The 121,896-nt window shown below is 43.2% G+C and overlaps 4 protein-coding genes across 8 annotated transcripts in view; 1 reads left to right on the top strand and 3 right to left on the bottom strand.

The window, feature by feature from the left end:
* Positions 1-1,790: 1,790 nt before the first annotated feature.
* si:ch211-117k10.3 (Krueppel-like factor 15) lies at positions 1,791-11,483 on the bottom strand. The gene is made up of 3 exons (XM_029683399.2): positions 11,338-11,483; positions 6,826-7,879; positions 1,791-4,616 (listed from the first exon to the last, which is right to left on the bottom strand). Exons 1-3 carry the CDS (start codon positions 11,348-11,350, stop codon positions 4,448-4,450), a joined length of 1,236 nt encoding a protein of 411 aa, XP_029539259.1. The 5' UTR covers positions 11,351-11,483; the 3' UTR covers positions 1,791-4,447.
* Positions 11,484-12,091: 608 nt separating this feature from the next.
* Positions 12,092-27,110, bottom strand: LOC115143232 (solute carrier family 45 member 3-like). Of its 4 annotated transcripts, none has more exons than XM_029683397.2 (8): positions 26,990-27,110; positions 15,635-16,326; positions 15,199-15,440; positions 14,962-15,074; positions 14,338-14,822; positions 13,908-14,173; positions 13,477-13,704; positions 12,092-13,341 (listed from the first exon to the last, which is right to left on the bottom strand). In XM_029683397.2, the coding sequence occupies exons 2-8, from the start codon at positions 15,774-15,776 to the stop codon at positions 13,150-13,152; spliced, it is 1,668 nt and encodes a 555-aa protein (XP_029539257.1). In that variant the 5' UTR covers positions 15,777-16,326; positions 26,990-27,110; the 3' UTR covers positions 12,092-13,149. The 4 variants fall into 4 exon arrangements, with proteins under 4 accessions (XP_029539257.1, XP_029539258.1, XP_029539256.1 ...); XM_029683398.2 differs by lacking the exon at positions 26,990-27,110 and adding an exon at positions 21,111-21,314; XM_029683396.2 differs by lacking the exon at positions 26,990-27,110 and adding an exon at positions 18,438-20,076.
* Positions 27,111-29,330: 2,220 nt separating this feature from the next.
* LOC115143230 (nuclear ubiquitous casein and cyclin-dependent kinase substrate 1-like) lies at positions 29,331-60,319 on the bottom strand. Of its 2 annotated transcripts, XM_029683394.2 has the most exons (8): positions 60,052-60,319; positions 53,230-53,279; positions 53,039-53,135; positions 52,800-52,846; positions 43,925-44,074; positions 43,696-43,842; positions 34,225-34,383; positions 29,331-34,062 (listed from the first exon to the last, which is right to left on the bottom strand). In XM_029683394.2, the coding sequence occupies exons 1-8, from the start codon at positions 60,066-60,068 to the stop codon at positions 33,785-33,787; spliced, it is 945 nt and encodes a 314-aa protein (XP_029539254.1). In that variant the 5' UTR covers positions 60,069-60,319; the 3' UTR covers positions 29,331-33,784. The 2 variants fall into 2 exon arrangements, with proteins under 2 accessions (XP_029539254.1, XP_029539255.1); XM_029683395.2 differs by lacking the exon at positions 34,225-34,383 and having other exon boundaries at positions 60,052-60,318.
* Positions 60,320-114,286: 53,967 nt separating this feature from the next.
* The window catches only part of epha8 (eph receptor A8), a 157,404-nt gene continuing 149,794 nt past the window's right edge, over positions 114,287-121,896 (top strand). The window contains exon 1 of the mRNA XM_065001851.1: positions 114,287-114,538. The gene's annotated coding sequence lies outside the window, so the exon portion shown is untranslated. The remainder of the gene's footprint in view (positions 114,539-121,896) is intronic.

Raw genomic sequence — 121,896 nt, 5'->3', positions numbered from 1 at the left:
GCTAGCCAGCTAACTAACGAACGTTTGCCCTGGTCCAATGTTAAACCAATTTGGATATTCAAAGTTCCTCCATAGAAGCCGCTCCTCCGTAGTATATTTCTGTGCGCCTAATTCAGATAATTCATGTCATAACAAGATGCCCAGCGCTTCAAGGCAAGCTTCCTCCTTCCTTCCTCTCTTGCTCTCTCCTCACCCACAAAATGTCAGTTGCATTGCACAACCTACACTGACTGGCAGCCTTTCCTTATGAGTATACCATGCTGTTACCGCAAAATGCAATTTACTCTTTAACGACTTCACTATACAGATTAAATCGCTTGCCCGCTGCATAGCAAGCTGCGCTATCTACACTGATTGGTGAAGTAATTTAACGTTGTGCTAAATGTATATTTCAGAGGTTTAAATAGGAACAGAAACGATCTATATAAACGTGTAATTTATTTAGGTTTCCACCAGTTCAGAATTTTATTTTGCTGGTGGAACAGTGGAACGGAACAAAAAAATATATATATTCTGTTCATAATGAAACGATAGGAAAATAATTACAACCCCTGATGAATAATATAGTAATCTACAGTCATGTCCGCAAAAACACTACAGTGAATACTATAGTATACAGTATAAATATAGTAATACTACAGTATTTAGACCATAGTAGACTAGTGTATTTTTTAATGTGGGTCTGCAAAGTACACTGAGGTTTTCAATTAAAGAGAAAATGTATGCTACTAACATCACACTGGTTCAAGCGCTGGACAGAAAACACAGGAAACAAATGTTAAAGATTTGTCAAACCATTTAATCACTGTTGGGGTATATAGAAATTGTGGACAAATTATTCACCTTTTCAAATTCTGTGAGGGTTTAAGGAGATGGACTGTAATGTATTTTTTACTGAGATGAGCCTAGTACCTGCACATAGTAGAAGTAGCCCGTCGGCACAGATTTAGGATCAGTTGGGATACCCTCCCTCCCCAATCTAAACCTCAACCACTAACCTGTGAAGCGTGATGTCACCTGTGGCTCTCATTGGAATGCATCCACAGCTATAGGGCCAAGAATGATGTATGTTTATTCTAGAATGACAGTAACCCCTGGGCAATATGGATGCTTATTTGCAGCCTCACAATTCTTCTAGCGATCTGAGGACTGCACTTCATTCCAAAAAGATGTCTCCTTCCCTCTGCTCTCGTTGACTTCATTTCACAGATCTGGATAGATGAGAACAACACACCGGGAACTAGGGTGAGTGACGGAGGCTTACACCTACCCAGTCGTCTCAGGTTTGTGAACGGGAGAGTCAAGTGAACAAGGGCAGAGGGGAGGGGATGCAATTTTTTTTTGATGAAATGCAGTCGAACCTTCTTCCAGACACACCTTCACTCCCAGAGCGACTCAGCTCCACACAGTGCCAGACATTCCAGTCTTACAGGCAGGCTGGTTTCTGAAGCACACTGAGAGAATGTCTCTCTCTCTCTAGCATTGTAAACCCAAATTTCTTCACTCTGTAACAGCGGAATCAATGTTAGAAATATGCCAGGGTTCAGAGTACTGAAGCCTACGGCATTCTCTTCCGAGGCAGAGACTTGTAGGAACAGCCTCCCACTGTGCCACAATCAACACCTTTATTTGGGGCAGAGACAAAGCGATAGTTTTACAATCTTTGAATGTCACTCCAATGAAAGAATAGATGGACTTAATGACTTCCCAATGAAAGCATGGATAATTTTGTTTCTTGAAATACACAACAACAACAAAAAGCCATGACTCAAATAATGACAAGGATCATGTTTACATTTTCTTATCCTTTATTCTCATTCATAGGAAAATAGCATTTCTGGTATTCAATTCTTTTTTTAACGTGTATTTCAGCAGAACTGAATTATTACAGTAGTTAGATAGAGTTACTGGGAGAGAGCGACCTATGGTTGAAAGTAAGGCAGAAAGGGGAATATTTACAATAGGACTGAATCAGAGGGACCCGATCAGCCATGGACACAGAGCTGGGTCAGACGTAGGTCTAGGTGGGTTGATGTGGTCGTGATCTAATCAAACGAGTCATGTCCAAAGAAAGAAATACACAAACAATGTTAAAAAACAACAAACTGTTTCTGTAATGGCAAGATGCCATTTAATGATGATGATTGCCAGTGATATTGATGATGTGGTGGTCCATTCTGAGTTTACCCATCCAAATGGGTAAATGTGTTTTGTTTTTTTTAAAGGTTGGCTCATCATAAATTCTGAATCACTGGGATGGATGGCAAATGTGAGTGATGGACTGGAAATTTGAGTACAATATAAGTGGGTTTAAAGCGCATGTACCCACTCTGGTTTCTCTGAAGGAATATGGGCCAAAACTGCTACACTGAAAAGTCAATTGTTTTCTCTATATGGTTTCCTAAGTGCAGTAGCCTGTTGAAAAAGCACATTTTACACTCAAATCCAGAGACACAGCTTACATACTGGTAGCAGAGCCCTCCAGTCCTTGGCATAGCATTTAGAAAACAACTTTATTGTCCATGTCTTACAGCACACATCACACACAGTTGAGACAAGCACAGGGTCAAGCTGCAGTGCAGGGCCCCTGGATGGAAAGCATGCTGTGGGGTTAAGGGCCCAACAGTAGAAGAACATCTTTAGGATGTGAATCCAGCAGCCCTTCAGTTACCAGATCAATTCACACCTATTTTTCCAGTGCCCGCCACAGGATTTGAACCAGACACCTTTCAGCAACAGGTCCAATTCCTTAGCCGTTGGGCTACCTATAACTTTTCTCCATGCTTAACCCTCTCCTGCTGGACCTGATAACATAAGTGCACTTGAAAACAGAGGGCTAATATTGATGAGGTGTGATTGGTTAACTCATTAATGGAAGAGTGAGTCTCATAATTAACTCCCGTCTGGCTGATCAGATGACCCCTCAATAACATTCCACAGTTTCACCAAGCACAGACACCACTGGATAGCTTAATGTACTGACTAAGGGTTTTTCTGGAAAGGAGCTTCTATATGTTCTGTACATGTAAATGTTATATTTTACAGACACAGATTGGACAACGATCAGCTGCCCTTTTCAGGTACAGTACTGTACACTATAAATGACTAGCTTTGCTTGCTGGCCTAACCTACTAACCTTTACTACTGTAAATGACTAAGCACTTCTTCATATCGGATTGCTTTGCATTGAAAAGCCCATGTATAAAACATACAGTATACACATAAGTAGCTTTCGCCGAGTCTCTTTTGTCAGTTTAACATTGATTTCAAAGACATATAAAGAAAGTAAAAGAGCTTATAGGTTTAAGAGTGTGGACCAGGTGGGCTGCGGTGTCTGCTGGTTTTCACTCCGTTACTTGCCTTCAATCAGCATCTGACGCAAACCAGGTGGCTGTGAGTGGACTCTTAACTAACCAGTTATTACATAATGGACCAGTAAAGCACCATGGTGAAAACTAGCAGACACTAGTCTGCAGCCCTGAGGTCTTTTAGGGAGTGGGAAGAGGCACGAGGTCAGGGAAGCGGTGATAACAGTACTGAATTGGCCGTTAGAGTCAGGGGGGGATGTGATTGGGCCAGAGGGTTGGCACTATGGGGAGCAGGAGGGGATATGTAAGAGATTTAGACTCAAACCTGTTCTCTGAGAGAATCTGGCAGCTCAAATATCAACACAGTACTTTCAAATTTCAACTGGGCTAATAGCACATTATGAGCTAGAATGAGCTGGGCCAGTGCATTTACCTCAAACTGTCTTGAGGGGCTAACTCCTGAAGCAGATTCACAGAGCAATATAATATGTAGAATAGAATGTGTGACAGTGTAGTCTTTTAAACACAATCTAATGACATATACAACATTATCTTCTGAGAGTTAGACCTTGTGCAGCTGCCTGTCACACTTGTCATCTGCTAAGGGTAGCGAGGTATGTGTGTGTGGCAGGGGGATTTGATTTAACCTAAAGGCCTGAAATCCGCTTTAAGCTGAACAATCACATCCTTGAGATGGCCGTTACCTGTTAGTTCACTGTCTAGCACCAGGACAAGCCCTCATCTGCTCTGCTGCAGGAGGGAGGAGAGGAGAGGGTAAAGAGGGCAGAGCTCAGCAGGGTCTGAATCAGATTCAGAACCCTACTCTAAGTTCTGGCCCAGGTCTGCTCCTGTAGCACCAGTGTCCTGATGAGGACTCAGACTCCCTAACGGGGCCTTCCTGGGGAAGGTCTGGGTGGATGAGTCTGATTAGTCTGTTCGCCTGTGGTCGGGTTGAGGTTGGACTGGGCAGGGTTGGGCAGGCACAGCCAGGGTGTAGGTGTGGGACCAGGCTGCTCTGAATTCTAGAGGCAGGTACTAATAATTCTGCCGTCTAGGTCAAGTGCTGCAACGGGGTTAAGGGTGGCATCAGGATCACGACTGGGCTGAGCTGGGTTTGCTGTGTCGAGATGCTGGCTGGGTCAGACGGTAGTTCTGACGATTCTGCCAGGCCGGGGGCTGCGGTGCACCTTGGTGTGTTTGGAGAGGTGGTCACTGCGGGCAAACTTCTTCTCACACAGAGAGCACTCGTAGGGCTTGACCCCGGAGTGGGAGCGCCGGTGACGAGACAGCTCATCAGAACGAGAGAACCTACAGAGATAGAGGTGCTTTAATGATTTCTCAGAATTGTAATTGTTTCTACGCTAAATACTTAGTTCAGTTGGTTCCAGCTAAGTGTGTCAGGAGGCCTGTTATTCCCACTGTTTGATTGCCCCCAAATTAGAGCTCAGACCCAGCTCTGAGGGAAATAGGAACACTAAATGGTGGGTCAAACAGTATTTACAATATACAGTGCCGTCAGAGTATTCATACCCCTTGACTTATTCCACATTTTGTTGTGTTACAGCCTGAATTCAAAATGGATCAAATATGTTTTATTCTCACCCATCTACACACAATAACCCATAATGACAAAGTAGAAATTTGTGCACATTTATTGAAGATGAAATACAGAAATCTAATTTGCATAAGTATTCACACCGTTGAGTCACTAATTTGTAGAAGCACCTTTGGCAGGGATTACAGCTATGAATCTTTCTGGGTAAGTCTCTACGAGCTTTCCACACCAGGATTGTTTAACATTTGCCCATTATTCTTTTCAAAATTCTTCAAGCTTTCAAATTGGTTGTTGATCATTGCTAGATAACTATTTTCAGTTCTTGCCTTAGATTTTCAAGTAGATTTAAGTCAAAACTGTAACTCTGCCACTCAGGAACATTCACTGTCTTCTTGGTAAGCAACTCCAGTGTAGATTTGGCGTTGTGTTTTCTGTGATTGTCTTGCTTAAAGGTGAATTAGTCTCCCAGTGTCAGGTGGAAAGTAGACTGAAGCAGGTTTTCCTCTAGGATTTTGCCTGTGCTTACCTCCATTACGTCCATTTTTTTATCCTGAAAAACTACCCAGTCCTTGTTGATTAGAAGCATACCCATAACATGATGCAGCCACCACCATGCTTCAAAAATATGAAGAGTGGCACTCAGTGATGTGTTGTGTTAGATTTATCTCAAACATAACACTTTGTATTCAGGACAAAGTTAATTGATTTGCCCCTTGTTTATGCCGTATTACTTTAGTGCCTTGTTGCAAACAGGATGAATGTTTTGGAATATTTGTATTATGTACAGGCTGACTTAATTTCACTCTGTCATTTAGGTTAGTGTTGTGGAGTAACTACGTTGCTAATCCATCCTCAGTTTTCTATCACAGCCATTAAACTCAAACTATTTCAGTCACCATTGGCCTCATGGTGAAATCCCTGAGCTGTTTCCTTCCACTCCAGCAACTGAATTAGGAAGGACAACTGTATCTTTGTAGTGACTGGATGTATTGATACACCACCCAAAGTGTAATTAATAACTTCACCATACTCAAAGGGATATTCAATGCCTGTTTTTTTTTATATATATATTTTTTACACCCATCTACCAATATGTACCCTTCTTTGCGAGGCATTGGTAAAACTCCCTGGTCTTTGTGATTGAATCTGTTTGAAATTCACTGCACGACTGAGGGACCTGTGTGGGGTACAGAGATGAGGTAGTCATCCAGAAATGATATTAAACACTATTATTGCACACAGAGTGAATCCATGCAACTTATTATGCAAATGTTAGGCTTGCCATAACAAAGGGGTTGAATACTTATTGACTCAAGCTTTTCATTTTGAATTAATTTGTAAAAAAATCTAAAAACATCACTCCACTTTGATATGGGGCATTATGTGTAGGCCAGAAAAAAAGGAATCTCAATTGTATCCATTTTAAATTTGTGCTGTAACACAACACAATGTGGAAAAAAGTCAAGGGTTGTGATACTTCTGAAGGCGCTGTACAAACATTATAAGCATATCCTTTCACATATTCTAACTACCTTAATAACCCTAAGCCCAATCATTTCCTTACAGAGCTCACTGTAACTGTTAGCAACAGTGAGTGTGTTGTAATATCTAATATTTGCTGAGCTTCTATATGGTTACCATTTCATACCAGCTCTACTCCCTACCTCTGCAGAGACAGAACAACATTTTCTTTATGCTCAGCTTTATAAAATAATTACAGTGAAATACTGTATTTCAATATCCCAACAAAAATAACAACCGTGATTAGAGCATCTGTTTGTCACTGTCATCATCATAAGCACTTCATTTTAAACCAGTCATTACAGGCTTTTCTTTCTTCTCCCTCCGTTTTAGTATCCTATCACATGGTAATGGCCAGCCTATATGGTAATAACATTTAACAAACCCAAGGTTCCTGTGTTTTCTCTGCATGTTGACTAGCATTGTTATGATTTAACCCACCTCCAGACACAGTCAGGCCAGCTGCAGGTGTATGGCTTTTCTCCGGTGTGTCTGCGGAAGTGGGCCTTCAGATGGCTGCTCTTGGTGTACATCTTCTCACAGCCCGGGTGAGAACATTTGTGTACCCTCAGCGTCTCTTTAGGAGGGGGTCTGTTGACCCTAGGGGGGGCCACAGATTTGACCACAATCCCTCCACTGTGACCCCCAATGACTGTTGCCCCAACAAGCCCCCTGGCAATCCTCACAGTGATCGGTAGAGGGGCAATCTTCACGTACTTCTGGTCTGGAGCGTCCGTGCTGGCTATGTCGAGAAGGGTGGCTGAGGTGGAGGGCACCTGTGAGGCCAGCAGGGTAACATTCTGCCCTCCGTGGAGTCCCAGAACCAGGTGGGCCAATCTCAGCCCACTGGATGCACCAGGAGGAGAGCTTGTCTGGGGGTGAGGCTGGGCCAGAGGCAAGGACTGGACCTGGAAAACCAGGGGTGCTCCCAGGAACACTGAGGGGGTGAGGGGGGATGGGCTTCGGGTGTGAGGGCAATTGGGGGTTTGTGGGGTGGGGGGTGACAGAGCATTGCTGGTCCCTGGCTCACTGTGTCCCCCTGAGGAGAGGGGTTGTTCCATGGAGCTGGAAGGGGAGGGAGCTGGCTCCTCTATGGGTTCACTAGAGAAGAGAACCCCCTCTCTCACCAGCTCCATCTTCTCCCTGAGGAACTCCTCGATGTCCTCCATGGTGGGAGAGAAGGGTGAGGGCAGGTGGGGGCTGAAGTCAGGCAGACCCTCTGTGGGGGTCAGATAGAGTCGGAGCAGGCCCCCTTCCTCTTCGTCATCCTCCTCCTCTCCAGGGCTGAAGCTGAGTCGAGCCCCCATGTCCCCGGCCTCGGGACTGTAACAGGAAGTAAAGCCCCCCCCCTCACTGCCCTCTCCCTCTACAAGCCCCAGGGAGACCAGGCTAACACCTTCCCTAAAGAGGTCATTATCAGAGACCAGCGCTCTGTTGCTTAACGACACCATTGATACAGTCCAGATACACAGGAGAACCACGCTTCTCACTACACCTGCATAGAAAACGTTGGGGATACCGCAGTTAAAAACGGAAATGCTGAATCATGAATAAGAATATGATATTTAACACCGATTTAATTAAGTACCTAATTATAGGGCAAAATAAATATCATGGGGAGGTATAGAAAGGGTAGTTGAAAGCATTCATTCTCGTAAGAAAGTCAAACTCATTCAATTGAATGCGTTTCATTAGCAAGATCTCTTTAGTTATTACCATTTCGCAACCTGGTAATAATAACTGAAACCTGACAATCTACAAATGACTAGGCAAAACATCCAATCCAATGGGATCAAGGCCTACACGCATGTACTGAAACAGAGCAAATCTTATCACCAAATTCAAAATAATGAACATGTTAGTGCTTTTTAATGTCATTCATACCAATGTAGCAAAACTTTGGAAAATTAAATGGATACATTGTGCATAATAATGTGCCCAGTGTAAACAGTAGCAGGGTTGCCATGTGGGCGGTTTTCCATTGAAAACCATATCGGCGGTTTTCCTTTGAAAACCATATCGTGGGTGAAAATGGCATTTCTCTTTTATTTGTATTACATTTCACTGTGACCTACTACTACTGATAATCAGGGAGTGATGCAGGCTGTTGCTGAGTGAGTAAGTCAGTGGCCGTGTTCGAGGGGATCATAACCACAATATCATGGGTAAACTGTGACTGACCGATCTACAAATAATAATGAGTTGTTATTCATGATGCAGGGTTATCAGTCAGTTGGCAGTCACCTGCAGTCGTTTTGATGTTCTCGAACACTGCCAATGAGTGGTGGGGAGGGAGCGCCGGAGGGGTGTGTGTGTGTTGAGTACAGTCATTGGTGTTGACAGAGCGCTGCAGAAGGAAGTCATGACACGCGATGTGAGAACAAACTAATAAACTAGCACTAGCTAGCTACTTACTTCTCCCTCATCATTCTTGTTTGCCTCGTTCGCTGTATCCTGACCACCCCTAGTCCTACCAATCATTACTAGAGCCAACACTGCAAGGGAGAGAAACTGAGAAATAATCATTCAACAGTTTCAGCAAGAGGATCGAACTATGTGCTTTCTCTCTGGGTAAACTATGTAGCCAGGGCTCAAAATTAAGGGCCCCCCGTCGTCCCGGGACGATAAATAAAAATGTCTGGGATGATTTAAACAGACTCTAGGACAGTTCTAGGCCGATAGATTCTAAATCATACAACTACTGTACATAAAAAAACAAGTTAAGCAATGAGGCTAATGCAACAGATCAGAACATTTAGCTTAAAATAATGAACTATTTCTTCACATTAGTGCAGCAATGTGCACACAGCAGTACCCTACACGCGAATGTTCCAATATGCAATTAGCGGGAACGCACCTTTCTAAAAAGCACACCACACATGCGAGGGGTTTCATGTGACAGAAATGAAAATATCATTTTGAAAGAGGGGAGATCTAAAGATGCAACAACTAGCATGGGTTGCTAATATGGCTAAGTTTGAGTCTTTGCCTGCTGGACAATGAAAAAGTTGATTTGAAAATCAATAGAAAAATAGAAAATGTTGGTTTCAACGGCATAAGGATTTATTTATTTTTTAATCATTCCCTCAACATATGGTCTGATTTTGGCTAAGCTACTTTGAAACCAGGTAAGACATGCCTCATGAATAAAATGTTAAATGTTATAGCTTATTAGTTTCAAAATGCTGACTGCCTCCACTCAGATTTCAAAGTGGGTGATGTGTGCGGTGCGCAACAGGAACTGGCCTTTCTCTCTGCTGTTGTGACCATTTCATCTGAATGAACCGTGCTTGGAGTATGTCAACAGAATCAAACCTTTAGATGTTAATGTTAATTATAAACCGTGTGATTCCAACCCTGAATGCTGATTGGCTGACAGCCGTGGTATATCAGACCGTATACCATGGGTATGACGACATTTATTTTTACTGCTCTAATTACATTGGTAACCAGTTTATAATAATAGCATTAAGGCACCTGGGGGGTTTGTGGTATATGGACAATATACCACGGCTGGTATATTGGCCATATTCTGTGTTTAATTAATTTATTTATTTTGCTCCTTTGCAGGCACTCCATTCCAGTGTTTTACTTGCTATATTGTATTTACTTTGCCACCATGGCTTGCATAAATTTGCACAGCGCTTGTTTTTTTTACTGTATTATTGACTGTATGTTTGTTTTATATGTGGCCATATTCCTTGGCCAGGTCCCTTGTTCTCAACGTGCCTTATTTAAAAAAAATAAAATTAAATTATTTGTATTTTATTTAACCTTTTATTTAACTAGGCAAATTACAATACTTTAACATTGTCAAACATGACTGGCGTTTAGCCTATATTTAAGTAATTAAAAGTATCTTTGGATGTGGCTTTGGTATCGGTGTGGACGAGAGGCTGTAACCAATATGCATATTACCTAGTCTACATTTCCATGTAGCCTAATTCTTTTTGTACATTTATGCTAAATAGATTTAAATATTATTCCAATGTCTTTTTTAGAGGATTCTTTTGACAGCCCCATTTATCTATTTCGGTAGTAGGGTACTGTTATTAGCCTTTTAAATCTATGAATGACCTATGTCCTATGAGTAGACCCAATTTAATTTGGGACAGTTTAAAATTGCACTTTTGGGACAGTGATGAAAAAACGATTGAGCCCTGTATGTAGCAAGCTAACATTGGTCAGAAAGTTGAAGTCAGAGGAGAGAGAGCGGCACAGATTAACTCCATTACTAACTATCAAATTATAATAGCAGTGATTGATTAATAGTACAATAAACTCTGTTGATCTACTGGACTCATGATGGATGGCTTCTCTCCATTTCACTTTCCATGTTGCTCCAGAGGGGTGGATGACTAGGACATCAGACTGCAGCCACACATGAACTTACTTTAATTAAATAAAGGAAGCCAAAATGTTAACTTTAGGCTTTTCGATTTATAGTTCAAATTAAATCATTTGGTGTGATAAACCATTAACAAAGGGATAAATGTAGAGAACAAGGTAAAGCAATTTTACCAGCTGTATTTAGATTGTCATTATGGAGACACCTATTGAATAAATGTGTCAACTCTTCACTTGCTGCGAAAAAAAAAATGTTGGCCAAGTTCAGGCCTTGTGGGTGGGTTTTGAGCAATAATTGGCTCAACATTTAAGCTGGACCTGGCAACCCTGAACATTGGCCACATGACGCGCATATGTGTATCGGGCGCAAAACAACATGGAGCAGGAATGTAATAAGTGCGTATTACACCGAAGTGAAAACTGTAATAGTTCATCGATTGTAGGCCTATCTTCGACATCCGCAAACAGTATTATTTACAAATTCAGCGTATGGGCAGGTGAGGCACATGGCAAAAGGGACCTGACAACAGCCAGACAAGGAATTCACAAGTTCGGAGTGTAGGGTCAACCGAAAACAGCAAATATCACTAGTGAGGGTGAACTTACCGTAGATAATCATTAACTATATTAAAACCTTTCGAAATGACCGTCCTCAAAGTTTTTCGCCGTCTTATTTTTGCAGAAAGGAATCCCGTCCTTGCCACAGTTCCATGGTGGCATTATTTCTGTGGCCATTACATGACTGCATTGCTGTACACTAGGAAGCGTTGATCCAATTCCGCCGTTCTGATTGGCTAAGCGTACGGAGGCTCGCCCTAAAACAAGGGATTCTATTGGTTTCCGCTTGATGGGCGCGTTTTGCCATTATTTTGGGAACTGTCACTATTGTAGGTTCCTGTCCAAGTAGCCTACTTGAAGGGTGCCGCATTCAAGTGCTAATCGGAACTAGGAAACTGACATTTTCGACTTGTTAACTGGTCTGCTTGTCGTTATACACGTGTCGCCTTCAGTTAACAAGTCGAACATTTCCAAGTTTACTAGTACGTGGCAAATGTATCCAGTGTTTTCGAAATGTCATATACAACGTGGCTCATTCAGTAACTATGTCAGTCATGAACTGAACAAGGTAGAGCTTTGCACTGCAGGTATGGTACAATGGCCCTTTTGTTCAACGGTAGCCTATGCATTGCTTAAGTCGTATTAACAGGGACAGCCTTCATGCTTAACCAAATGTTGGTGTCACTCAGCCCCGTGGAGAGCACATGTATGAACATGAAACTAGAGACCTCCATTCTGATGTTTAGGAGAGTGCGGCAATACAACCTTTAACTGGTTGGCATATCATTTAGATTACATAAAATGTTTTGTTTAAAATATTTTATTCATAAAAAAGAGTGCTTGCATATAACCTATTATCGTGTGTAACAATTAACCTTCTATTATCCTGTGTAATAACTTAACCTTCAATTATTATTTTTAAAACACTGGATACATGCAGTAAAATGTTGTTTTACAGGGTCAGCCATAGTAGTACGGCACCCCTGGGGCAAATGAGCTATTACCCTGTATAATAACTCATCCTTTCCCTTGATACAATTACAAACAGTTTAAACCGTGAAAAACAAATCAATATATTATGTAAAAAATATTTACCACATTTTTGCATTAGGCGAAAGCATGTCTGAGGACACCATGCCAGGAAAACATGGAATAACTGTACATTTCCCACCTGATGACAATTGATTATGACATTCAAGTACATGGTTTAAAAATAAGGCATTTAGCTAGCAGCCTACAGCAGAAACTGATTTACCTGCACTGAGTTCCCTGAGGAATAAAATACCACATTCCCAATGCATACGTTATCAATACATACCATATCACTCTTCGAGTAATTATGATATCATAGCATACTGAAAACAGAAGATTTACATGTTGGGTTAAGGAATAGGTGACAGACTCTTGATGTATTATCCAAAACACAATTGGCACTGTTCATATGACTACCTAGTTCTTTATGTCAACATAAGAAACTATAAGGTTCGTAAGTTCATTACAATTCCAGATAAAGAAATGCCATAGTGGAATGAGACACCAACCAACAGTAGAGAAATACATCTACAAAACTATATGAAATGTGCCCAGAAGTAACTGCACACAATGTCATTCTGTGGCTGGAAGAAAAAAGGTATGTGCAGAAAGAATGATCGGTCTCTTCGATTGTGTTGTTAACCTCTACCTGTGTCAACACAGCACCTGTCTGTCTCAGAGGTGCTGATGTCAGAGCTGCAATCCCCAACCCTTTGAGTCATACGGCATATTTGTCATGCTACAGGATTCTATAACGGACTGCCAAAGTCCAGTAAAAATCTACAATTCCACAATAGAACACAGATACCAACTAGAATCCACAATGGATTAATCCTTTTGCCCCCTCAGCGTTGGAGTGTCGCCCTTTGACCCTGTGAGCTTGTGGAGGTCGCTGCGTGTGAAGACGACCCCGGTGGAGCAGAGCAGGGACAGGAGGCTAAGGAAGCAAGCGGAGGCCATATAGGCACTGACACTGTGGGATTGCTGCACTATGGAGCCCAGACACAGAGCAGGCAGAACCTGCAGGGGAGAGAACAGAACAGTACATTATTAGCCATAGTTGTTGAGACAAATATTTGTCCCAAGCAACACAGACACACATACAAGTACAGGTCAACCGGTCTAACTTGTAGAGAGACAAGCAGCTGTCCTTACCTGGGAGAGCAGGTAGGCACTGTCCAGGATAGCCATGTCCAGACACATCCCTCTCTGAGGCAGGGGTATGGCCTCTCCCTCTCTCTCCAGGGGCAGAGACACATGGGGGGAGGCAGAGGTGAGAAGCGGGGTCTTGCCATGGTCGGGGGTAAGGAGCGGCTTTGAGTTGGTGTGGTCGTCACTTTCTCCTTGGTGAGAAGGTCTGGATTTGGAGCTGGAGAAAAAGACCTGAGAGAGAGATGGGGTTTATCTACTGTAATTACTTCTGTCAGAACGTGACGTTTCGGTCGGCGCCGGCCATTCATCTGGCTCCTGTGTGTGGGGGTTCTGCTGGGTCTGCAGGTCTTGTCCCAGGCCTCTCACCTAGCTGCCCCGCTCTACCCACAGCGCCCCTGCTGGCTAGAGTGGTAATGTATGTGTGTGTGTCTTACCCGTTTGTCTGAGTGGTACAGACACAGCAGGGTGTAGGGCAGGACCTGCAGCACACAGAAGGTATATCCAGTAGCTGCTGCCATGACAGTGACCATCACTACACTTTTTGAGAAGCTCATCACAGCTGTAGCTAACGCTAGCAGGATCACACTGCTAACGTAAACAGCCCGGGTGCCTAGCAACACCATCCAGCGCTCCATCAGGATGGAGCAGACCACTGAGATCAGGCACTGCAGAAACAGACCCACACTCGCCATGCGTACACCTGGTAGATACGAGGGGAAAGTAGATCTATGGCTACATTGAAAATCTTATAAAAATGTCACAGGGTAAGGAGGATTGGAAAAGAAAAACGGAGAGGTCAAATTCGCAGCAACTTTTTGCAGTAAATGAAAAGATAAGGATCAAGTAAATGTCTGCCCATCCTACCTTCGTCGTATCGTAGTCTCTCCTGTGTTCCAGGTGTAGCGTTGGGTACTCCACGGTACAGCCCCACTCCCATAAAGTCTGTATAGAACAGCATGAAGCTCATCAGAGCCATCCAGCTGAACAGCTCAGCTACAAACAGCCGCCTTATCACTGCCGGCAAGCTCATACACACACCATACACACGTGGCAGTGCTGACACACACAGCGACACACACCACCCCACAGCCATCCGTACACACTGGGTCCGCGATAGCAAGGGGTGTCCACAGTATCGGCTCCACCAATGGGAAGGGCTCAGTGTGGAACTAACACTAACGCCCTTCCTGGTTCCCTCTCCTCCGGTCCATCTGTCCTCTGATATGAAGACTGTGCTGAGGAGGCAGGTGAGGAAGATGAGTGTGATCAACGCATAGATAAAGGCCTCCTGGCCACCTAGGTAGGCTGCTGTGGGGGCATGGCTCCAGTCCAGGGCTGGGAGTAGGTATCTAGGATGAGACAGAAGGATCACAGAGGTGTATTTTCTGGTTCTCTTTTATGACTTGATCTCTGTCCTATCCACTTTCTCAGCGAGAGATGTAACCTGCCCCAGGCAGCTCCTGAGGTTGATCTTGAGAGGTCCCTTACCCAAGGCATCCTCCCAGGCTGATCATCAGTGAGTAGACAGAAAAGGCTCTTCTGCTCTCCTCCTCTCCAGGGAACTGGTCTGAGATCAGCGCTTCCAGCGGTGTGAAACAGGCCTGTCGAGAACAGTCATTTAGGTGCTATAAACTCCATAAACACACACAGTAAGGAGCACTCGAAGAAAGACAAACATCTACATCAATGTTATTGATTTAACAATATATTGAGTTTCTGCTCCACCTGTCCTGAGAACTCCAGCAGACAGGCTGCCCCCACCAGCAGTATCCCCTCCAGCCATCGGGGGCGCTGTGGGTAGAGCAGGGCAGCTAGGTGAGAAGCCTGGGGTAAGACCTGCAGGCCCAGCAGAACCCCCACACATAGGAGCCAGATGAATGGCCGGCGCCGACCAAAACGACCACGCCACGAGTCACTATACGAACCGATCATGGGCACAAAGATCAAACCCAGAACCGGCCCGACTCCTGAGAGAGAGGTAGAGAGGGAAGATCTACTTCCAAGCTCAAGAACAAATCACTTATTTCAACCATGGTCATAGTGTTTACACCCAGGTCACTCATCCAGAACTACGGTCATCGTGTTTACACCCAGGTCACTCATCCAGAACTACGGTCATAGTGTTGACTCACCCAGCACCATGGTCATAGTGTTGACTCACCCAGCACCATGGTCATGTAGCGTTCCTCCATGCCGGCCTGCAGCAGTAGAGGGGGGATGTAGAAGGTCCCTGCAGCCATACACACCTCCAGACCACAGGTTAAAGCATTCACCAGCAACAGCTGACACACACGGCCCTGCATGACTCAAAGATGCTTCCTCTGCCTATACTTAACGTCCACTCTATATCTCAAGCTCTGGTCTCTCCCAAACAGTTCCTGAGACACCTGTGATACAGGAGCTTATAGTGACTGTGTGGACAGGACAGAATGCTCTTCTCTATGCATGTATTCTAAGGTGACTCTTCCAGAGGGAAGTCCTTGGGGTACCTGCACATGTAAACAAGTGGGTGGTGCAGAGGAAAAGGTGACAGGGTTCTGGCTGGTGTTTGTGTCCCATGCTTCTATGAGGAGGTTCCAGTGTCTCTACTCAAGATAGTGGAAAACAGACAATATAGCTGACCGGACGGCTTCCCCATGTATACAGTTGTCCGAGCTCACATTGGACTTCTGGCAGACAGAGGTAAAGGTAGAGTTGTCTTTCTTGCTCCATCTATTTCACTCTTACGCAGGTAGAGCAGCAGGGTCAATGGAGGTAAGAGAGTCCAGTCCTGTGGTCATGCCTGTTGAGGCCTGATGTAGTTTACTCAAGTCTGCCAATCGCCAGAGAAATCCACACATGGAAACATGGACCCTGACAGAAGTGAGGGAGAACAGGACGACATGAATAGAGGCACACCGTGACAATGGATACTATATCATATCTTTAGTCATTACAGGACACAACAAGCTTCCTAATTCATCTATAGTAATGAGAGCTAGGTTCTATCTGCATTTTTGTCAAAATTGAGTTGACATAACATTGAACAGAACAAAGCTCTACCTATATAGTACTCCAAATATCCCAATTCATGTCGTTAGGATCAAAAGAACACTAGGCAAAAATTGCTGACACCATTCAAACCAATGAGGGGTCAGAACTTAAGCCAATTATCTAGGAAATCATATTTTTGCAGATACAGTAGAACCTTAGTCTTAAGCTTTCAATATTTAATTGCCCTAATATTGGGTCTGGACTCGGGACTCATTGGTGGGCTTTAGAGATGGGTCACAATGCTTAGCGACTGCCTTTAAAAAGCAATGAATCCATTTGAAAAAGGTCTACGTGGCATCGATATGAGTCAAACAGTTATTTAGTGTGAAAATTTACTACAAAGTGTCCAAATTATCATTTTGGTCAAAAAGTCAGTCTCATCTAAAACTCTGTTCGTCATAACGGATAAATGAAGGTTGGGTTTTGATTTGACAATGTCCATTTGCCCACTAACATGGGCTGTAGAGCTGCAGTGATTGCTCTCCATCCAACAACATAGACAGTGCGACAGACCTGCCCAGCAGTTCTGAATTTGTTTTTATATAAGACATCTTGACTTTTTTTAACTTGAGAAATTCCTCACTTAACACCTGTTGGATGTTTTAGTTATGGAATTTTACATCTTTGGCAAAAAACAACAAATTCAATTACAGATTGAGTCATCTGATTCATTCTGGGGATTTTGAGAAACTGAAATAGGCTTCTGCATCTAGTGTCTCATGGGGGACAAACATCAAACGCAGAATCAGTCAGGAAACACCTCAAAGACTGAAATCAAATTGTCTCTAGACAGGTGAAATGTAAAGCTTATCACGGGGGGGGCAAGGTTCTATTGTTAGCTGCCTCCTGTAACTTGCAGGGGAAACAGGATGGAACTCCAGTTGATTAAGATTCTAAGATGTGATGAACTCCAATAAGACTCTTCAAGTGAGCTGGAATGTACCTGCCCAGGAGGGAAATCAACTGAGTCACTGTGTACATACACCCTGTCGTGGTGCATGTAGTGGTTGATTCTCTGGAAGGGAAAAAGACCAGCCCCCCCCCACCACCACCAAGTTGAGTTCAGCCCAGCCTGACTTGCAGTGTGTACACTGAGGTGTGTCCTATTCTTTCAGTCACGCACACACACACAACCAAACACAATACCTTAATACCTAGTATCAAAACGTGTACAATGCCTAGATAAAAGGTGCATCAGGAAGAAACTGACTCCTAAAGACTTGGCTTCACAGTTGAGGCAACTTGACAAACGAGAGGAGGAATTTGCACATGACTAGTTTGTTATTTTTTAATGTTAGTGACAGTTCGATTGAGGACGAGTCAGGAACAGTAGCTCTCAGAAAGCAGCTGGGAGCTTGAAATGAGGATTTCACAGTGAGCTCGGATTATATTACACATCAATTATTTATTACAAAACATATTGACATTTCTAATTCTCTCACCTCAATGAAGGACATTTGAAAACCTACACTTATTTAATTATGTTGAACATGAACCTTATACTGCAGTGGGCTAAATCAGGGTCACAGTGTGTTTCGTCATAGTATTGCACAAATCTGCTTTAAATCAAAAGTAGAAACTTCACACATATGGTTATGGAATTAGAAAAAGACACCTGTACCATGTCAGACAGAGTTGAGATGCATTACATTGAGTTTGCATCCCAATATTACACTTCATATACATCACAGAAGACTGAAATGTAACAACAATTTGACAGCGAAACACCAGATTTTTGGCATAAAAAAAAGGTTTAATTCTGAAAAATATTAATAACATTCCACTCGAGGCCACTAGAGTGCGATTTTGTCATTTGACTGCAGGAAAGTATATACTACGTAGGGCCTAATATACTGCTACATCACTTTGAATTATTACACTCTTCCTTGCATCAAAGAAATGTTATAAAGTCAATAAAATTCAAAACTCACTGTCCAACCATAAAATAATCCTGTGTCTCTCGTAGAGCTGTGTCCACTCCTCATGTGCCCATGTCCCGTCATCTCTCAGGAGGAAGTAAGTCGTGTGTGTGTGTCATTTCCCATCAGCCAAGCAATGCTAGGCGTATCTAGGAATAAACCATATTCCTAGGTAACACACCTGTTGTGATGTGTGTTGCACCTGTCGTGAGGTAACACCTGTAACCTATTGTCAGCTGTCGGGAGTGCCAGGCTCAGGTTGGGAACTGGAATATCAGCATCCCCATCACGTCCGGGAGAAAGGAGTCACATCAGCAGGGCAAACAACTACAACAGTGTCCCTGCCAGCCAATAGCAGCAGAAGGGTGTGGCCTAAGAACAATAGTCACAACTGATTATAGAAAACCATCTCAGGACACACTCCTGACAACAAACCCCTTAGAACAATGGTTTCTAACCCTAGTCTTGGAGAGCTTTAGGGTGTGGCGACTTCTGTTCCAGCTCAATATAATTGACTCAACAAATCAAGGTTATGATTGGTTGACTAGTACTGTAACAAAAGCCTACACATCATGTAGCTCTCCAGGACCAGGGTTGGTGACCACTGCTGAAAAATAGAGACACTCTCTCTGACTCTCAGTGTAAAGATCTAATGATATTCCAGCAGAGGTAAAGAAGCTATCAGTCAGTCACTACCCAGCATGGATGTTTACCGAGGCCGCAATAAAGCTGAGAATCACATCCTGGTCCAACAGACCCACACCTGCCAGGGGAGCGTATCCGTGACAACAACAGGTAGGTAACCTAAACCACCAGGACAGTGAGAGGACACTGCTTCAATAAATCCAAATGAGATGGTCATGGTCATCATGTTACCAAAGAAACCCAGCTCTGAGCCGTAGCTACCTTTTCACTGGCACAGAAATTCCAGATGGGCATGAATAATGTTCTAGTCAGGAGAATCAAGTGTTGCTTAACATGAGCAGAGAAATGAGTAATGTAGTAGAGCAAATCAGCACAGTGCTCAATGCTGAAACAAGCACTTTGAAGGCGAACAACACCAAAGTGTTCATGCGGCAGTTATTAAAATTGCTGAATTAAGGGAAAACGGCGCCTGAGGTCACACACACAGTCAGTTAACGGAACTATCAGTGTAGCAACAAAGGATCCTTCATGACTGTGTTTATCCTCCAAAAACAATGAAAGCGAGAGATGTTCATCTCTGAACAATCAGCCACCACTCCCTGGACACTACATCATTGCAATGTGGATCATATTTGTCAGTTCAAAAGACAGTTGAATTTCCAATGTGTTATCATTATGCTTCAACCATCTAAAAGCACAACCAAACAGAAAAACAAGGTCTGATTTTTGGTTTAGTTGTCACCCAAATGTCGATCACTGTGCTTTCAACCATTTAAAAGCACAGCATATTTAAAATGGGAATACAATGTCAGATACTTTATTTATACAATAGATTGTCATCACTGTTAGCAGAACCAATGGACCTGGAATGCACCAAGGCACTCTTCATTTAATTAATAAAAATGCCCGTTTTTGTATGGCATGTTCAATTAAACAAATCTTTTTTTAAACTCTGAAGCATTTCGGCTGCTTGGCCTTCGTCATGGAGTAAAGATTTCTTGGAACGAAGAAGTTTCCAATCAACCCTGATTTGAGAAGAGGGAGTAGTTACAGAAGAGTCCATATTAATTGGACAACATCTAGTAAACAATACTATCAAATCAAAGCGCCGACCTTACCGTAAAATGTTTACGGTAAAAGCCTTTAACCAACAATGCAGTTCAAGAAATAGAGTTAAGAAAATATTTACTATAAGAAGAAATGTATAGCCACAGTAACTTCAAATTTAAAGGAGATGTATCTACTGCTTGGATAGTTCCATCTGAGCCACTGGCTTAATCACATTCTTTAACTGCGTTTTTGGTTGAGTTAACTTGTCGACATGTTAAAAGGGTATTTATTGTATTTCCAAAGTGATATTGAATTGTGTTTGGTTGTCAAAGCAACCAAATATCAAAAAGTTAACTTGGATAGGTCCATCTGTGCACTTATTAATATGTCTTTAATTCAAGTTTGTCTACAAATTAATAATTGATGTTGGATTCACATCGCCATCTCAACCAAAAATCTTAACTTAAAACAAATCAAACTCTAAATGCACTTGAAATAAAGCTCGATTTGATTTAGTCCTTTTCTTTAACTGTGGTTGAGATGGAGACGTGACTCCAACATATCAATTATTCATTTGCAGACAAACTGAAATTAAAGCCAGACTAATTAGTGGCACAGACGCAGAAGAAACATCTCCTTCAAAATGTTGATATTTGGTTGCGTTGACAACCAAACAATTCAAAAATCACTAAATATCATTACATTTTAAATCAACCAGAGCTTAAAACCCCAGGTCTGTTTTTTCTATTTTTAGTTGAATTCTAGGTTAAACTGAAACAATAGCAGTTGATGACTTTGCAAATGCTTTAGGCTGAAATAGCTTAATTGATGATATATGAATGATAAAAGTATGGTCACATTAAATGTACTCTGTTAAACCTACCCTTTGGAATGACTTTGATAGCAACAGTAAATCGATTTAGTTTAATTGGAGATCTCTCAAGAATCTGTCTCACTATAGCACATAATAGTCAGTGACAAATATCATACCTGGGCTGGACTTGGTTAACACCTTGGATGGGAAACCAAAGGGTAGCTGTAGACAGATCAATTCTCCAGGAGGAGATCTGCCCAGCCTATTGTTTTATTGCTGATAGTGGATATAACGTTGAAAATCTGATGTTGCTTTAAAGCGGGGGTGGGAATTTCCAGTCTTGAATGGTGTCACAGTTTTGCCTCAGCCCCAGCTAACACACCTGACTCCAATGATCAACTAATCATGAACTTCAGTTTAGAATGCAGTTTGATTAATCAGCTGTGTTTGCTAGGGATGGAGAAAAAGTGTGACACCAATCAGGCCCTCGAGGACTGGAGTTCCCCACCCCTGCTTTAAAAGTTACAAATTAAACATATGTTATACAAGGTTTGTCCATGTTAAGATTTGGTTACCATGATGACCTAATCATGTTGTTGAAATGTTACCCTCAACAACAGTTAATGACTTGTTGAAATCCAATGTTTTATTCCATGTAGATTCCATGTCACAATACGTTGACAAATGACATTGAAACAATGTTGATTCAATCAGTTTGTACCCAGTGGGCAGTGAAGTGTTTAGATACCCCCATTGTAGTCTAAGGTGCATCTTCTGAGTTGTGACTTTCTGGCCATACTAGAAAGGACAGAGGTCTGGCACTTCCTATCTACAAATCCCATTAAATTAGTCTGTTCTCATAGGCTAGATGTAACATAGTAAATTTAAATCTGGGACACTCAAATTAGTATGACATTATGTTTGGTATGGTGACATAAGAAACAAGGTTACACAAGGCAAAAACGAAAGCAGGGTGAATGGTTGGTGTGGATTTGTGGCAGTATAACGCAAACTTCTAGCAACGAATCTCATCATGGACAACTTTTTCATTTTTAGCTAATTAGCATTTATTTACTACTTTTGAGCTACTTTGCAACTACTTAGCATGTTAGCTAACCCTTCCCCTGACCCTAACCATAACCCTTTAACCTAACCCTAACCTTAAACCTAACCCCTAGCCTAGCTAACATTAGCCACCTATCTAAATTGGAATTTTTAACATATCATACATTTTTCAAATATTAACACATTGTACGAATTGCAATTTAACATATCATATGGATTATAATTCGTAGCATATGATACAAAATTGATGATGAACATCCACAAATGAATACATACCATACGAAATGTAACATCATATTGGCATGTACCGGATTTACATTTACTATGTTACGTCTACCCGAGTCCAGGAGGATTCAATTATTGATAAAGCAGAGATGAGTTTTACTCAGGGAAGATGGCGGGAAACGGATGTTCTGTTTGAAACTGATGACGGGTTGGGTGAAGATGAGAGTGAGAACGAGTGGGTTACAGTCGTGATGGAAACTAAGAAATCCCTAGATTTGTTTATAGTCAGAGTGAAGGTTTTGGATCAATGTTACTTGGGGGATCTGTTTGAAGTCACGAGGAGTATCATGGCTGCGTTGAGTGAGGTGAGAGTCACAACAGCTGGTATTCCGATTCTGTCCGCGGAACAGAATTATTTGTTTATATAATGTTGTATATGGATTTCCAAAGCAGGGCGACTGTCAAGGGGATTATCTCTGGGGTTGCAAATTAAGTGAATGCAGATGACATACCTGAGGAAGTAGGTGAAGTGATTAGTGCATGTCGACTGACCTGTAAGGTGGATGGAGTAAGTAAACCCCTTTGTCCATATTATTGTTTTTAGGACGAGTCTTAGTACCCTGTAAGAACTTTTGTGCACAAGCCCCTCCAGTGTTATGAAGGCAAAAGATTTGGGCATGTACCAAGTGTATGCTGACGGAAAGAAAATGGTATGCCAGCTGAGGTTATATGTTGCAACTGTGGTGGCGAACATGCGCCCGAATCCCCAGATTGCCCTGTTAGGGTGAAGGAGACTAAGGGATTTCCAGCATGTCTCCTATCTGGAGTCGGCGAGAAGAGTGGAAGGAGCAAGTGGCGTTGAAGACGCAATGGTAATTGAGACTGCACAAGTGAATGTTTCTTGGCAATCAAGGGATCCTGATATATTAACATGTGAAAAAGGTGGACTTTGTAGCATTTATTGCAATGGTCATAAACAGTACAGCACAAACAAAGAAGAAATCTGAGAAAATTAGAATTATTGTGAGTGCAGCAGAACCCTTTTTTGGAGTCAGTGACTTTACAGCCGAGGCATTGCAAGAAATCCTGTCAAAGGATGTTGCGCCCTCACAGGCCCCTGAGCCTTTGTAGGAATGTGACTTGAATTGGAATGTGACTGAAGGAGTGGGCTGTTTTTCTCATGTGTCGATTTTTGTATGAAGCCGTTTTTTCCCCTTTTTTCCAACAATGGATATTTTTTCTATAGTTTACCACCCATACAGTAGGTGGCGCCATGCACCTCTTAACTCTTGTTTGCGGACAGCCATAATACCATAGAAGAAGAAGAAGAAGAAGAAGAAAGCAGAGATGATGGATGGCCCAGCCAGTCTGAGCAAGTAAGTTTAACCCATCTCAGTATATTTGCCAATACTAAGGAACATTTTAACAGCCAACAACAGTGGACTGGACTGCAGTATATTATCAGAGTTTCTAAACCTAGAAGCACAACATCGCAAGACTTCTGAGAACCACAGGAGGTTGGTGGCACCTTAATTGGGGAGGAAGGGCTCGTGGTAATGGCTGGAGCAGAATAGGTGGAATGGTATCAAATACATTAAACACATGGTTACCATGTGTTTGATGCCATTCTATTCCACGTTAGAGCGGATCACTTTTGGCAAGACGTTGATCAACGTTGGTCACCACCTTTCAAAATGTGTTGCATTATGGGTATAACAATTGTCAGACTTGCGACTACATGTCGACTGCATGACCTTTACAACAACCATGTGATCAAACGTCATGAACTTTCGACTGCAGCCAACTGGAAATTTCTGTAGTTTCTCCTCACCAACATTAACTTGAAGTCGGAACCAAAGAAATGTGGGAGATGACCTTCTTTTTTGGAAGCAAAAGGCACGACATGCTCATAAATGGTTCATGTCGCCACCTATCGTTGGTTATTAACAATGCATGTTTACTGTTTTGGGTGGATAAATATTTAGAGCTTAAATACATCTTTATCTTTACATGTGATCCAAATTTCTAACATAAATAAATGAAATATCCTACTTGTGACAACATGGCTCATGTATTTATCTCAACGTTACTGTAATGTTGTGTCCCATGTTATAGCCTACAATTTGTCTTGTCTGTATTATTATTGTCACCAAACAAATTCAAATTTGTTGATTGTCTATTAAGTGTGAATAAAATGTAATACATATTGTAGGCTATATATGGGTTATTGTAGGGGATATCTACAATTTTAGAGGCTTAATCTGTGTCTGGAAAACTGGCCCTTTATGAGCAAGTACCCCAGACACCAGTTGTGGGGTCAATACCAAGTGTATCTGCTTGGCATAGTGTTTACCCAGTATGTGAACTGATGTACATGTAGTCTAATCCTTTTCATAGTGTTTAACCAAGTAATTTATGTGAACTGATGTACATGTAGTCTAATCCTTCTCATAGTGTTTACCCAGTATGTGAACTGATGTACATGTAGTCTAATCCTTCTCATAGTGTTTACCCAGTATGTGAACTGATGTACATGTAGTCTAATCATTTTCATAGTGTTTACCCAGTATGTGAACTGATGTACATGTAGTCTAATCATTTTCATAGTGTTTACCCAGTAATTTATGTGCATGTATAGCCTAATCCTTTTCTGTACAGTGAGTGTTTTGTACTTCATGTGACTGAATCAAATTCTATTTTTTACATGCTGACTGACAAAAGCAACATAAAGGTTGAGAATTTAAGAAATACACTGCAGGCTGCAGTGATGCTAACATGCAAACATTTACCATACAGTAAGAATCTTTGTGGACTTAATCACATTCATTACAATTCAATGTTGCACAATCACAAAAAATAATGGGGAAGGTACAAGGGCATGAAGTAATGGCAAACAACAGAGCATATCCCATATGCTGCAAATATATATATATATATATGTAGCCTACATGATGAGATTATTATGGACAAAAGAGCGAGATTATTTGTCAAATGGCAGCAAAGCATCGATTATCACGTCAACAGAATAAGACCCTTGATATTTATTGGAAAGCAGCATCAAGCTCACCTTGCATCATCACCACCCTGTGAAGTTCATCAATTTAATCTGTAGGCTAATAAACTGCACGCTTTCCCTCCCTGACTTAATGGGAGGACCATACATGTCATCACGTGACTCCAAGTTTACTTCCATATAATGGTTACTATATCAGTATTGGCGCATAACAGAGTTTCTACCGATATTTCTAGCATACCTCGACACAAAAGATCCCACCTTGTCTAGCATATTTAGTTTTGTTGACATTTGGAAAGTTAACCAAAAAATATTCTTTCCATCAGGCCTGTCATTACATGTTTTATCCAACATGTACTTTACTAGCATAAAAAGGTTGGACGGAAACCTGGTTTGAGTTAGGTTTCCTAGAAACAGCAGAAGTTGTCCGATTGGCTGTTGGTGCATGTACTTCCACCCTGACTTTACTTGTCTACTTCTGTCCACAGTCGAATTGTCACTCAAACACGCCAAATGAGAGAAGTGAAATATTCTTCCAAAATCTAAAGGGAGAACCTAGATTCGAACCAATGTCTTAAGTAGTTGAACATGTTATTACCATAACCTTGTTAAAGTGACACATTTTCATTTTTGTCAAAAACAACTTTATATGAAACGAGTGCCTCTGATTTGAAGACCAGTGGTGTAATGTACTTAAGTAAAAGCACTTTAAAGTACTACTTAAGTCATTTTTTGGGATATCTGTACTTTACTATTTATATTTGACTACTTTTACTTCACTACATTCCTAAAGAAAATAATGTACTTTTTACTCCATACATTTTCCCTGACACCCAAAAGTACTCTTTATATTTTGAATGCTTAACAGGACAGGAAAATGGTTAAATTCATGCACTTATCAAGAGAACAAACCTAATCATACCTAAATACAAATGCTTCATGTGTAAATTATGTTTGAGTGTGCCCCTTGAATATCATCCGTAAATTTAAAAATCTTCTGATTAGACTAATAAGGAATTTGACATTATTTATACTTTTGATACTTAAGTATATTTAAAATCAAATACTTTTAGACTTGCTCAAGTTCTGTTTTACAGGGTGACTTTTAATGTGGCACCCAGTTCAATGCGGCCTCTGATCCCCTGAAATTGCGTCGCACCCTTCATATCAAGCATTTTAGGATCCAGCATAAATTGGCTTTTAGACCCAATTACGTGTTTCTACGCATGAGTTTGGGTAGCCAACGTCGCCATAACATCGCCTATAAGTTTGCTCGGCTATTTCTATTGGAGAAGCAGTGTTAGCCTATATTCATACTGTACTGTCTTTAATATCTTTGATATTAGTGTAGTCAAAGCCTACTTTCTGTAGATTACATGTAAAATGAGCACAATTCTCACATTGATGTTTGAAAAGTAGCCTACTTTTTGTGCTTACGAAGTTGTTTTAAAACACGTGTTTGTAGTTCCTCGTTCACAGACAGGTTAAGAGCCCATTCCGGAAATGGTAGGCCAAATCGTGATGTCAAGACTTTAAAAAGGCTAATGCATTAAACGCACATAGCCTAATTAAACCAAGCTCGCAAACAATACATCAAAACTAATTAAAGAACCAAGTAAAATGACAATAGACTGTTCTAGGCGGACTAAAGCACAGTGTATACAACTCTGGAGAAAAAAATATATTTTACCACATCAAACTCTTCTCGATCACTTCTGTACAAAATGCGAGGTGCGTTTAAAGTTACTGTACCTGTTGAACCCTAGTTGTGGAACCAGTGGCTTCATACTGCGGAGCCTGTGCGCGCACTTGGAGATGCTTCCCTCTTTAGTAGCGGAGCCAGATCAAAATGTAACTGCCTGACTCTACTGCAGTGGGATTGGACAAAGAAAATTAGGTAGCTATAACCCGTTCTATATCAATATGAGGAAAACGTTCGATGTTAATTATGGGCCACGATAGGATAATTATTGATTATAAAAATAATTCAACAAAGTGTCCACCTATCTAGACTACTAAACTTCGTTTTTTTAAGCAGACTCACTGCAGAGCTATGTAGACCTATAGTGGACTGACTGAGACTTTAGTACCTATACCTTTTTATGACTAGGCCTAGGCTATTGATGATCCGATGTTAATATGTTAACTATTTAATGATTTTTGTATTATGTGTAATGATTAAGATCATGTTTTCACCTATTCTTTCCTGTGACTAAGGTAAACAAAGGAGATGAGGCCGCTAGACTAAACTATTGTGATTACAGCCCTGGACTGCATGAAAACAGTGCCACTGTGTGGCTAACAGTGAGTAGTGCACATATTGGGCCCTTGGAGAAAAAGGCTCTTGGAATGAGCCTCACATAGGGTTTTAAAGGGAGGGTCACTTTCGAAGTTTACCAGTACACTACCAGAATTTTGTTAACTTTCAAGGATTTTATGTAATTATTCACAAGTGGCCCTTTTGGTTACTTCAGATTATCTCAGTTATCTGTAATTATCTCTGTCCCTCTGTGTGGCTGGTCTTCTCATTTTGCCATAACTTTGGAAGTATGCTTGGGTCATTGTCCATTTGGAAGACCCATTTGCAACCAAGCTTTAACTTCTTGACTGATGTTTTGAGATGTTGCTTCAATATATCCACATGATTTTCCTTTCTCATGCTGCCATCTATTTAGTGAAGTGCACTAATCCCTCCTGCAGCAAAGCACACCCACAACATGCTGCCACCCCCGTGCTTCACAGTTCGGATGGTGTTCTTCGACTTGCAAGCCTCTCCCTTTTTCCTCCAAACATAACGATGGTCATTATGGTCAAACAGTTCTATTTTTGTTTCATCAGACCAGAGGAAATTTCTCCAAAAAGTACGTTCTTTGTCCCCATGTGCAGTTGCAAACCGTAGTCTGGCTTTTTTTATGGCAGTTTTGGAGCAGTGGCTTCTTCCTTGCTGAGCAGCCTTTCAGGTTATGTCAATATATGACTCGTTTTACTGTGGATATAGATACTTTTGTACCTGTTTCCTCCAGCATCTTCACAAGGTCCTTTGCTGTTGTTCTGGGATTGATTTTCACTTTTCGCACCAAAGTACGTTAATCTCTAGGAGACAGAACGCGTCTCCATCCTGAACGGTATGACTGCTGCGTGGTCCCATGGTGTTTATACTTGCATTCTATTGTTTGTATAGATGAACGTGGTACCTTCAGGCGTTTGGAAATTGCTCTCAAGGATGAGCCAGACTTGTGGAGGTCTACAAAAAAATAATCTGAGGTCTTGGCAGGTTTCTTTTGATTTTCCCATGATGTCAAGCAAAGAGGCACTGAGTTTGAAGGTAGGCCTTGAAATACATCCACAGGTACACCTCCAATTGACTCAAATGATGTCAATTAGCCTATCAGATGCTTCGAAAGGCATGGCATCATTTTCTGGAATTTTCTAAGCTGTTTAAAGGCACAGTCAACTTACTGTATGTAAACTTCTGATCCACTGGAATTGTGATACAGTGAATAATAAGTGAAATAATCTGTCTGTAAACAATATTTGTGTCATGCACAAAGTAGATGCCCTAACCGACTTCAAAACTATAGTTTGTTAACAAGAAATTTGTGGAGTGGTTGAAAAACAAGTTTTAATGACTCCAACCTAAGTGTATGTAAACTTCCGACCTCAACTGTATATCAAATGATTATGTAAAATAAAATAAAATGTATGACAGCTTTTTTTTGTACAAACTTTTATTTATTTTACTACGTCAATATGTCTTTGTTAATGTTTTGGCACCAAAACAGAGTTAATTGAAAATGCCATTGTTGGTTAATGCTTTTTTAATTAATTAGGCTATTTTCTCTTTAACCATATGGTCTATCCACTAGAAACTCATGAACAATATGGACACAGATATAGAACATTTATACTATATATGAATACATTTAAAAGTTATTGAAGTATAAATTACCAAAGTTACCCAAGATTGCCATAGATGACATGTTAATTACCAAAATGACTAAATGTTCTGGTAACTGTGTTAAAATACTGGTAGCTGTGTAACCCTACTCGCACATAAAACACAGAGCTCGACATCACAAAACAACTAGTTAAATCTGTATAAAAAGTAGGTTGCCTTTATTAGAAGCCGGGAAACCAAAATGTCAACATCATTGTTGTCGTTAATACTTTAAGACCACAATATTGCCTTCATCATCATTACCATCATCGTCGCTACTCACTTTTCCACAACATGCAAAATATTCAACAGTTCAGCGTTCCCATTCCACAACACTGACAAAAGCTTCTCGGTGCAATCACCTGTAAGAATCACAATTTTGCTTACATTTACATTGCCAGTACAATTTAAGATACATAGAAAAAACCCAAATGAAAAGCAATATAAATGCAGGGATATCGAAGAAAGGATGGGAAAGAAATAGTAAGTCCATTGTTTATCATGGTCATGTGTTCATGTTAAACAGGGGGATTCAAATCTGGGCCTGGAGGTACACAGCACTACTGGTTTCAAGCCTTCCCCTGATTCAAACCTCTTACCATGTAAGAGAGTTCTCTGGCCAACCAGTGACATGAATCATTTGATTAACTAGCAGAAAAGAAGCCTAAAAGTATGGACCTTATAGCCCTGTGTGGGATCCCCTACTGCCTGGACACAGAAACCCCACACAGTACAAGCATTGTGTCATTCAGGAACATGATACAAGCCCTATACTAAGATGACCAATCCAAATGAACTCCTAACCCTAAGGCCCATGTGGAGCCAAGGCTTGAATAGGCAATTTGGTAATCAATTACGTTTGATTTTTGTCATCAAAATTTGCTAATACCCATCTTTGATCTACAGAAGTGCTTTGACCTATAGGGGCCAGTTTGGAGTTAGGCATATAAACACTGCCGTCAGGAGGGTACCAGGGAAAGTGCACCAGAACCAAAGTTTGGTTTGGGTCTGCTGAAACATCTTCTAGGGCACATATTTGCAGTCTTGAGCGATTTGGTACTGGTCAGAACATCATTGGGTCTGACAGATAGGCCCAAAAATATATACATACAGTGGTCCCTTGGTATAATAACAGCTTTGATCTCAGTCAGCTAGGTCTTCTATTTCATTATTTTCTTTGATGACAGACATCCCCTCCACGTCATCCTCTAATACTATGTTAGATCTATGGCTTCATTTGGTCAACATCCGAGGCAGAGCACTCATTTGTGGAATTCCAAAGCGACCACTAGCCCCAACGCCCTAGGCACTCCTGTAGGCCGGGTGGAATCATTTCATATCTACAGGTTTAGTATTCACACTAACATCCCTACAATCCCCATGTATTACGCCATACCGAGAGCCCCTCTAGTTTAGTAGTACCAAGGGAATATAAGGCAATAAGAAACTGAGTCAATCTTTAAGCACCCAAACTTGTTTTAATTACTAGTAGCTTTTATTCTCAGCGAAAACAATAATGAACCACAGACCAAGAATGCTTTACAATTTGGCTCAAAAATGTTTTCAACCCAGGGAGGAGTAACAAACGTTCTCTTCCACTCATTTCATGCCTTCTCTTTCACTTCTGCCCGTGTACACTCCTATTTGCAGATCTGAAACAACCGGAAAGGCATAAGCAGTGGTTTGACCTAGATTCCTTCATATAGAGTACCACAGTATGAGTCATAATACCTAGCGGTCAAAAAAGGAAATGGTTCCAATCGTTTTTCCACCATTCATTTCTCATAGTGGACTTTAGAAACACTTCAAATAAAATAAGGACTGTGTTTCGTGTACTTACCCTGGTGTGACGTTTTGATAATGGTGTGAATCTCTCTAGGACAATGTGACTTAATATATTGGCCTGTATTTACCCACCTAAAATTAAATGCTAATTAGCTGCTAATGTGGATATCATAAAGAACTACAAACGCCATGATGATCTGGATAAGACCCCTGAATCGACGCAAACGGTAAGAATCTCTGGGTTAACTAATAAATTGGCTACATTTCTTTCAATGGACAATTCTGTGAACTGTCTTGTGCAAGTTTTACATTGACAATTTACCAGTTAGCAAAGATGTCAGCTTGAGATGACATGCAGGAGCTTGCAGGGATTTGTAGTCTTACTAATGTCTACTTTGATGCTAATTAGCATTTTCGAATCACAGTAAATCGAGCCAAATATAATAAGTCACCTTGTCTGAGAGATATTTACACGGTTATCAAAACATCACCAGTGTAAGCCTAAACAAAACACAGCCCTTATTTTAAGTGTTTCTAAAAATGTATGGTGGAGAAACAATTAGAACCATTTCCGTTTGACCGCTGGGTATTATGGCACCCGGTGGGGCTCTATTGCTGTCACTTATCCAGTCCTATCAGATCTGTGAAGGGCAGAATAGGGGAAATGCAGCTAGTTTTTATTGGTTGTAGAGGAGAGCAGAGGAGAGGTATAGAGAAAAACATATGCCGGCATCACTGACTACATCAACATCCTAACTTCTTCTGTCTGAGGTGAATGAGCAATGTGTGTGTGTGTGTGTGAGAGAGGGAAGGAGTAAGTATGAGCTGAGTGCAGGAGAGGGAGAGCGCGTGAGATGAGCAATAGAATGAGAGAAAAGGAGAAGAGTGGAACAGAAAGGAGTTGCTGGGTCTGCTCCCCCAGTCTGCCTAAACCCAGCAGAAAAACAGATGGATAGGGTCGACTTTTCTTTTTAAAATCAAGATACATTTTATTTATTTTCTTAAAAAACAAACATTACAAAAATCTGAATAGAGAATTGAAACAAAGCAACAACAAAAAAAAAAACATTCATTTTAGGGGCTCTCAAAAAAACAACTCTCGATTCAATTAAAAAGGCTTGTGGATGCCTGGCACAAAGGGTTGAACATTGAAAGGATGCTCTGGCCATGCCAGGGTAGTGTGTGTGTTGGCATGGGTGTATGGTTTATGCTTGTGTCATGCCCAGCACAGATGCAGCCAAAATCTCAGAACCACAAACCAATGGTAGAGGGTCTAGGGTGAGGAAACACCAACCCCCCTGAGCGTGTGCTCCATCACAACTACACACTGGTAGTACCAGCACACAGCAAACAAACAGGCTCTCTTAGGGCTGATCTAAGACCTGCTTCCATGACCCCCTCTCACGACATAATTAACCGCTTACAGCTCAGAGCAATCTCTCTATCTAAAGCACAATAACACACTGCTACTCCAAAGTGATCTTCAACTCAGTTCCTTGTACTATGAATGTACTGTTATATTGAATATCATGTAAAAATGTGTTGGGTGTGCGCTGATTGTTATTTGTCCCGTGCCAATTATTCTGCCTATTTGCTTTAATAAAATCAAAACAATTGATCTCAAAGCACGACTGGACAGTTCTATATTCAATAACAAAACAAGCAGCTTTGTGTATGTGTTATAGTGAAGACACAGGGCCAGAGCTTAACTTCGGAGTAGGTGGAAATACAACAGCATTAATTCAACCAAGTTAACATTTCAAATAACAACCGTAAAACCTTCCTTGAAACATATTGTGTTTGAGAGTTTAAAAAGCACTTTGTCAGTGTCGGCACAGCGCTATGGGGTGAGTGGGCACAGGACCTAAGGGAGAACAATCTAACACGCTTACATATCCTCCCTCCGAGTCTCCAGTGTGGCCTTCTCTGATTAGTCAGCGTTGGGCTGTAACTAAACCAATGGGTATTGTGGCACAGTGAATAAAAATAAAAAAGTGCTTTGATTGGACAACAGCAGTCCACTGAGAAACCAGGATAGAGATGGAAACCCTAACCCAGACAGGCCCAGGGCTCAGTAATCACTGATCTTTCACTACTGGATAGGTCAAGCAAGGGTTATACTACATAGCTTTCACCTATCCAGTCATGTCAGACCAGAGATTACATGGAGAGGGGAATGGAGAACTCAGCAGATAAAGAAAATGGCTAGAATATATATATATATATATATTTTATTTTTAATAGAAGGCTCACTCGCACACACATCAGCCTGCAGAAAGAAAAGGAATGACTACACTTCAAGCGACTGTTGAGGACAGATGTCCACTAGCACTGAGCTCTCAGAAAGGCAAACTAACAAAGCCCAAATAACTGTTTTCTGAGCTTCACACAGACTTGTGTAGGAAAGACTAATGCAGCCACTGTGGAGAGGGAGATGAAAAAGAGAAGAGAGGTGTGCCAGTGGAGGTGTAGCTGAGCAGAGGGGACAGGGATGGAGGAATGAGACATGTTCAGAGAGATGGAGTAAAATCTCACTTGTTCTTTCCTTCCATCCCTCACAGCCATATGGTATGCATGTTCTTATGCACACAGATACGATGTGCTCAGTCAGTCATTACGGGAAGTCAGTCATTACGGGAAGTCAGTCATTACGGGAAGCCAGACACTAAACAACAAACACTAAACAACTAATCCAAATGAGATTCAAACCATTGAGCCAGGCCACCAATGAAACCAAAATAAACTCTAAACCAAGAGAAACAAAAAACTTGAGAAGGTAAAGAGAGGGAATGGGGAAGAGAGAGAGAGGTGGGACTTCTGTGGGTCTAGTCTTCCCCAGAGGGCACGTCCTCTTCCGATCCGTCCTCCTCTTCCTCCTCCTCCTCATCTTCCTTTTCCTTCTTCTCCTTCTCCTTCCCGGGTGCCTCCTTTGTTTTCTTGGGAGTGGGGGAGGAGTCCTTCTTCACCACCACCTCCTCCTCCTCCTCTTCCTCCAGGGGGCTCTCTGGCTCCTCCTCTTCCTCCTCTTTGGGCGAGCTCTTCTCCAGGGCCTTGGCAGCACTGGGGCGACCTTTACCCTTTCCTTTCATTGGGCTGGGGGTCACTGGGGGAGGAGAGACACACACAAAGTTATGAATACACATTCATTCAATGAAGTTATGAGGCTGGGAAGATACTTACACATTATCTGAAAAAAAAGCATATAACAACCGATGCTTGCAGTTCTGAAGAATATGGGTGATTGATTCATGATGAGCGGTCCTACCAGTGGCCTTTAGTCGTGGTTTGGGGGATTTCTTTTCCTTCCTTTCTGGCCGGCTCCGTTTGATCACCTTCTTGCTGCTCCTCTTGCTCTTGGAGCGGCCATAGTCACTATCATCATCATCCTCAACCATGAAGTCTTCATCACTGCCCGACTCATCAGCTAGAGAGAGGAGGACGAGGTGGTGATTATTGGTAATTTCACCTGACAAATACACTACATGGCCAAAAGTATGTGGTCACCTGCTCGTCAAACATCTCATTCCAGAATCATGGGCATTAATATGTAGTTGGTCCCCCCTTTGCTGCTGTAACAGCCACCAGTCTTCTGGGAGGCTTTGCACTAGATGTTTGAACATTGCGGTGGTGACTTGCTTCCATTCAGTCAAACGAGCATTAGTGAGGTCGGGCACTGACGTTGGGCGATTAGGCCTGGCTCGCTGTTGACATTACAATTCATCCCAAAGGTGTTCACTGGGGTTGAAGTCAGGGCTCTGTGCAGGCCAGTCAAGTTCTTCCACACCGATCTTGACAAACCATTTCTGTATGGACCTTCCTTTGTGCACAGGGGGCATTGTCATGCTGAAACAGGAAAGGGCCTTCCCCAAACTGTTGCCACAAAGTTGGGAAGCACTCAATCTAGAATGTCATTGAACGCTACAGCGTTAAGATTTCCCTTCACTGGTACTAAGGGGCCTGAACCATGAAAAACAGCCACAGACCATTATTCCTCCTCCACCAAACTTGACCGTTGGCACTATGCATTCAGCCAGGTAGCATTTGCCTGTTCATCCACCAAATCCAGATTTGTCCGTTGGACTGCCAGATGGTGAAGCGTGATTCATCACTCCAGAGAACGCGTTTCCATTGCTCCAGGCCAATGGCGGCGAGCTTTACACCACTCCAGCCGGCGCTTGGCATTGCGCATGGTTAGCTTAGACTTGTGTGCGGTTGCTCGGCCATGGAAACCAATTTTCTTGAAGCTCCCGACGAACCGTTCTTTGGAACTCGGTAGTGAGGGTTGAAACCGAGGACAGGCCATTTTTACACGCCACAGCACTCGGCAATCCCGTTCTGTGAGCTTGTGTGGTCTATCAATTTACGGCTGAGCAGTTGATGCTCCCAGACTTTTCCACTTCCCAATAACTGCACTTACAGTTGACCGGGGTAGATCTAGCAGAGCAGAAATTTTTACAAACTGACTTGTTGGAAAGGTGGCATCCTATGGTGGTGCAACGTTGAAAGTCACTGAGCTCTTCAGAATGGGCCATTCTATTGCAAATGTTTGTCTATGGAGATTGCATGGTTTTGACAATATTGCAACATTATTTTGCTCTAGTTTACAGTTTATATGCACACACACACTACCGTTCAAAAGTTTGGGGTCACTTGGAAATTTCCTTGTTTTTGAAGAGCACATTTTCTGTCCATTAAAATATAAAATTGATCAGAAATAGTGTAGACATTGTTAATGTTTTAAATGACCATTGTAGCAGGAAATGGCTGATTTTTTTTAATGGAAAATCTACATAGGCCCCCATTATCAGCAACCATCACGCCTGTGTTCCAATGGCACATTGTGTTAGCTAATCTAAGTATATCATTAGAAAACCCTTTTGCAATTATGTTAGCATAGCTGAAAACTGTTGTCCTAATTAAAGAAGCAAGAAAACTGACCTTCTTTAGATTAGTTGAGTATCTGTAGCATCAGCATTTGTGAGTTTGATTACAGGCTCAAAATGGCCAGAAACAAAGGACTTTCTTCTGAAACTCGTCAGTCTATTCCTATTCTGAGAAATGAAGGTGAGAAAACTGCCAAGAAACTGAAGATCTTCATAGAACAGCGTAAACGGTCTCTAACCAGAATAAAAATAGTGGGAGGCCCCGGTGCACAACTGAGAAAGAGGAAAGTACATTAGAGTGTCTAGTTTGAGATAGACGCCTCAAGTCCTCATCTGGCAGCTTCAATAAATAGTACCCGCAAAACACCAGTCTCAACGTCAACAGCGAAGTGGCGACTCCAGCTCTGTTCTGTGAAGGGAGTTGTACACAGCGTGGTACGAGATCTTCAGTTTCTTGGCAATTTCTCACACGGAATAGCGTTCATTACTCAGAACAAGAATAGACTGACGAGTTTCAGAAGAAAGTCCTTTGTTTCTGGCCATTTTGTTCCTGTAATCGAACCCACAAATGCTGATGCTCCAGATACTGAACAAGGCCAGTTTTCTTGCTTCTTTAAAATCAGGACAACAGTTTTCAGCTATGCTAACAATTGTAAAAGGGTTTTCTAATTATCAATTAGCCTTTTAAAATGATAAACTTGGATTAGCTAACACAACGTGCCATTGGAACACAGGAGTGAGGGTTGCTGATAAATGGGCCTCTGTATGCCTATGTAGATATTCCACAAAACATTTTTTGAAAGAAATCTGTCGTTTCCAGCTACAATAGTCATTTACAACATTAAGAAATGTCTACACTGTATTTCTGACCGATTTGATGTTATGAAAAAATAAAAGTACTTTTCTTTCAAAAACAAGGACATTTCTAAGTGACCCCAAACTTTTTAATGGTAGTGTGTGTATATAAATTTTTAAAAATCATTTTGTGATAATACCGTATCTTGAGGTCCCTGGTAATTCCAAGCCCAAGATGTACTCTTAAGGAGCCTAATGTTACTGTTACTCCTTAAGGTTCTAGGACCTTGTTATTTTCAGCGGTAGACTGGCTCTGGCAGGCAAAACAGATAAATACATCTAAACGCAAATCGATTCTCAATTGTGATACGATTCTAGAACCATAAATCACTTTAATTTTATATTACATGAAAATAATTTCACAAATGCAAAATACACACTTAAGGCCAGCCTTATCACGTTTGAAGCCAACAGTATCTTTCTGTTACACACAGGTATCCAGTATGGAACACCTTTTGGGTCTTTGCCGGTCAAAAAAGTTACACGTCAAATAACACTATATTATAGAATGTTGTGTGTGCTGAATTTTCACGGGCAAGGCAAGAGCCAACACTATCAGAGCTGTACACAAGCGCACACCGGCCACAAACGATGTGTTTACAATACCGCGCTGGTAATAAGGACGTATTTATTCACCAGCAACTTCTGGGGTAGCTAGCTAGCAATGACCAGTAGAAACTGCAGTAATTTTAATTATTCTTAACAATGATATCAGAATCCTTGTGAGTAAGTATTAGCTAGGTAGACACTTGTTGTTCGCCTATTGAAATTGTACTTCAGTTCATGAAAATAAATAGCTAGCCAGCTACTTAACCCGGTTGACCAAAGCTAAAGTTATATGCAGCCAGCTAGCTTCATCTGGCTAGTGAGGCTCAACCGGACCAGGATGTGTTGTGAAGCTAGCCACAATAAAGATTAGGCACAATAGTGGAATTTGCGGATTGCCTTCAAAATAAAAGTACCTCTTTGAAAGTGATGGTTACAATTGGTGGACTCATGCCATATTTATACTAGATCATGTTAAACAAGATTGGAAGTGAAGCAATGGAATGGGGGTATCAGTCTACTCGGTGACACCCACAGAACACAACTTAAGAGTTTACGCAAATGTTAGCGTTGTAGCTCTTATCGCGGGAGTGACTGTGTGAAATGACCTACCCAGTCAGCCTATTGTGTGCATTGACATTCATATTGCACTGTACAGCTTTACCTAAGGATTGGGGATCAATGAAATGGGAAATCAGTCTACTCAGTACCAAAGACATTTTTCTCCAACGTCCTCCTCAGAGTTATCAGACTCCAAAACATCCATGCAGTATCGTTTCTCCTCAGGAATAGTGTTCAATACACATTGGTTGACAATAACTGTGGCTCAATTCACAGTTGTTTCAGAGTTCCGCAATCACATGCTGACCAGACATGTCGCGTAAAATAAATGTAGAAATCCATGTTATTCAATTATTGCACCCACACTGCTCGCAGGCGCCAACGAGCATCTGCGATGCCAAGGGCTAAAATAGAAGTCATTCCTATTTCTGACGCAGATCGTGCTGCAAGTCCTGCCTCTACAATCTCCTCATTGGTTTATAGAAGCAGGTACCCACGTGCCATCTCATTGGTTATACCCACGTGGGTGATTGAAAAACAAAATGTTTTGTTGGTCATCGTGGTAATACTATGTAAGTGTAGATGCCAATCACCATATACATTCAAAGATGAAAAAGCCTGGAAGGAGGAGAGATGACTAGAAACGATTCAGTTGGCCGTTTTATGTGTGGATTAATTATCGGAGTAGAGGACCTTGATGCATCTCAGGTAAAATAACTCAATGTTTATATCCCGGGACAAATTAGCTAGCAAGTTCAAGCTAACTAGCTAAATTGCCATACATGTTGAATGCTTTTGGACCTGTCCCCAAGTTAATGTAATTGGTTCAGAGTTTGTTTTGATATTTTAACCTGCGTGTCATGATCGCGTTTGTTATAGGGGGACAAAATACATTTATGCATGATAGCGCACGGTGCCGGTTTGGGTTCCGTGTAAGAGCTACGACGCTAATGTTCTATGGGTGTTACTGAGTAGACTGATACCCCATGTCATTGATCCACTATCCATAGGTAAGGCTGTACAGTGAAATAAGTATGCCCCTAATGCAATTCTAAAGTCTAATACCACTGAGATTTAAACAAATCCAATTTTATTTGTCACATACACATGGTTAGCAGATGTTAATGCGAGTGTAGCAAAATGCTTGTGCTTCAAGTTCCGACCATGCAGTAATATCTAACAAGTAATCTAACCTAACTATTTCACAACAACTACCTTATACACATACACAAGTATAAAGGAATGAATATGAATACATCCATAAAAATATATAAATGAGTGATGGCCGAACTGCATAAGCAAGATGCAGTAGATGGTATAGAGTACAGTATCTACATATGAGACGAGTAATGTAAGGTATGTAAACATTATATAAAGTGGCATAGTTTAAAGTGGCTGGTGATACATTTATTACATTAATTTTGGCTAGAGTTGAGTCAGTATGTTGGCAGCAGCCACTCAATGTTAGTGATGGCTGTTTAACAGTCTGATGGCCTTGAGATAGAAGCTGTTTTTCAGTCTCTCGGACTCTGCTTTAATGCACCTGTACTGACCTCGCCTTCTGGATGATAGCGGGGTGAACAGGCGGTGGCTCGGGTGGTTGTTGTCCTTGATCTTTTTGGCCTTCCTGTGACATCGGGTGGTGTAGGTGTCCTGGATGGCAGGTAGTTTGCCCTCGGTGAAGCGTTGTGCAGACCTCACTACTGTCTGGAGAGCTTTATGGTTGTGGGCGGAGCAGTTGCCGTACCAGGCGGTGATACAGCCCGACAGGATGCTCTCGATTGTGCATCTGTAAAAGTTTGTGAGTGCTTTTTGGTGACAAGCCACATTTCTTCAGCCTCCTAAGGTTGAAGAGGCGCTGCTGCACCTTCTTCACCACTCTGTCTGTGTGGGTGGACCTTTTCAGTTGGTCTGTGATGTGTATGCTGAGGAACTTAAAACTTATTACCCTCTCCACTACTGTCCCGTCGATGTGGATAGGGGGGTGCTTCCTCTGCTGTTTCCTGAAATCCACGATCATCTCCTTTGTTTTGTTGACATTGGGTGAGAGGTTATTTTTCTGACACCACACTCCGAGGGCCCTCACCTCCTCCCTGTAAGCCATCTTGTTGGTAATCAAGCCTACCACTGTAGTGTCTTCTGCAAACTTGATGATTGAGTTGGAGGCGTGCATGGCCACGCAGTCATGGGTGAACAGGGCGTACAGGAGAGGGCTGAGAATGTGCCCTTGTGGGGCCCTAGTGTTGAGGATCAGCGGGGTGGAGATGTTACCTACCCTCACCACCACCCGTCAGGAAGTCCAGGACCCAGTTGCACAGGGCTGGCAGGGTCTCGAGCTTAATGATGAGTTTGGAGGGTACTATGGTGTTAAATGCTGAGCTGTAGTCGATTTACAGCATTCTTACATAGGTATTCCTCTTGTCCAGATGGGTTAGGGCAGTGTGCAGTATGATTGCGTCGTCTGTGGACCTATTGGGGCGGTAAGCAAATTAGAGTGGGTCTAGGGTGTCAGGTAGGGTGGAGGTGATATGGTCCTTGACTAGTCTCTCAAAGCACTTCATGATGACAGAGGTGAGTGCTACGGGGCAGTAGTCATTTAGTTCAGTTACCTTAGCGTTCTTGGGAAAAGGAACAGTGGTTGCCCTCTTGAAGCATGTGGGAACAGCAGACTGGGATAAGGATTGATTGAATATGTCCGTAAACACAGCAGCAAGCTGATCTGCGCATGCTCTGAGGACGTGGCCGGGGATGCCGTCTGGGCCTGCAGCCTCGCGAGGGTTAACACGTTTAAATGTTTTACTCACGTTGGCTGCAGTGAAGGAGAGCCCACAGGCTTTGGTAGCGGGCCGTGTCAGTGGCACTGTATTGTCCTCAAAGCGAGCAAAGAAGTTGTTTAGTCTGTTTGGGAGCAAGACATCGTGGTCCGCAACAGGGCTGGTTTTTGTTTTGTAGTCCGTGATTGACTGTAGACCATGCCACATACCTCTCGTGTCTGAGCTGTTGAATTGCAACTCCACTTTGTCTCTATACTGATGCTTAGCTTGTTAGATTGCCTTGCGGAGGGAATTGCTACACTGTTTGTATTTGATCATGTTTCCAGTCACCATGCCCTGATTAAAAGCAGTGCTTCGCGCTTTCAGTTTTGCGCGAATGCTGCCATCAATCCACGGTTTCTCGTTGGGGAATGTTTTAATAGACACTATGGGTACAACATCACCGATGCACTTGTTAATAAACTCGCTCGCAGAATCAGCGTGTTCATCAATGTTGTTGTTCGACGCTATGCGGAACACATCCCAGTCCACGTGATCGAAGCAATCTTGAAGCGTGGAATCCGATTGGTCGGACCAGCGATGAACAGACCTGAGCACGGGTGCTCCCTGTTTTAGTTTCTGTCTATAGGCTGGGAGCAACAAAATGGAGTCTTGGTCAGCTTATCCGAAAGGAGGGCAGGGGAGGGCTTTATATGCGTCGCGGAATTTAGAATAACAATGATCCAGGGTTTTGCCAGCCCGGGTCGTGCAATCGATATGCTGGTAAAATATAGGGAGCCTTGTTTTCACATTAGCCTTGTTAAAATCCCCAGCTACAATAAATGCATCATCAGGATATGTGGTTTCCAGTTTACATAGAGTCAAATGAAGTTCTTTCAGGGCCGTCTATGTGTCTGCTTGGGGGAGAATATACACGACTGTGATTATGATCGAAGAGTATTCTCTTGGTAGATAATGCGGTCGGCAATTGATTGTAAGGAATTATAAGTCAGGTGAACAGAAGGACTTGAGTTCCTGTATGTTGTTATAATCACACCACATCTTGTTAATCATAAGGCATACACCCCCGCCCTTCTTCTTACCAGAGAGATGCTTGTTTCTGTCGGCACAACGCGTGAAGAAACCAGGTGGCTGTACCGACTCCGATAGCGTGTCTCGAGTGAGCCATGTTTCCATGAATCAAAGAAAGTTACAGTCTCTAATGTCTCTCTGGAAGACAACGCTTGCTCGGATTTCATCAACCTGGTTGTCAAGAGACTGGACATTGGCAAGTAGTAGGCTCGGGAGCGGTGGGCGGTGTGCCCGTCTACGGAGCCTGACCAGAAGACCGCTCCGTCTGCCCCTTCTGCGGCGCCTTTGTTTTGGATCGCTGGCTGGGATCCAATCCATTGTCCTGGGTGATGGACCAAACAGAGGATCCGCTTCGGGAAAGTTGTATTCCTGGTCGTAATGTTGGTGAGTTGACGTCGCTCTTATATCCAATAGTTCCTCCTGACTGTATGTAATAAAACCTAAGATTTCCTGGGGTAACAATGTAAGAAATAACATATAAAACAAATACTGCATAGTTTCCTAGGAACACGAAGCGAGGCAGCCATCTCTGTCAGCGCCAAAACTTAACAAATAGTCTTTTGTTGATTTTCTATAACATTCCAACCTCATGGCATAATTGTACTATTTATTTGCATCACTGTCAATGGCATAATTTCATTTTGAAGGCTAACAGCAAACTCCACTATTGTGGCTAATCCTTATTGTGGCTAGCTTCACATAGATGGGTCCCGACCACCATTAATCAAATAAAAACCATCTTATAAATGAAGGTCATTTTAGATGACAACACCTAGTTATATAGTTAGCTAGCTAACTACAGCTACTGAAACAGGTTGTCGTTTTGCTATGTTTTTGGGGAAGAACATTGTTTGCAGCCATCAGCTAGCTAGCTTTTTATGAGCAGCACTGTAGGTGCGCGAGACAACTTTACCAGCGTCATAGCATATGTATCGATGAATCGTTGTGACATATTAAATACGAGTGAGTGTAATCAATGTGTAATAACTACGTAAAAAAATGATGAACGCGTTAAATTATTATGTGACGTGCAGTCATATTCAGGTCCTGATTGGTCAAAAATGTTATTTGACGTGTATCCTTTTTGACATGCAAAGACCCAAACGGCGTTCCATAATTTGGATCATGCTAGATAGCTAATCAGCACAGGTGGTCCCTCGGTCTTCCACAAACAGGCGCTGTAACATGGAGATATGGCCTGTGGGAACACTAACCCTACCAAAGGTGTCTCCATTAAGCTTTTTTATGATTTACGCTATATGAAAGATAAAGGTCCTTATGCTTCCAAAACCGTGCATCAAGCGATGCGTGTTAATGTTCAAACCGAACATCGGGGTTCTTAAAAAAACTCCCCCTATACAGAAGACGTCTTCGTAAGGCTGGGCGGTATACTGTATTTTACATTATAGCGGTAATGATGCACGAACCTGTTTGGGTTTTTAGCTTACCTTCTACAACGGGATTTGAATGTTTGGTTTGTTAAATGGAATATGCTGTGTGTACCTCCACTTTTATAGTTTACTTCGCTAATTGAGTCATCTCTCCAAATGCAGCTTTCCACACAGAATTAGCCCCGCCCCGTCACTCAAGGAACGCAATTCTTATTCATCGACCCCAAGACACTTGCGTTCAGTCTGCATGGTCATTTCAGCACATACAATGTTGATGACAATGACATTTTCACTTTGCTTCTTAATATAAATCCACTAGCTTACTACAATTACCTTATTCGTTTGTGTTTCTTACATCTGCAAACAGCTAGTTTCTCTTTTCTTGAAGTTGAATTGAACAGTATAAAACAATCAGAAATAAGAAAGACCCATTTAAATCACATAGAATATATGTGTTGCCACCCCAGGGTCACGCACTAAGCAAATTTTATACAGCGAATTATTTAAAAAAGAATAATACCGTGATATTATATTTTGGCCATATTGCCCAGGCCTATGCCTTCAATTCAAATACTTATTTGTAATGTAATGGAACAGAGTCATGATCAAGGGTTAGGTCCGGGTAGGCCCGTTTTGTTTTTAGTGGTTGACTTACGGTCTGCGAAGGCCTCCTCCTTGTCTTCACGTTCCTCGTCCTCACTGCCTCCGTCTCCCAGCAAGATCTCTCTCTGTTTAGACACAGCCTTGGTGGCGGCCTGGCGCACTGTACGCACCTTACGACTCACCTCCTCATCACTGTCATCTAACACACAAAAATGTATTATATTATATTGTATCATATTATAACTGGCGTACACACTGGCACCTCAGTGTATGAGTCTTACCTGTGGGTCGTTTTCTCTTGGGTGTCCTCTTAGTGGGCTTTGCCACCTTGGCTGTCTTTCCCTTTTTGCCTCGTTTAGCTTCGTAGTCGCTCCCTCCATCCTCCTCATCTTCCTCTCCAAAGTCGTTGTCTTCATCAGTGCCAAAGTCATCTGCAACCAAAAAGAAAAACATTAGCAGTAGCCCGGTCACATAACCCTTCCCATAGCCCTAGTCCCCTTCCCATAGCCCTAATCCCCTTCCCATAGCCCTGGTCCCCTTCCCATAGCCCTGGTCCCCTTCCCATAGCCCTGGTCCCCTTCCCATAGCCCTGGTCCCCTTCCCATAGCCCTGGTCCCCTTCCCATAGCCCTGGTCCCCTTCCCATAGCCCTGGTCCCCTTCCGTCCTTGATAGTGTTTTCCATTAGCGCCGGGTCGGCTAAACCAGCCAGTCACAGACTATTTTCTACTTTGACTTCATATTAACTAGGCTACTTTCCATTTAAAAAGTTTCAATTCACTTGTCTGTCGAGCACTCTCCTGCTAGAATGAACGATATGCATCTTCTAGTGATCTATTTGTCAGTCACAAAGCGAGCGATATCAGGGAAACTCAGTCTGCCGCCTGTCCCGCCTCCGGTACAATTTGATTGCAGTCAAATGTCTTTACACGGAGGGAGAGCATGATGCTTGTAAATTTGCACATCCCATGTAATGTAAGTGGTAATGATAAGTAAAAATGTACTTAGCCCAATTATTAATCAAATATTTGCAGCATTTTGCCAAAAATGGACTACATCAAGATCTGGGATTCCCAGGCAGATCCAGATATTTGTATTTGCATTATCAGAAACATGGTTAACTGAAATAAATGTGGATTCTGAGGTTACTATTGATGGTCTTAGAGTACTCGTGCTGATAGAACGGGCAAAGGTGGCGGTGTTGCCATCTATACAAAAAGTCACATTCCTGTGTCTCTTAAAGGCTACTTCCAACCCTAAACAATTCACATATCTAGCCAAGTCTTCCTCTAGGTTCTAATTCTAACGTAACTGTTCTGGGAGTCTACCGCCCTAAGAAACGTCTGTTAACTAGTCCCGCTGACTTTGTCACTGGTGACTTTAACGTGTCCTGAGGAACCCAAGACCGTTTAAATGATTTTTTTATAATAACCTAAACCTCACCAAGTCCACATGACCAAATCTGTCCTGATGTGTGGCTAGTGGTGTTGTTTTCTCCCTGGACATTAGTGACCACTGTCCTATTGTTTGTATTAGAGATGTTAGGACTCATAGGACAAAACCATGCATTATTACAAAGAGACATTAACACCTCTACCATTGTGATCTTGATGGTATCTTCGCTATACCGGATTCTGAATTGGCTCTTAATCACTTTGACTGTTTTTAACATCACTGCAGATAAGCATGCCCCATTTATTTATTTATTTTATATATATATATATATATATATATATATATATATATCTATTGTTTAACTGTTCAAAATAGGTAGACCCATTGTTTCACAACCTGAATTATCTGAGTTCATAGGCAATAGAGACGCTTCCTGGGCTATTGCTAGAAGTACTGACTCCGCCAGGACTGGCAATCCTTCAGAGAATTGAGAATTGTGTGTTTAAAAGCTAAATCTGATTATTATATTAAAAATACTCCTGACTGTACTGGAAATCCCTATAAAATCTGGAAAACTGAAATCATTAAAGGGTTGTACTTCCTCTACTCTTCCCTTACAAATGAATGTAGCGTTTGGCCCTATAACTGATAACATTGATATAAATAATTAATTAAATCAACATTCGATTTCTGCCGATAGAATTCAAAAGCCTACTCAATGTGAGAATTCAAAAGCCTACTCAATGTGAGAATTCAAAAGCCTACTCAATGTGAGAATTCAAAAGTCTACTCAAATGTGAGAATTCAAAAGTCTACTCAATGTGAGAATTCAAAAGAATTTCAAGACTAGTCATTCAACTGAGACTGCTCTTCTCTGTATCACGGAGGCCCTCCGCACTGCTAAAGCTAACTCTCTCTCCTCTGCTCTCATCCTTCTAGACCTATCAGCTGCCTTCGATACTGTGAACCATAAGATCCTCCTCTCCACCCTCTCCGAGTTGGGCATCTCCGGCGCGGCCCACGCTTGGATTGCGTCCTACCTGACAGGTCGCTCCTACCAGGTGGCGTGGCGAGAATCTGTCTCCTCACCACGCGCTCTCACCACTGGCGTCCCCCAGGGCTCTGTTCTAGGCCCTCTCCTATTCTCGCTATACACCAAGTCACTTGGCTCTGTCATAACCTCACATGGTCTCTCCTATCATTGCTATGCAGACACACAATTAATCTTCTCCTTTCCCCCTTCTGATGACCAGGTGGCGAATCGCATCTCTGCATGTCTGGCAGACATATCAGTGTGGATGACGGATCACCACCTCAAGCTGAACCTCGGCAAGACGGAGCTGCTCTTCCTCCCGGGAAGGACTGCCCGTTCCATGATCTCGCCATCACGGTTGACAACTCCATTGTGTCCTCCTCCCAGAGCGCTAAGAACCTTGGCGTGATCCTGGACAACACCCTGTCGTTCTCAACTAACATCAAGGCGGTGGCCCGTTCTTGTAGGTTCATGCTCTACAACATCCGCAGAGTACGACCCTGCCTCACACAGGAAGCAGCGCAGGTCCTAATCCAGGCACTTGTCATCTCCCGTCTGGATTACTGCAACTCACTGTTGGCTGGGCTCCCTGCCTGTGCCATTAAACCCCTACAACTCATCCAGAACGCCGCAGCCCGTCTGGTGTTCAACCTTCCCAAGTTCTCTCACGTCACCCCGCTCCTCCGCTCTCTCCACTGGCTTCCAGTTGAAGCTCGCATCCGCTACAAGACCATGGTGCTTGCCTACGGAGCTGTGAGGGGAACGGCACCTCAGTACCTCCAGGCTCTGATCAGGCCCTACACCCAAACAAGGGCACTGCGTTCATCCACCTCTGGCCTGCTCGCCTCCCTACCACTGAGGAAGTACAGTTCCCACGCAGCCCAGTCAAAACTGTTCGCTGCTCTGGCCCCCCAATGGTGGAACAAACTCCCTCACGACGCCAGGACAGCGGAGTCAATCACCACCTTCCGGAGACACCTGAAACCCCACCTCTTTCAGGAATACCTAGGATAGGATAAAGTAATCCTTCTCACCCCCCTTAAAAGATTTAGATGCACTATTGTAAAGTGGCTGTTCCACTGGATGTCTTAAGGTGAACGCACCAATTTGTAAGTCGCTCTGGATAAGAGCGTCTGCTAAATGACTTAAATGTAAATGTAAAAGCCTACTCAATGCAAGAATGTACTGGATGTTGATGGGGGAGCTTTACTGAATAATTTAGAAAATGTCAGTCAGGGTTTTTCCTTTTGGCAATTCACAAACAATGGGTTGTTGACATTAAGATATCTACAGGGCCGACCATTTGGATCCAGGTCATTGTTGGTTCAATAACCCACATCTTTACATTAAACACTTATCAGGAAATATTCCTAAGTGTGGAAATGTGCTGCCACTACATAAGGGAGGTGATTGTTGTGATCTTGACAACTATCGTCCCATATCAAGGCTTCCTTGTCTAGCTAAGATTATCGAATCCTTGGTGAATGTGCAACTTTGTTATTTTTCTTTTCTTTTAGCTTTAAAAAATAAGATCTGTGAACTGTATTTTGAATGTACATCAAATCAGGGTTCAGACCAAGCCACATAAATATTACTGTAACCACATCTGTTGTATATTATATTGTCAATTCTTTGGATGCTAAGATGAATTGTGCTGCCCTATTTATAGATTTGTCAAAGGTTTTTGATCCAGTTGATCATTCCATCTTACTGAGTAAGTTGTCTGTGTTAGTCCTTAGTGTGACAGGTTAAAGGAAATATTCATAGCCTGTTATACATTAAAAAGTATTAGTAAGTTCATGTGAGGATCTTAAAACATCTAAGGTTAAAAAGATGCATTCAGTATTAGTTGATAGAGATTGATAACATTCATATAAATTGTGTTAAAGTTAAAATCTGTCAAAGGGTACGAATTGTGAGAGTAATGTGTAAACGTTATATTGATTACTTTATTTTGTGGTGTCTAAAAGTGTTAATCTGTGATCTACGAAATGCTCTTAATCTATGAGCCGGAGATCGATTGCTCTGGTCTCCACCCATATTCCTGGGGAAAATCGCAGTCTTTTCTCATTGAACTAAAAGTTGAGAGTACAACACCGTATCACTCTCGTGATTATTTCGTAACATTAGCACTGATGCCCGTTTGTGGTATCAGAATTTTCTTAGTGACCGAACCCAGGCTATTATGATAGACGGGGTTAAATCCACATTTCTTGAAGTGCTTAATGGTGTACCCCAGGGTTCAATTTTGGGGCCATTGTTGTTCACGTTGTATATAAATGGCATTGAATGTTACAGGTGTTAATAGTATTTCCATCGGGGTGTCAGGTAGCCTAGTGGTTAGAGCGTTGGACTAGTAACCGAAAGGTTGCAAGATCAAATCCCTGAGCTGACAAGGTACAAATCTGCCCTTGAACAAGGCAGTTAACCCACTGTTCCTAGGCCGTCATTGAAAATAAGAATTTGTTCTTGACTGACTTGCCTAGTTAAATAAAGGCATAAAAAAAATAAAAAAATTCATCTCTACGTAGATAAGTTATTTATTCCTGTGCCTCTTCAGTGTAGCAGGCCATTCGTGACCTTCAGCATGATTGACTCATAACTTCCAGATCTGAACTTGGTGTTAAATGCTAATAAAACCAACTTTATGCTGTTCTCTAAGTCCCATAATGTTGACTGGGGACCTGAGTATTTGCCCTCCAAATGGAGCAAGTTTCTCACTATGAGAACTTGAGTATCTGGATTGATAACAAGTTGTCTTTGGAAAAACACATTGAAAATGTGACAAAGCTGAGCTCTATGATACATATACAGTGGGGCAAAAAAATATTTAGTCAGCCACCAATTGTGCAAGTTCTCCCACTTAAAAAGATGAGATGTAATGTTCATCATAGGTAAACTTCAACTATGACAGACAAAATGAGAAGAATCCAGAAAATCACATTGTAGGATTTTTAATGAATTTATTTGCAAATTATGACCAAATACTTATCTCAATACTTTGTTATATACCCTTTGTTGGCAATGACAGAGGTCAAACGTTTTCTGTAAGTCTTCACAAGGTTTTCACACACTGTTGCTGGTATTTTGGCCCATTCCTCCATACAGATCTCCTCTAGAGCAGTGATGTTTTGGGGCTGTTAATGGGCAACACGGACTTTCAACTCCCTCCAAAGATTTTCTATGGGGTTGAGATATGGAGACTGGCTAGGCCACTCCAGGACCTTAAAATGCTTCTTACGAAGCCACTCTTTCGTTGCCCGGGCGGTGTGTTTGGGATCATTGTCATGCTGAAAGACCCAGCCACGTTTCATCTTCAATGCCCTTGCTGATGGAAGGAGGTTTTCACTCAAAATCTCACGATACATGGCCCCATTCATTCTTTCCTTTACACGGATCAGTCGTCTGGTCCCTTTGCAAAGCATGATGTTTCCACCCCCATGCTTCACAGTAGGTATGGTGTTTTTTGGATGCAACTCAGCATTCTTTGTCCTTCACACGACGAGTTGAGTTTTTACAAAAAAAATGATATTTTGGTTTCATCTGACCGTATGACATTCTCCCAATCTTCTTCTGGATCATTCAAATGCTCTCTAGCAAACTTCAGACGGGCCTGGACATGTACTGGCTTAAGCAGGGGGACACGTCTGGCACTGCAGGATTTGAGTCCCTGGCGGCGTAGTGTGTTACTGATGGTAGGCTTTATTACTTTGGTCCCAGCTCTCTGCGGGTCATTCACTAGGTCACCCCGTGTGGTTCTGGGATTTTTTCTCAACGTTCTTGTGATCATTTTGACTCCACAGGGTGAGATCTTGCGTGGAGCCCCAGATCAAGGGAGATTATCAGTGGTCTTGTATGTCTTCCATTTCCTAATAATTGCTCCCACAGTTGATTTCTTCAAACCAAGCTGCTTACCTATTGCAGATTCAGTCTTCCCAGCCTGGTGCATGTCCACAATTTTGATTCTGGTGTCCTTTGACAGCTCTTTGTTCTTGACCATAGTGGAGTTTGGAGTGTGACTGTTTGAGGTTGTGGACAGGTGTCTTTTATACTGATAACAAGTTCAAACAGGTGCCTTTAATACAGGTAACGAGTGGAGGACAGAGGAGCCTCTTAAAGAAGAAGTTACAGGTCTGTGAGAGCCAGAAATCTTGCTTGTTTGTAAATACTTATTTTCCACCATAATTTGCAAATAAATTCATTAAAAATCCTACAGTGTGATTTTCTGGATTTCTTTTCCTCATTTTGTCTGTCATAGTTGAAGTGTACCTATGATAAAAATTACAGGCCTCTCATCTTTTTAAGTGAGAGAACTTGCACAATTGGTGGCTGACTAAATACTTTTTTGCCCCACTGTATATATTTTTTTTCTTATAGAAATAAATCCTGCCTCAGTTCTGAAAACAGAAGGAAGATTGTTCAAACAACGCTTCTCCCTGTAATAGACTATGGTGACATTTACATGCATGCGGCAGCCTCTGCTTTTAAACCATTGGAGTCCGTATTCCATTCACCAATACGTTTTACCACTGGGGACAGTTATAGGACCAATTGTGTTCTGTACAAAAATGTGGGATGGACCTGTAAGAAGAGAGGTGCATTATTTATTCACAAAGCAGTCGTACGGAAACTTCCTCTGTACATAACTTCATTGATTCAATTCAGACATACAAATGACCAAACCCGTTCTCAGGGATCAATAACTCCTTTTGTCTCCGCATGATTTCATTTTTTTGGCCCCTGATGTGTGGAATATGCAGAAATCCTTGCAGTTAGATATTCTGGTGCCTTTCAGGCATTTAAAATGATTGATTGGAGACGTATGTTACAGAATGTGATTGCTTTTCTTAAATATTTTATGTGCATTTTATTTGTAATGTCTTTGTAGGGCTGTTGTATTTTATATAATGCTTTTTAATTTATATACATTTAAAATACTATAAAAACAACCATTTCAAAGATATGCAGTTCATATAAAGAAATCAGTCAATTGAAATGAATTCATTATGCACTAATCTATAGATTTCACATGACTGAGAATACAGGGATGCATCGGTTTGTCACAGATAACGTTTTAAAGCTATGGGTGTGGATCAGAAAACCAGTCAGTATCTGGTGTGACCATTTGCCTCATGCAGAATACATAACACATCTCCTTCATAGAGTTGATCAGGCTGTTGATTGTGGAATGTTGTCCCACTCTTCAATGGCTGTGCGAAGTTGTTAGATATTGGGGGATACTCGAACACGCTGTCGTACATGTCGATCCAGGGCTTCCCAAACATGCCGAATGGGTGACATGTGTAGTGAGTATGCAGGCCATGGAAGAACTAGGCCATTTTCAGCTTCCAGGAATTGTGGATAGATCCTCAGGACATGGGGTCATGCATTATCACGTGGAAACATTAGGTGATGGTGGCAAATGAATTGCACCACAATGGGCCTCAGGATTCTGTCATAGTATCTCTGTGCATTCAAATTGCCACCAATAAAATGCAATTATGTTCGTTGTCCATAGCGTATGCCTGCCCATACCATAACCACACCGCCCCCATGGGGCTGTCTATTCCCCAACATTGACATAAGCAAACCCCTAGCCCACACAACGCCATACATGCTGTCTGCCACCTGCCCGGTACAGTTGAAAAAGTGACATCCCTGAATAGCACACTTATCCAGCGAGCCAGTGGCCATCGAAAGTGAGCATGTGTCTACTGAAGTCGGTTATGGTGCCGAACTGCAATCAGGTTAAGACCCAAGTGAGGATGACGAGCACGCAGATGAGCTTCTCTGAGATGGTTTCTGACAGTTTGTGCAGAAATGGTTTGGTTGCGGAAACGCAGTTTCATCAGCTGTCTGGGTGGCTGGTCTCAGATGATCCCGCAGGGGAAGAAGCCGGATGTGGAGGTCCTGGGCTGGTGTGGATATTCCTGCAGTCAGCATGCCAATTGCATGCTCCCTCAACCTCTGTGGCACTGTGTTCCGTGACAAAACTGCACATTTTAGAGTGGCCTTTTATTGTCCCCAGCACACGGTGCACCTGTGTAATGTTCATGCTGTTTAATCAGCTTCTTGACATGCCGCACCTGTCAGGTGGATGGACTATTTTGGCAAAGGAGAAATGCTCACTAAATGGGATGTAAACAAATGTGTGCAAAATCTGAGAGAAATAAGTATTTCAGCTCATGAAACAATGGACCAAGACTTCACATGTTGCGTTTATATTTTTTTTCAGTATTATTTTTTTTTAAATTTTGATGTATTGGGCTTCATTTGTAAATGTATACAGGGCTCTCTTGTAAATAGTTGTATCTCAATGTGACTACCTGTTTAAATAAAGGTTAATAAAGTAGCACAACATTTATTTAGCGATATTGTCAAAACGATAGTCCAAAATAATATATTTAACTATCGATTTCTCTCCCCCCCCATATCACTAGTTGAATCCTGACCCCACCAAGCTTGAACCATAGCCTCCTCTTCAGGACATTTTCCCTGACCCCAAGCTTGAACCATAGCCTCCTCTTCAGGACATTTTCCCTGACCCCAAGCTTGAACCATAGCCTCCTCTTCAGGACATTTTCCCTAACCCCAAGCTTGAACAACATCTCCACTACTGAAAGGGATCATAGATTTATCATAATTCATAGCTCTATCACAAATTAAGACTTAACAAAAAATTAATTGTTAATCAACCAGTTGATGAATGGAAAATGTCAGAATGGCTTACCTGCTGAATCATTTTTGGATTTGGAGAGTTTTTCATCAGAATCCTCACTGAAACAAAAAACAACAATTGAGCAACAAGACACCGCAACTCTACACACCAAATCTGTTTTTTATAGAACCACCAAATCTCGAGTTGAACGCCCTCAACTCGTATTTCTAAATCATGCATGATGCCTATGGAAGATGTTCACTGAAGTTTGAGTCAGGATTCAGCCGTTTGCTGCGGTTCTCCGGGCTCACCTGTCCTCCTGAGAGTTCTTTGACCGCTTGCGCTTCACCTCGCGAGGAGCCGCACGAGGCTTCTTAGGCTTGTCTGAGTTCTTCCCATACTCCTCATCTACAAGGGAATTAAAAAGGGTTACACACACAGCTTATGTACAGGGGAAAGGGGTTGCAGTTGCACACACGTACACAAACTCTTGCTCTCTCACCTGCGTCATCAGATTCCTGGAACTGTGAGTAATTCACCACCTTCTTGTTCCTGTGAAGTAAACACAAACAGAGATTTCCTATCCTGTTTCTAGTCGGTAGGATGAGGACTGTTGCCGTAAGACAAAACATGCAGAAATAATCATCATGACAGCCTCCACTAGCAGTTACATGCTGTCAGGGGGACCCAGTTAACACTTTTACCCCCCCATCCCTAGCAAGCATTGCTGATTAAAGTAATTGCATTTTAAACTGAAGTTCATGATTAGGTGATCATTGGAGGCAGGTGTGTTAGCTGGGGCATAAATGTGACACCAATCAGGCCCTCGAGGACTAGAGTTGCCCATCCCAGGTACAAGTCAAAAGTCTAATGTGGCTTCCTCTCCTTCGTCTGCACCGATTTCAACACACACAGGGTGGATGAAAGCAATTTGGAGGACAGGGCTCTAAGTGAAACCATTTGGGTCACATATGCTCCTAAATATTTTGCTGTGCAAACTGTCATGTTAAATTGGAGGCCCCAGTTATCAGACAGATTATAATTGTTATAATTGATTAGGCGTCGCTGTGCCGCTTTTTCCTATTCATGAAAAATGCCTACAGAGAAAACTGCTGGTCTCTAGCCTAAACCACTCAAAAGTTGTGACCATATTATCGGCGCTACGTTTTTATGGATGCATTGCCGCCGGGGGGCGCATTTTACACTCAGAAACCTTTTTTTTTTTTTCGTCTCGGGGATTCGAACCAGCGACCTTGGCCAACCCTCTTAACCGCTAGGCTAAGGTAACGGGCTGTGAACACCTTGTTCAGTCATGACATTACATCATTAGTTAGTTAACAACCTGGTAACTTCACCAGTATATCCAAACATTTGGGGGCACAGAAAGAATGTTAAAAGGACAGCTACTTCAGGAGATCAATGACCATAGCAATGAATGAATGATTTTCATGTTATAACACAAACGTGACATTCTTAAAGAGAGTGTACAATTTTCAATGCATTTCGATAGAATTATGCACCGTTTCCTATCCTCCTGATTTCCGCTTACAAGCGAAAACCAATGCAGGTAGTACCAGTGACTCGCTCAATACAAAAGTGGTCAGATGATGTGAATGCTACACTCCAGGACTGTTTTTCTAGCACAGACTGGAATATGCTCAGGGATTTTACCTATTCACACAGTGCTTCTGCATTGCTTGCCATTTGGGGTTTTAGGCTGGGTTTCTGTACAGCACTGTGAGACATTGGCTGATGTAAAAAGGGCTTTATAAATACATTTGATTGATTCACATTAAGGAGTATACCACCACCGGCTTCATCAATAATGGCATCGACGATGTCGTCCCAACAGTGACAGCACGTACATATCCTAACCATAAGCCATGGATTACACCGGCTCTGGCACTCAATGGATGTGGCAGGGCTTGCAAACTATTATGGACTACAAAGGGAAACTCAGCCAGGTGCTGCCCAGTGACGTGAGTCTACCAGATAGGCTAAATGCCTTTTATGTTCTCTTCGAGGAAAGCAACACTGATGCATGCATGAGAGCACCAGCTGTTCCCGGACGACTGTGATCACACTCTCCATAGCTGATGTGAGCAAGACCTTTAAACCGGTCAACATTCACAAGGACACGGGGCCAGACGGATTACCAGGACATTTACTCAGAGCCTGCGTGGACCAACTAGCAAGTGTCTTCAAAGTAATTTTAAACCTCTCCCTGACCGAGACTGTAACACCTACGTTTCAAGCAGACCACCATAGTGCCTGTGCCCAAGAACGAGAAAGGGTAACCTGCCTAAATGACTCAGGAGGCTGAAGAAATTTGGCTTGGCACCTAAAAACCCTCAAACTTATATAGGCACAATTGAGAGCATCCTGTCAGGCTGCATCACCACCTGGTATGGCAACTGCACTGCCCACAAACACAGGGCTCTCCAAAGGTAGTTATGGTTTGCCCAACGCATAACCAGGGACAGACTACCTGCACTCTGGGACACCTACAACACCCGATGTCACAGGAAGGCCAAAAAGTTATTTGCAGTGGCCCAAAGAACAACTACACGAGCCATTGCCTGTTCACCCCGCTATCATTTAGAAGGCAAGGTCATTACAGGTGCATCAAGCTGGTACCGTGAGACTGAAAAACAGCTTCTATCTCAAGTCCATCAGAATATCGAATAGCCTCACTACCACAGAGGCTGTTGCCCTACATACAGTCGTGGCCAAAGTTGAGAATGACAAATATTAATTTCCAAAGTTTTCTGCTTCAGTGTCTATAGATATTTTTGTCAGATGTTACTATGGAATACTGAAGTATAATTACAAGCATTTCATAAGTATCAAAGGCTTTTATTGACAATTACATGAAGTTGATGCAAAGACTCAATATTTGCAGTGTTGACCCTTCTTTTTCAAGACCTCTAATCCACCCTGGCATGCTGTCAATTGACTTCTGGGCCACCTCCTGACTGATGGCAGCCTATTCTTGCATAATCAATGCTTGGAGTTTGTCAGAATTTGTAGGTTTATGTTTGTCCACCTGCCTCTTGAGGATTGACCACAAGTTCTCAATGGGATTAAGGTCTGGGGAGTTTCCTGGCCATTGAACCAAAATATTGTTTTGTTCCCCGAGCCACTTAGTTATCACTTCTGCCTTATGGCAAGGTGCTCCATCATGCTGGAAATGGCATTGTTCATCACCAAACTGTTCCTAGATGGTTGGGAGAAGTTGATCTTGGAGGATGTGTTGGTACCATTATTAATTCATGACTGTGTCCTTAGGCAAAATTGTGAGTGAGTCCACTCCCTTGGCTGAGAAGCAACCCCACACATGAATGTTCTCAGGATGCTTTACTGTTGGCAAGACATAGGACTTGATGGTAGCGCTCACCTCGTCTTCTCCGGACAAGCTTTTTTCCAGATGCCCCAAACAATCGGAAAGGGGATTCAGAGAAAATGACTTTACCCCCAGTCCTCAGCAGTCCAATCCCTGTACCGTTTGCAGAATATCAGTCTGTCTCTGATATTTTTCCTGGAGAGGTGGCTTCTTTGCTGCCCTTCTTGACACCAGGCCATCCTCCAAAAGTGGCTGCCTCACTGTCAGTGCAAATGCACTCACACCTGCCTGCTGCCATTCCTGAGCAAGCTCTGTACTGGCGGTGCCCCGATCCCACAGCTGAATCAACTTTAGGAGACGGCCCTGGCGCTTGCTGGACTTTCTTGGGCGCCCTGAAGCCTTCTTCACAACAATTGAACCGCTCTCCTTGAAGTTCTTGATGATCCGACAAATGGTTGATTTAGGTGCAATCTTACTGGCAGCAATGTCCTTGCCTGTGAAGCCATTTTTGTGCAAAGCAATGATGACTGCACTTGTTTCCTTAGGTACACTTCAACTATGACAGACAAAATGAGGGGGAAAATCTAGAAAGGGGTGAAAATCCAGAAAATCACATTGTAGGATTTTTTATGAATTTATTTGCAAATTATGGTGGAAAATAAGTATTTGGTCATCTACAAACAAGCAAGATTTCTGGCTCTCACAGACCTGTAACTTCTTCTTTAAGAGGCTCCTCTGTCCTCCACTCGTTACCTGTATTAATGGAACCTGTTTGAACTTGTTATCAGTATGAAAGACACCTGTCCACAACTTCAAACAGTCACACTCCAAACTCCACTATGGCCAAGACCAAAGAGCTGTCAAAGGACACCAGAAACAAAAATGTAGACCTGCACCAGGCTGGGAAGACAATCTGCAGCTTGGTTTGAAGAAATCAACTGTGGGAGCAATTATTAGGAAATACAAGACATACAAGACCACTGATAATCTCCCTCGATCTGGGGCTCCACGCAAGATCTCACCCCGTGGGGTCAAAATTATCACAAGAATGGTGAGCAAAAATCCCAGAACCACACGGGGGGACCTAGTGAATGACCTGCAGAGACCTGGGACCAAAGTAACAACGCCTACCATCAGTAACACACTACGCCGCCAGGGACTCAAATCCTGCATTGCCAGACGTGTCCCCCTGCTTAAGCCAGTACATGTCCAGGCCCGTCTGAAGTTTGCTAGAGAGCAGTTGGATGATCCAGAAGAAGATTGGGAGAATGTCATATGGTCAGATGAAACCTAAATATAACTTTTTGGGAAATTTTTAAAAAACAAACTAAAAAAAATATATATTTGCAAAAGAAAAATCGGCCAATTAAATCGGTATCGGCTTTTTTTTTGGGTCCTCCAATAATCGGTATTGGTGTTGGAAAATCATAATCGGGTCGACCTCTAGTCCAAACACTCCAAGACAGTCGTGAAGAGGGCACAACAACGCCTATTCCCTCTCAGGAGACTGAGAAGATTTGTCACAGGTCCTCAGTTTCTCAACAAGTTCTACAGCTGCACCATCAACAGCATCCTGACCGGTTGCATCGCCGCCTGGTATAGCAACTGCGCGGCATCAGACTATAAGGCGCCAGCCGAGGGTAGTGCGTACGGTCCAATACTTCACTGGGTCCAAGCTACCTCCCACCCAGGACCTCTATACCAGGCGGTGTCAGGGAAAGGCTCAAAAAATTGTCAGCGTCTCCAGTCACCCAAGTCATACTGTTCTTCCTGCTACCGCACAGCAAGCGGTACCGGAGCGCCAAGTCTTGGTCAAAAAGGCTCCTTAACAGCTTCTACCCCCAAGCCATAAGACTGCTGCTACTCACTGTTTACTATCTATGCATAGTCACCCTAACCCTACCCACATGTACAAATTACCGCAACTAACCAGTACCCCTGCATATTAACTCGGTACCGGTACACCTGTTGTATTCAGCGCATGCGACAAATACAATTTGATTTATAACTTTTGTATTAGTAAAGTTGTGTTTAGATTATACATTTTTGGATACTGGGCACAATTTATCACAAATTGAGATTTTTAGATTGTTCATTTCACACTGATAAATTCCCCTCAGGGAATCAAAAGGAAGATTCAATGACTTCAATGTAATGTAGAGTCAGAAGGGCAAAGATGGACGCAGATTATGTGAACATATCTTATATGAACCAGGTGTGGTTCCTAGAGTTGCACAACTCAGTAGGGTTCTTCTCATCTCCAGTAAGTAGAAAACGTTTGCATCAAAATGCAGCCGGGACCATGTATTCCCAATTATTCCAAATCAAGGCGCAAACAGGATTTCATCCACCTCAGTTCCGTCTATTCAACCACACCCCCAAATACACTCAGCCATCAATCATGCATCAGCAGTATGCGTTTTGATGTTTAAAAGTTCCCTCACACAGAAGGGGATAGTTTCTCTAGTAAACTGGATGCTTGTCTCACTTCTCCAGTTTCAATGACTCATTTGGGAAAGTGGATGAGTGGAATGGTTTAACACACTACAGAAGACCAGTGCTGTAGGTGACACAGCTGACCACAGGCAGGTGCTCAATGTAATACACACCTTCAGAGCCGTGCCATAATATACACACACAGGCATACATAACCTACATACAGTGGTCTTGATCTCGAACACACACCCTTCTATTTTCCCACCCCCCTGACGTTCTAACACAGCCTTCTATTTTCCCACCCCCCTGACGTTCTAACACACACCAAAGTGATTGGAAACATTGTATGCAATAGTGACTATAGGCTTCCAAGGTACCTCATATGGTTAAATGTGCTAGCGGGGGCAAGGGAGGTCAAGGTAATAAACGCTTCTACAAGCGCAGGCCCTGTCGCCACCGTGAAGACCTCAGACACACAGGCCGAAAGACAAAGCCCTGACCACCACTAGAAAAGCAATCGCCATGAGCTCAAACGAACCCCCACCCCCCAAAAATGTTTTTTTTTTTTTTAAAGAGGGACCCACTCATTACCTGGGGGAAAAAACGGGAGCAAGGGGAGGGGCAACCATCGACGCCACATTGCTACTTTGTTGCATATTCGTGTGCAATATCGGTTACATTGTTGCAACAGTTGCTTGATTCGCTTCCGCTATATTTAATTAACAAGCAACGTCCATGTGTGTTTATCTTGCGAAATAGGTTATTTTCTTCGCTCAAATGCGACCCTCTCGGTCTTTTCAGGCAGCGAAGAGCTAGGCGTGGGGGGGGTGACTTCTAAAGCCACTCCGCCCCCCTGCTATCAGTGAAAATGTAGCTCCTCAGCTCTCCCTTTCTCGTACCGCGTTTTCACTCAAAACCAACAGGCTGCCGTCGCCCCTTTCACATTTCATTGTTCCCCAATAAGACCATGGAATAAAACAATTGCGTTTCAATGGTGGATAGCCTACTTGGAACTACTACTGACGTCGCTAGGCTGCGTGTTAATAAGATCACATCCCATGAGCCGATGTCCACCTCCAGTCCTGTTTTTTATTAACGTTTCAGAGGCTCTCGTGGATGAATGGGTAGCCATATTCCCCAGTCTGATCTACCTCCCATATCTCACACAAAATACCATGACATACCACACATTCTAGGAACACATAAAACCAGGGTAAATACAACTGAAACATAAGGGTATCGCACCAAATGATATTCGAGTAGGATCGGTTTTTGTAGACATGATTCACACCAGATGCACGCACTCTCGCCAAGGGGCGCGCAATACAGGCATTTTCACCCCGCCATGGCGAACGAACAGTCCACATTGCAATGATCCATGCTAGTAAGTGCGTGCACAAGGAGAAAAAAAATACATTTACATAAATGTTTCATCAAATAAACGGAACTGTAGCCAAAAACACAACATGGTAGAGACGTACGTGTCTCCTGTAAAGGCAGCGTGCACGCCACACTGCCTCAGCGAAGGACATTAGAAAAACGTACCTCACTGGTCTTGACATTTTGCAGAAATACTGTAGAGGTTAAGAATGTAAGAAAGGGGAAATTAAATCCAGGAAAATAAAAATTAAATCGTCCCGCTCTGCAACTCCAATGGGCGTAACGAAACGTTCCAACGCCCGAGCTACTGCGTAAAACGAAATATACGGGAACGAATTTCTTTTCCAAACGCGATTTTAGTTAAAATTTTACCTTGAGCTACTCAAAATGGTGAATAAAACAAACTGAAACTGCAGCATGTGCGCAACCTAACTGATTGGCCCTAGGGCGGGCTCTTGGCACAGAGGACCGCCCATCTTTGCCGTTGAAAGGATAGCATCAACCCTCAAAAGCTTCTATTGGGTAGTTTGAATGATGATTTCCTTTTTGGTTGGATCTTCTAGTTGCTCATCAAACTCAGTTGTTCAACCCATACCCTCCCCTTTCAACGATAGGTTGAGACAGCACTACTAAGAAAACAAAAAGAGGCCCTCACTGTGGATGTAAGTTGCCGGAGTTTGTGTCCGAAATGACCGCAATGTAACTTTTTTTATTGGGAAAGATGCGCGGCAGGCCAGCAAAGTAGTTACATGAATGGCTGTAGTAGGCAATGGATATGAATTTGTAATATATTTTCCACTGACGGGGGCTTGTGGTCCTGACACTGTATGTATCCTCAGGCACCACCATGCAGCCATCCCAGTCACCAGAATAGGCCTATCTGGTAGATCTAAGTTTCAACCTGAATTGCACAGAAGACAGAGTCAGGTATAAATGTTGTTCTACAGTCTGAAAAAGTGAACATTCATAACCTCCACCAATATCATAATGTCCAAACAACAATCTAATGTGAAAATCAAAGAATATTTACATTATAGTTTCTCCCTGTCAATATACCGAGTAGCCTTTTCATAGACGGTAATGCTAAACATACCATATACTGCAAATGCATAGACACTGCCAATAAGCCCTGTCTAAACGTAAATAAATTTAGGCAGAACAGTTTTGGAAACATTTGGAACTTAACTTTCATTTCGACGAGAAATAATAATACAAAATAATGTTGAACTACTACACATCGTTAAAGGGCTAGGGTTCACACAAGGTCATGTACCGTACCTAGAATTTTCTATGTTTCTTTTCTTTTGTGTTATTGACTGTACGTTTGTTTATGTGTAACTCTGTGTTGTTGTTGTTGCACTGCTTTGCTTTATCTTGGTCAGGTCGCAGTTGTAAATGAGAACTTCTCAGCTGGCCTACCTGGTTAAATAAAGGGGAAATAACATTTTAAAAATAAAAAAATGTTTGTGTATGGAAGACGAATGCGACCACCTGATTTAATTAGCTACAGTGCCTTCAGAACGTATTCACACCCCTTGACTTTTTCAAAATGTAGTTCAAAATGTAGTTGTTTTACAGTGTACATTTGAAATTGATTAAATTGACATTTTGTGTCACTGGCCTACACACAATACCCAATAATGTCAAAGTGGAATTATGTTTTTAGAAATGTTTACAAATTAAGAAAAAATGAAAAGCTGAAATGTCTTGAGTCAATAACTATTCAAATCCTTTGTTATGGCAAGCCTGAATAAGTTCAGGAGTAAAAATGTGCTTAAAAAGTCACATAATACATTGAATGGACACTGTGTGCAATAATAATGTTTAACATGATATTTGAATGACTGTACCCCACACGTACAATTATCTGTAAGGTCCCTCAGTCGAGCAGATCATTTCAAACTCAGATTCAACTACAAAGACAGGGGAGGTTTCCAATGCCTCGCATTGGGCACCTAGTTGTGGATTGGTAAAAAAAATCCCTTTATCCCTTTAAGCATGATGAAGTTATTAATTACACTTTCGATGGTGTATCAATATACCCAGTCACTACAAAGATACAGGCGTCCTTCCTAACTCAGTTGCCAGAGAAGAAGGAAAACGCTCAGGGATTTCATCATGAGACTAATGGTGACTTTAAAACAGTTACAGAGTTTAATGGCTGTGATAGGAGAAAACAGAGGATGGATTAACAACATTGTAGTTACTTTACAACACTCATGTGGTGAAAAGAAGGAAGACTGCACAGAATAAAAATATTCCAAAACATGTATCCTGTTTGCAATAAGGCACTAAAGTAAAACTGCAAAAAATGTGGCAACGAAATGAACTTTATGTCCTGAATTTGTCCTGGGACAAATCCAACACAACACATCACTGAGTGCCACTCTAAATATTTTCAAACATGGTGGTGGCTGCATCCTGTTATGGATATGCTTGTCATCAGCAAGGACTATGGAATTTTGTAGGATAAAAATAAACGAAATAGAGCTAAGCACAGGCTAAATCCTAGAGGCTAACCTGGTTCAGTCTGCTTTCCAACAGACACTGGGATACAAATTCACCTTCAGCAGGACAATAACCTAAAACACAAGACCAAATATACACTGGAGATGCTTACCAAGACCACATTGAATGTTCCTGAGTGGCCTAGTTACAGTTTTGACTTAAATTGTCTTGAAAATCTATGGCAAGACTGGAAAAGGACTGTCTAGCAATGATCAACAACCAACTTGACAGAGCTTGAAGAATTCTAAAAAGAATGATGTGCAATTATTGTAAAATCCAGGTGTTCAAAGCTGTTAGAGACTTACGACGTAAGACTCACAGCTGTAACCGCTGCCAAAGGTGCTTCTACAAAGCATTGACTGAGGAGTGTGAATACTTATGTAAATTCAATATTTATTTGCAAAAATGTCAAAAAACATGTTTTCACTTTGTCGTTATGGGGTATTGCGTGTAGATGGGTGAGAAAAATAAATCCATTTAATCCATTTTTAATTCAGGCTGTAACACAACAAAATGTCAAATAAGTCAATGGGTAATATTACTTTCTGAAGGCACTGTATCTATAGCTTCTCCGAATACCTGTGTGTAACAGAAGGATGCCAGAAACGTGTTGTAACTTTAAAATATTGTCGGCTGCACCTGTGTTAAAATTAAAACACTGAAACAATTAAAATGGTTAAAACATTGTGCAGTAAATTTATATTTTATATGTATGAAATTATTTTTATGTGATATGAAATTACAGGGCTTTAAGTTTCTAGAACTGTATCATAATTGAGAATCGATTTACGTTTAGATTAAGTATTTGGCTGTTTTGTCTGCCAGAGCCAATTTACCTGTGAACATAACACATAAGGTCCTCAGTAAATTCTTGGCCTATATACTGAGCTGATGAACATGGGCTATTCTTACACTAAATACCTTCATGCTGTATTGATGACAAGACAATAGTACTATGAAGGGTGTGCTATTCAAAAACAATCTTTATTTAAAAAATGTCCTGCTGTTTAGTCATATGCTTTTCTTTGTTTACAAAAATCCTTGAAATTTGAAGAGATGGTCTTATGATGAATGAGAGGATTGTGCTGAGACTGTTTGATTAACCTATTAGAATATGTACAGTGGGGCAAAAAAGTATTTAGTCAGCCACCAATTGTGCAAGTTCTCCCACTTAAAAAGATGAGAGAGGCCTGTAATTTTCATCATAGGTACACTTCAACTATGCCAGACAAAATGAGAAAAAAAATTCTCCCGAAAATCACATTGTAGGATTTTTAATTAATTTATTTGCAAATTATGGTGGAAAATGGTGGAAAATAGGAACACTAAGGCAACCTGCTTAAATGACTACAGACCCGTAGCATTCACGTCGGTAGCCATGAAGTGCTTTTAAAGGCTTATAAAGGCTTATAAACATCAACACCATTATCCCAGAAACCCTAGACCCACTCCAATTTGCATACCGCCCTAACAGATCCACAGATGATGCAATCTCTATTGCACTCCACACTGCCCTTTCCCACCTGGACAAAAGGAACACTTATGTGAGAATGCTATTCATTGACTACAGCTCAGTGTTCAACACCATAGTACCATCAAAGCTCATCATTCAGCTAAGGATCCTGAGACTAAACACCTCCCTCTGCAACTGGACCCTGGACTTCCTGACGGGCCACCCCAGGTGGTGAGGGTAGGTAGCAACACATCAGCCACGCTGATCCTCAACACTGGAGCCCCTCAGGGGTGCGTCCTCAGTCCCCTCCTCCACTCACTGTTCACCCACGACTGCGTGGCCAGGCACGACTCCGACACCATCATTAAGTTTGCAAACAACACAACAGTGGTAGGCCTGATCACCGACAACAACGAGACCGCCTACAGGGAGGAGGTTAAAGAATTCGCTGAGTGGTGCCAGAATAACAACCTATCCCTCAACGTAACCAAGACTAAGAAGATGATTGTGGACTACAGGAAAAGGAGAATCGAGCATGCCCCATTCTCATCGATGGGGCTGTAGTGGAGCAGGTTGAGAGCTTCAAGTTCCTTGGTGTCCACATCACCAAAAAACTAACATGGTCCAAACACACCAAGACAGCCGTGAAGAGGGCACGACAAAGCCTATTCCCCCTCAGGAAACTAAAGAGATTTGACATGGGTCCTCAGATCCTCAAAAAGTTCTACAGCTGCAACATTGAAAGCATCCTGACTGGTTGCATCACTGCCTGGTACGGAAACTGCTCAACCTCCGACGGCAAGGCACTACAGATGGTAGTGCGTGCGGCCAGTACATCACTGGCGCTAAGCTGCCTGCCATCCAGGACCTCTATACCAGGTGGTGTCAGAGGAAGGCCCTAAAAATGGTCAAAGACCCCAGCCACCCCAGTCATAGACTGTTCTCTTTACTATTGCATGGCAAGTTGTACCGGAGCGCCAAGTCCAGGACCAAAAGGCTTATCAACAGTTTTTACCCCCAAGCCAGAAGACTCCTGAACAGGTAATCAAATGGATTCCCGGACTATCTGCTACTCTCTGTTTGTCATATATGCATAGTCACTTTAACTATACATTCATTTACATACTACCTCAATTAGCCCGACTAACCTGTGCCCCCGCAGATTGGCTATCCGGACTATCTGCATTGTGTCCAGCCACCCGCCACCCACCACCCGCCAACCCCTCTTTTACGCTACTGCTACTCTCTGTTTGTCATATATGCATAGTCACTTTAACCATACCTACATGTACATACTACCTCAATCAGCCCGACTAACCGGTGTCTGTATATAGCCTCACTACTGTTATAGCCTCGCTACTGTTATAGCCTCACTACTGTTATAGCCTCACTACTGTTATAGCCTCACTACTGTTATAGCCTCACTACTGTTATAGCCCGTAACTGTATTTTTTCACTGTCTTTTTTTACTGTTGTTTTTATTTCTTTACTTATCTATTGTTCACCTAATACCTTTTTTTAACTTAAAAATTGCACTGTTGGTTAGAGCCTGTAAGTAAGCATTTCACTGTAAGGTTTACACCTGTTGTATTCGGGCACACGTGACAAATAAACTTTGATTTGATTTGATTAGAATATGAATAAAGAGTAGGCCTACTCCACAGAGGCTGCACGAGTAGAATGGACAGAGTTTTTTTCAGGGGAAAAGGGATTATAAATAACTGATGTCCATCACTAACGATCCAAAGGGTTGTGTAGTAGAGGTTTCCATAACTCAGGGTCAAGTGGCCTGTTCAGGATGCAACATTACACTATGTTTAGATATACAGTACCAGTCAAAAGTTTGGACACACCTACTAATTCCAGGGTTTTTCTTTATTTTTACTATTTCCTACATTGTATATTGATAGTGAAGACATCAAAACTATGCAATAACATATATGGAATCATGTAGTAACCAAAAAAGTGTTAAACAAATCAAAATGTATTTTATATTTGAGATTCTTCAAAGTAGCCTTCTCTCAACGAGCTTCATGAGGTAGTCACCTGGAATGCATTTCAATTAACAGGTGTGCCTTGTTAAAATTTAATTTGTGGAATTTCTTTCCTTCTTAATGCGTTAATGAGCCAATCAGTTGTGTTGTGACAAGGTAGGGGTGGTATACAGAAGATAGCCCAATTTGGTAAAAGACCAAGTCCATATTATGGCAAGAACACATCAAATAAGCTAAGATAAACGACAGTCCATCATTACTTTAAGACATGAAGGTCAGTCAATCTGGAAAATTTCAAGAACTTTGAAAGTTTCTTCAATTGGAGTCGCAAAAACCATCAAGGGCTATGATTAAACTGGTTCTCATGAGGACCGCCAAAGGAAAGGAAGAACTAGAGTTACCTCTGCTGCAGAGGATAAGTTCATTGTAGTTACCAGCCTCAGAAATTGCAGCCCAAATAAATGCTTAGTAACAGACACATCTCAACATCAACTGTTCAGAGGAGACTGCGTGAATCAGGCCTTCATGGTCGAATTGCTTCAAAGAAACCACTACTAAAGGACACCAATGAGAAGAAGAGACTTCCTTAGGCCAAGAAACACAAGCAATGAACATTAGACCGGTGGAAATCTGTCCTTTGGTCTGATGAGCACGAATTTGAGATTTTTGGTTCCAACCGCCGTGTCTTTGTGAGATGCAGAGTTGGTGAAGGGATTATCTCCATGTGTGGTTCCCAGCGTGAAGCATGAAGGAGGAGGTGTGATGGTGTGGGGGTGCTTTTCTGGTGACACTGTCTGTGATTTATTTGGAAATCAAGGCACACTTAACCATCATGGCTACCACAGCATTCTGCAGCGATGCGCCATCCCATCTGATTTGCGCTTGTGGGACTATCATTTGTTTTTCAACAGGACAATGACCCAACACACCTCCAGGCTGTGTAAGGGCTATTTGACCAATAAGGAGAGTGATGTAGTGGTGCATCAGATGACCTGGCCTTCACAATTACCCGACCTCAACCCAATCGAGATGGTTTGGGATGAGTTGGACCACAGAGGGAAGGAAAAGCAGCCTAAAAGGGATCAGCATATGTTGGAACTCCTTCAAGACTGTTGGAAAAGCATTCCAGGTGAAGCTGGTTGAGAGAATGCCAAGAGTGTGCAAAGCTGTCAACAAGGCAAAGGGTGGCTACTTTGAAGAATATAAAATATAACATATGTTTTGATTTGTTTAACACTTTATTGGTTACTACATGATTCCATATGTGTTATTTCATAGTTTTGATGTCTTCAATAGCATTCTACAATGTAGAAAATATTGAAAATAAAGAAAAACCCTTGAATGAGTAGACGTGTCCAAACTTTTGACTGGTACTGCAAATGTTTCATGTAGAACAGATAGGGGTATTTGTCATAGAATATGGAATCATGTCAGATTTATTCATTCTGTTTCTATCTGCACCATTCACGTTTCACATCACTGACTACAGACCCAGTTTTTCTGTTAGATTTGTCCCTTGCCAGATTTAGTTGATTTTGGTTTGTGTGCTTAAATGAATAAGCCCAATTGTTGAGCACAAAACATGCCAATAGAGTAACATCCCCTGGATCCAGTGGAAATATAGAAGGCTGTTGTAAAGTCATACCATTATCAGACATTCATATCAGACCGTCTGAGTGGACCCCTGCTCTTTCTTCTTTCATTCCTCTAACCTCTAGTGTCAATCATTTATGTGCACCAGTCATGGACGAATCTGAGATAGACAGTTAATTATGTCAAATAGAGATGAATTACACACAGCTAGATGTAACACTGGAGCTTGACAAAAACTAGAAGTAACACAGGATCTTAACAAAAACCTTTGTTTTTTAGGCTGGTGTAATTTAAAGTCTGCCCCCACACGTGTGGTAACTAAGAGTAGGCTTTGCTCAAATTGTAGACTGTGTTCAGTGCTGGCTTGGAGAGGGAAGTGTTGTCAAAGAGCTGTGTGTGTGTGTGTGTGTGGGCGTGCGCGCGTGTGTGCATGTGAAATGTTTTCAGTTATGGTTTGAAGTCATGCAGAGCTGAGAATTGGACTAAACTGCTGCAGTGTTGATAGATGTTATTAGAACTATGTAGTGAGCATAACTGCATAGAGATCCATGATTATGATACTGTATACATGTATAAAATAACATTGTGAGCAATGCAACATTGACATTTTAAGTGTAGTATTGAATAAAAAATGAATTCACTGATACATGACAAACATTGTGAGGTGTGTTACAGTCAGAGGCATTGTGTGGTGTGTACGGAAGGTGTGTACATGAGACCTGTGGATTGTAAATGTATGAGGTGAGGCAGTTTTAAAAATGCATGCTGTCTGTCTTCTCGAGTGTTCTGTGTGAGATCAGACTGTGCTCTGGCTGTCTGTGCTCAGGGCTGATACTGGAGTAAGGAGAAGAGACGTTTCTATGGTAACCAGGTGAGAGAGTTTCTCCCCTCTACATCCCCTTCTTCTGCTTTCTTTCTCAATATTGGTTTTGATGTTCAATGTAGCCAAGGTTGTTTAGAGCAGGAGTTTCCAATCTTTTTATAGTCCTGTACCCCTTCAAACATTCAACCTCTAGCTGCGTACCCTCTCTAGCACCAGGGTCAGCGCACTCTCAAATGTTGTTTTTTGCCATCATTGTAAGCCTGCTATACGATATATTTATTAAACATAAGAATGGGTGTGAGTTGTCGTCACAACCCGGCTCGTGGGAAGTGACAAAGAGCTGTTATAGGACCAGGGCACAAATAATATTAATCAATAATATTATTTAGCCACCTTACATATGAAACCTTATTTGTTCATCTAAAATTGTGTATAACTCACCACAGGTTAATGAGAAGCTGTGCTTGAAAGGATGCACATAACTCTGCAATGTTGAGTTGTATTGGAGAGTCTCAGTCTTAAATCATTTTCCACACACAGTCTGTGCCTGTATTTAGTTTTCATGCTAGTGAGGGCCGAGAATCCACTCTCACATACAGTGGAAGTCGGAAGTTTACATACACCTTAGCCAAATACATTTAAACTCAGTTTTTCACAATTCCTGGCATTTAATCCTAGTAAACAATTCCCTGTCTTAGGTCAGTTAGGATCACCACTTTATTTTAAGAATGTGAAATGTCAGAATAATAGAAGAGATAATTATTTATTTCAGCTTTAATTTCTTTTATCACATTCCCAGTGGGTCAGAAGTTTACATACACTCAATTAGTATTTGGTAGCAATGCCTTTAAATTGTTTAACTTGGGTCAAATGTTTCGGGTAGCCTTCCACAAGCCTCTCACAATAAGTTGGGTACATTTTGGGCCATTCCTCATGACAGAGCTGGTGTAACTGAATCAGGTTTGAGGCCTCCTTGCTCGCACACGCTTTTTCAGTTCTGCCCACAAATTTTCTATAGGTTTGAGGTTAGGGCTTTGTGATGGCCACTTCAATACCTTGACTTTGTTGTCCTTAAGCCATTTTGCCACATCTTTGGAAGTATGATTGGGGTCATTGTCCATTTGGAAGACCCATTTGCGACTAAGCTTTAACTTCCTGACTGGATATATTGAAGCAACATCTCAAGACATCACATCATTTTCCTCCCTCATGATGCCATCTATTTTGTGAAGTGCACCAGTCCCTCTTGCAGCAAAGCACCCCCACAACATGATGCTGCCACCCCCGTGCTTCACGGTTGGGATGGTGTTCTTCGGCTTGCAAGCATCCCCCTTTTTCCTCCAAACATAATGATGGTCATTATGGCCAAACAGTTCTATTTTTGTATCATCAGACCAGAGGACATTTCTCCAAAAAGTATGATCTTTGTCCCCATGTGCAGTTCAACCCATAGTCTGGCTTTTTTTATGGCGGTTTTGGAACAGTGGCTTCTTCCTTGCTGAGCGGCCTTTCAGGTTATGTCGATATAGGACTCACTTTACTGTGGATATAGATACTTTTGTACCTGTTTCCTCCAGCATCTTCACAAGGTACTTTACTGTTGTTCTGGGATTGATTTGCACTTTTCGCACCAAAGTACGATAATCTCAAGGAGACAGAACTCGTCTCCTTCCTGAGCGGTATGACGGCTGTGTGGTCCCATGGTGTTTATACTTGCGTACTATTGTTTGTACAGATGAACGTGGTACCTTCAGGCATTTGGAAATTGCTCCCAGGGATGAACCAGACTTGTGGAGGTCTACATTTTTTGGGGTGAGGTCTAGGCTGATTTTGTTTGATTTTCCCATGATGTCAAGCAAAGAGGCACAGAGTTTGAAGATAGGCCTTGAAATACATCCACAGCTACACCTTCAATTGACTCAAATGATGCCAATTAGCCTAAAGCCGTGACATAATTTTCTGGAATTTTCCAAGCTGTTTAAAGGCACAGTCAATTTAGTGTATGTAAACTTCTGACCCACTGGAATTGTGATACAATGAATTATAAGTGAAATAATCTGTCTGTAAACAATTGTTGGAAAATTACTTTTGTCATGCACAAAGTAGATGGCCTAACCAACTTGCCAAAACTATAGTTTGTTAACAAGAAATTTGTGGAGTGGTTGAAAAACAAGTTTTTATGTAAACTTTTATGTAGACTTCAACTGTAGGTATGTGGTTGCAAAGGGCGTCAGTGTTTTAACAGCAAGATATTCCAAGGTAGGATACTCTGAGCACATCCCAATCCTAGAATCTGGCAGTGGTTTCTGATTTAATTACATTTTCACAGAAACGCTTATTGCAATTTCAAAGTGAGGCTCTCTTGTTCAGATATCGATAAGTGGACTGGAGCCAGGACATGAAAGGGATAACAAATCCAGTTGTTTGTGTCATTCATTTCGGGAAAGTACATGCCTAATTGCGCACCCACATTTGACATTGTCCGTAAGCTTGAGTTCATTTGTAGACTAAATATCATACAATGATGGAAAGACCTGTGTGTTGTGCTTCTTAATGCAGACAGAGAAGAGCTCCAACTTCTTAATCATAGCATTAATTTTGTCCTGCACATTGAGTATTTTTTGCGGAGAGTCCCTGTAATCCTAGATTCAGATCATTCAGGCAAGAAAAAACATCACCCAGATAGGCCAGCCGTGTGAGAATCTCGACATCATGCAAGCGGTCAGACAAGTGAAAATGATGGTTATTAAAGAAAACTTTAAGCTCTTCTCTCAATTCAAAACAGTATGTCAATACTTTGCCCCTTGATAACCAGGGGCCGGATTCACAAAACATTCTTAAGAAGAAATTTCTTCTGCCATTTTTCCCCTTAACTATAGATTTAAGAAGGAAGAAGGAAGTTAAGCAAAGCTGCTATTTCTATTCCTGGGGCGGCAGGGTAGCCTAGTGGTTAGAGCGTTGGACTAGTAACCGGAAGGTTGCAAGTTCAAACCCCCGAGCTGAAAAGGTACAAATCTGTCGTTCTGCCCCTGAACAGGCAGTTCCTAGGCCGTCATTGAAAATAAGAATTTGTTCTTAACTGACTTGCCTAGTTAAATAAAGGTAAAAAAAAATAAAGTTATTGGAAAAGTTCTTCAGGTTTTTCCTAAGTTTCCTGAGAAAAAAGTTAAGAAGAAATGGGATTGAAAATAATGCTTTAGGATATCTTGGAAATGTACTTAACTTTAGGTAAACCTTTGTCTTGAGACGAATGGATACTTTTGTAACCATGAACGTTTTCTTGCGCCACAGACACAGTTGGCTACCGGACATTTAAATACAGTAAGAATACAAATTAAATCAAATCAAATCAAATTTATTTATATAGCCCTTCGTACATCAGCTGATATCTCAAAGTGCTGTACAGAAACCCAGCCTAAAACCCCAAACAGCAAGCAATGCAGGTGTAGAAGCACGGTGGCTAGGAAAAACTCCCTAGAAAGGCCAAAACCTAGGAAGAAACCTAGAGAGGAACCAGGCTATGTGGGGTGGCCAGTCCTCTTCTGGCTGTGCCGGGTGGAGATTATAACAGAACATGGCCAAGATGTTCAAATGTTCATAAATGACCAGCATGGTCGAATAATAATAAGGCAGAACAGTTGAAACTGGAGCAGCAGCACAGTCAGGTGGACTGGGGACAGCAAGGAGTCATCATGTCAGGTAGTCCTGGGGCACGGTCCTAGGGCTCAGGTCCTCCGAGAGAGAGAAAGAGAGAATTAGAGAGAGCATATGTGGGGTGGCCAGTCCTCTTCTGGCTGTGCCGGGTGGAGATTATAACAGAACATGGCCAAGATGTTCAAATGTTCATAAATGACCAGCATGGTCGAGTAATAGTAAGGCAGAACAGTTGAAACGGCAGCAGCAGCATGGCCAGGTGGACTGGGGACAGCAAGGAGTCATCATGTCAGGTAGTCCTGGGACATGGTCCTAGGGCTCAGGTCAGTTGAAACTGGAGCAGCAGCATGGCCAGGTGGACTGGGGACAGCAAGGAGTCATCATGTCAGGTAGTCCTGGGACATGGTCCTAGGGCTCAGGTCAGTTGAAACTGGAGCAGCAGCATGGCCAGGTGGACTGGGGACAGCAAGGAGTCATCATGTCAGGTAGTCCTGGGACATGGTCCTAGGGCTCAGGTCAGTTGAAACTGGAGCAGCAGCATGGCCAGGTGGACTGGGGACAGTAAGGAGTCATCATGTCAGGTAGTCCTGGGGCATGGTCCTAGGGCTCAGGTCCTCCGAGAGAGAGAAAGAAAGAGAGAAGGAGAGAATTAGAGAACGCACACTTAGATTCACACAGGACACCGAATAGGACAGGAGAAGTACTCCAGATATAACAAACCCTAGCCCCCCGACACATAAACTACTGCAGCATAAATACTGGAGGCTGAGACAGGAGGGGTCAGGAGACACTGTGGCCCCATCCGAGGACACCCCCGGACAGGGCCAAACAGGAAGATATAACCCCACCCACTTTGCCAAAGCACAGCCCCCACACCACTAGAGGGATATCTTCAACCACCAATTTACCATCCTGAGACAAGGCTGAGTATAGCCCACGGCACAACCCAAGGGGGGGGGGCGCCAACCCAGACAGGATGACCACAACAGTGAATCAACCCACTCAGGTGACGCACCCCCTCCAGGGACGGCATGAGAGAGCCCCAGTAAGCCAGTGACTCAGCCCCTGTAATAGGGTTAGAAGCAGAGAATCCCAGTGGAAAGAGGGGAACCGGCCAGGCAGAGACAGCAAGGGTGGTTCGTTGCTCCAGAGCCTTTCCGTTCACCTTCCCACTCCTGGGCCAGACTACACTCAATCATATGACCCACTGAAGAGATGAGTCTTCAGTAAAGACTTAAAGGTTGAGACCGAGTTTGCGTGTCTGACATGGGTAGGCAGACCGTTCCATAAAAATGGAGCTCTATAGGAGAAAGCCCTGCCTCCAGCTGTTTGCTTAGAAATTCTAGGGACAATTAGGAGGCCTGCGTCTTGTGACCGTAGCGTACGTGTAGGTATGTACGGCAGGACCAAATCAGAGAGATAGGTAGGAGCAAGCCCATGTAATGCTTTGTAGGTTAGCAGTAAAACCTTGAAATCAGCCCTTGCTTTGACAGGAAGCCAGTGTAGAGAGGCTAGCACTGGAGTAATATGATCAAATTTTGGGGTTCTAGTCAGGATTCTAGCAGCCGTATTTAGCAATAACTGAAGTTTATTCAGTGCTTTATCCGGGTAGCCGGAAAGTAGAGCATTGCAGTAGTCTAACCATGGATTAATGGATTAAGCATGGATTAATTTTTCTGCATCATTTTTGGACAGAAAGTTTCTGATTTTTGCAATGTTACGTAGATGGAAAAAAGCTGTCCTTGAAATGGTCTTGATATGTTCTTCAAAAAAGAGATCAGGGTCCAGAGTAACGCCGAGGTCCTTCACAGGTTTATTTGAGACGACTGTACAACCATTAAGATTAATTGTCAGATTCAACAGAAGATCTCATTGTTTCTTGGGACCTAGAACAAGCCTCTCTGTTTTGTCCGAGTTTAATAGTAGAACGTTTGCAGCCATCCACTTCCTTATGTCTGAAACACATGCTTCTAGCGAGGGCAATTTTGGGGCTTCACCATGTTTCATTGAAATGTACAGCTGTGTGTCATCCGCATAGCAGTGAAAGTTAACATTATGTTTTCGAATAACATTATCTAGCTAGCTAGTAATTACCAACATATTACAATATTCTGGAAGTGTTAAATAGCTAACAATATCTTGTCAATTTGCAAAGAAGAACTTGGCTAACTTAGCTAACGTTACCGTCGTTAGCTATTTTGGCTATAATGTCTTTACACGTTAGCTAGCTAACGTAGCAAACTAAATTTCTAGTCGCACAGTCCCTCTACCACCTTCTCTATGATGGACGACACCTTCACCTCCAGCTGGTCCACATGGTCTCTCTGCTCCCTTCTTCTTAGTAGCAGACTTGATGTTGGACCACCTATTTTTTACTGCATCACTGTCCCTTGCCATACCCCCGATGGCAGAGACAAGTCTCCCCAACAGCAAGCTTTTCCTGGCTGCTATTTACTCCACCATCACTTCAATATCTTTTCTTGGTTATCCATTTTTGATTTTGATATAGCTAGTCTGATGGCTATAATGTATGGAAAATAGCTAAATAACCAAATCCGATCACATAGGGGTTTATTTATTGGTTTCAAGCACGTCACTAATGTCAATGCTAAATAAGAAGTTTTTAAGAAAGATATTTACAAAGTTCCTAAGAAAACTACGAATTCCTAAGAACATTTTGAGGAATTGCATTAACAAACTATCTTATGAACTTCCTATTTTTTTCCTTAAGAAACTTCTTAAATTTTTTCATAAGTAACCTTTGTGAATCCGGCCCCAGCTCACTTCTGTATGTTGTAAAAGCGTTACATGGTTGCTGCCCATATCATTGGATAGTGCAGAAAATACGCAAGAGTTCAGGGGCCTTGCTTTAACAGTTTCACTGTAGTGTCCAAAACAACTTTCAAGCTGTCAGGCATTCCCTTGGCAGCAAGAGCCTCTTGGCGGATGCTGCAGTGTGCCCAAGTAGCGTTGGAAGAAACTGCTTGCACGTGTGTTACCACTCCACTATGTCTCTCTGTCTCCCTGTCATGGCTTTTGCGCTATCAGTACAGATACCAACATGAGCAGCAGCTATGTTTGGCTACATACGGACCGTTAGTAGAATTCCCGCGAGAGAGTAACGGTTAATGTGATTGGATGTTAATTATTTGACGAGGCTACCTGTATTTGACATTGTGTTGTTATTTTGCTGAACACTAGATGGTTTAATTTTATTTTTGCAGTGAAGGCTACTCAGGCTACTCACCCAAATGTATAGCCCCGTCGGAAAATCTAAATGGACTGTTTGAAAATGTGAAGAGAAACGAATGTAAAAAAAAATATGGTTTACCACCCACAGCATTGCAGTATGGGAATACCTGGTTTAGAAGAAACAGTTTGACACTCACCTTAGCAAAATGTCAAAGCAGACATCTTTCAGTGTTTCAGCTTTTCAGTGAACGTCAGGTACATGGAAAAAAGGAATTGATACTGTCTGCTACCTTGCCTTGCATTCATAGACATTTTATATATACAGTGGGGGAAAAAGGTATTTAGTCAGCCACCAATTGTGCAAGTTCTCCCACTTAAAAGATGAGAGAGGCCTGTAATTTTTTATCATAGGTACACTTCAACTATGACAGACAAAATGAGAAAGAAAATCCTGAAAATCACATTGTAGGATTTTTTATGAATTTATTTGCAAATTATGGTGTGTACGCCGGGGACCCCTCGATCGGGACCCCCCAGGGACCCCCCGGGGACCCCTCGATGTCCAGAGGGGGCGGAGGGACCTCCGGCACCTCACCTTCTTGCAGGGGACCAGCTACCACCGGCCTGAGGAGAGACACATGAAACGAGGGGTTAATAAGATAATAGGACGGGAGTTGTAATCTATAACACACCACGTTTATCCTCCTCAGGACTTTGAAGGGCCCCACACTCTGCAGCCCCAGGTTCCGGCAGGGCAAGCGGAGGGGCAGGTTTCCGGTCAAGAGCCAGACCCTGTCCCCCGGTAGGGAACACGGGGCCTCACTGCGGTAGCGGTCAGTGTTCCTCTTCTGCCGTCCACAGGCTTGTTTGAGGGATTCCTGGACGGCCCTCCAGGTCTCCTTGGAGCGCTGCACCCACTACTCCACCGCAGGAGCCTCGATCTGACTCTGATGCCACTGTGCCAGGACCGGCTGGTAGCCCAACACGCATTGAAATGGTGACATGTTCGTGGAGGAGTGGCGGAGTGAGTTCTGGGCCAACTCCGCCCATTCTCCTGGCCAGTCCTGGCAACACTACCGCAGAAACCTACCCACCTCCTGGTTCCCTCTCACCACCTGCCCATTACTCTCGGGTGATAACCAGAGGTCAAGCTGACCGAGACCCACAGACGCTCCATAAACGCCCTCCACCCTCAGGACGTGAACTGGGGATCCCGATCAGAGACGATGTCCTCCGGCACCCCGTAGTGAGCGCACACCGGAAGAGACATAGAACCTCACGTCCCTAACTAAGGTGGGTCACGAGTACTTCCCCCTATGAACCCTGCGCTTCCTCGCCACACCAGGATGACCAGAAGAGGGTAGTGTGTGAGCCCACTGAATCAATTGATCACGGACACCAAGCGGCACGTACTTACGACCTGTAGGAAATTGTGGAGGCGCAGGTTCCACCGGTAACGCCCGCTCAATGTCCGCTTCCACCTCGCAAACCACTGGTGCCACAAGCCTAGAAGCTGGAAGGATGGGAGTAGGATCGATGGGCCTATCCTCCTTGTCATAAAGACGGGACAGCGCGTCGGCCTTCATGTTCAGGGAACCTGGTCTATACGAGATCGTAAACCTAAATCGGGTGAAGAAGATGGCCCACCTTGCCTGATGTGGATTCAGTCTCCTCGCTGCCCGGATATACTCCAGGTCCGGGTGCACCAACACAGGCACATCAGTGAAAAGCGCCTTCAACCGATTGAAGGCTCTGTCAGCCTCTGCCGACCACTGTAACCGCACCATCCCCCCTTTCAGCAGTGAGGTAATGGGAGCCGCCACCTGGCCAAAACCCCCGATAAACCTCCGGTAGTAATTGGCAAACCCTAAAAACCGCTGCACCTCCTTTACCGTGGTTGGAGTCGGCCAATTACGCACAGCCTTAACGCGGTCACACTCCATCACCACCCCCGAGGTGGAAATGCGATAACCCAGGAAGGAGACTCGTTTGGAGAACACACACTTCTCAGCCTTGAGGTATAGCTCATGCTCCAGCAGTCGACCAAGCACCTTGCGCCCTAGAGACACATGCGCGCGCGCGTGGCGGAATAGATCAGGATATCATCGATATATACAACCACGCCCTGCCCGTGCAGGTCCCTGAGAATCTCGTCTACAAAGGATTGAAAGACGTCTGGAGCATTCTTTAACCCATACGGCATGACGAGGTACTCATAATGGCCCGATGTGGTACTAAACGCGGTTTCGTTTTTTCCAGTTTCGTGAAAAAACGCGCTCCGTGAAATGATTCCTCTTCCGTAGCGATGAGAGGTCCCAGACAATGGTAACTAAACCCCACTGTGATGGAATTGAGAAATCGATAATCAATGCACGGACGCAGACCTCAATCATTTTTCTTCACAAAAAGAAACTTGAGGAGACGGGTGACATGGAGGGCAGAATGTGCCTCTGTCCCAGAGATTCCGTGACATATGTCTCCATAGCCAACGCCTCCTCATGTGACAATGGGTACACGTGACTCCTGGGAAGCACAGCGTTTACCTGGAGGTTTATCGCACAACCCCCCTGTCGATGAGGTGGTAATTTGGTCGCTCTCTTCTTACAGAAGGCCAAATCGGCATCCTCAGAGGGAATGAGCACAGTGGAAACCTGGTCTGGACTCTCCACCGACGTGGCACCGATGAAAACTCCCATACACCTACCTGAACACTCCTCTGACCACCCCTGGAGAGCCCCCTGTTTCCACAAAATACTGGGATTGTGACTGGCCAGAATGGGAACCCCCATCACCACTGGAAACGCATGTGAATCGATAAGGGACTAATCTGCTCCCTAGGAACCGTGGCCTCCCTGACCAGCCCTGACCCTAATGGTCAGCTATCTAAGGAGTGCACGGGGAAGGGGGGATCTATCGGCACCAGAGGAATTCCCAGCTTACGGCGAGTCCGCGATCCATAAAGTTCCCAGCTGCGCCTGAAATGACTAGCGTCTTATGCTGGAGAGAGGGAGAAAATTAAAGGAACATTTTTTATACAATCCCAACAGGGGGCTCTGGGTGAGTTTGATGCTGACTCACCTGGGGGGACCAAGAAGTGTTCTGCCTGCCCTCTCGACTCCCAGACGGGCTCCTCCAGCACCGGTCGGATGTGTGTCCTCTCCGACCATAGCTGGTGCAGGAGGAGCCTCCTCTTCCGGTACCCCTCGAAGCGGCCCCTCCTAACTCCATAGGAATGGGAGCGGGAGGGCTAGGAGGTGGAACTGACACAACCCTTTCTGAATGCCTGCGGGCAGCTAGCAGATTGTCCAGCCGGATTGACATGTCTATGAGTTCGTCGAGGGAGAGAGTGGCGTCCCGACAAGCTAGCTCCATGTGGACGTCCTCCCGGAGGCTGCACCGGTAGTGGTCCATCAGGGCCCTGTCATTCCACCCGGCCCCAGCAGCCAAGGTCTGGATCTCCAACGCAAAGTCCCGCACGCTCCTCGTCTCCTGCCTAAGGTGGAATAGCCGCTCAGCCGCCACTCGGCCCTCCGGAGGGTGGTCGAACACGGCCCGGAAATGGTGGGTGAACTCTGGATAGTCATCCCTCTCCGAGTTTGGGCCATTCCAGACAGCGGTGGCCCACTCCAGAGCTCGGCACGTCAGGCAGGAGACGAGGACGCTCACACTCTCCTCGCCAGAGGGAGTCAGCCTCACGGTAGCCAGGTACAACTCGAGCTGGAGTAAAAACCCCTGGTACCCAGCCGTTGCTCCATCGTACTCCCTCAGGGGTGCAAGACGAAGTGCGCTGGAGCCGGACGCCGCCGGAGGAGTAGGTTGACTCGTCGGAGGAGCTGGATGCGCGGTGGGGAGACCACTCCTCTCCCATCGGTCCATTCTCTCCATCATCTGGTCCATCACAGACCCAATCCGATGGAGGATGGTGGTATGATGGAGGACGCGCTCCATCGATGGAAGGGGGGTGGCCGCTCCTCCTGCTGACTCCATTCTTGATGGTGCGGGCTTCTGTGACGCACTCAGGCGTAGTGGGTGCGGAGTCAGGCGCAGGAGGCAGAAGGTACAGAATAGTGCCTATTTTTCGGCACAGGAAAAATCGTACACGCCAAATAACGGGCGCACTTCCACGATAAGCCCAAAAACAGGTCCGGAGTCCGGAGAAAAACCCAACACGAAACACACTACCACACATAAACACAGTGGAAAAATAATCCCTCACAAAGAGCACGCGCCTGCCGGTTTACATAACCCAACTAAAAACCTAAACAAGAAACAGGTGAAACCAACAAGACAAAACCAACAGAAAAGGGATCGGTGGCAGCTAGTAGACCGGTGACGACAACCGCCGAGCGCTGCCCGAACAGGAAGAGGAGCCACCTTCGGTAGGAGTCTTGACATTACCCCCTTTTTTGACCTTCTCTCATCGCTGCAACTCCCCAACAGACTCGGGAGGCGAAAGTCGAGTCATGTGTCCTCTGAAACATGACCCTCCAAACAGCACTTCTTAACAACCGCCCGCTTAAACCGGAAGCCAGCCGCACCAATGTGTCAGAGGAAACACCTTTTAACTGACGACCAAAGTCAGCCCGCAGGTGCCTGGCCTGCCACAAGGAGTTGCTAGCTCACGATGAGCCAAGTAAAGCCCCCATGGCCAAACCCTCCCCCAACCCGGATGACGCTGGGAGAAATGTGTGTCACCCTACGGGTCTCTTGATCACAGCCGGTTGTGACACAGCCTGGGATCAAACCCGGTCCTGTAGTGACGCCTCAAGCACTGCGATGCAGTGCCTTAGACCGTTGCGCCACTCAGGAGACCCCTAGATATTTTACATATCTTATCAGCCTCTATGGGTTCTTGAGCTGCCATGAACAGGTACTCCATTTCAAGAATACTCTCCATTCCCTTGAACCTAAAATCAGTAACAGATTTAGGTCTGGGAAATCAGAGCAATCTCTGACGTGAATGGATGAAAGCCAGTTTCTAAGAAATTTCCTACGCCTGGGCTAAGAGCTAAGTAAAGTGGCTAAGGACTGGAATAGAACCAGGCCAAAGTCACAGTAGAGCTGCTGGATCAGTAATACATCTTTCCCTGTGTTATACTGTCACTTAGTGGTTGAAAAAATATACTACACTCCATCCATATAACTGTCTGATCTTGTTTGTTAATATCATTTTTTTCAAGTTGCATTCACTTCACTATTAAACCACTCAGGGGCAGTGCAAGACTGCCATTGGCAAAACAGCATAATCAAGTTCTCCCATCCCGTAGCCTACTATGATCTATCCTCAAATCAGCAAATTTGAGGAGGCCAAATTCAAACTTTGATTCGGGAAGTCTGATTCAATTGTTTGCTGACCTGAGAGAATTCTGGGTTCCCTGTTGATGAGCTTCAACTTGTCCTTCAACAACTTATGTGTTTGTCCTTTTGGTGCTCTTAAGACTGAGAGAAAGAGAGATAAAGAGATAAAGAAAGAAAATACTCAGGGCTAAATTCATTGCCATGAATGAATTTCCTATTTAAAGACTTACCACATGCCTTCTGGCAGAGAAGTTTTTTTTATCCCTTGCTTTCTCTGTACTCATGTTCTCTGTACATGAGTTGCTCTGGGCGGTTCAGTGGAGGAGTGGACCCTAGTTTAGGAGAGAGAGGGGGAGCGAGGGAGAGCCAGAGAGAGAAAGAGAGTGATCGAGTTCTGTGTGTTTGTATTTGTCCCACAGAGAACTCTGCAGTTTGCTGCGTTCCGCTAGCTAGTGTTATGACAGGGATTGCTATTCTCGTCATGTCACCAGCTCTCCATTTAACCCTTCCATTCTAATACTCGTACCAATAATGTGATTTTCTTTGTTGAACATTTAAATAAATTATATTCTAATTAATGACTGTGTGAGTTAGAACCAATACGAGAATGAGGCCTATTCCAATTCTGTATATAATGAATCAAATCAAATCAAATTTATTTATATAGCCCTTCGTACATCAGCTGATATCTCAAAGTGCTGTACAGAAACCCAGCCTAAAACCCCAAACAGCAAACAATGCAGGTGTAAAAGCACGGTGGCTAGGAAAAACTCCCTAGAAAGGCCAAAACCTAGGAAGAAACCTAGAGAGGAACCAGGCTATGTGGGGTGGCCAGTCCTCTTCTGGCTGTGCCGGGTAGAGATTATAACAGAACATGACCAAGATGTTCAAATGTTCATAAATGACCAGCATGGTCGAATAATAATAAGGCAGAACAGTTGAAACTGGAGCAGCAGCATGGCCAGGTGGACTGGGGACAGCAAGGAGTCATCATGTCAGGTAGTCCTGGGACATGGTCCTAGGGCCCAGGCCAGTTGAAACTGGAGCAGCAGCATGGCCAGGTGGACTGGGGACAGCAAGGAGTCATCATGTCAGGTAGTCCTGGGGCACGGTCCTAGGGGCTGGTGGTCCTCCGAGAGAGAGAAAGAAAGAGAGAATTAGAGAGAGCATATGTGGGGTGGCCAGTCCTCTTCTGGCTGTGCATAACAGAACGTGGCCAAGATGTTCAAATGTTCATAAATGACCAGCATGGTTGAATAATAGTAAGGCAGAACAGTTGAAACTGGAGCAGCAGCATGGCCAGGTGGACTGGGGACAGCAAGGAGTCATCATGTCAGGTAGTCCTGGGACATGGTCCTAGGGCCCAGGCCAGTTGAAACTGGAGCAGCAGCATGGCCAGGTGGACTGGGGACAGCAAGGAGTCATCATGTCAGGTAGTCCTGGGGCATGGTCCTAGGGCTCAGGTCCTCCGAAGAGAGAAAGAAAGAGAGAAGGAGAGAATTAGAGAACGCACACTTAGATTCACACAGGACACCGAATAGGACAGGAGAAGTACTAGATATAACAAACTGACCCCAGCCCCGACACATAAACTAATGCAGCATAAATACTGGAGGCTGAGACAGGAGGGGTCAGGAGACACTGTGGCCCCAACCCGAGGACACCCCCGGACAGGGCCAAACAGGAAGGATATAACCCCACCCACTTTGCCAAAGCACAGCCCCCACACCACTAGAGGGATATCTTCAACCACCAACTTACCATCCTGAGACAAGGCCGAGTATAGCCCACAAAGATCTCCGCCACGGCACAACCCAAGGGTGGGGCGCCAACCCAGACAGGCCGACCACAACAGTGAATCAACCAATCAATCAATGAAGAAAAGAGTTTGAATGCTTTTCTCTATTGAAGATAAGCATTTATTCAGAGATTCATCCTCCTCATCATCTTGACAACAAAATGATAATATACCTATGAAAGGTTTCATTTTGGTGGTTTAAGTACTCTGTTGCTCTGTGCATATATAATCAACTACTGGCCTTGCTCAGCCAAATCCCTTTTTAACTGAAGTAGTTTGATCTCTATATGATCTTCATTAATACTTGATGTATGAGTTAGTGCCATAACTGCAATCCTAAAAGGAATCTAACTAAATGTCATTGATTAGTCAAAATCAATTTGAGGTACGTTTGAGATGGAACTAATCATAACAGTCCATTATGCACACACACAAACGTAACAGTCTCGAGTGGACACAGATCTGGCAGGTGTCGTCGCTCTCTAGGTTTTGATAAGTGAGTGAGCTGGAGTGGCCTAATCAGACCACTGATGACTTCAGATGTCTCATTAAGACATGGGAAACACCAGCCTGACACCTGCAAGCACACACGCACGCACGCACACGCACGCACGCATGCACACGCACACGCACACACACACGCACACGCACACACACACACACACACACACACACACACACACACACACACACACACACACACACACACACAACCCAGCTCACCTTGTAGCTCTACAGGTCACCTTTTAGGGCTTCATTTGATGACCACATCCTCCCTCCTGGCTGATCAATACTCTGCCCATGATTTGATGAGTCATTTATCATCCCATTAGCTGATTGGATAAGAGCTCCATGTAATTGATTGGCTGTTTTGGGAGATTTGGTAATGATGCTGAGTTTATTTCTGTCCAATAAGCAGCTGCCTCTGATGGCTGATGGATGCCTATCTAGAAGCTAGATTGATAACTCCGGGTCAATGTTTACTCGCTGCTTTGAGTTCATTTGCTCATTGGTTGATTACAATTCAGTTCCCATTATTTGCTTTGTTTTGCGCTTTGATAGATGTTCCATCTTCACTTTGCTTCATTTGCAAAGTTTCAGAGGAACAACAACTATAGGCTTAAAGAGAGTGAGTTTGTAAAAGCCAGCGGAAATGACTGTCTCTGAAAAGGAAGTCCATTTTGACAAGCAAAACTGTGTTTAAAGTGAATTCTGACTGTTTTTACTATGTTAAACTCTAACACAAACATCTGAACACAGCATTTCTACAAACAAGGATGCAACCTAAGCCTAGATGAATTCTGTTAATTTAAGTACTATTGTTTTCATTGATATAAGAATATTCTAACACAATGCCTTCAGTGAAGAGGTTGAATTGACTCTAGGGACTGCACGTGTTTCCCCCACAAATCCCTACTCTCTCAGAGAACAGATTTGCTTACAGTCCTTTGGCTTGAATTGCAAATAAGTCCACTATTAATATTCAAGCCTACCCCCATATGCTACTGTGTATGTGTATGTGTTTGTGTACAGAGAGAGGGAGCAGTAGGGAATTGGAGTGTATTTGATCAGACTCCCCATGGTACAGTGTGAATTGCAGAATCAGGGGTTCAGATGCGGGACAGTCGATAAAACTGAGTGCACTGCCATTGTTTCAATTCATATTTGTCTTGCTTTTTTCAGTATTTCACTGGCTGTTGTTTTGCTAGGTTAGGTGCAGTGGCTGAGACACGGCATATTGGACTCATAACGCATAATGCTCGGGCATCTTTTATTTGTATGTCCACTTGCGTGTGTGTGTGTGTGTCTACCGGACTCCGAACCCTTGTTGTTGAAAACCTGACTGACACAGAAATCCCTGTCGCTGCCAACTTCTTGCTAAACCCAGGCATTTATCCTGTTTACTCACACACACACACACACACACACACACACACACACACACACACACACACACACACACACACACACACACACACACACACACACACACACACACACACACACACGTACAGTGCATTCACCAGCCAGTCACACTGTATTTCTGCCACTGTGTCTGCAATAGTCACCTCCTATGCCCAATCCACGGATAGGCGAGATTTAGCAAAAAATGATCATGGTTCTGTTGCTGATGGTTAGAGTAAGTGTGTGTTTGTAGCATTTGTTTGGGTATATGTGTTAGAGTGTGTGTCTGGTTTGTACACCTCTCCAATCTCTAACCCATATGCTGCGTGCTAGTCAACGGCGGCAGGGTAGCCTAGTGGTTAGAGTGTTGGACTAGTAACTGGAAGGTTGCAAGTTCAAAACCCAGAGCTGACAAGGTACAAATCTGTCGTTCTGCCCCTGAACAGGCAGTTAACCCACTGTTCCTAGGCCGTCATTGAAAATAAGAATTTGTTCTTAACTGACTTGCCTAGTTAAATAAAGGTAAAATAAAAATAAAATGGTCCCAGAGACACACTCACGGCTGGTCTAATCCCTCTCCTGATTACATGGGGGATTGTAGGCTGCTGGACAGTTTGTTTGGAACATCTGACCATCTGAACGAGGAGCCTAGGAGAAAAGTTCTCTCCATCTATTCCTGAGCTTGTAGAGACATGGTTTGTCCTGTCTGTCTGTCTGTCTGTGTACGTGTATGTGTACCTTGCAGGATGTGTTTCATTTAACCCAGCTCCAGGGCTGTTTGAGTCCATGTCTCACCTCATGATGAGCACCTCAGCATCTCTCTTTCCCCCTCTCCACTTTTCTCCACCTCTCCCCCTCTCCTCTCTTCTCCCTCATTCCATGCTTGTTGAGGAGCTGTCATCTTCCCTGTGTGTCTGCAGGCACGGATCAAAGAGGGGCGGGGGTGGAGGGAGAGAGAAATAATGAAAGAGAGAGACGGGGGAAAGAGAGTGAGTGTGTCTGTTTTTGGGGTGAACGAGAGGACATGGTGGCTCTCTGACACAGATACAAACCCAGCAGCAAATGTGTACTGAAGAGGAGCTGCAGCTTCTATAAACCTGTTCCTTTAACCCCTGCAGGAGAACCAACCACATGAAGCTGTCTGTTGTTGAACGTTCTGACTGTTCCTGATTCATGACAGTGGGAAGCTAACCCAGGTCCTTATGGAAGTGTGGAGATTTGGGATAAAACACTGAACTCCATTTCAACTGCTCTTTATTTGGAAACTTTAACAGAATGCCATGAAACAACCACACAAGTATGATCTTAGTTAAAAACAGAACACAGAGGAAGAAGGGGGAGGGATGGAGGACGATCCCTCAACTATATAGCTTTGATACATGAAGGATTCAGATGAACATTAATTATGTTAAGTAAACAAACAGTGCTACAGCAGTCTGATGTTCCTCAGTGGGGGGGAATGGTTGAGATGTTCATCTTGTTTCTCTAAATGTCTAATATTCACCCCTCCATAAAGTCTTGTTTTTTATTTAACCCTTATTTTACTAGGTAAATTAACTGAGAACACATTCTCATTTACAGCAACAACTTGGGGAACAGGTACAGGGATGAATATGCCAATTGTAAACTGGGGATGATTAGGTGGCATTAAGGCCAGATTGGGAATGTAGCCAGGACACCAGGGTTAACACCCCTACGCTTACAATAAGTGCCATGGGATCTTTAGTGACCACTGAGAGTCAGGACACCCATTAACATCCTCCTACACAGGGCAATGTCTGCCCTGGGATATTTATTTAACCAGAGCAAAGGGTGCCCCCTACTGGCTCTCCAACACCCCTTCCAGCAGCATCTGGTCTCCCATCCAGGGACTGACCAGGACCAACCCTGCTTAGCTTCAGAAGCAAGCTAGCAGTGGGATGCAGGGTGGTATGCTGTTGAATCAACTGTGGAATCGAATTGTGTAGAGCAAAGGCAGGCATGCATTTGGGTAGAATGTGAGAAAGAGAATTAAATGTTGTGTTTGTGTAGTGGTCTTTGTTGCCACTGGGTGCCATCCTTGGATGTATCCACTGGAACTAAAGGATGATTTCCCATTTCTGACTGACCTGGAACAGTGATAAAATCACAGCTGCAAGGATGCTAAATACTCTAGGATCGTGCAGGGGATGAAGTTGTTATGAAGAGAAGAGGTAAGAGGACTTTGGATATTGGAAGGAGTGTAGTTGTACTGTGTAGCTACCAAATGTCACGTTTCAATAGAGAAAGTACAATCCAATTCCTCTTGAAATTAGAACAAAGGATCAATGTAGTGAATGATTGCTGTACCTTGAACAAGGACTGATTATTCAATATGTACTAAAAAGGAGGATAGAGGGAGAAGTTTTAGTTTTCCTGTATTTGCAAAACATGGAATAGAAGAAAACAGATGCAGAGAGAGGAAAGAAAACCCGTTCCTTAATCTGGTGTTCAGGGTTAGCCCCAAGCTCTCTCCAGGCTATCGCAGGGTGGCTTTCTCACTGTGCAAAACCTGAGTTAGCAAAGATGTCACATTTAGCCTTACACAAACTTGCACACTAGAGCTAGAGCAAAAAGAATGTAAAAAGTACAGTATTACTGTAGTAATAGTGGTTTCTTCTTCCTGCTTTTAATTTGTAAAAGTAGTTTAACATGAAGATTGGTACAGTTTTTTAAAGTTTTTTTGCTTATTGGATTGAAATGAAAATGATACTAGATTACTTTAGGAAAAAAAAATTGGCGTTGACTGATCAGATCAAATGATGACATAAAGAGCTGTTGTGTTGAAACGCCTGATATGTATAGGTTGAATGCATCCGGACTGATAACAGTGTACCACACAGCTGCTCACTCCTGGGAGATGAGTATGGATCCCAGACACGTCCTGTATACACTGTATGTGTGTGTATGTGTGTGTGCATGTGTGTGTGTGGAGTCACAATCCATTTCCACTGTCCTGCAGTGTGTGTAATTACAAATGGCCTCTTCAAACAGATTTCATCATCCCAGTGTGTGTTCATGTATATGTGTGTGTGTACGTGTGTATGTCTGTGTGTATGTCTGTGTGTGTTTCATGACTGTGTGAGCAGCTGCCACAGGAGCAGACAGGACAGGTAGGTAGGTCAAGGTTAAAGGGGGTGAGACGACGAGGGAAACAGAAGGGACGAGGACTCTTTGAACTATTCTACCCTGTTCTCTCTCTCTCTCTTTATATTTGTCTTCCTTACCCTCTGTTTTTCCATTTAGCTCTCCCTGCCTCTCTAGTCTTTCTTTCACTCTCTATACCATTTTCTATTTCACCCCCCCCCCCCCACACACACACATTAAACCAGCATTAACACAATTTTCAAATAAAGAAACAATTCCAGAGCAGATTTTGGCCCCGCTCTCTCCGTCTCCACAGTTAATTGTTTTTTTTACTCAAATAGGCACCATCCGTCTGTAAAGTATCTCGCTCTCTCTCCCTGTGTGTGTGTGCGTGTGTGTGTGTGTGTGTGTGTGTGTGTGTGTGTGTGTGTGTGTGTGTGTAGAGAGAGCCCTGTATGGAGCTGCTCTGCATGTTTACCAAGGCAATTGCACTGTGATTATGTGTCCCAGCATCCCTAGAATGTGTGTGTGTGTGTGTGTGTATGTATGTATGTAGACAGGCATGCACAGAGACAGGACTTTGATCTCTCTCAGTTCACATAGACTGAATGGGGAGGGTTTGACAGTTACTCAATTGGGGAGGGTTTGACAGTTACTCAATTGGGGAGGAACATGAGGAGTGGGGAAATTGAAAAGATAATTCTCATTTGCTCAATACAAAAATAAGGCCTGTCAGAACAACTGTCATACCTTCACTATACTCAAAAAAAGTCACATCATAGGAACCAGAAGGAATTACAAGTCCATCGTGTCAAAGTTGAAGTGATACTTCTGCTTCTAAACCAGGAAACTTTCATGAAGACCCTGTTCTGTCAACGAGCTTTGAATAACCAAATACATCCATCAATTTTGCTATGACATACAGTTGTCACATTTAGTTCAGTGTGGTGCAACTCGGACCAGGAGGAGCATCCCTTATTTTATCTGCCAATCTATCATAGGCAAATAGGACTCTACCATGGACAGTGCCTTCAGAAAGTATTCACACCTGTCACGACTTCCACCGAAGTGGTTTCCTCTCCTTGTTCCCGCGGTGTTCGGCGGTCGGCGTCACCGGTCTTCTAGCCATCATCGATCCACTTTCATTTTCCAATTGTTTTGTCTTGTTTTCCTACACACCTGGTTTCTATTTCCCTCATTAAGTGTTGTGTATTTAACCCTCTGTTCCCCCCTTGTGTGGAATTGTTTGTTTGTAAGTGCTTGTACGCTATGTTACTGGTGTGCGTCGGGTTTTGTACCCATGTAAGTTATTTTTGTATTGCCATGGGTTTTGTAATTAAACTACTCCGGCTATTACCGATCTCTGCTCTCCTGCGTCTGACTTCACTGCCACCAGTTCCGCAACCCTTACATAATTCCACACCACCCATACTATTCTAAGATGGCGTAGCAGTCAAACGTCTTGTCGTGTCGTGTCCCTTGTATATATCGTTTTTTTATATTTTTAACATATTTTTCTTCACATATTTTTCTTAAAACATTTTGTTAAACCTCAACTTCTAAATACTCTCCTGCAACCCGCCTCACCCAATGTAGCTAATTTCTTCTAAAGTACTTATATCTACTTTGGATCCAGAACCCCTCCACTGAAGCTAGCCAGCTAACTACCAGCTAGCTACCAGCTATCAGTCAGCAAACCATTGCTAGCGGTCTTCAGCTATCCGATCATCAGCTAACCTTTAGCTCGGAAAGCTCTCGCCAGTTCGAACAACGCGACTCTAACCAGAGCATAACGGACCTATTATTTTTATCCCCGGATTCCCACCGGATTCCCACCGCAAACGGAACATTTTCAGCTGGATTCTTCACAACTAGCTATCTAGCTAACCGCAATCCCCGGATGATTACTCCTGGCTAGCGTTTCCACCCACTTAGCTTGAAGCTAGCCCGGCCAGAGCTCCTGTGCTACCACCGAAGCATACTCCTGGGCTACAATATCCGGACCCACGACCGGTCTATCGATGTCACCGCATGAAGAGGAATAAACAGACTCACCCCATCGCGACGTCCCCCAAAAGCTAACTTTCTAGCCCTTGCTATCTCCTTGCTTGCTAATCCGGCCTGCTAACTGCTAGCTTGTTTAGCCCCGGTCCGCTAACTGCTACCTTGTTTAGCCCTGGCCTACTAACTGTTAGCTTGTTAGCACAGGCCTGCTAACCGTCTGAATCGCCGCGTCCCAAACACTCACTGGACCCATATTTACTTTCTCTTTTCGATTTTTAATTTGTTTATACCTTCCGGTAACCTGCCTCACCCAATGTGATACGGAATCGCCATTATTTTTAATTTTTAGAACACACTCAAGAACCTCCAGAAGCTAACCAGCTAACTAGCTACAAGCTATTTAGTCATTGTTAGCCACTGCTAACTGTTTTTTTAACCTGGATAACACTCACCAGTCCAGCTTCCCTGCCCCATCCACCGCTGCCCCCCTGGACACTGATCACTTGGCTACATAGCTGATGCATGCTAGACTGTCCATTAATCACGGTACTCCATTCTGCTTGTTTATGTTTTATCTGTCGGCCCCAGCCGCACTCAGGCTCTGTGTGTAGTTAATCCGACCCCCCCCCTGCCTAGCCTACGCCATTTTACCTGCTGTTGTTGTGCTAGCTGATTAGCTGTTGTTGTCTCACCTACTGTTTTAGCTACTGTTTTAGCTAGCTCTCCCAATTCAACACCTGTGATTACTGTATGTCTCTCTCAAATGTCAATATACCTTGTATACTGTTGTTCAGGTTAGTTATCATTGTTTTAGTTTACAATGGAGGCCCTAGTTCCACTCTTCATACCCCTGATACCTCCTTTGTCCCACCTCCCACACATGCGGTGACCTCACCCATTACAACCAGCATGTCCAGAGATACAACCTCTCTCATCATCACCCAGTGCCTGGGCTTACCTACGCTGTACCCGCACGCCATCATACCCCTGTCTGCGCATTATGCCCTGAATATATTCTACCATGCCCAGAAATCTGCTCCTTTCATTCTCTGTCCCCAATGCTCTAGGCGACCAGTTTTGATAGCCTTTAGCCGCACCTTCATACTACTCCTCCTCTGTTCTGCGGGTGATGTGGAGGTAAACCCAGGCCCTGCATGTCCCCAGGCACCCTCATATGTTGACTTCTGTGATCGAAAAAGCCTTGGTTTCATGCATGTCAACATCAGAAGCCTTCTCCCTAAGTTTGTTTTACTCACTGCTTTAGCACACTCTGCTAACCCTGATGTCCTTGCCGTGTCTGAATCCTGGCTCAGGAAGGCCACCAAAAATTCTGAGATTTCCATACCCAATTATAACATCTTCCGTCAAGATAGAACTGCCAAAGGGGGAGGAGTTGCAGTCTACTGCAGAGATAGCCTGCAAAGTAATGTCATACTTTCCAGGTCCATACCCAAACAGTTCGAACTACTAATCTTGAAAATTACTCTCTCCAGAAATAAGTCTCTCACTGTTGCCGCCTGCTACCGACCCCCTCAGCACCCAGCTGTGCCCTGGACACCATTTGTGAATTGATTGCCCCCCATCTAGCTTCAGAGTTTGTTCTGTTAGGTGACCTAAACTGGGATATGCTTAACACCCCGGCAGTCCTAAAATCTAAGCTAGATGCCCTCAATCTCACACAAATCATCAAGGAACCCACCAGGTACAACCCTAAATCTGTAAACAAGGGCACCCTCATAGACGTCATCCTGACCAACTGGCCCTCCAAATACACCTCCGCTGTCTTCAACCAGGATCTCAGCGATCACTGCCTCATTGCCTGTATCCACTACGGAGCCGCAGTCAAACGACCACCCCTCATCACTGTCAAACGCTCCCTAAAACACTTCTGTGAGCAGGCCTTTCTAATCGAACTGGCCCGGGTATCCTGGAAGGACATTGACCTCATCCCGTCAGTTGAGGATGCCTGGTCATTCTTTAAAAGTAACTTCCTCACCATTTTAGATAAGCATGCTCCGTTCAAAAAATGCAGAACTAAGAACAGATATAGCCCTTGGTTCACTCCAGACCTGACTGCCCTCGACCAGCACAAAAACATCCTGTGGCGGACTGCAATAGCATCGGACAGTCCCCGCGATATGCAACTGTTCAGGGAAGTCAGGAACCAATACACGCAGTCAGTCAGGAAAGCCAAGGCCAGCTTCTTCAGGCAGAAGTTTGCATCCTGTAGCTCCAACTCCAAAAAGTTCTGGGACACTGTGAAGTCCATGGAGAACAAGAGCACCTCCTCCCAGCTGCCCACTGCACTGAGGCTAGTTAACACGGTCACCACCGATAAATCCATGATTATCGAAAACTTCAACAAGCATTTCTCAACGGCTGGCCATGCCTTCCGCCTGGCTACTCCAACCTCGGCCAACAGCTCCGCCCCCCCCCGCAGCTACTCGCCCAAGCCTCTCCAGGTTCTCCTTTACCCAAATCCAGATAGCAGATGTTCTGAAAGAGCTGCAAAACCTGGACCCGTACAAATCAGCTGGGCTTGACAATCTGGACCCTCTATTTCTGAAACTATCCGCCGCCATTGTCGCAACCCCTATTACCAGCCTGTTCAACCTCTCTTTCATATCGTCTGAGATCCCCAAGGATTGGAAAGCTGCCGCAGCCATCCCCCTCTTCAAAGGGGGAGACACCCTGGACCCAAACTGTTACAGACCTATATCCATCCTGCCCTGCCTATCTAAGGTCTTCAAAAGCCAAGTCAACAAACAGACCATCTCGAATCCCACCGTACCTTCTCCGCTGTGCAATCTGGTTTCCGAGCCGGTCACGGGTGCACCTCAGCCACGCTCAATGTACTAAACGATATCATAACCGCCATCGATAAAAGACAGTACTGTGCAGCCGTCTTCATCGACCTTGCCAAGGCTTTCGACTCGGTCAATCACCATATTCTTATCGGCAGACTCAGCAGCCTCGGTTTTTCGGATGACTGCCTTGCCTGGTTCACCAATTACTTTGCAGACAGAGTTCAGTGTGTCAAATTGGAGGGCATGCTGTCCGGTCCTCTGGCAGTCTCTATGGGGGTGCCACAGGGTTCAATTCTCGGGCCGACTCTTTTCTCTGTATATATCAATGATGTTGCTCTTGCTGCGGGCGATTCCCTGATCCACCTCTACGCAGACGACACCATTCTATATACTTTCGGCCCGTCATTGGACACTGTGCTATCTAACCTCCAAACGAGCTTCAATGCCATACAACACTCCTTCCGTGGCCTCCAACTGCTCTTAAACGCTAGTAAAACCAAATGCATGCTTTTCAACCGATCGCTGCCTGCACCCGCATGCCCGACTAGCATCACCACCCTGGATGGTTCCGACCTTGAATATGTGGACATCTATAAGTACCTAGGTGTCTGACTAGACTGCAAACTCTCCTTCCAGGCTCATATCAAACATCTCCAATCGAAAATCAAATCAAGAGTCGGCTTTCTATTCCGCAACAAAGCCTCCTTCACTCACGCCGCCAAGCTTACCCTAGTAAAACTGACTATCCTACCGATCCTCGACTTCGGCGATGTCATCTACAAAATGGCTTCCAACACTCTACTCAGCAAACTGGATGCAGTCTATCACAGTGCCATCCGTTTTGTCACTAAAGCACCATATACCACCCACCACTGCGACTTGTATGCTCTAGTCGGCTGGCCCTCGCTACATATTCGTCGCCAGACCCACTGGCTCCAGGTCATCTACAAGTCCATGCTAGGTAAAGCTCCGCCTCCGATGGCAACACCCATCCGTAGCACGCGCTCCAGCAGGTGTATCTCACTGATCATCCCTAAAGCCAACACCTCATTTGGCCGCCTTTCGTTCCAGTACTCTGCTGCCTGTGACTGGAACGAATTGCAAAAATCGCTGAAGTTGGAGACTTTTATCTCCCTCACCAACTTCAAACATCAGCTATCTGAGCAGCTAACCGATCGCTGCAGCTGTACATAGTCTATTGGTAAATAGCCCACCCATTTTCACCTACCTCATCCCCATACTGTTTTTTTAAATGTACTTTTCTGCTCTTTTGCACACCAATATCTCTACCTGTACATGACCATCTGATCATTTATCACTCCAGTGTTAATCTGCAAAATTGTAATTATTCGCCTACCTCATGCCTTTTGCACACAATGTATATAGACTCCCCTTTTTTTTCTTCCTTTTGTGTTATTGACTTGTTAATTGTTTACTCCATGTGTAACTCTGTGTTGTCTGCTCACACTGCTATACTTTATCTTGGCCAGGTCGCAGTTGCAAATGAGAACTTGTTCTCAACTAGCCTACCTGGTTAAATAAAGGTTAAATAAAAATATTTAAAAAATATGGAGTCTGCAGGAGCAAGTGCCCCTGGTATAGTGGTCGAGGAGCGCGTCCTGGAGCAAGAGGCGATGATCCACCATCTCGGCGCCGCCATGGACCATGTTGTCCATACCATGGACCGCCGGGAGAGACAGGGAGCTTCTCCAGTGCCCCCCCCAGCACAACAGGGGCCTCCACTACTCACTCCCCCTGCCCCCGGTTCCAGTGGGATTCGCCTCACCCTCCCCGGGGAGTACGATGGGACGGCTTCCCGCTGCCAGAGTTTCCTGCTGCAGTTGGAGTTATACCTGGCAACCGTCCACGTGTGGGTGGAAGGAGATGCGGTGCTGGACCACTTTGAGGAGTTCACCCGTCGTTTCCAGGCAGTCTTCGACCACTCATCCAAGGGCAGAGCTGCGGGTGAACGTCTTTTCCACCTACGACAGGGGACGAGGAGCGCACTGGAGTTCGCTTTGAACTTTCGAACCCTGGCCTCTGGAGCGGGATGGAACAACAAGGCCCTGATCGACCACTATCGCTGCAGTTTTACACGAGGGCGTCCGTCGAGAGTTGGCCTGCAGGGAAACCACCCTCACCTTCGACCAGCTGGTAGACCTATCCATTCGGCTGGATAACCTGCTGGCTACCCGCAGACGTTCAGATCGGGGTCTGTTGGCACCACCACTCCGATGCCCATGGAGTTGGGAGGTGCTGGGAGTTGGGAGGTGCTCCGCTCAGGGAGACCGGAGGAGGTTCCGTCTCGTGCACCATCTGTGGCCGCAGAGGTCACACTGCCGTGGCTATGCCCTTCCCAGTTTACGCCTTAGATAGTAGACCATTAGGGTCAGGGTTGATTGGGCATGGTGACGCAGGGTCACACGGAGAGAATCAGTCTCTTTCTCATTGACTCTCCTGCATTTCCCGTGGTCCTAGGCCTACCCTGGTTGGCTTGTCATGGCAAAGGAGGGCTCTCAGGGGGTTGACGCGAAAGTGCTCGGGGGGGGGGGGGGGGGGGTGTTTAGGGGTTTCCGTAGGTTCTACTACGGTGGAAAGTCCAGACCAGGTCTCCACCGTGGGCATTTCCCCCCCGAATATGCCGATTTGGCTCTCGCCTTCTCCAAAAAGAAGGCGACTCAATTACCACCCCATTGACGGGGATTGCGCAATAAATCTCCTGGTAGACGCTGCACTTCCCAGGAGTCACGTGTATCCTCTGTCACAGGCAGAGACGGTGGCTATGGAAACATATGTCTCCGAATCCCTGCATCAGGGGTACATTCGATCCTCCACTTCCCACTTCCCACGCCTCCTCGAGTTTCTTTTTTGTGAAGAATCAGGAGGGAGGGCTGCGCCCGTGTATTGACTATCGAGGTACTGTGAGGTACAGTTATCTGTGCCACGGCAATTGAGTCAATACACAGGGCGTGCTTCTTCGCCAAACTTGATCTCAGGAGTGCTTACAACCTGGTGTGTATCCGGGAGGGAGACGAGTGGAAGACGGCGTTCAGTATGACCTCAGGGCATTATGAGTACCTCGTCATGCCGTACGGGTTGATGAATGCTCCATCAGTCTTCCAAGCCTTTGTAGATGAGATTTTCAGGGACCTGCACGGGCAGGGCGTAGTGGTGTATATTGATGACATTCTGATATACTCCGCTACGCGCGCCGAGCATGTGTCCCTGGTGCGCAAGGTGCTTGGTCGACTGTTGGAGCATGACCTGTACGCCTCCATCTCCTTCCTAGGGTACCGCATTTCCACCTCAGGTGTGGAGATGGAGAGTGACCGCATCTCAGCCGTGCGTAATTGGCCGACTCACACAACGGTAAAGGAGGTGCAGCGGTTTTTAGGGTATGCCAATTACTACTGGAGGTTTATCCTCTGTCCTGGATGTATGAGACAGAGGTGTGGCCCATGGATCCCAGCCCCATACTCTCAGCCTCCTGCCTGGTGGTGCCGGTAGTGTGGGAGCTGGATGCGGACATTGAGCAGACGTTGCGTGCAGAGCCCGCTCCCCTCCAGTGTCCCGCTGGGCATCTGTATGTTCCGTCTGTGGTCCGTGACCGGCTGATCTATTGGGCCCACACGTCACCCTCCTCTGGTCATCCAGGCATCGGTCAGACGGTGCGCTGTCTGAGTGGGAAGTACTGGTGGCCCACTTTGGCTAAGGACGTGAGGGTTTATGTTTCCTCCTGCTCGGTGTGCGCCCAGTGTAAGGCTCCTAGGCATCTGCCCAGAGGTAAGCTACACCCCTTACCTGTTCCACAGCGGCCATGGTCACACCTGTCGATCGATTTCCTGATCGATCTCCCCATCACAGGGAAACACCACGATCCTGGTCATTGTGGATCGGTTCTCTAAGTCCTGCCGTCTCCTCCCGTTGCCCGGTCTCCCTACGGCCCTAAAGACTGCGGAGGCCTTGTTTACACACGTCTTATGACACTACGGCGTGCCTGAAGACATAGTGTCTGATCGGGGTGCCCAGTTCACTTCGAGGGTCTGGAGGGCGTTCATGGAACGTCTGGGGGTCTAGATCAGCCTTACCTCGGGTTTTCACCCCGAGAGCAGGTGGAGAGAGTTAACTAGGATATGGGTAGGTTTCTGAGGTCTTATTGCCAGGACCGGCCGGGGGAGTGGGCAGCATTTGTGCCCTGGGCAGAGATGGCCCAGAACTCGATCCGCCAATCCCCCACTAATCTCTCCCCCTTCCAGTGTGTACTGGGGTATCAGCCGTTTGTAAGTGCGTGTACTCTATGTTACTGGTGCGCATTGGGTTTTGTACCCAGGTCGGTTCCTTTTGTAATGCCATGGGTTTTGTAATTAAACTTCTCCGGCTATTACCGATCTCTGCTCTCCTGCGTCTGACTTCACTGCCACCAGTTCCACAACCCTTACAACACCCCTTGACTTTCCCCACATTGTGTTGTGTTACAGCCTGAATTTAAAATGGATTAAATTGAGATTTTGTGTCACTGGCCTACACAAAATACCGCATAATATCAAAGTGGAATTATGTTTTTAGATACATTTTTTATATTAATAAATAAAATGTCTTGTGTCAATAGGTATTCAATGACTTTTTATGGCAAGTTCGTCAAATTACTCTAAGTGCTGTTGTTGTGAAGTGTAAATGTCTAGGAGCAACAACAGCTCAGCTGCGAAGTGGTAGGCCACACAAGCTCACAGAACGGGATCGCTGAGTGCTGAAGTGCTTAGAACGTAAAAATCATCTTTCCTGGGTTGCCACACTCACTACCGACTTCCAAACTGCCTCTGGAAGCAACGTCAACACAATAACTTTTCGGCGAGAGCTTCATGAAATGGGTTTCCATGGCCGAGCAGCCACACACAAGCCTAAGATCACCATACGCAATGCCAAGTGTCGGCTGGAGTGGTGTAAAGTTTTCCGCCATTGGACTCTGGAGCAGTGGAAAGGCATTCTCTGGAATGATGAATCACGCCTCACCATCTGGCAGTCCGACGGACAAATCTGGGTTTGGCAGGTACCAGGAGAACACTACCTGCCCCAAAGCATAGTGCCAACTGTAAAGTTTGGTGGAGGCGGAATAATGTGATCTGGGTGTCATATCTGCTCCTGCAACACCCTCTACTGCTAATCCTGTGCCCCCTTCCCTCTCTCTGTGTGTGTGTGTGTGATTGTGTGGGCGGAGACAGGTGTGCTAGAGTCAGAGCAGATCCACACCAGCTGCAACCCGTTCCATAATCAGTCCTGCCACTTCCACACTGCCAGATCGTAATCTCTGCTCTGTCAGTCTACTGTGCGTGTTACCCTGCTGTGCCTGTTACCCTGCCTGACGCTGTTTGTCTCTCCGCTACAGTTCTGCCCGCTCTGACTCTGGTCCCTGTCGCCTGTCCCACGTCTCGTCATCCTGCTACTCTGTCCTGGATTCCCCACTCTACTACTCCCTTGGATTCCCCTCCGGACCTGCTTACCCTGTCCCAACCCCTCTCGCTCCAGCCTCAGCCTCCGCACCTGGTCTCCAGCAACCCGCCAGAGCTTCCCCTGGCCTGCACTCCATCTTCCCCCTGTGTTCCAATAAATACCTTGGTTACTTCATCCTCGTCTGAGTCTGCTCTTGGGTTCACCTGTTCCCCTCCACCTAACACTGTTTTTCATGGTTCCGGTTAGGCCCCTTAGTTCCGGTGAAGGAAAATCTAAAAGCTACAGTATACAATGACATTCTAGGCGATTCTGTGCTTCCAACTTGTGGCAAAAGTTTGGGGTAGGCACTTTCCTGTTTCAACATGACAATGCCCTGTGCACAAAGCAAGATATAAACAGAAAAGGCTTGTCGATATCGGTGTGGAAGAACTTGACTGGCTTGTACAGAGCCCTGACTTCAACCCCATTGACCACCTTTGGGATTAATTTTGAATGCCAATTGCGAGCCAGGCCTAATCGCCAAACATCAGTGCCCGACCTCACTAATGCTCTAAACCACTAATGCTCAAAACCAAATCCATCCCTCTCCACCACCCCTTCCCTGTTCTCCCCTCTTTACCCCACCCAAGCCAAACTTAACCCCACCTCCCAGCTTTACTCCCTCTTTCCCCCCTATGCCAAGCTTGTCCCACCCTCCCATCCTTACCCACTTTTGCTCCCCAAGCTAAGCTTATCACCACCTCCCCTCCATGCCCTCCCTTACCCACCCAGGCCAGTTTATCCCAACCTCTGTCTTTTCCTCCCTCCCCTCTTCAAAGATACATTTACACCCCTCTATATATCCAACCACCCACCCACCCACACATCCATTCACACACAACTTAAACCCCACACCTCCGCACACCCATCTTCTCCCACCCTCCTACACATAGGGGGAATATTGTTTCAATTTACAAAAAACTAGACTTAGGCATCACTGTATGTAGCCTAATGTACTCATCTGTTTTACTCCACTTCTGACTCTCCTCAGGGCACTGGGCTTTCTTCAACTTCATTCAGATTAATGTGCAAATATTGAACACTCCAAGTGTGCAAAGCTCTTAGAGACAGCTGTAATCACTGCCAAATGTGATTCTAACATATATCAACACACATGTAAATGAGATATTTATGTATTTAATTTTCAATACATTTGCAAAAGTTTTCACTTTGTCATTATGAGGTATTTTGTGTAAATGAGTGAGAGGGAAAAACAGATTTTTGAATTTAAGCTGTGACACAAAAAAAATGTGCAATAAGTCAAGGGGTATGAATACTTTCTGAAAACACTGTAGTTGCTGTATAATTGTGTGTGTGCATGCGTGCATGCGTCGCTCAGAAAATGATGTATTGAGACAATCACTGAGTGACGACTCACACATAATTGTTATTGCAGCATATTGCCCCCAATCCTCTCCTTCTCTTTACGTCTCTCTCTTGTTCCCCCTCTCACTCTGTCCTTCTCTCTTCTCTATTTATGGATCACATCGTAGAAAGAATAGATAAATAATAACTTGTATATAAAAAATAAATGGTTTACTTTGACAATGTAAGCGTTTTACTTTCCATGTCAATAAAGTATACTGAATTGAATTGAAATAATAACGCTTTCATGAGACTTTGTAATTCTCTAGACAAAAAGGATCTGTGCCACTTTTTGATAGATTGTTTTCTCACCTCACACATTCTGCACTAACATAGTGCAACATTTATACTGTGTATGAAGAATGTATTTTGGCACATCACCTCTACAACATTGTGTTGTATGTTAAAAGCTGTAGGCCCTACGTTAAAAGAAATAGAGAAATCAGGAAAATTGGATGCATCTCACTTCTGTGGTAAGCGAAAGAAACAGATACTATTTTTTTGGTCATAGTTTGGGTTCTGTATCAACCAGCCATCAATTTCTCTGCTGGCCTTGCTGAATCAGGTGATTCAGGAGCTGGGTTGGAACAAAACGTCTGCTCATTCTGTACCTCTCCAGTGATGGTCCCCAACCCCCCTAGAAACAACACATACTGTATGCAGCTCAGTAGCCGACACTCCAAAAAGCTCCAGAGTAGATTTATGTCAAAACTGTAACTTGAACACTCTGGAACATTCACTGTCTTCTTGATAAGCAACACCAGTGTAGATTTGGCCTTGTGTTTTAGGATGCATGTTTTGCAATATCTTTGCAATATTTGTATTCTGTAGAGGCTTCCTTTTAACTCTGTCAATTAGGTTAGTATTGTTGAGTAACTACTATGTTGTTGATCCAGCCTCAGTTTTCCCCTATCCAGCCATTAAACTCTGTAACTGTTTTAAAGTCACCATTGGCCTCATGGTGAAATCCCTGAGTAGTTTTCTTCCTCTCCGGCAACTGAGTTAGGAAGGACACCTGTATCCTTGTAGTGACTGGGTGTATTGATACACCATCCAAAGTGTAATTCATAACCACCAAACTCAAAAGGATGTTCAGTGTCTGCTTTTTTTTTAACCTTACATATACTTGTAATGTATGTGTTGGGCACAGCTATTAGATTTAAAAATCCATTTAAACAATATTATTGCACACAGACTGAGTCCATGTAACTTATTATGTGACTTGTTAAGCAAATAACAATTCCTGAAATTATTTCGGCTTGCCATAACAAAGGGGTTGAATACTTATTGACTCAAGACATTTCAGTTTTAATTTATCATTAATTTGTAAACATTTCGAAAAACATATTTCCACTTTAACATCATGGGGGGAAAAAAATATAAAAGTTGAATCCTTTTTAAATTGAGGCTGTAACACAACAAAATGTGGTACAAGTCAAGGGGAGTGAATACTTTCGGAAGGCTCTGTTAATAAATCAGGACTTTAGACAGAGCCAGCAGATCCAACTGACAGCATCTTAGTAAGGTTTTATCCTCTCTCTATGTGTACCTCTATCTCTCATGTCCCTGTCTTTCACACTCTTACATTCTCTCCAGCTAAGCTGTGAAACCAATTGCTATTCTTGGATTTAAAAAAAACTTGACATGGTCAAATAACTCAATTAAATATGGGTGACTTTTTTCTAATTTGGGACACAGAAACTAAAGGCCATGAGTAACTTTGTCAAAAAGAATGACCCTGATTGGCCTATAGGTGGCACTGTTATAGGAAGTCTCACTTAAACCCTCATACCCTCCACCCCATTTGACCAAGAGACTTGAATGTTGTATGTAAGTTGCCTTAAGAACACACAAGGTCCACCAGGATAGATTTTCTTCCATCTTGGAAATAACACCAAATTTGGCTGAGATATTGATAAATCATGAAATCAGATTTGACATGTCCATCTCAATTCTTTGTAAATCCACTTCACAATGTCCAATCAGCTTGAAACGTTTAAAGGCCATCAAAAACATTACCACCATGAACCAAGTTAAGTTTGGGATTAATATCTTAAAACATAACGCTTTAAATAATCATAAACACTCTTCTTCTCATGTCAGATTCACTCCAAATTTGGTCTTTGGACTCATCACCATAGTCCCTAAAGAGTTGAAAAAATGATGTATATGCATTCAAAGATGGCCACACTATACAAGTAGATCAGGGTCGTAACCAGGGTTTGGTCTGGAGGGTTGGGGTGGGGGTGGGGGGCTTTCTTTTTTTCTTTTTGGTACTTTTTACCCAGTTTTTCTCCCCAATTTCGTGATATCCAATTGGTAGTTACAGTCTTGTCCCATCGCTGCAACTCCCTTATGGACTTGGGAGAGGCAAAGGTCGAGATCCATGTGTCCACGGAAACATGACCCCGCCAAGACGCACTACTTCTCGACACACTGCTCACTTAACCCGGAAGCCAGCCGCACCAATGTGTCAGAGGAAACACCATACAGCTGGCTACCGAAGTCAGCGTGCATGCGCCCGGCCGCCACAAGGAGTTGCTAGAGCGCAATGGAACAAGGACATCCCGCCTGGCCAAACCCTCCCCTAACCTGGACAGTGCTGGGTTAGGTGCGATTACAACTCAGTCAGATCAAGAATATAAACATTCTGAGCTTCGATCTACGCTGTGAGCAATATTTAGATGTTGACAAGTAATAGTAATCTTTAAGTAATCTTTAAGTAATCTTTATTGTGTTGAACATGTATACTGCATTTGTACTATAATATATATTTTTTAATTAGTAAAAATGTAATTACGGCCATGCAGTAGATGCCTTTTAGCACATACACTAATATGCTAAACTATGCTAAACATACTTCAAAAAATCTTCTTCTCATCAACCGTAGGACCAAATGACACACACTTTGGAATATAGGCCCATGGAACATCTTAACTTAGTTTGATAAAAGCTAAGGGATTGGTCAAAAATCTGATTTTACTTGCCCATTTAAAGCACTCTGATCTTGTGTCCTTTCTGTCATCTCGTGAACCCCGTTCACAGCTCTCTCTCTCTCTCTCTCTCTCTCTCTCTCTCTCTTTCTCTCTCTCTCTCTTAGGGATTAAACAGAATTCCCACACAATGCACATCAATGTGATCAAGAGCACAGAGGGACACATGGTATTTCCCATAAAAAAATATTTCTGTGTATGTTTCTGTTATGTTGAACAGCTTATACTCCCCTAGCACAGCTCTTCTAGTCTACAGCGTACACCTTAGAATCTGAGAAAAGTATTAGAGCGGTCAGAACAACAGGCCCTCAGACGCAGCTGGACATTCTTACGGATAAGCTTGCAGCCAGGTATGCCTGGAAAGGTGTTACTGAGGACGGGAGAGGCCTCAAACCTATTCCCAGGCTTCAGCCCCACTAGGCAGACACAAGGCGGTCATTATATCCTGGTCTGGCTCCCATAGTACCAGAATGGGGATGGAGAAGGGGAGAGAGAAGAAAAGGAGGGGTGGAGGAATGAAGGGGGATCAAAGGGATGCACTCTCAGGCCTCAACAGAGACACATGACACCACTGAGAATGGAGAGAGAGGAGGGGGAGAGAGAGAGAGCAAAAGAGAGCGCAAGCGAGAGAGCGAGAGAGCGAGAGAGAGAGAGAGAGAGAGAGAGAGAGAGAGCAAGAGAGAAGAGAGAACGAGAGAAAGAGAGAGAGAGAGAGAGAGAGAGAGAGAGAGAGAGCGCCTAGCAGCACCTACCACGGAGGTACACTTATTGGAGACACGTTGGAGCATCAATTACCGAAAACCAAAACCTCCTGTTTCTATTAGAATACTTTATTCTAAGCATCACAGCCAATCCAAATGGGCCGTACGCTCATTATCGTGTTTATGTCAAAAGCTCCCCTCCAAACCTCTACCCCCCCCCATCCACCGTTTCTTTCTCATCTGGGGATAAAAAGAACTATTGGATCAAAGAGTCCACGCTGCTGATCGAGCCTTGTCGTAAACACACATGCACATACCACACGCACATACGCAAGCACGCGCACACACAGAGCCCTTCCATCTGAGAACCAGCACGACTCATCCTCAAGGAGTTGGAGAGAAAGAGGAAGAGGCAGGGAGAGGAAGCAATTATAAGATGGAGAGGAGAAATGGCAGTCTTATGTCAGTGCTCTCACACTCGTCACAATTAAAGGTCACAGATCGTCGCTTTTTCTTCTCTTCTTTTCCCTCCTGTCTTCTCTTCCTTCCTGCTGTCAAAGGCCCCTCTCCAACTTAAACTCTCCTGTGATGACTGAGTGTTAGAATGTGTGTGTGAGAGTGTGTGCTAGTGAGAAAGGTATGTGTGCATATGAATGATCAGTGCAGTGTGTGTGTGTTTGCTTGTTTGTGTGTGAGTGTGTCTCTGTGTGTGTGATCAGAGGGAGTGTGAGCTGTCATATCTGAGCTGCTCTGCAGGTTCATGCTGAGGTTAGGTGTTTCTCAGGGGTCTAATACTCATGCTGAACGAAAGATCAGAAAACAGAGAGAGAGGAGAGGAACGGAGAGATTAACACTGTCCACACACTGGCATCCCATCAGCCCAGCCTCCCCGCAGGGGAAGTGTAGTGTGTGTGTGTGTGTGTGTGTGTGTGTGTGTGTGTGTGTGTGTGTGTGTGTGTGTGTGTGTGTGTGTGTGCGTGCCTGTGTGTGTAGCCCCTTCTCTCCCTGCAGCTAGCATTGTTCAGAACCTTTCTTCTCCCATATCAGATTTGTTATAGAGAGAAAGTTGAATGGACAGACACACACTGGCAGTGGTACATTAGAAACACAAGGTTTTTCTGAAAATAGTTTCACTACTATAACTTTGCTATATTAGTGAGTGTGTTGCAATTACACCAGTGTCAGTAGTGTGTATGCACATGTGTGTAACTAAAAACGATGTAAAGTGTGTGTCATTTAAAAACTCCTGATTACAAACCCAATGAATTCCCACCAATATATACAGTATCTCTGTGAAGGAACTGAAGCATCTCATCGAAGCATCTCATTCCACATTAAGAAACATGAATGTTTGAGAATGAAAAATATAAAACGATGGCTGATAAAAGGAGTGACGGTTTTGATCCATCAGTGATGTGTTTCCCACTGGAAGACAATCGTTTGGCTCCTCTTTCTTCCCCACAGATGGAATGAACAGGCTCTCATCTGGAGGTTTCGTTAACGAAGAGCTCTCTGAAGCACACGCAGGGGCTTCAAACATTACTGTGCCATTGGGTTTGAAAGTGTGTGTGCATGTGTGCATATGGGTGTGCATGTGTGTATTTTCCAGTGTGTCTGTGTAGAGGCTCATTTGATGAGTAACCTTGCATCTGAGTCTTGAAGACTTGAGCATTATCTCAGTGGAGTAAGGCATTCTCGAGTCGCACGGACAACCCTGGTCCGATACCCGTCATTCTTAACTGCTCATGTGTGCATTAGTATGCCAACAAAAAGCCTGTAGGGAATAGAGTGGAATGATAGAACAGAGTACTACTCCCAGAGCATCCTACAGGGACAGTCAGACCCCAGGGATTTATAGTGATCCTATTATCATCATTGTTATGGCCCTGATATGAAAAAGAGAGAGGGGATTTTAGTGATAATAATTACAGATAATCAAAAGAATATGCTCATTTTGCAGACGCTTTTATCCAAAGCGACTTAGAGTTCTAAAACATCCATTCAGAATATGTGGCCCAAGATGGAATTAAACCCACCACTTTGGTGTTGACAACCAACTCAGCTATGGGAACCACGTTTATACTGTATCTACAAAATGGGCCTGCAAGCATCCAATTATCAACCAAGAAACCTAAGAAACCTGTCACAGCGGATTAGCCCCCTCCCCCAACAACACACATCACAACACGCTGGTTCACTCCGCTCCCCTTTTTACATTTGTACTGGCCAATTATCTCCCTCTCCTTGCACCTGCCTGAGACTGGGGTTTCCAGTAATGGGAGAACTCCCCCATTCTCTAATTGAAAGGATTTCCGAGGATTATCGAGAGGTCCGAAATAAATTTGTTTTAGAAAAGTCATAAACACAAGCTTTTCTGCTACACTGTTGAGGAATATTTTCCAGTAGCCCTTTTAAGAAGACTGCAGACCAGAGCAGCTTATCTCTCATTGAATACTTAGGAAGTATTCAAGTCGAAAGCTGTCTGGGAGGGAAGGATGGATGGAACGAGGAAGGTTTAAATGAGAGAAAAGCAAGTGTATGTGCAGAGTTGGACCTGATTTATGCTAAATCATTAATGAGTCTGACGTGTCATGTTTTCGAGGTGACATGGGGGTTATTGATCGTGACACACACACACCGTAATCAGTCATCTGCATGTTGTCAGAGACCTCTCTGTGTAGCATGTTCCTGAAGCATGTAGTCTGCGTGCCATTGCATAACCCACACTGCTGAGGTGAATGTGGGTTAAGCATGTAGCATGTAAGCCCATAGGGTAAAAGAACAATTTACTACAGATGAGACAAGTTTAAACATGGCCTATTTCCCTCAGTATGATCAACATGACAGAGTGATCACACTTTAGAGAGGAACTAAAAGCCTTCAGGGTGGACAACTTTGTGTGGTGTGCACGGGTGTGTGTGTGTGTATATGTGTGTATATGTGTGTGTGTACAACTTTAATGGCTAGTGTGCAGTGTGTGTATATAACTTTGCTACTTGTCTAGCGTGCAGGGATCTAGGGCTCTGAGCGAGCGTGTGTAAACCTGCTGAGCCCACTGCAGGGGGTTGGCTTTGTATGGGTGTTTGTTTGTGTGTATGACCGGAGAATGTTTCAAGGTGTAGTTTGTAAAGGCACCTCACCCATTCGTGACTAAATCAGAGAGATCTCTAGACACTGTCCCGCCAAGGGTGAAATCTAGATACAGCCAGCAGGGATGTGATGAGAGAAAAAGAGAGAAAGAGATGGTGTTTGATGCACATCACATTTCACAGATGGTGTTTCAATGTGAGAAGAGGTCTATTTATGGCATCATTACAGTTTTTCTTCAATTGTTTAAGCACAATTTTGAAAACAGGGCCCAGTTTGTCAAAACACTACACAATTAGCACAACCCTACACCAAAGTAGCACAACACTTCAGATCGTTTAAAATGGAACACTTATCAAAACTAAACACAACTTCATACAAATAATATTTTGTTACCATACGAAACACACATTTCATATGACTTCAATCTTTTTGAACCAGTTACACACTGCTGTTGCTAACCTAAAACACTTTTAGCAAGTCTAATTGTCAGTGATTAGAGTACTGTAAATGAAGTACACAGAGAAAGTGCAGCTATACAAACACTACACAAGACCAATGCTGCAGACTGAGGAAAACATAATTTATTTCTCTCCCAAATCAGTCAACATGTCAACATGGAGAATCACAACAAAACATGTCCCAGTTTTCATGCTACTACAGTAGTGTGCATAACACTTAGCTCAGCAAACAGACAAACGTAAAATACTGTATCCAGTACAGGTTACAATTACAGTAAATAGCATAAAACAATTCTGGAAAAAAATAACCTGCTGTGATGTGGTGCAATCGGTCCAAAAATGCGAGAATGTGAGGTGTGTTGTAAGGGCCCATTTTGGCATGACGGAGGACAACCCCATGCTGTGAAATGGCAGCGCAAAGGGTGATGTTACCCCCACGTTGCCCTGGGACATTGATTATAGCCCTGTGGCCAATGATATTTCTGCCTCTCCTTCTTGCTTTTGTGAGGTTGAACCCTGCCTCATCAATATATATGAATTCATGCAGGATTTCCTCAGCATCCATCTGCAAAACTCCCTGAAATACAGTGAAAGACAAGATTGTGTAGTTCAGGATAGGTCTAGTACACAGTCAATGTAAAAAAGTAATGTGTGCAGTATGCAACATCACAGTATGCTAAAGTCAACAATACAAACCTCCACATACTCATGCCGCAGCAGTTTGACCCTCTCTGAATTCCGCTCAAAAGGCACTCGATGAAGTTGTTTCATTTGAACCTATGTAGAGAATAATACATGCAACTTACTGTACAATGTCACAGGAAGGGGTATCACAGAATACTGATAATAAAGTGATGATGTCAACTCATCCCTGACCGCTGGCTACGTCCCTCCTGTCTTCAAGAGAGCGAGAGTTGCACCCCTTCTGAAAAAACCTACACTCGATCCCTCCGATGTCAACAACTACAGACCAGTATCCCTTCTTTCTTTTCTCTCCAAAACTCTTGAACGTGCCGTCCTTGGCCAGCTCTCCCGCTATCTCTCTCAGAATGACCTTCTTGATCCAAATCAGTCAGGTTTCAAGACTAGTCATTCAACTGAGACTGCTCTTCTCTGTATCACGGAGGCGATCCGCACTGCTAAAGCTAACTCTCTCTCCTCTGCTCTCATCCTTCTAGACCTATCGGCTGCCTTCGATACTGTGAACCATCAGATCCTCCTCTCCACCCTCTCCGAGTTGGGCATCTCCGGCGCGGCCCACGCTTGGATTGCGTCCTACCTGACAGGTCGCTCCTACCAGGTGGCGTGGCGAGAATCCGTCTCCTCACCACGTGCTCTCACCACTGGTGTCCCCCAGGGCTCTGTTCTAGGCCCTCTCCTATTCTCGCTATACACCAAGTCACTTGGCTCTGTCATAACCTCACATGGTCTCTCCTATCATTGCTATGCAGACGACACACAATTAATCTTCTCCTTTCCCCCTTCTGATGACCAGGTGGCGAATCGCATCTCTGCATGTCTGGCAGACATATCAGTGTGGATGACGGATCATCACCTCAAGCTGAACCTCGGCAAGACGGAGCTGCTCTTCCTCCCGGGGAAGGACTGCCCGTTCCATGATCTCGCCATCACGGTTGACAACTCCATTGTGTCCTCGTCCCAGAGCGCTAAGAACCTTGGCGTGATCCTGGACAACACCCTGTCGTTCTCAAATAACATCAAGGCGGTGGCCCGTTCCTGTAGGTTCATGCTCTACAACATCCGCAGAGTACGACCCTGCCTCACACAGGAAGCGGCGCAGGTCCTAATCCAGGCACTTGTCATCTCCCGTCTGGATTACTGCAACTCGCTGTTGGCTGGGCTCCCTGCCTGTGCCATTAAACCCCTACAATTCATCCAGAACGCCGCAGCCCGTCTGGTGTTCAACCTTCCCAAGTTCTCTCACGTCACCCCGCTCCTCCGCTCTCTCCACTGGCTTCCAGTTGAAGCTCGCATCCGCTACAAGACCATGGTGCTTGCCTACGGAGCTGTGAGGGGAACGGCACCTCAGTACCTCCAGGCTCTGATCAGGCCCTACACCCAAACAAGGGCACTGCGTTCATCCACCTCTGGCCTGCTCGCCTCCCTACCACTGAGGAAGTACAGTTCCCGCTCAGCCCAGTCAAAACTGTTCGCTGCTCTGGCCCCCCAATGGTGGAACAAACTCCCTCACGACGCCAGGACAGCGGAGTCAATCACCACCTTCCGGAGACACCTGAAACCCCACCTCTTTAAGGAATACCTAGGATAGGATAAAGTAATCCTTCTCTCTCTCCCCCCCTTAAAAGACCTAGATGCACTATTGTAAAGTGGCTGTTCCACTGGATGTCATAAGGTGAAAGCACCAATTTGTAAGTCGCTCTGGATAAGAGCGTCTGCTAAATGACTTAAATGTAAATGTAAATGTAATGTGTGGAAGGCTGTAGAATACTGATAATAAAGTGATGATGTGTGGGAGGCTGTAGAATACTGATAATAAAGTGATGATGTGTGGGAGGCTGTAGAATATTGATAATAACGTAAATAAAGTGATGATGTGTGGGAGGCTGTAGAATACTGATAATAAAGTAAATAAAGTGATGATGTGTGGAAGGCTGTAGAATACTGATAATAAAGTAAATAATGTGATGATGTGTGGAAGGCTGTAGAATACTGATAATAAAGTGATGATGTGTGGGAGGCTGTAGAATACTGATAATAAAGTAAATAAAATGATGATGAGTGGAAGGCTGTAGAATACTGATAATAAAGTAAATAAAATGATGATGTGTGGGAGGCTGTAGAATACTGATAATAAAGTGATGATGTGTGGGAGGCTGTAGAATACTGATAATAAAGTGATGATGTGTGGGAGGCTGTAGAATACTGATAATAAAGTGATGATGTGTGGGAGGCTGTAGAATACTGTTAATAAAGTAAATAAAATGATGATGAGTGGAAGGCTGTAGAATACTGATAATAAAGTGGTGATGTGTGGGAGGCTGTAGAATACTGATAATAAAGTAAATAAAATGATGATGTGTGGGAGGCTGTAGAATACTGATAATAAAGTAAATAATGTGATGATGTGTGGAAGGCTGTAGAATACTGATAATAAAGTGATGATGTGTGGGAGGCTGTAGAATACTGATAATAAAGTAAATAAAATGATGATGAGTGGAAGGCTGTAGAATACTGATAATAAAGTAAATAAAATGATGATGTGTGGGAGGCTGTAGAATACTGATAATAAAGTAAATAAAGTGATGATGTGTGGGAGGCTGTAGAATACTGATAATAAAGTAAATAAAATGATGATGTGTGGGAGGCTGTAGAATACTGATAATAAAGTGATGATGTGTGGGAGGCTGTAGAATACTGATAATAAAGTGATGATGTGTGGGAGGCTGTAGAATACTGATAATAAAGTGATGATGTGTGGGAGGCTGTAGAATACTGATAATAAAGTGATGATGTGTGGGAGGCTGTAGAATACTGATAATAAAGTAAATAAAATGATGATGTGTGGGAGGCTGTAGAATACTGATAATAAAGTAAATAAAGTGATGATGTGTGGGAGGCTGTAGAATACTGATAATAAAGTAAATAAAATGATGATGTGTGGGAGGCTGTAGAATACTGATAATAAAGTGATGATGTGTGGGAGGCTGTAGAATACTGATAATAAAGTGATGATGTGTGGGAGGCTGTAGAATACTGATAATAAAGTGATGATGTGTGGGAGGCTGTAGAATACTGATAATAAAGTGATGATGTGTGGGAGGCTGTAGAATACTGATAATAAAGTAAATAAAATGATGATGTGTGGGAGGCTGTAGAATACTGATAATAAAGTGATGATGTGTGGGAGGCTGTAGAATACTGATAATAAAGTGATGATGTGTGGGAGGCTGTAGAATACTGATAATAAAGTAAATAAAGTGATGATGTGTGGGAGGCTGTAGAATACTGATAATAAAGTGATGATGTGTGGGAGGCTGTAGAATACTGATAATAAAGTAAATAAAATGATGATGAGTGGAAGGCTGTAGAATACTGATAATAAAGTGATGATGTGTGGGAGGCTGTAGAATACTGATAATAAAGTGATGATGTGTGGGAGGCTGTAGAATACTGATAATAAAGTGATGATGTGTGGGAGGCTGTAGAATACTGATAATAAAGTGATGATGTGTGGGAGGCTGTAGAATACTGATAATAAAGTAAATAAAATGATGATGAGTGGAAGGCTGTAGAATACTGATAATAAAGTGGTGATGTGTGGGAGGCTGTAGAATACTGATAATAAAGTAAATAAAATGATGATGTGTGGGAGGCTGTAGAATACTGATAATAAAGTAAATAATGTGATGATGTGTGGAAGGCTGTAGAATACTGATAATAAAGTGATGATGTGTGGGAGGCTGTAGAATACTGATAATAAAGTAAATAAAATGATGATGAGTGGAAGGCTGTAGAATACTGATAATAAAGTAAATAAAATGATGATGTGTGGGAGGCTGTAGAATACTGATAATAAAGTAAATAAAGTGATGATGTGTGGGAGGCTGTAGAATACTGATAATAAAGTAAATAAAATGATGATGTGTGGGAGGCTGTAGAATACTGATAATAAAGTGATGATGTGTGGGAGGCTGTAGAATACTGATAATAAAGTGATGATGTGTGGGAGGCTGTAGAATACTGATAATAAAGTGATGATGTGGGAGGCTGAGAATACTGATGTGTGATGGAGGCTGTAGAATACTGATAATAAAGTAAATAAAATGATGATGTGTGGGAGGCTGTAGAATACTGATAATAAAGTAAATAAAGTGATGATGTGTGGGAGGCTGTAGAATACTGATAATAAAGTAAATAAAATGATGATGTGTGGGAGGCTGTAGAATACTGATAATAAAGTGATGATGTGTGGGAGGCTGTAGAATACTGATAATAAAGTGATGATGTGTGGGAGGCTGTAGAATACTGATAATAAAGTGATGATGTGGGAGGCTGTAGAATACTGATAATAAAGTGATGATGTGTGGGAGGCTGTAGAATACTGATAATAAAGTAAATAAAATGATGATGTGTGGGAGGCTGTAGAATACTGATAATAAAGTGATGATGTGTGGGAGGCTGTAGAATACTGATAATAAAGTGATGATGTGTGGGAGGCTGTAGAATACTGATAATAAAGTGATGATGTGTGGGAGGCTGTAGAATACTGATAATAAAGTAAATAAAATGATGATGAGTGGAAGGCTGTAGAATACTGATAATAAAGTAAATAAAATGATGATGTGTGGGAGGCTGTAGAATACTGATAATAAAGTGATGATGTGTGGGAGGCTGTAGAATACTGATAATAAAGTGATGATGTGTGGGAGGCTGTAGAATACTGATAATAAAGTAAATAAAGTGATGATGTGTGGGAGGCTGTAGAATACTGATAATAAAGTGATGATGTGTGGGAGGCTGTAGAATACTGATAATAAAGTAAATAAAATGATGATGAGTGGAAGGCTGTAGAATACTGATAATAAAGTGATGATGTGTGGGAGGCTGTAGAATACTGATAATAAAGTGATGATGTGTGGGAGGCTGTAGAATACTGATAATAAAGTGATGATGTGTGGGAGGCTGTAGAATACTGATAATAAAGTGATGATGTGTGGGAGGCTGTAGAATACTGATAATAAAGTAAATAAAATGATGATGTGTGGGAGGCTGTAGAATACTGATAATAAAGTGATCATGTGTGGGAGGCTGTAGAATACTGATAATAAAGTAAATAAAATGATGATGTGTGGGAGGCTGTAGAATACTGATAATAAAGTAAATAAAATGATGATGTGTGGGAGGCTGTAGAATACTGATAATAAAGTAAATAAAATGATGATGTGTGGGAGGCTGTAGAATACTGATAATAAAGTAAATAAAGTGATGATGTGTGGGAGGCTGTAGAATACTGATAATAAAGTGATGATGTGTGGGAGGCTGTAGAATATTGATAATAAAGTGATGATGTGTGGAAGGCTGAAGAATACTGATAATAAAGTGATGATGTGTGGAAGGCTGTAGAATACTGATAATAAAATTATGATGTGTGGGAGGCTGTAGAATACTGATAATAAAGTAAATAAAATGATGATGTGTGGGAGGCTGTAGAATATTGATAATAAAGTGATGATGTGTGGAAGGCTGAAGAATACTGATAATAAAGTGATGATGTGTGGGAGGCTGTAGAATACTGATAATAAAGTAAATAAAATGATGATGTGTGGGAGGCTGTAGAATATTGATAATAAAGTGATGATGTGTGGGAGGCTGTAGAATACTGATAATAAAGTGATCATGTGTGGGAGGCTGTAGAATACTGATAATAAAGTAAATAAAGTGATGATGTGTGGGAGGCTGTAGAATACTGATAATAAAGTGAATAAAGTGATGATGTGTGGGAGGCTGTAGAATACTGATAATAAAGTGATGATGTGTGGGAGGCTGTAGAATACTGATAATAACGTGATGATGTGTGGGAGGCTGTAGAATACTGATAATAAAGTGATGATGTGTGGGAGGCTGTAGAATACTGATAATAAAGTAAATAAAATGATGATGTGTGGGAGGCTGTAGAATACTGATAATAAAGTGATGATGTGTGGGAGGCTGTAGAATACTGATAATAAAGTAAATAAAATGATGATGTGTGGGAGGCTGTAGAATATTGATAATAAAGTGATGATGTGTGGGAGGCTGAAGAATACTGATAATAAAGTGATGATGTGTGGGAGGCTGTAGAATACTGATAATAAAGTAAATAAAATGATGATGTGTGGGAGGCTGTAGAATATTGATAATAAAGTGATGATGTGTGGGAGGCTGTAGAATACTGATAATAAAGTGATCATGTGTGGGAGGCTGTAGAATACTGATAATAAAGTAAATAAAGTGATGATGTGTGGGAGGCTGTAGAATACTGATAATAAAGTAAATAAAGTGATGATGTGTGGGAGGCTGTAGAATACTGATAATAAAGTGAATAAAGTGATGATGTGTGGGAGGCTGTAGAATACTGATAAATGTCCATGGTTTGTGAGATTATTGGCCATAATTTAGTATTTCTCATTTCTACTTCTTTCTTAACATTCATACTTAGTCAATTATGTATGGCATGTTTTACTGAAATCCCCGAAAATGTAGACTTGCATACACATGAATGAAAATCAGGTCAGACACGTAAAATATGTGTGCATGCCTGAGTGAGTTTGTTAAGTAACATTGTGAGAGTGCTTCTCTCACTCAATGTCACACTTAGACATGTATGTGTGCGTGAGAGGATGAAGGAGAGAGGGGGAGAAGAAAAGAGGGAAGGTATGGAAGAGAGAGGAAGGGTGAGAGGAGAGAGAGAGACAGTGGGTCGTTGGGTGGGAGAAAGGGAGGCAGAAATGGAAGGAGAGAGGCAGAAGGAGGAAGTTTGAGTGTTTTTTCATGTGGCCCAGAAACAAACTTCACAGATACAATGATTTATTTTGCTCACTGTCACACAACAACTTTTTTCATCTCACTGGCTAGAATACAGAGTTCTTGGGGAGCCTTCTCCATCCAGGCTTCTAGCTTCTTACTTCCTGGTTAATGAACTCTTCTTGGATTTATTGTCAGGGATTCTTCTTGAAGGAAGTGATTGGCTGACTACTGTCGCTGCCCGTATCTTTCATCTGTGCTATTTTAGCTTGAATGCTTGAACAAGATCTGACCTTTTTCTGTTGTGACAAAGTAGGTTCATGGGATTTGTATATATTGGTTGACTTTTTAAATTAACATATACTATGGAGTGGAACTATGAATGACTGAATATGTCCAGTAAGGGTTCAGACAGTAGAAATATGAATGTAGTCTCCTGTAACAGCCATGTTTATGTTCCCTAGTGTCCTTCAAGTGCTCCCATGGCCCTCCCTCTGACTTGTCCATCAGCCCCACTGCAAGTGTGTGTGTGTGTGTGTGTGTGTGTGTGTGTGTGTGTGTGTGTGTGTGTGTGTGTGTGTGTGTGTGTGTGTGTGTGTGTGTGTGTGTGTGTGTGTGTGTGTGTGTGTGTGTGTGTGTGTGTGTGTGTGTGTGTGTGTGTGTGTTGAGGTGACTGCCAGTGGAGAGGATAAGTGGTTGGAGTTTGCCATGAGAGCAGTGGAGAGGAGACTCTTGGGTAAAGGCATGTGCAGCACTTAAGAGCCAATTACCCACCATGTACCCTCCTCCTCCCTCCTTCCATCCTAGTTTCCTCCTTTCCCTCACTCCTCCATTCCCAGCAGCCCAACCAGATGGCTCAGGGTCCAAGCGAAATCCGATGTCTGTTCAGGTAGCCAGAACGTCGGCCGATGACTTAAAAACTGTCAACTAGGGGCAAAGGTGAGTGCTATTACGCTATTAATGCCTAAACTTAACCATTTCGTTATTTCTATTGTAACCACAACCCTATCCCAAACTAAACCATCAAAGAAACTTTGAAATTTGACCTTTGGAGAAACTTTGAAAAATGACATTTGGAAAAATGTTCGTAAAACCATGAGATCTCGTTGAGCAGCCAACACGGCACGCAACTTACTAAAATGGACCTGAGGGACGCACACACGATCACAGCCACAGAGGCACTGAATGACTTGTGTGTATAGAAACCCATGACATACCCATGGTATGTGCACCTGAAATCTCTCTCTTGCTCCCTGACCTGCACGCACACACACACACACGCACACACACACACACACACACACACACACACACACACACACACACACACACACACACACACACACACACACACGCACGCACGCACGCACGCACGCACGCACAGGCACGCACACACACTCTCATCACAATTTAATGCGTCTGAAGAGGAGGCACTCAGTAGAACAGCAGGGGGCTCCCTGGCAAGTCACGGAAGCAACAAGGACACACTCTTGCTCACGCTAGCAAGAAATCACACACACACACACACACACACACACACACACACACACACACACACACACACACGCAATCACGCCAGAATTCTAAACAAACACACCCACATGCACACACACGCATGCAGTATCAATCTAAACATTCATATACGGTATGCATTACATTCTTGCAAATACTGTCATACTGTAAATACAAACACAACCCATCACATTATATCCAGTCACACAATTACATGGACAGACACACACACACACACGCTGACACGGACACACACACAGTGCTCTTGAGTGCAGTGGCTCATGTAGAGCAGCAGCAGCTTGGAGGTCCTTGCAGAGTGACAAATTCAATACAGTACATACACACATATGCAGTACATACAGTACATACACACATATGAAGACATACAGTACATACACACATTTGCAGACATACAGTACATACACACATATGCAGACGTACAGTACATACACACATACACAGACACACAGCACATACACACATATGCAGTACATACACACATATGCATACATGCAGTACATACACACATATACAGTACATGCACAAATATGCAGACATGCTGTACATACACACATATGCAGACATACACACATATGCAGACATGCAGTACATGCACAAATGCAGTACATGCACACATATGCAGTACATACACACATATGCAGACATACAGTACATGCAGACATTTGCAGACATACACATATATGCAGACATACATACATATGCAGAAATAAAGTACATGCAGACATTTGCAGACATACACACATATGCAGACATACAGAAATATGCATACATGCAGTACATACACACACATATGCAGACATGCAGTATATACACACATATGTAGACATGCAGTACATACACACATATGCAGACATACACATATATGCAGACACACAGTACATACACACATATGCAGTACATACGCACATATGCAGACATGCAGTACATACACACAAATACAGACATACACATATTTGCAGACATACACACATTTGCAGATATGCAGTACATACACACATGTGCAAACATACAGTACATACACAAATATGCAGAAATACAGTACATACACACATATGCAGACACACAGTACATGCAGACATTTGCAGACATACATACATATTCAGACATGCAGTACATACACACATATATAGACACACAGTACATACACACATATGCAGACACACAGTACATGCAAACATGCAGTACATAAACACATATGCAGACATACACACATAAGCAGACATACAGTACATACACACATATGCAGACATCCAGTACATACACACATATGCAGACAGACACACATGTGCAGACATACACACATATGCAGACATTCACACATATGCAGACATAAACACATATGCAGACACACAGTATATGCAGACATTTGCAGACATACATACATATGCAGTACATACACACATATGTAGACATGCAGTACATACACACATATGCAGACACACAGTACATGCAGACATACAGTACATAAACACATATGAAGACATGCAGTACATACACACATATGCATACATACTCACATATGGAGACATGCAGTACATACACACATGTGCAGACATACACACATATGCAGACATACACACATATGTAGACATGCAGTACATACTCACATATGCAGACACACAGTACATACATACATATGAGGACATGCAGTACATACACACATATGCAGACATGCAGTACATACACACATATGCAGACATACACACATATGCAGACATGCAGTACATACACACATATGCAGACATGCAGTACATGCACACATATACAGTACATACACACATATGCAGACATACAGTACATACACACATATGCAGACATACAGTACATGCATATATATGCAGACATGCAGTACATACACACATATGCAGACATACAGTACATTAACACATATGCAGACACACAGTACATGCACACATATGCAGTCCATACAGACATATGCAGACATACAGTACATGCACACATATGCAGTACATACACACATATGCAGACATGCAGTACATACACACATATGCAGACACACAGTACATGCAGACATACAGTACATAAACACATATGAAGACATGCAGTACATACACACATATGCAGATATGCAGTACATACACACATATGCAGACATACTCACATATGCAGACATGCAGTACATACACACATATGTAGTACATACACAAATATGCAGATATGCAGTACATATACACATATGCAGACACACAGTACATGCAAACATACAGTACATAAACACATATGCAGACATACACACATATGCAGACATGCAGTACATACACACATATGCAGACAGACACACATGTGCAGACATGCAGTACATTAACACATATGCAGACACACAGTACATGCACACATATGCAGTCCATACAGACATATGCAGACATACAGTACATGCACACATATGCAGTACATACTCACATATGCAGACATGCAGTACATACACACATATGCAGACACACAGTACATGCAGACATACAGTACATAAACACATATGAAGACATGCAGTACATACACACATATGCAGATATGCAGTACATACACACATATGCAGACATACTCACATATGCAGACATGCAGTACATACACACATATGTAGTACATACACAAATATGCAGATATGCAGTACATATACACATATGCAGACACACAGTACATGCAAACATACAGTACATAAACACATATGCAGACATACACACATATGCAGACATGCAGTACATACACACATATGCAGACATACACACATATGCAGACATGCAGTACATACACACATATGCAGACATACAGTACATACACACATATGCAGACATACAGGACATGCAGACATGCAGTACATACACACATATGCAGACATACACACATATGCAGACATGCAGTACATACACGCATATGCAGTACATATGCACAGATGCAGACATACAGTACATATACACATATGCAGACATACACACATATGCAGACACACAGTACATGCAGACATTTGCAGACATTTGCAGACATACACACATATGCAGACATACAGTACAAACACACATATGCAGACACACAGTACAAAAGAACTATAAAAAAATACACAAATATGCTGACATACAGTACATACACACATATGCAGACATGCAGTACATACACACATATGCAGTACATACACAAATATGCAGACATGCTGTACATACACACATATGCAGACATACACACATTTGAAGATATGCAGTACATACACACATATGCAGACATACAGTACATACACAAATATGCAGACATGTTGTACATACACACATATGCAGACATGCAGTACATCCACACATATGTAGACACACAGTACATGCAAACATACAGTACATAAACACATATGCAGTCATACACACATATGCAGACATGCAGTATATACAAACATATGCAGACATGCAGTACATACACACATATGCAGACAGACACACATGTGCAGTACATACACACATATGCAGACACACAGTACATGCAGACATGCAGTACATGAACACTTATGCAGACATACACACATATACAGACATGCAGTACATACACACATATGCAGACATAATCACATATGCAGACATGCAGTACATACACACATATGCTGACATACACACATGTGCAGACATATTCACATTTGTAGACATGCAGTACATACACACATATGCAGTACATACACACATATGCAGACATGCAGTAAATGCACACATATGCAGTACATAAACACATATGCAGACATACAGTACATACACACATATGCAGACATGCAGTACATACACACATATGCAGTACATGCACACATATGCAGTACATACACACATATGCAGACATGCAGTACATGCACACATATGCAGTACATACACATATATGCAGACATGCAGTACATGCACACATATGCAGTACATACACACATATGCAGACATGCAGTGCATGCACACATATGCAGTACATACACACATATACAGACATACAGTACATGCACACATATGCAGACATGCAGTACATACACATATATGCAGACATGCAGTACATACACACATATGCATACACACAGTACATGCATACATATGCAGTACATACACACATATGCAGACATACAGTACATGCACACATGTGCAGTACTTACACACATATGCAGACATGCAGTACATCCACACATACACACATATGCAGACATACACACATATGCAGTATATACACACATATGCAGACACACAGTACATGCAGACATTTGCAGGCATACAGTACAAACACACATATGCAGACACACAGTACATACACACATATGCTGACATACAGTACATACACACATATGCAGACTTGCAGTACATACACACATATGCATTACATACACAAATATGCAAACATGCTGTACATACACACATATGCAGACATACACACATTTGCAGATATGCAGTACATACACACATATGCAGACATACACATATATGCAGACACACAGTACATACACACATATGCAGTACATACGCACATATGCAGACATGCAGTACATACACACAAATACAGACATACACACATTTGCAGATATGCAGTACATACACACATGTGCAAACATACAGTACATACACAAATATGCAGAAATACAGTACATACACACATATGCAGACACACAGTACATGCAGACATACATACATATTCAGACATGCAGTACATACACACATATATAGACACAAAGTACATACACACATATGCAGACACACAGTACATGCAAACATGCAGTACATAAACACATATGCAGACATACACACATAAGCAGACATACAGTACATACACACATATGCAGACATCCAGTACATACACACATATGCAGACAGACACACATGTGCAGACATACACACATATGCAGACATTCACACATATGCAGACATAAACACATATGCAGACATAAACACATATGCAGACACACAGTATATGCAGACATTTGCAGACATACATACATATGCAGTACATACATACATATGCAGTACATACACACATATGTAGACATGCAGTACATACACACATATGCAGACACACAGTACATGCAGACATACAGTACATAAACACATATGAAGACATGCAGTACATACACACATATGCATACATACTCACATATGGAGACATGCAGTACATACACACATGTGCAGACATACACACATATGCAGACATACACACATATGTAGACATGCAGTACATACTCACATATGCAGACACACAGTACATACATACATATGAGGACATGCAGTACATACACACATATGCAGACATGCAGTACATACACACATATGCAGACATACACACATATGCAGACATGCAGTACATACACACATATGCAGACATGCAGTACATGCACACATATACAGTACATACACACATATGCAGACATACAGTACATCCAAACATATGCAGACATGCAGTACATACACACATATGCAGACATACAGTACATGCATATATATGCAGACATGCAGTACATACACACATATGCAGACATACAATACATTAACACATATGCAGACACACAGTACATGCACACATATGCAGTCCATACAGACATATGCAGACATACAGTACATGCACACATATGCAGTACATACACACATATGCAGACATGCAGTACATACACACATATGCAGACACACAGTACATGCAGACATACAGTACATAAACACATATGAAGACATGCAGTACATACACACATATGCAGATATGCAGTACATACACACATATGCAGACATACTCACATATGCAGACATGCAGTACATACACACATATGTAGTACATACACAAATATGCAGATATGCAGTACATATACACATATGCAGACACACAGTACATGCAAACATACAGTACATAAACACATATGCAGACATACACACATATGCAGACATGCAGTACATACACACATATGCAGACAGACACACATGTGCAGACATGCAGTACATACACACATATGCAGACAGACACACATGTGCATACATAAACACATATGCAGACATACACACATATGCAGACATGCAGTACATACACACATATGCAGACATACAGTACATACACACATATGCAGACATACAGGACATGCAGACATGCAGTACATACACACATATGCAGACATACACACATATGCAGACATGCAGTACATACACACATATGCAGTACATATGCACAGATGCAGACATACAGTACATATACACATATGCAGACATACACACATATGCAGACACACAGTACATGCAGACATTTGCAGACATACACACATATGCAGACATACAGTACAAACACACATATGCAGACACACAGTACAAAAGAACTATAAAAAATACACAAATATGCTGACATACAGTACATACACACATATGCAGACATGCAGTACATACACACATATGCAGTACATACACAAATATGCAGACATGCTGTACATACACACATATGCAGACATACACACATTTGAAGATATGCAGTACATACACACATATGCAGACATACAGTACATACACAAATATGCAGACATGTTGTACATACACACATATGCAGACATGCAGTACATCCACACATATGTAGACACACAGTACATGCAAACATACAGTACATAAACACATATGCAGTCATACACACATATGCAGACATGCAGTATATACAAACATATGCAGACATGCAGTACATACACACATATGCAGACAGACACACATGTGCAGTACATACACACATATGCAGACACACAGTACATGCAGACATGCAGTACATGAACACTTATGCAGACATACACACATATA

Source organism: Oncorhynchus nerka, linkage group LG15 (genome assembly GCF_034236695.1).
Source record: "Oncorhynchus nerka isolate Pitt River linkage group LG15, Oner_Uvic_2.0, whole genome shotgun sequence".
Lineage (NCBI taxonomy): Eukaryota > Metazoa > Chordata > Actinopteri > Salmoniformes > Salmonidae > Oncorhynchus > Oncorhynchus nerka.
This window is presented reverse-complemented; position numbering and strand designations above follow the sequence as displayed.

Bases quoted from the DNA above. Each gene is read 5' to 3' on its own strand.
- si:ch211-117k10.3 (XM_029683399.2), bottom strand. The intron at 4,617-6,825 runs GTGGGTTAAATC...CTATCTCTGTAG, and splicing joins TGGCCTGACTGTGTCTGGAG to GTTCTCTCGTTCTGATGAGC.
- LOC115143232 (XM_029683397.2), bottom strand. From the start codon at position 15,776: ATGCAGGGCCGTGTGTGTCAGCTGTTGCTGGTGAATGCTTTAACCTGT. The intron at 13,705-13,907 runs GTAAGACACACA...TCTCTCTCTCAG, and splicing joins TGTACCACTCAGACAAACGG to GTCTTTTTCTCCAGCTCCAA. The intron at 13,342-13,476 runs GTAAGGACAGCT...TCTCCCCTGCAG, and splicing joins GTGCCTACCTGCTCTCCCAG to GTTCTGCCTGCTCTGTGTCT.
- LOC115143230 (XM_029683394.2), bottom strand. The intron at 53,136-53,229 runs GTGAGAGAGCAA...ATTCCCTTGTAG, and splicing joins CCAGGAATCTGATGACGCAG to ATGAGGAGTATGGGAAGAAC. The intron at 44,075-52,799 runs GTAAGCCATTCT...TTTTGGTTGCAG, and splicing joins ATCCAAAAATGATTCAGCAG to ATGACTTTGGCACTGATGAA.